The sequence below is a fragment of the Notamacropus eugenii genome, chromosome 3 (genome assembly GCF_028372415.1).
Source record: "Notamacropus eugenii isolate mMacEug1 chromosome 3, mMacEug1.pri_v2, whole genome shotgun sequence".
Classification (NCBI taxonomy): Eukaryota; Metazoa; Chordata; class Mammalia; order Diprotodontia; family Macropodidae; genus Notamacropus; species Notamacropus eugenii.
This window is the reverse complement of record NC_092874.1, coordinates 2,724,834-2,869,012: the sequence shown is the minus strand read 5'-3', so window position 1 is coordinate 2,869,012 and position 144,179 is coordinate 2,724,834.

Below are 144,179 nucleotides of genomic sequence, written 5' to 3'. Positions count from 1 at the left end.
GCAATATTTTCTCCTTGACCTGGGAACTCTGGAATTTGGCCACAATGTTCCTAGGAGTTTCTCTTTTTGGATCTCTTTCAGGCGGTGTTCTGTGGATTCCTTGAATATTTATTTTGCCCTCTGGTTCTAGAATCTCAGGGCAGTTTTCCTTGATAATTTCATGGAAGATGATGTCTAGGCTCTTCTTTTGATCATGGCTTTCAGGTAGTCCCAAAATTTTTAAATTGTCTCTCCTGGATCTATTTTCCAGGTCAGTTGTTTTTCCAATGAGATATTTCACATTATCTTCCATTTTTCCATTCTTCTGGCTTTGTTCTGTGATTTCTTGCTTTCTCATAAAGTCCTTAGCCTCCATCTGTGCCATTCTAATTTTGAAAGAACTATTTTCTTCAGTGAGCTTTTGAATCTCCTTTTCCATTTGGCTAATTCTGCTTTTGAAAGCATTCTTCTCCTCATTGGCTTTTTGAACCTCTTTTGCCAATTGAGTTAGGCTAGTTTTCAAAGTGTTATTTTCTTCAACATTTTTTTGGGTCTCCTTTAGCAAGGAGCTGATCTGCTGTTCATGCTTTGACTTCATGTCTCTCATTTCTCTTCCTAGCTTTTCCTCCACCTCTCTAACTTGATTTTCAAAATTCTTTTTGAGCTCTTCCATGGCCTGAGCCCATTGGGTGGGCTGGGACACAGAATCCTTGATTTCTGTGTCTTTGTCTGATGGTAAGCATTGTTCTTCCTCCTCAGAAAGGAAGGGAGGAAATGCCTGTTCACCAAGAAAGTAGCCTTCTATAGTCTTATTTCTTTTCCCTCTTCTGGGCATTTTCCCAGCCAGTAACTTGACCTCTGAATATTCTCCTCACACCCACCTCGCCTCCTGATCCTCCCAGCCAGTGTTTGGGGTCTGAGATTCAAATGCTGCTTCTAGCCTTAGGGCTTTTGGCGGGGGCAGGGCTGCTATTCAGTGTGAGATTAAGTTCAGGTGGTCAGGGCAGGGCTGCCTCTCAGGCTCAGTTCCCTCAGGGGGTTTATGCACAGATCTTCCACAAAGGATTCAGGCTCCCGCCCGCTTCGGGAGCCCTGGTCTGCAGCTGCCTCTCAGCTTCTACCTCCCGGGGGAGCCTGAATTATGGGGGCACCCCACTCCCCTCTCGACCCGCCAAAGAGACTCTCTCACCGACCCCCGTCACCTGTCGGTGGAGGGACTTGTGCCGCCGCTGGAGATCCCGTCCCTGAAGCCCACTCGGATCTTTTCCTCTTGGTGCTGCGGCCGGGCTGCACTCAGGTCCCAGTCCCGGTGCCCAGTCTGCAGCGCGAAGGACCCCCTGCGAGAGGTTTGCAGGTCTCTCCGGAACAGAAATCTCCCTCGCTCCAATGTTCCGTGGCCTCTGGGTGCAGAATTCGCCGTGAGTTACTTCCCTGTAGCCATTCTATGGGTTGTCGGATGGGATCATATCTTAAAAAAATAAAATTAAGCGGTGAGAGAGAAATATATTGGGAGGAGACAGGGAGAAATGGAATGGGGCAAATTATCTCTCATAAAAGAGGCAAGCAAAAGACTTTTTAATAGAGAAAAAAAGAGGGGAGGTTAGAGAAAACCATGAAATTTACTCTCATCACATTCCACTAAAGGAAGGAATCAAATCCACACTCATTTTGGTATGAAAACCTATCTTACAATACAAGAAAGTGGGGGATAAGGATATAAGCAGGGTGGGGGGGGGATGATGGAAGGGAGGGCATGGGGAGGAGGGAGCAATTTTAAGTTAACACTCTTGGGGAGGGACAGGATCAAAAGAGAGAATAAAAGCAATGGGGGGCAGGTTAGGATGGAAGGAAATATAGTTAGTCTTACACAAAACGACTATTATGGAAGTCATTTGCAAAACTACACAGATATGGCCTATATTCAATTGCGTGCCTTCCCAAAGGGAATGGGTGGGGAGGGAGGGAGGGAGAGAAGCTGGAACTCAAAGTTTTAGGAACAACTGTCGAGTACCGTTCTTGCTACTAGGAAATAAGAAATACAGGTAATGGGGTATAGAAAGTTATCTGGCCCTGCAGGACAAAAGAGAGGATGGGGACAAGGGAAGGGAGGGATGAGAGAAGAGAGGGCAGATTGGTGATGGGGTCAATTAGAATGCTCGGTGTTTTGGGGTCGGAGGAGGAGACAAATGGGGAGACAATTTGGAACCCAAAATTTTGTGAAAATGAATATTAAAGGTTAAATAAATAAATTTTTTAAAAAAGAATCCGATTACGTTGTCTAGTTTTATAAAATAATTGTGCAGATAGGTGGGGCCGCAGACAGAGTGCTGGATCGGAAGTCAAGAAAACATCTTCTTGAGTACAAATCTGACTTCAGACACTTCCTAACTGTGTGACACTGCACAAACCATCTAATCCTGTTTGACTCAGTTTCCCATCTGTAAAATGAAGTGAAGAAAGAAACAGCAACCGCTCCAGTGTCTTTGTCAAAAATAAAACAAAAACAACAACATATCGGGTCACAAAGGGTCAGACAGAACCGAAATGACTGAATCACAACAAATAAATCTTTTCATATTTTGATTAGTATAGCACTGAATAAGTAAATTAATTACTATATGTGTTCAGTTTACCTATGGGCAATTAATATTTCTCCAGTTATTTAGACCTGTGTTTTTCAGGAGGTTTTGTAATTGTATTCATATAGGTCTGGTGTGTTTCCTGGCAAGTATATTTCCAAGTATTTTATATTATTTCTAATTAATTTAAATAAAATTTCTCTATTTCTTCCTAGTGTTTTTTTCAATAACATAAATATACTGTGGTTTTGTGTGGGTTTATTTTATATCCTACAACTTTGCTGAAATTATTATTTCCAAATACTTTTTTTTTAGTTGATCCTCTAGGGTTCTTTAAATTAACCACCGTATCACCTGCAAAAAGTAATAGTTGTGTTTCCTCATTGTCTTGTCTTATTCCTTCGATTTCTTTTTCTTGTCTTTATTTTCTAGCTAGCACATATAGTACAATGCTGAATAATAATGATGATGATAGACATCCTTACTTCACATCTAATCTTACTGGAAAGGCTTCTCGGTTTTAGATAGATTCTACTTACTACTTTAAACAGAGTTCCATTTATTCCTATGCTTTCTTGTGTTTTTAATAGGAATGGCTGTTAGATTTGTCAGTTATTTTTCTGCATCTGTTGAAATATCCACATGATTTTTGTTGTTTTTGTTGCCGATATTGTCAATTATTCTTATAGTTCTCCTGTTTGGGAGTATTTTTGCCAGATTTACATAGCAAGACTAGTGGTACTCCTGTTGTAATTTCTTCTGGTCAGAACATATTTATCCAATGCATTGTCCTCATTTCTGATCAACATATTTTTGGAGAGATGTTCCTAGGCTACAAGGGGTACAGTTGAGAGCACCAATTTGGATGGTGGAGGGCCTTGGGTGCATGACTCAGAAGAATCTGAACTGAGCAAGGTGACTTTGCTTACTTAAATCCAATTCATTTGTAAGTCATGGGATCACCTGTCATGGTCTTCTTTGAGAATGAAGTACAAGCAACAATCCCACAGGAGAATCTGCTGGGGAAAGGGGAACTTTTAACTTAGAGAGGAGTCAGAGAGAACATGATAGCTCCTTGCTTATTTAAACAACAGTAACATGAAAGATATTTAACATGTTCTACTTGTCCCTAGAGAGCAGAACTTGGAACAGTTTGGAAAGCAGTAAAGATACAAGTTGAAGCTTGATATTAGGCAAAATACCTCCTAATAATTAGAACACTAAGTAGAATGCCATGCCTTGTCCTCTTTCAGAATTCTTCTTCATGGCTCTTCCCACACTCAACTTAGATTTCATTCCCAGGAGGTTCTTACTCAGTCAGAATGAACCAATAGTATCAATCAGTCATCAAGCATGAATCAAGCCCTTCTTGAACCGTCTAGTGGCATTAGAATTCAGTTGGAAGTCTAAGTTCTCTCAGAGGTCAAGAGAAGGAAAGATATCTCTTGGAAAAAGGAAACTTAATTAAACCAGTTTCATCTTGTGGCTTATGAATTATTTAAAAGACTTTGAAATTTTAAAAATGTTTCAGGTTTAGTAAGCAATTTTCTTGAACCTACAAAGAGAAATACGAATACTGTCACCTTAGTGGTAGAATTAAAGCTAGCCAAGCCACAAAGACTATTTCTGTCTCAAGCTGGCTGATGCAAGAGTTAGCCCTTCAAATCTTATCAGCAAGTCTCTGCATTGAATAAGGCAACATAATGAGGCTGCCTCGCAATGGCACTCAGACATTCCATGCCAGCAGCAAGTAAAACAAATCCCAAGCCCTTGGCTTCCATGGATGACTCAATAGCTGCACAAAGAAAATGTGTGGGAAAACATGTAGGAACACACAATCAGGGGAAATTTGGGTGTTCGGACATTCTAATTAGAGGGCTTGGCTTACCTTTCTCTCCAAGGGCAAGATTCTGGTGTGCTCATTCTGCTGACACCCTCAGCACGATAAAATCAGTCATTTCCATTGAATTCACAGATGCTCTGCCTTCAGATTGCACAATAAAATAAAATAATATAGAGGCATCTAGAAAACCTCCAAATGCAAACCAAGAGCATGTATAACTTAAGATTCATTACAGTGACAATAAACAATATGGCTGCTTTCCATGACATCAACTCCTGTATCTCAACGAGTCTGCCCTCTCTATCACCATTCCATATAAAATCAGTTTTCATTCTTGTCACTCTCGCTTCAACATTTCTCCTATCTGTCACCTCAAGACCATCAACCTGACTTAGGCCAGCATTATCTATCTTCCTAAACTAATTCAATAAACTCCAAATTGGTCTTCCTCTATGCAGTCTCTCCCTTCTCCAGTTCAACCTCCAAATAGCTACAACATTATTGATAGTCACAAAATACAGATTTTATCCTGTCACTCCCCTGCACAAGAACCCCCAGTGACTCTCTATTTGTCAATAGAACAAAATGCAGATTTCTAACTTTGGTACTTTTAATTCTGTACAACTTGATTAAAGTCTATCCTTCTGAGTTCTTCTCTCTCTCTCTCTCTCTCTCTCTCTCTCTCTCTCTCTCTCTCTCTCTCTCTCTCTCTCTCTCTCTCCGTCTTTGTCTCTCTCACACACACACGCACACATACACACACAGACACAGACACACAGACACACACACACACACACACACACACACACATGCTGATCCTGCTAAAATGACTATCTGTGGTTCCCAAGGAATATTAGATGATAAAAGGCAGTGTCGATTCAAATCAAATTTTACTTTATTTGGTGCTTTCAGTAAATAGAAGAACCACCTTTGGACTTAAAGTATAGATTAGAAATGGATAATATGGAATAACCAACAAAGAGAAAGAAAATCATATACATGGCCAGAAGGAACCTTCAAAGTCATCAGTTCCCACTCCCTTATCTAACAAATGTAGAAAATGATGTAAAGAACAGTTAAGTTCCTTGCCCAGGGTAATATAGTTAGAAAGTATCTAACGACACTATTTGAACCCAAGTGTTCCTGATTCAAGTTCAGCATCTCATTTTATTCAAAAATATTGCATGTAACTGCCCTTAATGAGTTTTAAATAACTGGGCCCATATGAATTGGATACTCATGTATTTAAAGAATTGACAGATGTGGTTATTAAACCACTGTCAATGATCTTTCAAAGATATGCAAAGGTGTCAGGGGATTAGAGATGGAGAATTGCCCTAGTGTTCAAAAAATGGAAAAGAATGGAAGCTAGAGGTTAGTATCCTTGCATTCCATTTCCGAAAAAGGAAAAACTGTGATTAAAAGTATGACCAATGAGATTCAGAACATGAAAGTGTGATAACTAAACCAAAAAGTCCATAAGCCTTCATCAAGAACAGGTCAAACCAGACTATTTTTCCTTTTTATAATCAGGGTACTTAAATGACAACTCTGGAAGCTCTAGTGCCACCATTTAATTACATTTTAGCAAATAGTTCGATTTTTAAGGTTGCTCACGCATTTCTGGTAGAAACTAGAATTTCCACAAACTAGTTATGCAGTAGATAGGTGGTACAGTGGACAGAGCATTGTGCTTAAAGTCAGGAAGATTTACCTTCTGAGTTCAAATCCGGCCCTGGATAGTTACTAGCTATGTGATCCTGAAAAATATCACTTAACCCTCTTTGCCTCACTTTCCTCATTTGTAAAATGACCTAGAGAAGTAAATGTCAAACCACTCCAGTATCTTTCACAAGAAAACCTTAAAAGGGGTAACAAAGAGTTGGATAACACTAATAGGATTAAACAAGTAATATAACAATACTGATGGGGAAAATCAGAATTTCTGAAGTGGTCCCATCTGACTAGTGATCTTTACTGCTTTGATGACAGCCTGGAAGTCTCAAGGGCCAAGATAGAGTATTAAGAAGAGCCACAGAGCTAACCTTTCCCAATATTCCCCTTTAAATAACTTTTAAAAGAACCTTAAATACAACTTTGGAATTGTAAAGCCAACAAAAGTCCAAGTAAGAAATTTTTCTTGCCTAAGAAAACATAAGATCCCAGCAGAAGTCTGTGACTCTGGAGTGGAGGCTTGTTCAGGGCCCATATACAGCAGGGAACAGCAGGAGCTCTCAACCCTGAGACTGGAAGGGGCCCAGACAACTGGTCAGAAAGAGATTACAGGGGACCCTTTGTTGGCACTGGGTACACTTGGAACTGAGTGGCAACTCTGTTGCCCATATGCAATTTTGGGTCTAGTTCCAGAAAGCTAGTCATTGAAGGAATAGGAGCATGGGGTCCTGCTGTCAGTTGCAAGACAAAGAAGTGCTAGTGCTTATTGATGCAGACCCCAGAACTAGGTCTGAAACAGTAACATGAAAATACCTGAAGCTAGGGACAGTGCCTCCCCACCCACAGGAGAACAGAGCCCAACTTAAATATAAAGTTCAAAGTGAAGAAATTGGCTGGAAAAATAAGCAAACCCAAAACAATGATCATATAAAGCTATTAAAATGTCAAAGAAAACCAATACATAAACCCAGAAGAAGATAACATTGTGGTAACAGCTACAATAAAAGCCTCAAATAAAAATGATAATTGGACCCAAGCCCAACAAATTCCTGGAAGTGCTAAAGAAACAGATAAAAGTAGCAAAGTAGAGTAGAGAAAAGCAATAATAGTGATGCAAGAAAATTCTGAAAAGAGAATTAACTGCCTGGTAAAAAGAGGCACAAAAATGCTGAAGAAAATAGCACCTTAAAATAGTATTGGTAAAGTGAACAGAATCAGGAGTGAAGTTAGTAGAACCAGGATAACATCGTGCATCGCAACAGTAATATTGTTTGACAAATAACTGCAAATGCTTTAGCTATTCTCAGCAATACAATGATCTAAGAAAATCCCAAAGGATTAACAATGAAGCATTCTATCTGCCTCCAGAGAAATAACTGATATTGTTTGAATATAGACTGAAGCAAATTATTTTTCATTTTCATTCTTTCATTCTGTTTTCTTTTATTCAAGTCTTCTTCATGTGAAAAGGAGGCAGAGCCAAGATGGTAGAGTGAGAGTAACTGCTCACCTAAGCTCATAGGCAAATTCCTTTAGATACTCTAAATTTTGGAGGGGCAGAATCTAATAGGAGACAGACTGTGGCAGATTCACAGCCAAGGACAGACTGGAAGGTCCACAGGAAGCTTCTGTTCCAGGGGGGTGGAGGAGCACACAGCGCACAGCCCACAGGCTATACCAGTGTGTACCCTCTGGGAAGGGCATAGCAGGAAGTCCCAGGTGATCTGAGGCAGCGACTGCACTGCAAAATCTCGGGCATAGGAGTCCAGGATGGGAGTCCAGCAGAATCGAGTGAGTAAGAGCCCAGGTATCCACAGCGGCTGCTCCTGAGACTATCAGCCTGCAGATTAAATGTCTATAAGTCACTTACTTGAACTTCCTGGAGCTAAAATGGTGGAGCATTCGGTAAATACTCTCTTCCCCTCCTCTTGTTGACCTTGAAAGAACCATAAAATATTTCCCTAGAAAAATCCTGGAACAGTGGGATCAGCAGAAGGGGCAAACAGGGGAAGAGGGGGATGGAGGGGAAAAATCCAAGATACATAGAAGTGATAGTAGAACACTGAAAACAAAGAAAATAACAATAGTAAAGTCTTCTTGCACAAGATGAATAATATGTAAATGTTTTATATGATTGCACATGCATAACTTAGATCTGAATGCTAACCATCTCAGGGAGAGAAGTCTCAAGACTTGAAGTCTTATGCACTTCCTCCTGGTTTTTAACTCATTTATAAATGGAACAAATCATTGATTTCTGTAAGAGAGAGAGAGAGAGAGAGAGAGAGAGAGAGAGAGAGAGAGAGAGAGAGAGAGAGAGAGAGAGAGAATTGGCCTAATCCCAAAAGGATACAAAAATTCAATAAAAAAGAACTCCTTACAAATACAAAAATAAGCATAAAAAGCCATTGCAGAAAAAAATTCCTTAAGATTTAGAACTGGGTAAGTGGAAGATAATAACTACATTAAATGTAAAGAAACAATAAAACAAAGTTTAAAAGAATTTTACAATAGAAGAAAATGGAAATATCTCATTAAAAAAAAACTGACAAGGAAAATGGACTAAGATGAGAGAATTTAAGAGTTATTGGACTACCCGAAAGCCATGATCAAAGAAAGAGGTTATATATCATATTTCAAAAACTTATCAAGAAAAACTGACCTGATATCTTTGATCCAGAGTGTAAAATAGAAGGTACTAATCACCTCTAGAAAGAAGTCCTAAAGTATAACCAGAAGAACATTGTACACAGTAACAGCAATATTATATGATGATCAACTGTGAATGATTGAGCTATTTTCATCAAAGTAATGATCTAAGATAATATTGATAGGTTTATAATGAAAAAGACAATCCATCTCCAGAAAAAGAACTGATGAAGTCTGAATGAAGATGGAAGTATATTTTTTAAACTTTATCTCCTTTTTTGGGGGGTGGTAAGCTCTGTGTTTTCTCTCACAACATGACAAATATGCAATTATGTTCTGTATGACTGAACTTATAGAACCTATATCAAATTTCTTGCCATATCAATGAAGGTGAAAGGGAAGAAAAATTTTGGAATTCCAAGTGGTTTTTTTGTGATTTTATTTGTTTACAGTGTTCTACAATCATTTCAATATATCTTATATTTTTCCCCTCCTTCTGCCCCACTTCCCCTACCTCCTAACTCCCTCCCTGAGATGACATACAGTTTTATATAGGTTCTACATTCCTATTAAATACATTTTCACTTTATTCATGTTGCATAGAAGAATTAGAATGAATGGGAGAAATCATAAAACAAACCAAAACATAATACAAAAGAAAGTGATCTGCTTCATTCTGTGATCAAATTCCATAGTTCTTTCCATGAATGTAGAAGGCATTTTTCCTTAAGAGACCATAGAAAATTTTTTTTAAGTCCCTGCATTGCAATGAAGGACTAAGTCTACCAGAAAAATTCCTTGCATACTGTGGTTGTCACTGTGTACAAAGTTCTGCTGGTTCTGCTCCTTTCACTCAGCATCAGTTCAAATAAGTCTTTCCAGGCTTCTCTGAATTCTTCCTGTTCATTATTTCTTATAACACAATAGCATTCTATTACATTCCTATACTACAATTTATTCAGTCATTCCCCAATTGATAGGCACCTCTTTGATTTCAGTTTTTGGCCACCAAAAAGAGAGCTGATATAAATATTTTTGAACATGTGGGACTCTTTCCTGTTTTTATGATCTCTTGGGGATATCGTCCTAGAAGCAGTATTGCTGGGTCACAGGGCATGCACATTTTTGTATCCCTTTGGGCATAGTTCCAAATTGCTCTCCAGAATGGTTGACTCAGTTTACAGCTCCAGGAACAATGAATTACTGTTCCAACTCTCCCCCATCTTCTCCAACATTCATCATCTTCCTATTCTCAGAGTTATTTTGATTTGCATCTCTCCAATCAATAGTAATTTAGAGCATTTTTTAATATGACTATAGGTACCTCTAATTTCTTCATCTGAAAACTGCCTGTTCATATCTTTTGACATTTACCAGTTGTGGAATGACTTGCATTCTTGTACATTTGTCTCAGTTCTCTACACATTTTAAAAATGAGGCCTTTATCACAGGCACTAGTTGCAAAAATTCTTTCCCAGTTTTCTGCTTCCTTCTTAATCTTGTTTGCATTGGGTTTGGTTGTGCAAAAACTTTTCAGCTTAGTGTAATCAAGTCTCCATTTTGCACTTCATAATGCATTCTGTCTCTTGTTTAGCCAAAAATTTTTCCTTCTCCATAAATCTGATAAATACACTATTGACTGCTCCACTAATTTGTTTAAACTATCAATCTTCATAACTATGTCATGTACCTATTTGGTATTTATTTTTGTGTATGGTCTCAGGCATTAGTTGATGCCTAATTTCTGCCACAGCGCTATCAAATTTGCCCAGCAATTTTTTTCGATCCCAGAAGCTGTGGTCCTTGGGTTTATCAAACAGTAGATTGCGATATTCATTGACTACTATGTCTTGAGTACCTAACATATTGAACTGGTTTACTCTTCTGTTTCTCAGCCAGTACCAAGTAGTTTTGATAATTGCTGCTTTATAATACAATTTGAGATCTTGTAGAGCTAGGCCACTTTCCCTGACATTTCTCACCCTTTAATTTTATTTTTTAGATATCATAATTTCTTATTCAACTCACCCTGTTCTCTCTGTGTCTGTAAATCCATCCATCCATATATACGTGTGTGTGTGTGTGTGTGTGTGTGTGTGTGTGTGTGTGTGTGTGTGTGTGTGTAATCTCTCCAACTACTCAAATATTGAAAAAACTCTCAAGAGTTCCAAATATTATCTTTCCATGTAGGAACGTAAACAATTCAACTTTAGTAAGTCCCTTATGATTTCTGTTTCCTGTTAGCGTTTTCATGCTTCTCTTCATTCTTGACTTGGAAATTCAAATTTTCTATTCAGCTGTGGTCTTTTCATCAAGAATTCTTGAAAGTCCTCTATTTCATTGAATGACCATTTTTCTCCTGAAGTGTGATACTCAGTTTTGTTGAGTAGGTGATTCTTGGTTTTAATCTTAATACCTTTGACTTCTGGAATATCATATTCCAAGCCCTTCAATACCTTAATATAGAACTGCTAGATCTTATGTTATCCTAATTGTATTTCCACAATACTCGAACTTTTTCTTTCTAGTTGCTTGCAATTTTTTCTCCTTGACCTTGGAACTCTGGAATTTGGCTACAATATTCCTAGGAATTTCTCTTTTCAGATCTCTCTCAGGAGGTAATTGATGGATTCTTTCAATATTTATTTTACCCTCTGGTTCAAGAATATCAGAGCAGTTTTCTTTGATAATTTCATGAAAGATGATGTATAGGCTCGTTTTTTATCATGGCTTTCAGGTAGTCCCATAAGTTTTAAATTGTCTCTCCTTGATCTATTTTCCTGGTTATTTGTTTTTCAAATGAGATATTTAACATTATCTTCTATTTTTTCACTCTTTTGGTTTTGTTTTGTAATTTCTTGCTTTTTTTTAAGTCAGTAGCTTCCATCTGCTCCATTCTGATTTCTTCAGTGAGCTTTTGAACCTCCTTTTCCATTTTAAAGCATTCTCCTCCTCGTTGGTTTTTGGACCTCTTTTGCCAATTGAGTTAGGCTGTTTTTAAAGGTGTTATTTCCTTTGGCATATTTTTGATTCTCCTTTATCAAGTTTTTAACTCGCTTTTCATGATTTTGTTGCATCGCTCTCAATTCTCTTCCCAATTTTTCCTCCACCTGTCTTACTTGATTTTCAAAATCCTTTTTGAGTGATTCCATAACCTGACACCGTTGCATATTTATTTTGGAGGTTTTGGAATCCTTGACTTCCTCTTATTGTATGCATTGTTCTTTCTCATCCAAAAAGATGGAAGAAAATACCCATTCACCAGGAAAGTAACCATTTACAGTCTTACTTTTTCCCCTTTTTTCGACATTTTCCTAGCCAGTTACTTGACTTTTGAGTTCTTTGTCAAGAGGAGGGTATACTCTGGGGACCTGTAAGTTCGTGGTTTCTCCAAGGTGGTACAATCAAGGAACAGGAGTTTACTTCTCTCCAGGCCTGCACACTGGTCTGGGAGCAACCAAAAGCTTTTTCTGCCCAGAATCTGGGAGTATAATTCCCTCTCCACAGCAGTCTCCAGGTCCACCCTGCCAGGGCCCCTCCTACTCACCCCTGGGCCTGGCTCAGGGCTGAGTTTAAGATCAGCTGCTCAATTCCTCCAGGGGCTTTAGGCAGAGGGCTCCAAAAATGGATGCTGCCCCTGTAGTAACTGTTGCTGGTGGGGCCAGACAATGTTCCTTTCTCAACAGATGAAAGAGCTTTCTCACTGACATTTGAAGTTGTCTGTGGCATTTGTCAGTTGCGCCATCTGGGAACTCTTGCTGCTGGTGGCTTCCTGAAGCTTGTTCTGGGTTCTCTACATGCAGCGCCATGTGGCCTATGCTGGTCTGCACTCCTCTCTGCACATGGTGTGATAGACTTTTCCTGTAGGCCTTCCAGGCTGTCTTGGGGTGGAAATCTCTTTCACTCTGGCCTTTTGTGGCTTCTGCTGCTAGAGAATTTGTTAAGAGTCATATTTTATAGATATTTTATGTGATATGTGGGGGAGTATCTACAGATCTGTCTTGTTACTCCACCATCTTGGCTCTGCCCCCCTCCTTCAGTCTTTTAATGTAGAAACTGCAAGATCCTTTGTGATTCTGACTGTATCGCTCCCAATACTTGAATGCTTTCTTTCTGGTTGCCTGTAGTACATTCTCCTTTAACTTAGAGTTCTGGAATTTGGCAACAATATCCCTTGATGTTTTTAGTTTGGGATTCTTTTTGGGAGATGAATGGTTGATTCTTTTGATGACTATTTTGCTCTCTGGATCTAGCACATCTGGGCAGTTTTTCTTGATGATTTTTTGAAAGATATTATCTAGGCTTTTTTTTTCCATCACGGCTTTCTGGTAATTCTTAGATTTTCTCTCCTGGATCTATTTTCCAGGTCAGTTGCTTTTCCAATTAGATAGTTGACCTTTTCTTCTACCTTTTCATTCTTTAGATTTTGTTTGACTGATTCTTGATGTCTCATAGAGTAGTTGGCTTCCACCTGCCCAATTTTAATTTTCATCAAATTGTTTTCTTCAATTAACTTTTGCATCTCCATTTCTATCTATCCAATTGTGTGTGTGCTCATCCTTCGTTGCCAAAGAAGACCATTCCATCAGAGAAATGATGACATGACTTGCACTTGACTTTGTTTTGAGTGAGGGAGGGCTGTGCAGGCCACCATCCTCACTTCCTTGTGTATGAAAATGTAATTTACCCAATAGGGAAATAGGAAGGCAAAGAGAATAAGAGAAAGAGGGAATGATAAAAGGGAGGGTGAATTGAGAGGCAGTGATTAGAGTCTAAGTAGACTTTGGAGGAGGAGGAGGAGGGGAGAGACAGAGAGAGAAGATAATTCAGATGAAGGGAAGTACAGTAATAGTAATTATAATTTTGATGGGCAGTTAGGTGGCACAGTGGATAGAACACCAGGTGTGAAGCCAGAAAAACTTGAGTTGGAATCCATCCTTAAATACTTACTAGCTATGTGACCCTGGGCAAGTCACTTATCCTTGTTTGCCTCAATTTCTTAATCTGTAAAATGAGCTGAAGAATGAAATGACACACTCTTCTGGTATCTTTGCTGAGAAAACCTGAAATGGGGTAATGATGAGTCAGACACAACAGAAGTGACAAAACAACAAGAAAATTATAACTATCAATGTGAATGGGATGAGTTCACTCATAAAACAGAAGCAGATAGAGGAATAGAATGGAAATTAGAATCCAACAATATGTTGTTTACAAGAGGTACGCTTGAAACAGGAAGACAGAGAGTTAAAATAAAGGGAAAGAACAAAATCGAATATGTTTCAACTGCTATAAAAAAGGCAGGGGTAACAATCATGATTTCAGACAAAGCAAAAGTGATAAGAAAAGATATAATGAAAAGAGATATTCAGATACACTACATTTAGCTTAAAAGTATATGAATCAATGAATATAAATTAATGAATTAATCGTTATACAAATTTTACAGTTTCTCTTATGAAGGTCTCATTTCCCAAACATATACTGCGCATATAACTGAGTCCAATTTAAAAAATAAATGCCATTCTCCAATTGATAAGTAATAAAAGGATATAAATAGGCAATTTTCAGAAGAAGAAAATAAAACTCACTCTAGTTTTGTGAAAAACTCACTATTGATTAGATAAATGCATATTTAAACAACTCTGTGTTATCACTTCACAGTTATCAGAAATGGCAGGTGCTGGAAGGGGTGAGAGAAAGATAGGTACAGAGCAAAGAAGTGGTCTACCCATTCTGAGAAAAATTTGGAAATATTCCAAAAGGATTATAAAATGGTGCATGACCTTTGACCAAGAAATATCAGTACTAGATCTGTCTCCCAAAGGAATCAAATTTTAAAAAAAGGATGTATATGTACAGAAAATATTTATGGCAGTTCTTTTATAGCAACAACAAATTGGAAATCAAAGGGATGTTCATCAGTTGGGGAATGACTAAATGAGTTATAGCATATGATTGTGATGGAGTTATTATGCCATAAGAAATGATAAGGGGCTTCAGAAAACCTTGGCAAGACCTATATGAACAGGTACAAAGTGAAGTGAGAATTGGGAAATCTCAGTGTACAGTGACAGCAATGTTTTAATGATGATCAGCTGTGAAAGACTTGGCTACTTTGATCAGTAGGATGAACCAAAGTAGTTCCAAAGTATTTCCAAAGGATTCATGATGAAAAAATGCTTCGTATCTCCAGAGAAAGACCTGAGGAACTCTTGAGTGTAAAGTGAAATAATTTTATCTTCGTTGTTTTTCTTGCTTTAAAAAATATTGTTAATAAGGAAAATTGTTTTATATGATTCCACATGTATAATTGATATCATATTGCTTGCCTTTTCAGTGGGTGTGGGAGGAAGTAGGAGGGAGAGAATTTGGAAGTCAAAATTCAAAAAGGGGAGAATATATAAAATAAAAAATATAATAAAAATGTTTGGTTATCATTATTAAAAGAGGAAGAGTCTCACAAGGATATGTAATTGTTCAATAATGTAAGAGTTCTTATTGTTTTTAATCATTAATAAAGGTAAAAAACATTGGTGACACAGATATCATCTATGAAAGGTAACTTACATGTTAGATAAAAGGATAAAGATACCAGTAAGATCTTTTCTGATAGGTCAGAATGAGAGATCTGATCTAAGAAGACTGGATGAAATAGTAATCAATGTAGTTTTATGCCCACCATTGCAAAGAGGTGTGGTCTAGGGAGCCCAGAGGGAGTACTACCCTCAGAATTTTCAAACTCTTAATAAGTATATATTGGGAAAGATATCATTTGATAGCAGCAAGCTATAGAACCAGCAGAGTGCATTTGTCATAACATTGATGATAGAAACAGAAAGTCATGGGTTCAAATCCTGCCTCAAACAATCACCCAAAGTCTCAGTTTCATCATCTATAAAATGGGGTAGTAGCATCTCCCTCAAATCTATTAAGTATTCAAAACATTTTCTAAACCTAAAAATAAAATGCACAATAACTACCTCATTATTCATATATTTTATAAAAGAAATGTTACTGTTGGCATTGCTATAATTTTTCATCCTTTTCAAAGGGATTCAGTACACTCCTGGGACAAGTCAATACCTGCCTTCATGAAGGTATGAAACTGTCATGTCAAGATGAAGCATCAGTGTGGGAGGTTTTTTATACACATAAAATATATTCCGAATGAGGGATTGAGGCAGTAGACTTGAAAATAATCCTAGCTCTTTTTTCTCCTATGTGCCCTCATTCACCCTGCAGTCATTCTCTATTTTTCATCTCCTGTCTCAACATTTATGGTTCCTCCAAAATATATTATATGTAAAAGTGTTCTTTACAATAATTTGTTTGGGAAATGATATATGAGATCATTGTTAAGTCTTATTTTCTTTAACAAGATGCCCTTCCCCCACTCTGCAGGTATTACAATTCCCTCTGTCCCCCACTTGGCAGAAACAGTGGGGTTAGGGCATGACCTTTGCCAACTCATTATTCATATAGTATTGAGGAGGCAGGGGAATGGTTACTCCTCCCTTCAATGGACTGTGGCACTCATTAGGAAAAGGTGGATTGGCAAATGAGGAGGCTGAATTATATTCCTGCAGCCCAAGCAGCCTCAAGTGATCTTCCTTAAGTGATGAGATTTTCATCTTGCACACTTCCTGTATTACAGCTATTCAGGATTAAAACATTACTGAGAATTCCATCTCAGTATTCACCATCTTCCATGCTGTGATTGTGAAGGACGGCGCTCTGAGAACACATGGCAAATTTATCTCCTGTAAGTGCCCTTTATATGGAATTATTTCAACGTATGAGTCCCCAAACATTTAAAGCATTTTAATAAAAATATTTATTTTACTGTTTCAGTGGCTGGCTTGATCCATGTTGCTGCTGCTCTTCCATAACCAAATCATGGCATCCTAGATTTGAAAGAGTAACTGACTCCAGTCGCAAAACTAAATGTCATTTACCCAGCACAGTGGTGTGACATGAGCCATTGGATCTTAAGAAATAATCAGTCACAGTGGAGAAGAAGGTAAATAAAGGGTGGGGAGACAAAGAGACAGACAGAAAGGAGAGAATAAGAAAAAAGAATGAGGAAGAGAAAAAAGAGGCATGGCGGGAAGAGAAAGAGTAAGGGATAAGAAAATTATAAGAAAAAAAGAGAGGAGAGCCAGACATAGGGGGGAAAAGTGAAAGATATTGTTTGAAATTTTATTATCATCCTCTTCAATGCCCTGGAGTGCATTCATCTAAATAACCAAGGATTAACTGGAGAGGAGGAATCTGACTATTTTTCTGCCTTACTGAGCATGATATTCAGGAGAAATTCACTTCGAGGGACATAAGGTAGAACAAGCCTGCAGATGTGAATTTGAATTTTCAGGGTGGATATCAGCAGAAAAGAAAGAAGTGTAATGTGGCAGCCAGAAATGTTAACATTATATTGGCTTATATTAAGAGAGATATAATATCCTTGCAAAAAGATGGAAGTATCCCATTTAAAGTATCCTTTGCCAATCCCATCTGGAGTTTATATTCAGTCCTGAGAGTCTATTTTCAAAAAGGACATGGACAAGCTGGAGAACGTCCAGAGGACAGCATCCAGGAGGGTGAAAAGTCATGAATCTCTATCACATAAAAAGTGGTTAAAAGAATTGGAACCATTTAGCCTGGAGAAAAGAAGATGGGGGATGGAAAAGGCCAGTAGTGGAAAGAAAATTCTTCCATTTCCAATCAGGATAGGGTGGGAGAGGAAGGAAAATGTATTGAGTAAATTGAGCACCAGGCATGGAATCAGGAAGACCTGCATGTAAATCCAGACTCTGATACTTTCTAGCTGTGTGATCCTGGGTAAATCACTTAACCTGTTTGCTTCATTTTCCTCATCTGTAAAATGACTTGGAGAATAAAATGGCAAACTGCTCCAGTATCTTTGCCAAGGAAACCTCAAATAGGCCACAAAAAGTCAGACATGGGGGCAGAGCCAAGACGGCAGAGTTGAAAGATGCACCTACTCTAGCTCTTCCCCCACAGTCCATAAAATACCTGTAAAAAATGACTCTCAACAAATTCTAAAGGAGCAGAAGCAACAAAATAACAGAGTGAAAGAGATTTCCAGCCCACGGCAGGCTAGAGGGCCTACAGAAAAGGTCTATTGCATGGGGTGCAGAGCAAAGTGCAGCTCATGGAGCCCAGCCCAGCCTTGGCCATGTAGCACTGGCAGAAACAGGACTAGAGCAGTCCTCGGGGTCAGAATCCCTGGCAGCAGCTTCAGTGCCCAGATTCCTCAAACCAAAAACATCAAAGACCGTTTCAAAACTCAGTGAGAAAGTTTTTCACCTGGGTGAAAAGTGAGAAGAGTCCTCCCCTAACCTGAGTCCCAGATGGTAACAGCAGCAGCAGCATCCATTGTTGGAGCCTTCAGTTTAAAAACCCTGTGGGAATTGAGCCACTGATCTGGGTCTCAGCCCTGAGTGGTGGTCCTGGGGTGAGGAAGCATGCTGATGTAGTAGAGCTACTGAAGGCTCTAGAAAGGGAATTCTACCTGCAGGTCCTGGTTAGAAAAGTTTTGGTAGCTCCCAGACCAGAGCACAGGTCAGGAGAGGAGGAAACTACTCTTCTTTGATTGTGCCACCTTAGAGGAACAGAAAACTTACAGGTCCCCAAAGTATACCCTCCTCTTGACAAAGGACTCTAAATTCAAGTGACTGGGTGGGAAAATTCCCCCAAAAAGGAGAAAAAATAAGACTATAGAGAGCTACTTTCTTGGTGAAGAGGTATTTTCTTCCATCCTTTCAGGTGAGGAAGAGAAAGGCATACCATCAGAGGAAGATGTAAAAGTCAAGACTTCTGCATCTAAAACTTCAAAATAAATAGTCAATGATCTCAGGCCATGGAAAAGCTCAAAAAGGATTTTGAAAATCAAGTCAGAGAGGTAGAGGAAAAACTGGAAAGAAAAATGAGAGCAATGCAAGAAAATCATGAAAAGAAAGTCAACAGTCTGTCAAAGGAAACCCAAAAAAATTCTGAAGAAAATAACACCTTGAAAAATAGACTAACTCAAATGACGAAAGAGGCCCAAAAAGCCAACGAGGAGAAGAATGTTTTAAAAAGCAGAATTAGTCAAATGGAAAAGGAGGTTCAAAAGCTCACTGAAGAAAATAGTTCTTTAAAAAGTAGGATAGAGCAGATGGAAGCTAATGACTTTATGAGAAACCAAGAAATTACAAACTAAAAACTAAACAATGAAAAAATTGCACACAATTTGAAATATCTCATAGAAAACACAACTGACCTGGAAAATAGATCCAGGAGAGACAATTTAAAAATTATGGGGATACCTGACAGCCATGATCAAAAAAAGAGCCTAGATATCATCTTTCATGAAATTATCAAGGAAAACTGCCCTGATATTCTAGAACAAGAAGGCAAAATAAATATTGAAAGAATCCACCAATCACCTCCTGAAAGAGATCTGAAAAGAAAAATTCCTAGGAATGCTGTAGCCAAATTCCAGAGTTACCAGGTCAAGGAGAAAGTATTGCAAACAGCCAAAAAGAAACAATTTGAATATTGTGGAAATGCAATCAGGACAACACAAGGTCTAGCAACTTCTACATCAAGAGTATCAAAGACCTTGGAATGTGATATTCTAGAAGTCAAAGGAACTGGGATTAAAACCAAGACTTACCTTCCCAGCAAAACTGAGTATAATACTTCAGGGGGAAGAAATGGTCATTCAATGTAATAGAGGACTTTGAAGCATTCTTGATGAAAAGACCAGAGATGAACAGAAACTTTCACTTTCAAACACAAGAATCAAGAGAAGCATGAAAAGGTAAACAAGAAAGTGAAATCATAAGGGACTTACTAAAGTTGAACTGTTTACATGCCTACATGGAGAGATAACATTTGTAATTAGAAACTTTTCTCAGTATTTGGGTAGTTAGAGGGATCATACATAAATATATAGAGAGAGAGGGCACAGGGTGAGTTGAATAGGAAGGGATCATATTTAAAAAAATGAAGATGTGAGAGAGGAATATATTGGGAGGAGAAAGGGAGAAATAGAATGGGGCAAATTATCTCTCATAAAAGAGGAAAGAAAAAGCTTTTTCAATGGAGAAGAAAAGAGGGGAGGTCGGGGGGGAAAAGTGAAGCTTACTCTCATCACATTTGCCTCAAGGAGCAAATAACATGCACACTCAATTTAGCATGAAAATCTGTCTTATACTCCAGGAAAGTAGGGGAGAAGGGAGTATGTGGGGTGGGCGGATGATAGAAGGGAGGGCAAATGGAAGGAGGGAGTAGTAAGAAGTGTTCACTTTAGGGGAGGGGTAAGGAGTAAAGACAGAATAGAATAAATAGGTGGCAGGATAGGATGGAGGGAAATGTAATTAGTCTTTCACAACATGACTATTATGGAAATGTTTAGCAAAACTACATGTATTATATATATATATATGTGTGTGTGTGTGTGTGTGTGTGTGTGTGTGTGTGTGTGTGTGTGTGTGTGTGTGTGTGTGTATATATATATATATATATATATATATATATATATATATATATATATAATATAAAACCTATATTGAATTGCTCACCTTCTCAGTGGGGATGGGTGGAGAGGGAGGAAGGGAGAGAAGTTGGAATGAATGTTGAGAATTGTTTCGGCATGCAACTGGGGAAAAAGAAATACAGGTAATGGGGTATAGAAATCTATCTTGTCCTAAAAGAAAAGAGAGAAGATGGGGATGAGGGAAGGGAGTGGTGTGATAGAAGGGAGAGCAGACTGGGGAAAGGGATAATCAGAATACATGGTGTTTCAGGGTTGGGAGAGGAGTGATGGGGAGAAAATTTGGAACTCAAAGTCTTGTGGAAATGAGTGGTGAAAATTAAAAATAAATAATTTAATTTTTAAAAAGTTAGACATGGGTCAGAGCCAAGATGGTGGAGTAAAAAGATGCACATACTCTAACTCTTCACCCACAGCCCATAAAATACCGGTAAAGAATGACTCTCAACAAATTCTAGAGCAGTAGAAGTCACAGAAGGAAGGAGTGGTTGGATCAATTCACAACTCTATCAACAATGCATTAGTGTTACAATTTTACCACATGTTCTCCAACATTTGTCATTTTCCTGTTTTTTTCATGCTAGCCAATCTGTAAAATCTCCAAGTTTCTTAAACCAGACATGTTCTTATAGTGCTGGATCAATCATGAGGCTCCTTACCAAGATGTCTGAGCTTCTCTGCATGCTCTCTGGATTCCCAGTATCCTTCCTAAATTACAGCACTAAGAAGTAAGCACATCATGGTGAATATAGTCTGAAGAGTTCAGAGAGCAATTAGATATCTCCTCCCATGCTTTCACCACCATAAAGAGTTTAATGCTGCCTAAGTGAGCACTAGGTCTAGAGCCTGCCAGTGCCTCAGTACCACAACTGCAGGCAGGGTGGTATAGTGTGACAATGCAAGATTTGGATCCAGTGGACCTCAGTTCAGATGCAAATTCTGATCCAAAATTTATGTGGCCAAATCCCCTTTCCCTCTCTGGGACTCACAGTTCCTCATTTATAACATTATGGCTTTGGACTAGATAACTTAAAGTCATCTAGCTGGTCTCTTCCAACTCTAAGGCAAGGATCATGTGATTTGTTAATTAATAATTCCATCTGAGCCCACTAAAAGCCCCAGAAAAATTTTTTTTTCAGATATGTTAATTCCTGAACAGGGTTCAACTTCTCTTCTCTATCCCATGTGTGAAGGGTTGAACCAAAATGCAATACTTTACATGTATCTTTTGCTGAGCCAAACATGTCTTTTTGTGGATTTCATTTTACTAGACTCTAATATGATAGCCTAATAAGCCCTTGGGGACCAAGAGTCTGCAAACAGGGTGTTAGCAGTTCCTTGCTGATTGGCACCATCTGCATAGGCAATAAATTCCTGATGGATTGGCCTGTATGACAGCTCTGAGTGTCCCTGAGGTCCCTCTTATAGTATCAGAGAATCAAAATATCTCAGAGATGGGAGGGACATCAGACACCAACCTCATCCTGAAAAAGGTTTCTACCAGCCTCTGCCTGAAGACCTTTCCAGGAACAAAACTGTCAGTAAAAATTTAAGGATGATTCTATTAGTGTCTAGATGAATCTACTCTGAGATAAACACAAGAAAATACTACTGGATAATGTGGTTTGAGGTAGACTTGGCTACCTTTATAGCTGACACTTTTTCTTCTTAATGATTTCTTCCAGTATAAAAAGCTCCTTGCCTTCCCAGAGCAGGACCCTGAGGAAAAAAGACTGAAGTGTGTGGGCATGGGATATGATTCCTCTACTGTACCTGGAATCTTCCTACCTGATCAATATTATTTTATTATAGCAGAATTCTGTCTCCAGGCCCAATGCTATTCCTCAGCTGAGCCTAGAAAGATAAGAGACCACACATGGGAAATCATGTCCATGTGGACTTCAAAACCTAAGACTAGCAGGGGAATCCCTTCCCGATAGGGCAGGAGGCTTTGTGAACACTGCAGGGTAGCCTGTGCCCTTGGGAAATGAAGTTGCCTTCTCTCATTCACCTTCATGTGAGCTTCATTTCAACAATATGTGGGAAAGCACTTTAAGAAAGGTATTCCATAAATGATAGAGGATGGAAATAATATCCTTAAATTCATGCTAGAAAATGACAAGTTGCTTCAGGCTTGTAATGCCTAAGGACAGCCAGGCTTTGGGCATCAAACTTCATAAATCATGATGGCAAACACCAGCTGCAGAATTTGTCAGGTAGAAGTCCACAAAAAAAAATATAAGAATAAAAGACAGAAAAGAAAAAGAAAGCTATTCCATCCATCCTCATCCCATTGGTACCCACAAGCCATATCTTTCCAGAGCTTTAATTTTGCCCTAGTCGATCTTTAAATTTTGGTATTTGAGTTAAAATTATGAATGAATGGATGAATGAATTATGCATTTATTAAGTACTTCCTACATGTACTGTGCTGAGTAAAGCACTGGGAATGCCAGTAGAGAAATATCAGTCCCTACTCTCAAGGAGCTCACACTCTAATTGACAAACATTCCATAGGGAAGATCAAAAGGAAAGGTCATGTGTGCCTGGGGGCATAGTGGCAATGTCTCTTCCTTAATGCCATTTTCACTGATAAAATAAAACCCATCTTTTATGTTCAACCATTTGACAATGCCAAGAATTTGGCCTTGCCAACTTTATTTTGAGAGTCTTCAGAAAGTATGTCTATAGCCAGAGAAGTTGCCAGGTTGTATCTCCAAAGGGATTGCTTCCCAGGAAAATGGTGGAAAGCACTAGGGTGGAAGGAATGTTTTATTTTAGACTCATGGGCTCAGGATTCCTATGAAGATTTGAGGACTGAGAAGATGTGTGGTCAGGATGATAGTATTAGATTGACTTGCCTGATCATGATGCCTTCTTTTTCTTCCTCAAGTCACCTTGCTGCTTGCCAACCCTCTGTAGGACAGTTGGCTATTAGTTGGTGGGGGTGACTGACCCATTCACCACAAGAATTCCTTCTCTGTAGGATGGCTACAAGGGTTAGGGAGGAGGTAAGATGAATGGTCTGAGAGGAAGGGAGAGCTACCTCTCCCAGTGATCTTGTGTCTATTGGAAATTATCAGCCAAAATAATTTTTAATGTAATTACCATTAAATCTGAGTTGTTCCCTAAATCCTCCTTCTGAATGTTCTAAACTCACTCTATGGACATTGATTATTACTGCACAATGACTCCATAATAACTTAGCAAATGGCCTTCAAGGGTTCCTGGGGCAGAACTTGCAGCAGTCCCTAGCCAGCAATGTGGGAATGAGTTGCTACATGCTTGACTAGGATGGTTCTCAGAAGACAGAGTCCATCACAATTAACTGCTGGGTTTGGGCCTTGGAAGAACCTGCCTGTACTTGGACACCCTGGGGTCTTTGAATTTCTCAAATTCATTCTAGGCGACCTGTCCCTGGTGCCCTGGTCTTTAGGGGGTCTCACCCCCTTCCAATCCTTATCAGTATTGTGGAAACAATGTGGGCTTCTATTCTGGAAGTCTTGAGTTTCAATCCCACCTCAGACAGTTACTCTCTGACCCTGGGAAAATCACTTAACCTTCTCAGTTGCAGTTTCCTCATCTGTAAAATGGAGATCATAATGGCACCTACCTCATGGGATTGTTGTAAGGGGTAAGTGAGATAAAATATGTAAATTGCTTTGCACACTCTAAAACATTATATATATCCTAAGCTATTCTTAACTATTACCAATATTATTCTCTTCTCCCTCTACTAAATGCTAGAAATGATAAACGATCTGTCCTGATAACCTCATTGATATTCCCATAAATTGAATCATCCCCTCTGTTAGAAGAATTTGAGATCTTTATTTCCAAAGACATAGTCTGGTCTCTCATCTATGCTCTCACTTCCACTTCGGCACCACCAAATGTTTATTAGACATTTTAGACAAAATCACTGGTATCTTTTTTTCAAAATATCTAAAACACATCTCTTGGTCACTGCCAACATTTGAATCTCTGCATATGAAAGCTACACTGTTACCCTTGACTTCTTACCCTCTCTTACCAATAATATAGTTGCCAATAATATAATTTGCATATGATGTAAGTATAATATATAATATAATGGAACCTATCCAGACATAAAGGATGCCATTTCCATATGCATAACATCAATTGTATGTAATCACTTCTCTCCATTCACACAACCTTCATCCTAATTCAGACTCCAATCCATTCTCACTTGGAATAGCATGATAGCTTCCAACTTGTTACCCTGGAACCCAGTCTCTCACTCTCGGATGCGTTTTCCACACAGCTTCCAAAGGACCTTTACTTAAGCACAATTCTGCCCATGTCATTCACCTACTCATAGAGTCACAGATTATAGGGAAGTGGAAGTGACCTCAGCAGTCACCTATTCCTGAGCTGTCAATCTTGAAGTCTACCTGCTCCTGAAACTCCAAACTAGGAAATGTAATTGGGAAATCTTTAACAAAATAAATAAATACACAGATAAAGGAATGATTGATTTAAAATCATTTTTGCACTTGAATACAAAGTAAACAAAAATACAGAACAGTAATAAAAAGCATAATGTTAATTCTTGGGTTTCTAAGTCAATTTATGACCCACAGGGATTGGTTTCTATGTTAATTAGAACCACTGCTACAGTCTAACCCATACATGAAAAGAATAGCAGTATAACATAGTCAATAAGTGATCATCCAACCTTTGTTTAAACAACTCCAAGGAGGGGAAACTCATGTTTTGTGAGGGCAGCCCATTTCATTCATTGTTCCTAGCATCAAGCCTAGATTTTCCTATTTGTGACACTGACCCACTGTTACTACTTATGTCCTCTTGGGAAAAATGGAAACAAGTGTGACTGCTCCTCAACTTGTCAGGCCATCAGATACTTGGAGACAGCTACTAAATATCCTTCCTTTGCCTTTTTCTCCAAGCTAGACATTTCATTTAGTATTGCAGATATTTCAGGAATCAGTTCCTTAATTAACCATCACATGACATAGCTTCAAGGCCCTTCACTTAAGCAATCTGATTGACCTCCCCCAGATAATCTTCAACTCACCAATATCCTTAGATCAAAGCACTTGAAACTGAACACACTAATCCAGATAAAGTCTGATGAGGTAATAGGACAATGGGAATTGGAACCTTCCTATTCTTAAAATATCTGCTACTCAAACTCTGTTGACTCCCTATTCTCTCTATTTGAAATTTGAACTCAAGAGACATAAAAGAGCTATCATGATGCAGGGCAATAATAGGACTTCATTGCTAAAACCTTACTGTCATCAGAATTGGCTCTAAGAGGGAACAGTATACACATTCAGTTGAGTATAGACATATTTTACTTTATAAGGAAGTAGAAAAGGAGGGGGACAAGAAAGAGGGTAATGGAAAAGAGGGCAGATTGAGGAAGACAGAGGTCAAAAGTAAAACACTGATGAGTAGGGACAAGGAAAAAGGAGAAAGGGAGAGGGAGGGAGAAAAGGAGGGAGGAAGAGAGAAGAAGGAAAAGAGAAATATAAATATGGAAAATAGGATGAAAGGGAATAGACAGTAATCATAACTGTGAATGTGAATGGGATGAACTCACTCAAAAAGCAGAAGTGGATAGCTGAGTGGATTTAAAAGCAGAATTATACAATTTTCTGTTTCCAAGAAAGACACTTGAAGCAGAAAGAAACAGAGTAAAGGTAAAAGGCTGACACAGAATCTATTATGCTTCACTGAAAGTTTATGAAAAACAGGAGTAACAATCATGATCTCAGTCAAAGAAAAAGCAAAAACAGAACTAATTAAAAGAGATAAGGGAGGGATACTACATCTTGCTAAAACATACTACAGAAAACAAGGTAATACCAATACTAAACATATATGCACCAAATGATATAGCATCCATTTTTAAAAGTTAAATGAGCTACTGAAGGAAAAAAGATACTAAAGCTATTCTAGTGGGGAACCTCAATTTTCCCCTCTCAGAACTAGACAAATCTAACCAAAAAAATAAATTAGAAAGTTACAGATATGAAGAGAATTTTTTTAAAAAATTAGATATGATAGCCCTTTGGAGAAAATTTAATTGTAATAGAAAGGAATATACCTTTTACTCAACTCAGTGGCACATGACTCAAGTGGTCCAGTGACTTTGCTGATGATTTTAGCTATGCCTTTAAAAACATCAAACAAGTGAACAAAAAAATCTTCCTTCAAGGTCAGACTGAGAACTTTAGTTGAGACAGGAAGATTGAGAATCATATGATTTGGGGGGGGGGGGGGGAGGCGGGCAGAACATCTGCAATATCATCTGAGCTTCACATAAATATTTTGGATGTCTGTTCCAATCTCTTGAAAGTTTCATATTATCTAGGTGTCCCTTGGTCCTTTGAGCAAACTCTCCTTCATTTTGTGATGACTCGATGTTTGTGCCTTCTTTTTCCAAACCCCTCCTCCCTCAGCACAACCCTGCCCTAATCTATATAGTCAGACTTGAACTGCTATTTGTAGGCATGCTCCAGTAAGCACAAGGTCAGACTGAAAAAGTGCATGAATAAAGGCTGAGTAAGAGCCTGGAGGAGCTCAGGAAATCTGTACATGCATCTCTCTCCTCAGTTGGAATGTGAGAGGCCCTAAATAGGTCAGAGGCCTCCTGTTACCATTGTGACGTGCCCATGAGCAAGGAGGAAGAATTGAAAAGGTAATGAGGGACAGGATCAAGAACAAAGGTCACAGACCAAGCCTGATGCTCAGGAACCTTGTCCTAATTTATTCCAGAACTGAGGTTGTTAGACACTTGTGCTAGCTAACTTATTCCATCTGAGTTCATATACATATGGTGCTTTCAAGTTTTACAAAACGTTGTTCCAATGAGTTGGTAGGCAGTTATGGTAACATTATCCCCAATTTACAGGTGAGAAAGCTGAGACTCAAAGATTAAAATAATTAATAAGCAACATAGAATAGAGGAAGAAGTTCTAGATTGGGAGTAAAAGAATCTGGGTTCACATTATATCTCTGCTTACCACTTTGTGACACTGGGCAATTCATTTGCCCTGTCTTTGCCACTGGACCAATGGGGCCTTGAGATCCCTTCCAACTCCATATTGATGAGCCATACAATGACAAATTTCAGAGCCTGGCTTGCCCCTAGACCTTTTGTGTCCAAGTTTAAATCTCCTTGTACTTCTCCATCCCTCACAGCACAGTCTCCACATACCAAAATGTCATTGTCCAAAGAACCATTTTTCAGGTAATCTTCACATAAATCTTCTCCGTCATGGCCCCAGAAGAGATTTTGTGCTCCTTAGTCCCTAATTCTAATTTGAAAATCTGGCCTTACCTCCCCTGAATCAGTTAATTAAGGGATTTATTATTCCTATCAAACCATTCTGTAATGTAGATGCTGAATATTTTAATTATCTCTTGATATAAGGCAATAATATTCCAGTGATAGAGATTTTTGCTGAAAATATCATTCTCAAATTGATTTAACCAGCACTGGGACTCTCAGCCCTTGGAGCCTTTGCTTCTTTAAGCCTTTTACAAACACCTCATTAATCCCCACTGCTGCCTGGCCAGACAAGTATTAATTGTCCTGGCCTTTGCCCAGCAGTGACTTCTCTCAGGTATTCCACAAATCAGCAAGAAAGTCAGACATCCTTTGACCACAGGATGGGCTGGAGCCCCAAACCTACTGCACCATTCTCAGCAAAAGCATATTTTCTTGGAGGTATCAGCATGGCAATAATCCTTTCCCTGCCACACGAGTCTACAGACGAAATATGGTTTCTTCGGTCTTGAGCTTTTTTCACTATGCGCACACATAAGCCTGGTGGGAAACCCTGTTTCCATAGTAAGACATCACTAGCATGTCATCCAAAATTCACTTCAAGATAACTAGACTGTGCTAACAGCTTGCTGGGATAGTCCGGGAGCTTTCCAGAAAGTAGGGAAAGGATATACCCTATTCTCATAAAAGTGCACTCACTCATTATTCAAAACTCTCTCGGACCACATACTCTGAAACATAAAATGAAGAAGATTGTTACTTCAAAGCATCATAAGGATCACAGAGTGTGAGGTAAATGGGACCCTAGAATCCATTTAGTCTCTCTTTCTTATTTTACAGATAGGTAAACTGTGGCAAAGGCAAATTAAGAGATTTGTCGAAGGTCAGCCACACTGTTAGTAACTTTCTGCAGCAAGATTCAAATGCAGGTGTTCCTGATTCCAAGACTGCACTCTATCTAATATAATATCTTCCTGCCAAAGAACAGAGTGATGAGATTGTGATCTAAAATACCTGGAACATACCTAAGACAGCCCTGCATTGCCCTGCTGGACAACAAGGGAAAGAAAGAACTGGAACTCACATTGAACTTTCCATAGAGAAGCAACTTTATTTGACAAAACCCCTGGGGCAGGGGAGCCATGACAGACAGAACAATTCCCATGACAAATCTCAGGAAGCTGAGACACACACTCTCCTATAGCAAAGAGTACCAAAGGCAAAATTTGGGCCCAAACCTTCCCCCAAACAAGTATTTTCCAAGGAATTTTATTTTGTAATTTTTGTGGCATAGTCAACAGAGATCTGCTTCTTGAGTCAAGAAAAACTGAGTTCATATCTACCCGCAGATACTTACTAGCAGTATAAGCATGACCACTCAACCTCTGTCTGCCTCAGTTTTCTTAACTGAAAAATATAGATAATACTAGTATCTACATCTCAGGGTGACTGCGAGGATCAAATGAGATAATACGTATAAGAGATGAACACAGTACCTGGCACATAGTAGGTGTTTCATGCTTTCTTCCTATCTTTCTTCCTTCTTTCTTTCCTTCCATAGTCCAAATTAAAAGAAGCACTTGTATTTGAAATGACTCATAGAAACCATGTTTCTGCAAGCCCAGCTGAGCAAATGGGATAGGAACTCTCAGCTTGTGTCACATTCAGCCATCCCTCTCTGTTAGACATTAGCTTTGTGGCCAGTCCTTAGAAACACAGGTCTATCCCTACTGAATTTCCCCTCATTTGATTCAGTCCAAATGTTCTAGCCTATCAAGATCCTTTGGATTCAGATGGCATCATTCACTGTCATTATGTCTCTATCTTAGCTTTGTGTCTTTTCAGTATTTAATAAGCCTACTATCTCTGCCTTTATCCAAATCATTGATTTTTTGGAGGGAAAAGCAAAACATCAAAGGGCTAAAAATGGATCCTTGAGACACTCCCCTGAAGACCTGCTACCACATTGACATTAAGGTAGAGAAAGCTACTTGTTCAGTCTGTCTGTCCAATCAGTCTTGAACCCATCCCTTTCTAATATAGTTTGATTGCTATCTGTCACTGATCTCTCTAAGCATAAGAAGAGATAGTTTATCATAAGCTTTGTTAAAATATCCATAAATAGTCTGCGTAGCATCCTTTTACCTTGTTTAGAAATCCTAGTAGAAAGGAGAAGATATGACCTATTCTTTTTGAAACCAGTGAACTTTTTGTAATCACTGATTCCCTTTATAGATAGTTACCACTGATTTCTTTAATTATTCAGGCTAGTGTATTCTCATGAATCAAAGTCAAACATATTAGTCTAAAGTTTGAAGTCTTGACTCTTTTTATATTTTTTTAAGTTAGGATAATATTTGCCCTTCTACAATCATGTGTCATCTCTTCCCCTTCCCGTGATTTTTCAAATATTGGGCCCAAAGATATAGTTCATCTGGGCCAGGTGACGTGAATTCATTAAGCATGCCTAGCTATTTCCTCATTGTCTGTTGATCTATCCTGAGCATCAAAACTCCTGGAAAGGCATTTTTGTTTTGTTAAAAATACAGATAAGAGGTGGGTTTGCTTTGGTAAAGGTACACCCATGAACCTTTATTAAATTAAAAAGAATTACTGACTTCTGTCTGTCCCTCCTAAGATACTAAGCACCAAGGAAATGAAGAGATGTGGGAAGTGTAACCCCGGCCATAAAAAGGGTGCAATTTCCTTAGGGCACTAAGGGACATGAAGCCTATCATGTGTGTAAAGTGCTTAGAATGGTGTCTAGCACATAGTATGTACTTAATAAATGTATATTCTGTTCCATTTCTAGGAAGTAGTCAATAATAAATGCCCAGGAAGTGGCAGTAACAGAAGTCCCAACTGTCATTTGTTTCCATAAAGCTATAAAGTCTAGAATCATCTTGGCTCCCATTTATTTGAAGTATGCAATGAACATACTGATTCTTCCACTTCACAGAGGAAGAGCTAGGTTACAGAATGCTACAGGGCTTGTTCACTTAAGGACTATGAAAATAAGAAGGACTGAAGTTGGGATGTGACCCCCAAGGCTTTTGACTCCAAAATCAGTTCACTTTCCATGAAACTGGAAAACGATAAAAATGAAATGGTAGTTCAGAGAAGGAAGACATCACTCTCAACTTGGTGCTCAATAAAGTCTTCATGGTGTTTGAGATAAGGCATGAGGTTCATCAAGATAAAGTCTCAAGACAGGCAGAGAGAGCATTCCTGAAGGGAATATCATCCATTAGCATGGGCCAAAAGGCAACAAACTACATAATGTGTTTAAAGAACTGGGGAGTGAGGGGAGGGAGAAGATAGTTTGATCAAAACAAAGTGTAATTGGGCATATGATTAAAGAAAGTGGGTGGGAACATATTGAAGAAAGCCATGAAGGATATGGTGCAGTGTTTGGACTTTAATTAGAATCCAAAGGACCCACTGAGTTCAGGGAACAAGGGAATGACTTGTCTAAATGATGTCTTGCGAAAATTCATGTGGCAAGGCTGCAGAGAGTACAGACATAGTGGAAGGTGCTGGAGATGGAAGTCATGCCTACTATTACAGAGCTAACTTGAGCTATTGTGTCCTCATCTTTAGCAGAGGCCTGAGCTGCCTTTCTCAGGAAGCACAGGGCCAGATCAAGAATCCATTTTGGGGACAATAGCATTGATTTCTAAAGTCTCTTCATCTTACTTGGCAGACTCTATGAGGAAGGTTTTATAGCAATAATATATTGCAGGCAGTGACAATGGCAATCTCTTTCTTTTAAATTTTCCTATCTTTGTTCCAAGTCCTGTCATTTCTCAAATGACTTTTCCCCTTTAAAAGTGATCATTTATGACCATTATATGGTTTGTAATTCAGCCCCATGAGGTCACTTCATCTTGATAAAAACTGCCCATTTAAACATTGCACTTTCCTTTTTAATGTAAAAATCAATAGTAAGTCAGAAATTAACTTCTGAAATTAAGCCTCAGATTTTACCTTTTATGAGTACATTACCTTAATAAAGTCAGTTCTCGCTGAGCAAGAATTAGATTTTGGGGGCTAGATTTCAAAAATATGAATTTTAAAAATAGGAAAGAAGCATTCACTGGGAAGCTATGCACAGAAAAATGGCATCCCAAGAAATAAAAATGTCAAAATGCTCTCAAAGTCTCATTGACATCTTGCATCTCAGCTCAACTACTACCTCCTAAATTAAAGCTTTCTTGTTATCTCAGTTTTAGGGCTCCCCCAAATTGATTTTTATTGACTTTGCATGTATACATTTGGTCTCTGCACACCCCACCATTCTGAAAAAAACCTAAGTTCCTGTCAGAAAAGTATATTCTAATTTGTGTCTTCACTTAGTACAGCACTTGGCTATGGTACATTCTTAACAAAAGTTTGTATTTTTTTAATTTGAATTGAAGTCAAAAAGATGAGATGCAAGTTTCACAATATTTGGACCCCACCTCTGACTCTACTCTCTCCACATGTTAATGATGTGCTTAGCATCAAAGCAACATGCATGAGGAAGAGGTTGGATGGAAACAGCCATCATTTACTGTAATTTTAAAAGATAAAGCAAACATTTCCTATATTAAAAGCACTGCACAGTCATTAAGAAGGTTACAAAAATAAATACCAAGTCTCCATCCTCAGAGAATGTGCAATCTAATAGAGGAAGCAGGTCAAAGATACAGACCTCTCTAACACAAAGCAGACCATGACAACAAGGGGCCCTGTCCCTGATAGTGGATCTGCCAGCAAAGACTATTAGGAAATACATAGGACACAGTGGAAAGATATCACAATATTGATACTCAAGACCTGGATGTAAATTTGGGCTCTATCATTTGCTATTTGTGAGATAGCTTGTTTAAATCACTTAAGCTCTCTGGATCTCAGGTATCTTGAATGTCTGATGGTTGAATTAACTAAAGTCTGTGGTCCTTTTCAACTTAAATCTACTGAGAGAGTCACCACCCAAAGTCTTACATGATGATTCATTATTTTTCACACACAGTAACTCATGCATACCATCTACTAAGGTGGGAGCATGGGGGATGGGAGTAGTTAGGAATTAGTCACATAGATAAAATTATAGATTGTTGGAGAAAATATGAGACAAAATGCTATAGGGGTTCAAAGATGGAAAAAATTGAATATTATCAAAACCAAGGAGGGCCACAAGAGGAAGGCATTTGAGATAGATCTTAAAGGATACACAAAATCAGACTGGGTAGAGATGGTAGCTGAGAAGGTAATCCAAATAAATGGAATGCCTTTGACAGTTCATTAGATTTCATGTAATTCAAAGATGGAATGCACTTAGAGGTCATCCAGTTCAGCAGGTTTGTTTTTGAGTTTAGGACATTGATACACAGAAAAGGAAGAAACTTATGACTGGTGGAGGTGTTTGCTTTTCATGTTGGGCTCTTCATGATCCCATATGGGGTTTTCTTTCAAAGTAAAGATTATGTCATATTCATAATCAAAGATTTAGCCATGACCCCAATCTAGGTGTCATGACTCTAAATTCAATGGACTCTGTAACGTAGCACAAAACTAGTGGAGATAAGTCAACATAGAGAAAATACATGAGATAGAATGGGAAAAATAAAATGTACATGAGATAAAATGAGGGGGGAGGAAGCTGATCAGTTATCTTTTACCTATAATGTGTCAGGCTCTGTGCTAAGTACTGGGGGAACAAAAAAAGATAAAAGATGGCCCCTTCACTCAAGGAGCTCCCAATCTAACACTTTGGCCCAGCCTCAGTGTAGTGTTAGAACACAAGGCACTAAAGTTGAATGGGAGCTGGGATAACTTTGAATGTCCTTTAAAGGATTTAGAGTTTGCTTATTTGCTAATGAGAAGCCTTTAAAAATTTCTGAGTATGTGAGTGCCATGGTGAAAATAGGTTATCAGGAAGATTATTCATCCTTGAACCTGGAAATTGAGCACCATTACCATCAACATTCTGTCCCCAACCTATGGCAGAGGGCACACAGTAATAACAGCCACTGAGGTGGTACATTTAAGTTTATAAAATGCTTTCTTCACAAGCCTATGGTGTGCATAGAGTAGGTATGATTGTCACAATTACATAGATGAGAAAACTGAGGAAAGAATAAAGGAGCAGTCCAATATCCCACAGCTAGCAAGCGTCAAAAGTCAAACAAAAACCTGGGGTTTTTAAGTCCCTTGAACTAGTTTTCTTCTTTGAGGAAGAGCTATATTTTAGCTGTACTCTGTCCCTGCTGACCTAGCCACTAGTATGTGAGCAGGTGGTGGTGAACATGGAACCATCATGGTAGCCTGCTTCCTCCAAGGGCATAACTACATGCACAGCCACATTCTTCTCCCCAAAACAAGCCTTCACTAACAAGTGTAAACACTATAAAAAAATGCAAAGATTCATTTGCTGGGAAGAAAAGTTGTGGGAGAAACAGATTTCTTCAAAGGATGCCTTTGTTCCAAAGTGACAAAGAAAAAAGTGAAATCCATCAGAGTGTTCAAAGGAATGCTAATATTAGTAAATGGGGAAAGCAAATACATCCCTGGGCGTCTGTTTTCTCCTTTCAGAAATCTTTACAAGTGAAATCAATGATGATTTCCTTAAAGAAGAAAAAAGAGTCATGATAAAAAGAAGAAAAAGAAAAAGGGAAAATAAACTTGGGAAGTTTACAGGAAAGAATGCTCTAGCAAAGCAGGTGCATGTCCTCTTTCAAGCAGAATTGCTTTATTCTATTTCAAATGTACAGAAAAGATAATTGGACAGTTGCATAGGATCATGGCCTTAGAGTAGTAGATTCCAGTATTCAGAGATAATTTATTCTAACTTTGTCATTTTAGAAATGAAAAAACCTTCTTTCTGCTTCTACCAATTTTCATTGTTTTACTATCTAGTGCAAAATGTAAAAAAAAAAAAACACACATCTGTTCCTATTGCACATGAAGTCCTTCAAAAATTTAAAGATGGCTAACATTCCATGGACCTCCTAGGGATTGTCTTCTCAAGGTTAAACTCCTTCCCCACCCATTTCTTTCAACTATGAATGCAAAGACCTCCACCATAACAATTACGTTCCATACAAGCTTCTGAATGCCCAGAATTACTCTGAGACCTTGTCACTCAGTAGAGATAATGATACCTTATCAATATTTGTATCAGGAAAACCCAAGTTCAATAATACAGTGTCCTCACTCAGTGGAAAGACCTCCATTCCAGGCACAGCAATGGAGTGAGGGTTTGCTATTCAAGAACTAAGATACCCCAAAACAAAACAAACTACACTGGCATACACAATGACTTCAATGTGAAAGTGGCCAAGGGGTCAGAGAGGCAAATGATGTTGGAAAATAGAGGCTAAGATTAAGAAATGGAAAACGTCACAGGCTTAGAAATTAATCAGTAGACTCATTCCTGTTTGCCATAATTACCATCTTTAAAAACGTATTTAGTGAGCACTGAAAAGCTGTACAAAAAAATGAAATCAGCTGTATTTTCAGAGGTGATGCCTTTCATTAAAAAGAGCATGAAGGATAGCTGGGTGGCACAGTGGATAGAATCTAGAGTAAGGAGGGCTTATCTTTGTGAGTTCAAATCTGGCCTCAGACACTGTCTTGGTGATCCTGAACAAGTCACTCAGTTTGCCTCAGTTTCTTCCTCTGTAAAATGAGCTAGAGAAGGAAAAGGCAAACCACTCCAGTGACTTGGCCAAGAAAACTCCAAAGGGTTTATGAGGTTTTGAACACAACTGAAAAATGTTGAGAAAGAATATAAAGCCTGTAGTCAGATGTCTTAGATTCAAATCTTCTCCTTACACTTTCTCTATGACTTAGGTAGAAATTACTACCCTCTCTGAGACTCAATTTCCACATTTCTAAAATGAGGGACCAGAGAAAGATTGTAATCTGTTTTGTAGCTCAAGACCTATGGTTCTTGCTTTGAGGATCATTTTAGGATCCACTATGTAGAAAGACTTATCATTGACTACTCAAAGGAAAAGTCAAATTGAAGAACATATAATGACCAGAAAATTGGAAGGGACTTTAAAGACCATCAAGTGCATCCTGCACTTGAGTGTGAAGCACACACACACACATACACACACACACACACACACACACACACACACACACACACACACACACACATTCTACAGCTTCACTTCCAAATGCTTATGCAGCCTTTGACCTGAAGTCCTCCAATGGAGGAGAGCCCACTGTCTCTAGAGTTAGTCCATTACAAGTTGAAATTGTGATTGGATGAAATAATTTCACTTGACTTTAAGCTAAAATTGACTTCTTAGAAACTTTCTTCTGTCCTTTATAGGTATTTTATCTGGAGATTGATGCAACCAGAATGATTACACAAACAGGAATGTCTAGAATACCTTATCATCCCTACCCAAGAAACACTTTGTTGATTTGGATTCTACTCCAAGCATCTACCAAAACAGGGGACAAGTATCTTTCATGAATGTGTATTTCCCTGGTTGGGTTTTGTTTGATATTAATGATCACAGGCTTTTCAAAGTCACAAACAGGTCTGTGGTTCAGTAGTTTACTCATGCCTTACTCTTTGTGAACCATTAACCACAGGATGCCAGGTCCTTCTATCCTCTGCTGTCTTGAAAAGTCTCTTCAAGTTCATGGTCATTGTTTCCATAATACTATCTATCCATCTAATCCTCTGCCATTCCCTTTTCCTTTTGCCTTCAATCTTATAAATATCGTATATAAATGCTACATTTCCTTCGATACATGTATATATGTCTATATATATATATATGTCTATAAATGTGCATTATGCCATATATATGTATATGTATTTGGTATTTGTATGTATAGGCAATTAGGTGGTGCAGTGGATAGAGTACTGGGCCTGAAGTCAGGAAAACTCATCTTCCTGAGTTCAAATCTGGCCTCAGACACTTACTAGCTGTGGGACCCTGAGCAAATCATTTAACCCTAAAATAAGCTGGAAAAGGAAATGGTAAATCATTCTAGTGTCTTTGCTAAGAAAACCCCAAATGGGGGTCACAAAAAGTCTGACACAGCCTGAAATTCTGAGAGAAAGAAAGATACAGGAAGAAACATGCATCAAGGTAATCAGACCACTTTGACCACCATCTCCCCTCAAACCTGATAGAGACAGCTCAGAACTCAAAACCCCAAAGCCTTAGGAACAGAAATGCCTCCAGCTCAGTGTTTGTAGTCACATTGTAAGAAGTAACTCTGCTAGTGATTCAGCCTGATAACTGCTCCAACAGGTGCTACAGACACAGCTACTGAAGACCCCCAAAAGAAAGATCTTATCACCAGGGTTCTGGGTACTGTTGAATGGTTCAGTGCCACAGACTGTTGTCATTGTAACAATGGCAAGTATATTCAAGAATTGGCATCCCCATTTGCTGCTAGACCCCCACTCCGTTCCATTTGACTTTCTCTAAAACTGAAACTTCCCCTGTGTACTGTCTTGCACATTAGAACTCTTAAGGGTTGGGCCTGTCTAGATCGCCAAAGGTCAGAATGGTCTTTTGTACACAGTAAGTATTTAATGAATTCTTCATTCACACATGAATACATACAAATAGATAGGACTGTACAATCCTCTAAGTTATCTGCATACAGATGTGGACTCTGCTTAGTTTCTCTTTTCTACTTACTCTGTAGCTGTATTGTGCTTTATGAATATACATGGGTACACACTGAAACATATTTATAGTATGCATTAAGGTTGTACCTAAGTAAGATGAAAGGGAAAAGTACAACCCAGACATTAGGTCAAGGTGGAAATTTGTGAACTATCCTTGGACCCTTTTGGGTTAGGGCCAGGGCATACTATGTATGGGGAAGTGGTTCTATGATGAAAATGCTTGTATTTTATAGATTTCCATTTGTGACAAATATGACAAGTTTAATAAATTAGCTTTGGGGTTTGTTTATTTTCATAATAAATTCAATACCTTCTAATGCTGATTCCCTGCACTTCCCTAAAACCAAATTGCCCCCTCCTAGCCCCCACTTTCAACCTTAATATCTATTGAATGGCTTGGACATAAATGAGCACTGGAAAAATCAAATATGAAATTTCCAATCATTTGAAAAAGATGGTATTAATTGGGAGGTCTGCAAGGGAAGGTAATGGGGCTGAACCCAGTCAGGATTCTTTCAATCCAGCCTGGAGATGGGCTCAGCTGATTGTTCAGAATTGTCTGCCCATATGGACGAACAGTACGTAATGAGGATGGATGGCACACCTAAGTGTGTTGGAAATGGCTGCAGCAAGGGAGGGATGGAGATGCATGCTGAACTTCCTTTGAACACTGCTCAGGTAACAAGGCTACCTTTGAAGCTGAGAAAAAGCTCTCTCCTTTTGTATTTGGAGATAACTAAAATGACTTGATGGAAACAAACATTATTCAGGCACAAAGGGTTAGCAGGCATGCCTTTTTCTGGCTTCTAAACAAAAGCATTTCTTTAGCTGGCTGCCCAGGTTTCAGGCAGGCCAGTCCAGGTACTTTGGAAATGAGGGATGTGACTCCAGTTGGTAATCAAGATAAATTGAAGCAGGATAAGAGCATAGCTGTCTAAAAAAATATAAGGTGGCAATAGGCTCAGTCCTATTAATAACTAATGATCCAGGTTTAGGTATCCAGGTTTAGGCAATAGAAGTAAATAAATCAATAGCGTTGAGCAAATAATTCTTTCTATCTGCCTACTTAAGAGAGTGTGAATCGTTGTGTGTGCAGGTTGATTTCATATTCCCATCATTCCAGAGAAATTGCCAATGCAGGAAGCTCTCAAAATGAATATTTTACTAGATAGTATACGGAGGCAAAAAAATTCTGAAAATTCATATCTTTGATCCCTTACAGTATTATGAAAGGATAAAGCATTCTAGTTCATTTCCAAATAACAATAATAATGTTTTATAGTTACACAGCACATTTGGTCCAAGGATTTCAAAAGGTCAGCTCCATCCATGGCAGAACAGTATTTTTTTTCATTAAAATTAATAACACTTCTGCTGCTGAAAATTCAAAACTGAAAAATAGTATCTGACTTTTGCAATGTTAGCAAAGTGTGGGCAATGAGAAAGATCTCGAACTCTGGAGCATCACCCTCTCTTCATCCTTTTTAATCAACTTACAAGCAAGCTAAAAATAAAGAGAGACTAGGGATGCTCAGTCTAGGGACCCCATAAATGACAAATGAACTGACAAAGACCAAATGCTGGTCTCCGAAGGACTTATCTGATTTCTCTCTTCCTTTCCATAAAGAATGTTCTTTGAACTGGGAAGAATGGAAGAAAATCATGATTGTAAATAGGAACCCAAGATAAGAGCACAGACAACCAGGTAGCATCTCTCTACCCTGAAAGACATCAACTCATCATGTCTTCATAAAGCACTTCCTAGAATAGTGAATGTGAAACAGCTGTGACTGCTGAGTACAGAATGTGAAAATGGAACAACCATGGATGGTTAGGGGGAGGGCCAGGGGCATGTTCTAGAAGAATAGTGAAGGAAATGACCAAATTATCCAAATCAAAAAGGATGGAGTCTGTAAACCACAGACCACTGAACTGACTTCTATGACTATAAAAATAGAAAGCAAAGCAATGATTATTTAAAAGTGTACAAGTCTTCATGTAGGAAGTCCAATGCCAGGTTAACTACATCCCATTGTTTGCTTTGGCATGGCAAATAAGCTGGAAGTTCAAAGAGATGCTTGAGAGCCACAGTAGAAATAGGAACGGGAATCCACACTGTGACTTTATTGATCTAATGCAGAACTAATGGGAGAAGAAATACCTTCTACTGTTGCAGGTCAGGACCTTTTCTGCCACTTTTCATCTTAAGAATATTCACTGAGGAGTCAGATCTCCAGTACCCTTAAAATTCCCATCTAACCTTTAACAAAATAACTCAAGTTATGCTTGTGGTAAAGGTGTGTGTGTGTGTGTGTGTGTGTGTGTGTGTGTGTGTGTGTGTGTGTGTGTAAGCAGGCAAGGGTAATGCAATGACATGATTGGGAGGATTTGAACTTGATAGAATGATCAGATACCACAGATTTGTTATTAATAGGCTAAAATCAACTTGTAGTGAGGTTTCTCTCTAAAGGGGTGCACACAGAATTTATCCTGGGCCCAGAGTGCTTTAAAATTTATATCAGTGACTCCTGAAGACAAACTAGGAATTGTAGATTATGAAACTGACTTAAAGCTAGGAGAGATAGCTTACCTCTTAGATGGAAAAGTCATGATCACAAAACATCTCAACTCTCTAGAAAAATGGGACAATATGAATTCAAATAAAGATGAATGTAAAGTCCAATGTTTGCTTTCAAAAAATAAATTTCATAAAGATAGGTTGAGAAACACCTCCCTATACAATATTTCCTAAGAAAACCATTTACAAATGTGAATGGATTTCCATGAAAATGCGAGTTAAAGTCAGAGCCTAAAAAACTAAAACTATCTTATTTTCCCTTAAAAGAGACACACTACATGGTATAAAAGGTACCTTTTACCCTGATGGGGACACATTGGTAACAGTCCTGAGAACCACAATTGGGAATAATAGCTAATTACGGTATGTGTCTGGAAGGCAAGGACTACTGTGAAAGGCCAGACAAAAAGAGAAAAGTCAGATGGAGATCCACTGAGGAATGAAAGACATTTACCCTAAGGAAAAGATTTAGCTGGAATACTTGGTGATGTTAGGTGTTTAAGAAGATTCCAGAACACTGCCATTGAAAATTTCAGCTAGGGGATAAAAATAGAGGTGAGGGAGCCTGCTGAGCACCTTTCCTTTCCTGCTTCTACCTTTGTATCCAATCAAAAAGTGGTGGATTCTAATCCAGAGAATCCACTAGAGGTGGGTTCTTTTTACTTCCAAGTCAACTAGATTTTCACATAAATAGGGGAAAGTCAAGGGTTTCATCTTTTCATAGAAAAGTAACAGGATACTGCTACATAAATTAGGTAAATTGTTCATTTAGAATGCTTAGAGGGAGATCCCCCCTCATCTGTCTGTCTCTGTCTCTGTCTCTCTGTCTCTTTCTCTGTCTCTGTCTGTCTCTGTCTCTCTGTCTCTGTCTCTCTGTCTCTGTCTCTCTGTCTCTCTCTCTGTCTCTCTCTCTCTCTCTCTCTCTCTCTCTCTCTCTCTCTCTCTCTCTCACTCTCTTCTCCCCCAGGTTAATTTGTCATGGTCCAGCTTCACTGTCTCTGCAAACATAATACGTCCAACTCCATGACTATACAGGGACCTTTCCTCATATCTGGAATGTTCTCCCTCTCCTCCTCTACCTCTTAGTTTCCTTAAAGCTGTCCAAATTACACATTCTGCAGGAGGCTTTGCCTGCCCACATCCCCTGATTTCCTACTGACTTTCTTTTTCTTATCCTGTTCACTTGCTCTCTAAATATCTTATATGTACCTAGTTTTATGTTGTTTCCCTCATCAGAATATATGCTCATTGAGGGCAGAGATCATTTTTTGCCTGAAGTTGTATCCCTGGTACTTATCCCAATGCTTGACAGAATATAAATGTGTGCTTAATAAAAGCTTGTTGACTGGTTGGTAGGACTGGAGGGACCTCAGAGACTATGCGATACAACCCCTGAGCCATAATCACTTCTACAATACACAAAAAGGAAACATTCAGCCTCTGCCTGGAGACCTCCATCAGGGGGACGAGTTACCTCTTTTTTAATTAGCATTTTTATTTAAAGTTGTGAGTTCCTACAGACAAATTAGGAGAGCAAGGAATAGTTTCCATGTCATATCTATGGAGAAGGGAAGAATTTATGAGCAAACAAGAGAGAGAGAACATTGTGAAATGAAAAATGGATAAATTTGATAACAGTAAATTAAAAAGGTTTTACACAAACAAACTCAATGGAACCAGGATTAGAAGGGAAACAGAAAGCTGGGGGAAATTTTACAGACAGCGTCTCTAATAAAGGTTTCCTTTCTAAAATATATAGAGAAGTGAGTCAAATCTATAAGAATGCAATTCATTACCCAATTGATAAATGGTCAAAGGATATGAACAGGCAGTTTTCAGATGAAGAAATTCAAGCACTCTCTAGGAACATAAAAAAAAATACTCCAAATTTCTATTAATTAAAGAGATGCAAATTAAAACAACTCTGAGATACCACCTCACAGCTATCAGATTGGCTAAGGTAACAAAAGAGGAAAGCACTAAATGCTGGAGAAGATGTGAGAAAATTGGAACACGAATGCATTGTTGATGGAGTTCTAAACTGATCCAACCATTCTGGAGAACAATTAGGAACTATGCCCAAAGGGCTATAAAACTGTTCACTACCTCTGATCCAGCAATACCACTACTGGATCTATATTCCAAAGAGACCATAAAAAAGAGAAAATGACCCATATGTACAAAAATATTTATAGCAACACTTTTTGTGGTGGCAAAGAAATGGAAATTGAGAGAATGGGAGGGCGGAGCCAAGATGGCGAAGTAGAAAGACGCACATACACATAGCTCCAAACACACAAACCACAGAACGGCTAGAGGGGACCAAGCCAGGGCGAATTCTGCACCCAGAGACCACGGAGTATTGGAGCGAGGGAGATTCCTGCTCCGGAGAGACCTGCGGACCTCTCGCGGGGGGTCCTACGCGCCGCGGACTGGGCGCCGGGACAGGGAGCAGAGTATGGCCCTGCCGCGGCCGTAACACTGAGGAGAGGAGATCCGAGAGGGCTACGGGGACGGGATCTCCAGCGGCCACGCAGGTCCCCCCACCCACAGAGGGACCTGCAAACCTCTCGCAAAAGGTCCGTCACGCTGCAGACGCGGAGCCCAGCCTGGACCTGCGGCGGCGGCGGCGGCATCCGTGGCTCCGAGAGGCACAGAGCTGAGAGGGCTCCGGAGGCAGGTTCTTCAGCAGTGGCACGGGCCCCCCCACCAACAGGTGACTGATGGGGGTAGGTGAGAGAGTCTCTTTGGCGGGTTGAGAGGGGAGTGGGGTGCCCCCAAGGCTTGGGCCCCCCTGAGAGGTGGGGGCTGAGAGGTGGCTGCAGACAGGGGCTCCCCAAGCGGGCGGGAGCCTGGATCCATTGTGGAAGGTCTGTGCATAAACCCCCAGAGGGAACTATGCCTGAGAGGCGGCCTTGCCCCTGACCACCTGAACTTAATTCTCACACTGAATAGCAGCCCTGCCCCCGCCAAAAATCCTAAGGTGGGAAGCAGCATTTGAATCTCAGTCCCCAAACGCTGGCTGGGAGGACCAGGAGGCGAGGTGGCTGTGAGGAGAACATTCAGAGGTCAGGCCACTGGTTGGAGAAAATGCCAAGAAAAGGGAAAAGAAATAAAACTATTGAAGGGTACTTTACCAGAGAAAAGACACTTCCTCCCTTCCTTTCTGATGGGGAGGAACAATGCTTGCCATCAGGCAAAGACACAGAAATCGAGGATTCTGTGTCCCAGCCCACCCAATGGGCTCGGGCCATGGAAGAGCTCAAGAGGAATTTTGAAAATCAAGTTAGAGAGGTGGAGGAAAGACTGGGAAGGGAAATGAGAGGGATGAGGGAGAAGCATGAAAAGCACATCAGCTCCCTGCTAAAGGAGAACCAAAAAAAATCTTGAAGAAATTGGCACCTTGAGAACTAGCCTAACTCAGCTGGCAAGGGAGGTGCAAGGGGCCAATGAGGAGAAGAATGCTTTCAAAAGCAGAATTAACCAAATGGAAAAGAAGATTCAAAAGCTCACTGAAGAAAATAGATCTTTCAAAACTGGAGTGGTACGGATGGACGCTAAGGACTTTATGAGAAAGACAGATATCTCAGAACATACCGCGCAGATTCGAAAAATGGAAGATAATGTGAAATATCTTATTGGAAAAACAACTGAACTGGAAAATAGAATCAGGAGAGACAATGTAAAAATTCTGGGACTACCTGAAAACCATGATCAAAAGAAGAGCCTAGACATCATCTTCCATGAAATTATCAAGGAAAACTGCCCTGAGATTCTAGAACCAGAAGGCAAAATAAATATTCAAGGAATCCGCAGAACACCGCATGAAAGAGGTCCAAAAAGAGAAACTCCTAGGAGCATTGTGGCCAAATTCCAGAATTCCCAGGTGAAAGAGAAAATATTGCAAGCAGCTAGAAAGAAACAATTCAAGTATTATGGAAATACAATCAGGATAGCACAAGATCTGGCACCCTCTACATTGAGGGATAGAAGGGAATGGAATAGGATATTCCAGAAGTCAAAGGAACTAGGACTGAAGCCAAGAATCACCTACCCAGCAAAACTGAGTATAATACTTCAGGAGAAAAAATGGTCTTTCAATGAAATAGAAGACTTTCAAATTTTCCTGATGAAAAGACCAGAGCTGGAAAGAAAATTTGACTTTCTAACACAAGAATGAAGAGAACCATGAAAAGGCGAACAGCAAAGAGAAATCATAAGGGACTTACTAAAGTTGAACTGTTTACATTCCTACATGGAAAGACAATATTTATAACTCTTGAAACATTTCAGTATCTGGGCACTGGGTGGGAGTACACACACACACACATGCACACACGCACACATACATAGAGACAGAGTGCACAAAGTGAATTGAAGAGGATGGGATCATATATTAAAAAAAAAATGAAATCAAGCAGTGAGAGAGAAATATTGGGAGGAGAAAGGGAGAAGTTATATGGGGCAAATTATCTCTCATAAAAGAGGCAAGCAAAAGACTTATTAGTGGTGGGATAAAGAGGGGAGGCTAGAGAAAAACATGAGGTCTACTCTCATTACATTCCACTAAAGGAAAGAATATAATGCACACTCATTTTGACAGGAAAACCTATCTCATAATACAGGAGAGTGGGGGACAGGGGCACAAGCAGGGTGGGGGGGAGGATGGAGGGAAGCGCATTGGGGAGGAGAATGCAATACGAGGTCGACACTCATGGGGAGGGAAAGGATCATAAGAAAATAGAAGTAAAGGGGGACAGGATAGGATGGAGGGAAATATAATTAGTCCTATACAGCACAACTAGTATGGAAATCATTTGCAAAACTAAACAGATATGGCCTATATTGAATTGCCTGTCTTTCAAGAGGAAGGGGTGGAGAGGGAGGGAGCTAAGGAGGTTAGAACTCAAAGTGTTAGGACCAAATGTAATGTTCTTACCACTGGGTAACAAGAAATACAAGTTAAGGGGTCAAGAAAGCTATCTGGTCCTACAGGACAAAAGAGAAGATGGAGACAAGGGCAGGGAGGGAGGATAGAGGAGAGAGTAGATAGGTCACAGGGGCAATTAGAAAGCTCAGATTTGGGGGGGGGGGATAAAAGGGGAGAAAATTTGTAACCCAAAATTGTGTGGAAATAAATGTTAAAAATTAATTTAAAAAAATATGAATAAAAAAAAAGGAAATTGAGAGAATGCCCATTAATTGGGGAATTCCTGGACAAGCTGTGGTATATGAATTTAATACTATTGTTCTATAAGAAATGCTGAGCAGGAAGACTTCAGAAAAACCTGGAAAGACTTGCATGAACTGATACTGAGTGAAGTGAGGAATACTGTACACAGTAACAGAAACATTGTGCAATGAGTGACCTTGTTAGATTCAAGTCTTCTGAACAATGCACTGATCTAAGACAATTTCAAAAGACTCATGGTAGAAAATGCACATCCAGAGAAAAGAACTATGGAGTCTTAAAGCAGATCAAAGCACACTATTTTCTTTCTCATGACTTTTCCCTTTTGTTTTGATTCTTCTTTTACGACGTGACTCATGTGGAAATATGTTTACTACGATCATACATTTATAGCCTATATCATATTGCATGCAAATTAGGGGGAAAGGAGAAGGGGGATAGGGTAAAATTAAGAACTCTACATCTCATAAAAGTGAATAATAAAAACTAACAATAAATAAATATTTTTTAAAAATAAAGCTTTGAATTCCAAACTATATTCCCCTCCCTGCCTACCCTTCCCCTTCCTTGAGATGGTAGCTATCAGATATAGGTTACACATGTGTAATTATGTAAAACACTTCCATATTAGTTATGTTGTACAAGAAGAATTGAATACAAGAAAAATGAAAGTGAAAAATAGCATGCTTCAGTCTGTATTAAAAAAAATTAGTTCTTCCTCTGACAGGGGATAGTATGCTGTGGGATTGGCTTGGATCATTTTATTGCCGAAAATATCTAAGTCATTCACAGTTATTCATCAAACAATATTGTCATTACTGTGTACAACATCCTCCTGGTTCTGTTAACTTCACTATGCATCATTTCATGTAAGTTCATTTTTTTATGAAATTATCCTGCTTGTCATTTCTTATAGCACAATAATATTCTACCACAATCATATACTACAACTTGTTCAGTCATTCCCCAACTGATAAACATCCCTTCAATTTCCAATTCTTAACCATTATGAAAAGAAGTACTATAAATATTTTTTAGACAAACAGACCCTTTTACATATTTTTGGATATGTTTGGGATATAGCCCTAGGAGTGGTTTTGCTGGGTCAAAGGATATGCATAGTTTTATAGCCCTTTGGGCATAGTTTCAAATTACTCTCCAGAATATTTGGATCAGTTCGTATCCCCAAAGCAGTGCATTAGTGTCATAGTTTTCCCACATCCCCTCCAATATCCACCATTTCCTTTTTTTGTCATATTAGCAAATCTGATATGTGTGAGGTGGTACCTCAGAGTTGTTTTAATTCGCACTTCTCTGATCAATAGTGAGTTAGTGTTTTTTTTAAAAATGACTATAGATAGCTTTGATTTCTTTATCTGCAAACTGCCTGTCCATATTCTATGACCATTTATCAATTGGAGAATTGCTTATGTGTATATGTGTGTGCATGTATATATGCAAATATATATATATATAATGCACACATATGTACATATATATTTGAGAAATGAAGCTTTTATCAGAGATACTTGTTGCAAATTTTTTCCCAGTTTTCTGCTTTCCTTATAATTTTGGTTGCATTATTTTTTTTTGCAAAAACTTTTTTTTTATTTTATATAGTCAACATTATCTTTTTTACACTTTGAAATATTCTAAATATCTTCTTTGGTCCTAAATTCTTCCCTTATGCAGACATCTGACAGATAAACTGTGCTGTGCTCTCCTAATTTGCTTATAGTATCACCCTTTATGTGTAAATCACCCACTGTGACCTTATCTTGGCATATTGTGTAAGACGTTAGTCTATACATACTTTCTGCCATACTGGTTTGAAGTTTTCCCAGTAGTTTTTGTCAAATAGTGAGTTTTTGTTCCAAAAGCTTGGATTGTTTTGTTTAACATATACTAGATTTTTATGGTTACTTACTATAATGTAATTTGTACCTAATCTACTAATTCCACTGATCCACCACTCTATTTCTTAGCCAATACCAAGTTGTTTTGATGATTATCGCTTTATGAAACATTTTGTGTTCTGGTACAACTAGACCACTTACTATCACATTTTTTTTTTCCATTGACTCCACTGATATCTTTGAGCTTTGGTTTTTCCAGATGAATTTTATTATTTTTTTAGCTTTATAAAATGGTTTGATAGTTTGATTGTTTTTGCACTGAAAAGATTAACTTAGGTAGAACTGTCATTTGTTTTGTATTGCCTTGATCTGTCTATGAGCATTTTTTCCAATTGTTTAAATGTAACTTTATGTGACAAGTGTTTTCTAGTTGTGTTCATATAGTTTCTGGGTTTGTCTTGGCAGGTAGATTCACAACTATTTTATATTGTCTACAGTTACTTTAAATGGAATTTCTCTATCTGTTTCTGCTAAACTTTGTTGTAGCCTTAAGAGTTACCTCTTAAGGAAATCAGTTTAGTTTTCAGATATCTCTTATTAAAAAAATTTGTCTTTTTCTTACGTTAAGTGCAAATATTACTCTTTTTTGACTTCCACCTATTATGCCTTGTTCTGACCTTTGAGGCCTAAATAAATTAACTTATTCCTTTTTCCCCATGACAACCATTAAAGTACTTGAAGACAGTGGGGCAGGGGAATGATGGTGGAATAGAAGCATGGGCCTGCTGAAACTCTCCCCACAAAGCCCTTAAAATACCTCCAAAAATGACTCTAAACAAATTTTAAAGCAGCAGAAGCCACAAACTGAAGAGTGAAATAGATTTCCAGTCCAAGACAACATGGAAGGCTGATATGAAGTGTCTGTTGCACTATACTCAGAGCGGTGTGCAGACCAGCATGGACCATGCAGGCACAGACAAGACTGGAACAGGCCTCAGGTCCCTGAATCCTGGACAGTTGCTGCAGTTTCCAGAATTCTCAACCCACAACCATCAAAGACAGCTTCAAAGATCAGTGAGAAAGTTCTCTCACCTGGGTGAGAGAAGAGAGTGGTCCAGCTACAGCCCTAGCCCCAGTCGCAGCCCTAAGGTGGTGGCAACCACCACCAAACCAGTGGCTGCTTCTGGAACTCTCAGCCTACAGATGGTGGGGAAATTGAGTGACTGATCTGGGTCTGAGTCCTGAGTGGCAGTCCTGGGGTGAGTGCACTGGTGAGATGGAGCTGGTGGCAACTGTGACGAAGAAATCCTCCTCACAGTTCCAGGGCAGAAAAAAGTACTTGTGGTCGCTCACAGATCAGCATGCAGGCCATAAGAGGAAAAACCATCTCTCCCTTGATAATACCATTTTGGAGGAACTGAGAATTTATAGGTCCCTAGAGATATCTCAGAAAACAGCTTCACAAAACCTCTGAAGCCTAGGAAAGTATACCCTCCACTTAATGAAGGACTCAAAAGTCAGGTAATTTGCAGGCAAAATGCCCAAAAGGGGAAAAATAAGACTATAGAAGGTTACTTTCCTGGTGAAAAGGTATTTTCATGCATCCTTTCAAATGAGGAAGATCAAAATGTACAACAGAGGAAAACCAAAGCATACAACTGGAGGAAGACAGGATACGGCTCCAACGTAAAAAATATGCAAAGGTTTCAGGCCATGGAAGAGCTCAAAAAAGATTTTAAAAAATCAAGTAAGAAAAGTGGAGCAAAAATTGGGAAGAGAAATGAGAGTGATGCAAATAAATCATGAAACACGAGTGAACAGCTTACTAAAGGGGACACAAAAAATGTTGTAGAAAATAAAATCTTTTAAAATAGACTAACCCAAATGGCAAAAGAGGTCCAAAAAACCAATGAGGGGTAGAATGCCTTAAAAAACAGAATCAGTCAAATGGAAAAAGTAGGTCCAAATGTTCTCTGAAGAAAATAGTTTTTTAAACATTAAAATGGAGCAGATGAAGCTAATGACTTTATGATAAATCAAGATATTACAAAACCAAATCAAAAGAATAAAAATAGAAGATAATGTGAAATAATTCATTGGAAAGACAATTGATCTGGAAAATAGATCCAGGAGAGATCATTTTAAAACTATTGGTCTACCTGAAAACAACGATCAAAGAAAGAGTCTAGACATCATCTTCCAAGAAATTATGAAGGAAAACTGCCCTGAATTCTAGAACCAGAGAGTAAAATAGAAATGGAAAGAATCCATCCATCACCTCCTAAAAAAGACCCCAAAAGGAAAATTTCTAGGAATATTGTAGCCAAATTCCAGAGTTCCTAGATCAAAGAGAACATATTCTAAGCAGCCAGAAAGAAACATTTCAAGTACTGTGGAAATACAATCAGGATAACACAGGATTTAGCAGCTTCTACAAAAGGGATCAATGGGCTTGTAATATGATGTTCCAGAGGTCAAAGGAGGTAGGATTAAAACCAATAATCATCTACCCAGCAAAACTGAGTATAATACTTCAGGGAGAAAATGGAATTTCAATTAAATGGAGGACTTCCAAACACTCTTTTGAAAAGACCAGAGCTGAATTGAAGATTTGACTTCCAAATACAAGAATTAAGGGAAACATGAAAAGGTAAACAGGAAAGAGAAGTCAAAAAACTCATTAAAGTTAAAATGTTTACATTCCTACATGAAAATATCATATTTGTAAGTCATGAGAGCTTAGTCAGTATTAGGGTACTTAGAAGGAATATATATGTGTGTGCATGTATATATTTATCTCTATATGCATATATATACATCTATACACACATATTCATACCTACACATATACATACACATACATAATATATGCACATATACTTACATATACATATCTGCACACATAAATACACATATGTGATTACACACACCCACATATACATATGTACACACATATATGTATGCATGTGTATACACACCTACATCCAGGTGTGTATGTGTATATTATATATGTGCATCTATATGTATAGACATGTATAAGTAAGTATATGTGTATACTATATATGTGAACACAGGTGTGTATATACATGTGTGTATAGATTATATATATATGCATATAGAGATAGATAGATAGATAGATAGATAGATAGATAGATAGATAGATAGATAGATGATAGATAGACAGACAGTGAGACAGACAGAGCATAGGGTGAGCTGAATATTAAGGGAAAATACCAACAAAATAAAATTTACTGTTGAGAGGAATGTACTAGAAGAAAGAGAAAGGGAGAGGTGGAATGCACAAATCATCTCACATAAAAGAGGCAAGAAAGAGTTTTTACAGTTGAGGGGAAGGGAAGATAGATGAAAGGGAATAAGTGAGCCTTACTCTCATGAGATTTGGCTTGAGGAAGGAACAATACACATTCAATTGGATATGGACATCAATTTTACCCTGCAGGAAGTCAGGGGGGATAGGGATAGGAGAGGAAAGATAATAGAAAGAACAGCAAATTGGGAAAAGGGATAATCAGAAGCAAACACTGTTGTAGGGGACAGGTCAAGGGAGAGAATGGAATAAATGCAAGGCAGGACAGAGGGAAATGCCGTTAGTCTTTTGCAATATGACTGTTATGGAAGTGTTTTGCATGACTACACATGTATGACCTATATCAAATTGCTTCCTTTCTCAATGAGGGTGGGTGGAGAGGGAGGAAGGGAGAGAATATAAAGCTTGAAGCTTTAACAGTGAATGTTAAAAATTGTTTTTGCATGCAACTAGGAAATAACATGTACAGGCAATAGGGTATAGAAATCTATTTTGCCCTACAGGAAAATAGAAGGGAGGGGAATAGAAGAAGGGCTGTGATAGAAGGGGAAACAGACTACATGAAGAGATGGATGGAGTTCACAGTGTCCTGGGGTGGGGTGGGAGAGACTGGGAGAAAGTTTGGAATTCAAATTCTTGTGGAAATGAATGTTGAAAACTGAAAAATAAATTATTTGTTAAAAATAGAAAACTAAAAAGATAAAATTTCTAGAAAAAAAATACTTGAAGACAGTGTTCAGTACTGACCGGGATATCCTTTTCTTCAACCTAACATCCTAAGATCCTTCAGTAGACCCTCATATAGCGGTCTTGAGACACTATATCCTCAGTACTCTCCTGCTCATATTCCCTGGGTTATATACTGAGAAATGAACAGACTATTCTAGGACACAAGGATTATTACCTTCTGTGTTCTATAATCTGTTATCCACTTAATTCAACATCACTTTCCCCAATGCCTGGATTGCTCTACCTCCCTCATCATTTCTGTCCCTTAATACTCCCTTCCTCTTCTGAGGAAGCTCAGTGGCATTCGTTCCTGATTTTTCTGGCTATTTTAGCTCTTCTTGTCTTCCATTTCCTTTACAGTCATTTATCTACTTGAGAACTTTATCTACACCAGTGTAATGTAAGAACCTATTTTCAAAAATAAGGAGAAAGGAAAAGAACCTTTATGTTCTAAAAATACTTATAGTAGCTCTCTTTGTGGTTGAAAATAACAGGAAATTGCAGGGATGCCCATCAATTAAGGAATGGCTGAATAAGTTGTGGTACATGATTGTGAGGGGATGCTACTATGCTGTAACAAATGATGAGCTAGTTGATTTTAGAAAAACATGAAAAGACGTGCATGAAATGACAAAGAGTGAAATGAGTAAAACCAAAACAATATTGTATATGGTAATATCAATATTGTTTTAAATATGACTTTGAATGAGTTAAGTTATTTTGTCTATTATAAATACCCAAATTAATCATAAAGGACGTATGAAAAAGACACGATCTGCATCCAGAAAAGAAACTGATAAATAGAAGTATGTATACAATAATTAGCCACCTCTAGAGGGGAGGGAAGAAAGAAAAGAAATTTACATGATAATTTCATTGTATATTTGAAAGAAATAGCAAATTATGCATAGATTTGCATCTTCATGTGCAATCATATTTTTATTGTACTATGTTATGAAAATTATTGCTTTATTCTATGACAAAAATAAAATTTAATAATAAAAAACCTAGAAGGAAAAGCTTTTTTAAATTTTATCTTGGTACCCCTGCCCCAGGATGGTGTCTTTTACATTATAGGTATTTAAATCTGTATGTTGGATTGAATTAAATTGATTTGTTGCTGTGAGGTAGCTAGGTGGAATGGTGGCTAAAATGTTGGTGGGCAGGGGGAATGAGGGGGTGAAGAATGCTACATTTGGAGTCAAGAAACCCTGAATCTCAATCCTGCCTGTGTAACTTACTATCTCTTTGAGGCTAGCTCCATCACCTAATCTCTCTCAGTCTGCATTTCTCTCCCCATAAAATGAGGATAATAATAGCACCTACCTCCCAGGATTGTTGAGAGGATAAGATGACATGGCACACGTGCAATGTTCTACAAATTGTAAAGTGCTACATAAATGTTCCTTATTGATTGAATCTCTATGTCATTGCAAATGAAGTTACTGTTGGGCAATCCTTAAGGATTCATGGGTCTTCTAACCATCCAAGGCAGACCTAAGTCACTGTATGATTTGTTATCTGGAAATACTGAATTACTAGTGCTGAAAATTCAACTAGCTACAGGCAAGTTAGGAATAAAGTTAAGTCTTTCAGAGACGTAGCCCTTGGCTTACTGGGTAAATAGGAAGGAAAACAAAGCTAAGCAGCAATATTTTACCAGCAACCCTCAGATCATTCACCAAGCCCACATCCATTTAGGATGATGGGAAAGGAGGTCAGATGCAGCCTCAGAATTTTCCCATTTATTCTACACCTCTCGTGTCTCTGTAGCCTTTATTAAGTAAAGGGATAAAAAAAGCAAGGAACTCTTTAGACTTTATTACTCAAAAGATGAACAGTTCTACATACCAGTGAACCCACACATTGTGAAGGGCTGTCTGTCTCCTTTATTTTTTTCACAGAAGAGAAGAACAAGGCCGCCTAGAAATGTATTAAAATAGTCCTAGTGATAATTAGTGAATATAATTATGTGCTGAAGGATGTTAATGAATATCTATTCTTGGATAGTGGCACATAAAGCTTGAAGATAACTGAGTTTATTTATGAATGGCAATTTTCTATAAATTGGAAATCCAATCATCAAGGAACAAAATAGGCCATTGGCAATAGTACCACTGTGAGGTCACCATTCCAAAATGTCTAAGAACAACATGAAGCTGCAGCCATCCAAGTGACTCACTGAATTGTGTGGAGGGGAAACAATCAAGATTTCCAAGCAAGTCCTAGCTAATTACTGAATTTCCTCTTCTTTTCCCTCTGATACTCCTCTTGTCATCTGAACTCAAGACTGGGCAGGTTCTCCTGGGCTCTTTTACATCTTCAGGTCTGATACAACTCTAACTCAGAGCTGATAGGAAGATCTCAAAGGATGCCAGATATTTGAGGATGATAACCAGCAATGTACATAACCTACTTCAGGATAACCTCTGGTCACATATATAGCTAAGGCAACACCACTAGGTAATCTACTGCACAAATTCTAAGTCTATTATGGGACAAGGTCACTAGGTGCTGTGTTCAAATGACACGTGCATTTTATCCCTTGTCTTTTGAGTGTAATGTATCTCATCAGGGAGGAAGAACTGTATTCTCCTATTCACAAAGGAATTATCTTGTCTTCATTATTGCCATTATGAAGTCTTCTGTGTGGTCCTGTTTTTGGTCTGAGCTGATTACTTTGGGGGATAAGTTTGCGTGATCACAGGCCTATCCTGTCCAAGATTGGAGTGGCAGGGTATTAAAGAGTCTTAGAACAAAAGCTTCTGCCTAGAAATGAGTGACATGAGATTTTGCTTCTACATGGCAAAGGGCAGAAGCTGAGTAGGGACTAAAAGAATCACATGACTACTTTACAAAATAGTACCTATTATTGGGGGAAGAGGGGGGTAACTTTAATGAATAGGACCTACCATGACACACACAGCCCAAAGTGGCCAGAGCTTGATATTCCTCTACAATGTCTCCAATTTCACTTTCTCCCCTTGTCCCATAATATTCCCTGTGTTCCAAGTTAAGGGAATTTGTTTCAGTTCTTTATTATCATTCAGTTGTCTGCAGTTTCTATGCCTTAACTCTTGGAATCCCTCTTTTCAAGAATGATCTCCTCATTCACCCATCCCATCTCTTTCTCTTCAAGGTCACTCCATGAGTCAATCCACCATAAGAAAAATCAATAATAAAATGGGAGACTTTCTTGACCTGACCATCAAGTGGCACATGCGTCATGGCTGTGAAAGTGACTTCCTCATCTTCTAATCTGTATAGCAGGTTCTAAAATTTTCCTATTCATTTGTCTCCTTAGCCCATGTAACCTAGTTATTTATTCAGGCACTGTGCCAAATGCTTTACAAATGTCTCCTTTGATCTCCACAACCCTGGAAAGTAAGTGATCTACCTGTCTCCTCTTCATAGACCGCCCTAAATATTTACTAAGTAATAGAAGGCTACAAGAAGGAAATCCCACCCTGAAAAAATCTTTTATCTTGAATGATTGAAGTGTTTATATACATTCCCAATTGCCGTAACTCACCAGAACCCCACAAGATTATTGCAAGATAAAATGAGCTAATATGTATAAAGTGCTAATATGTGTAGATATTAAAGTGATACATAAATGCTGCTACTACTGCTATCACCACCACTACCACTACCATGATCATCAGACCAGTCAACTCTCAAATACATTTAAATCAGACATTATAGAATGGAGGAGTGAAAGAATGATAGACATAGAAAGGACGTTAGATTTCATCACAGTCAACACTTTCCTTTGACAGCTGTAAACATTGCAGCCCAGGGAAGCCATGCAATGGTCACAATGGGCATCCTCAAGGAAGACCTCTTTCTGCTCCAGGTCTCCTTCCACAAAACCACACTACAAGTTTTTCCACAACTTGGTTCATTTTATAAATGCAGCCTTGGGTTTTCCTTTTATATCTTTTCAGAGCCACAACACATGATCTGCATATAAGAAAGACATTCTCAGTCCCTCTGCCACGATAGCATCTCCCACTCTAAAAGGAGCTAATTACAAAAATGGACCAGAGTCCTCTCTAATCTGGAATATTGTTTTTTAATCTAATTCTCCTTCCAGGATAATTACTCAGAATCAATCATTGTCAGGATTAAAACGGTAATCAGTTCAGTGTGAGAAAATGTTGCTCATATCTCTGAGTCCAATTTCTTCCCCAGATAAAGAGATCGAATCAATTCAGCACCTGGGGACAGCATCCCTGCTATTTATGAACATTCTTCAGCTGTACCATGTTCCATATTAAGGTAGTTGGTCTCTTGTGTCCAGTTGGGGAGGGTGCGTGTGTGTGTGTGTGTGTGTGTGTGTGTGTGTGTGTGTACACAGTAGAAGACGTATTTAGGAATAGTTACACTAGAAATAATTACATATCTTTGCCAATTTCCTAAAGCAGGGCTCTCATTACAGCGATTCTGAGGGGTTACCAATTCAAGGGGGATGATGAGCAATTGGTTCTTGACTAGGTCCTTTCCAATCTTACGAGTGGACATATGAAGAGGAAACCTCCCTGGGAAGGCGATTTCCAAGAGGATTTTGGTTTGTTGTCACCAATTCTTATACAGCACACTCAGATGACATTTCCTCTGCACATTTTGCCACTCACATGAAAGATTAAGAGATGCTCTCTGATCTCCCAGAACATGGCCATATTCTGACACTTAAACCAGGTTATGCGTTCTTGCCATTCCCTGTGGAAAAAGCAAATATCCCTCAGTCAAACTGTAGCTATTCTGTACTTGGTTAAAAAAAAATGATCATTTATCTATAGTTAGAAGGCACCTCAGACAACATTGAACAAACATGCTCATTTTACAAGTGAGGAAATTGAGGCCCAGAGAACTTGCATGGTATGTCCAAAGTAACATAAGTAATAAACATTAGAGGTAAGATTTGAACCCAGGCCTTCTGAACCCTGAAGTGGGTACTCTTTTCACTGCAATACCATGTCTTCCAAACCCAGCCTACAACCTGTGGAATTTCAGAAAAAAAATTCAGGAAAATCAGTCTTCTTGTCCTGAATTGAGCCCATCAGTGATGGTGTTTTGGTTTTTTCTGATTTTTTTGCTCAGTGTCAATGGTTAGAATTTTAGTGTTTCAAACTTTCATGAAAAGGAATAACTCCCTTTACTGATAATGCTTTACTGTTAATTAAGTTTCATAAGACATAGCCCAACAAATTTATAACAGGAAGAGGAGGCTCTAAGCACTAGCTGTCCCCTGACAATCTTATTGAACTTGAGCTCAAAACCTATCCCCCAAATAAGGCCAAAAAAATTGTGCCCTGCTGGCAGAGTTAGTGAAATATATAGTTTAATGTAAGCAGATACATAGATTAACAGAAAAACACTGAACATAGAGGCAGAAAGACCTGTGTTTGAATCCTGTCTCAGCCACTTACTAGGCATATGACCCTGGGCAATCATTTAGCCTAATTTTCCCTATTTGCAAAATAAGGGCATTAATGGCACTTCCCTCACTGGGTTGTTGTGAGGAACACAAGGTAGCATGTGGAAAGTGCTTAGAGTGCCACTGGTGCTAGCTGTTGTGATTATCATAATTATATAGGCATCACTGACACTTGGCAGTTTTGTGAATGGTACAAAATTCCATAAAACTCAATGACAATTGGTCTAGGATGGATACATACATCTTGGGAATCATATTTACATCTTTTCCCAAAATGGAAAATAGGGCAAATGGAAACAGGGAATTCCTTTCCCATTTGTTCTCCATCATTTGTCCAATTCTGTCTTCTTTCTGTACCCAGGGATTTGGATAATCTGCCTTTGATTTAAGAAGATGAAACTTTCACTTAGTTCAATTATCCCCAATCTGAAAACCACTAGATTGAACTGCTTATATCTGCATAAATTATGTGACTCCAAGAAATTACTTAAAAAGAAAAAAAAATTTCTATTGCTGAACTGATTTATCTAGTTGGCATCATGCTTATATTTTTTAAAAGGATGAATTAAATTCAAGAATATTTTAGGATTTTCATTTGTAGTATGGGAATCTGTCCCTTGTTCATTTCTTTAAAATATCAAATTTCTTCTGTATCATTCCAGATATGTAATATGATCTGCCTAAGTATTCAAGTAGATATTAAATGTTTGTCATGTGCAATGATATATTATCTATTCCCCTCCCAATTTATTGCAGAATTCACATCAATTAATATATTTGCCTCCCTAAGTAAGAACTTTCGGTAAAGTCTGGTAGCAATGGTCAAATTCTGACTTCATAGCATATAGTCTTCTGCTGAGGGAGGGAGCAAAGATTTATTATTTGTTTACAATATGCACAGGACTGTGTTAAGTGCTAGGGATACAGAGAGGAGAGGGAAAGGTAGAGGAGGGGAGGGGAGATTCACAAAAACCCAGAAAGCAGGGAATATAAACAAGGGAGTACTGGGTGACAGTACCAGATGTGACAGATCAAGAAGAATGAGAACTGAGAAAAGAGTGATCAAATTTGGCAATTAGATCATTTGGTAACTTCAGAGAGACTAGTTTCAGTTGAGTGATGCAATCAGAAGCTATATTACAAAGTGTTCAGAAATTAGAAGAGAGGCGTTTGGGGCAGTGGATAGTGAGAAAATTTTCCAGGAGTTCTGAAAGGGAGAAGATATATAGAATGATAACTTGAAGGGCTGGATTTATACCTATCAAATAAGTCACTATAGTTTGTTTTAAAGATGTAGCGAAATGTACATGTTTTGAAACTGTAGGGAAAGAACTATTAGGAAGTGGAAGGAAAGAAGTGTTATTCTCCCTTACTCTTCATTTCAGCCTTTTTTTCCAACTAAGTTTCTGATTATCAGCCAAGGCTGGACAGCTTCTTTCCCCTCTCAAGTACATATTGTCCTCCATAATTTGAAGTAGTTAGGCTTTGTGACATTTAAAGTTCCACTCTAAATGGATAAGATCCTAAGATTTCAAGGTTTCTATTGATTATACTTTGAAAAACCTTTCACTCCAGGGGGTGATATCCACAGGAAAAATTGGTTTGGGTTAAATAATTGCTCATGGCTCCAGAAGGTTGGTTAGACAGTATCTCGATGATGAAGACTTAGTCAAAGTTGCTCCTACTCATTCTGATCAGAAATTTATCGGTGGCATCCCCAGTGTCGATTGTTGTTTTCAGAGGTTGACTAGAGAAAGGAAACTGTATCCATTCCTTAAGCATACAGTTATGGCCAGCTCAGGGTCTTACAAGAATCTCTTCATGTTTATGTCTTCAATTTAGATTCTCAGCACAGCCACACCTATAATCTTCAACACAAACCTGAATTTTATCAGTTCTCAATGACAGTGGATATTGTGCTAGGTATGGTCAAAGGAATCATGGTACAAGCTACCTGACAGAATTAATAAGCATTGATCTCAAGTAAAATACAATATCATCTTTAAATAGTTACATTAATCTAAATGGAATCAAAATCAAATTCCTTTAAACTAAGTATGTTGGATATCATTTTATAATGAGAACTAGGAGAGATGTTTTCTGAATCATTATAACATGGCTTGCAAATAGTCACTGTCATAACTCATTGGCTCTTTTAAAAAATCATATGTCTTATTAGAACCATTAAACTTCAACACAAACAACTAAACTTGTTCAGTAACTATTTCCATTCCAAGAAATAGATTACATGCATGAAACCTGCTGAGCCTGTTCCTGTCCCTCTCCGTCTCCATGGGCTGCTTTGGCCATGCCTCCTCCTTCTCTTGTCCTCATATGATTGTGAGCCAGTCTCTTCTTGGGCTGTTTTCCTTTATATTATTTCCTAGACTTCTTTGTACTCCTCCTACTTGTGTGTCTCTATTACATTACAAAAATTCATTACATTAATGTACGCTGATTTAGTCAACCACTCTTATTGCTGGGTGTTAAGCTTACATTCAGGAACTTCACAATTATTGCTATGCAAAACTTTTTACCTAGTAGATCTTTTTTAAGACACCACCACCACCAATGAAAACAACAAAATTATTTGGAATAATGGAAATATTGGGTTACAATCTATCAGCGCTTAAACCTGGTCTCAATTTCAATGAAATACATGAGGATTGAAGAAAAAATCTTGTACAAGTGAGTGTGAAATCAACAGATTTTGTTAGCCCTCTAAAAAAGAAACACAAATAAATTAAAATAAGTAAACGTTGACTCCCTTTCCTAAATGGGTTAAGGAATGATGAAATGGATTAAGGCAAAAGGGTTCTTTCCCCCAAAGTTTGTAGTTTTTATTTAAAGTGTGCCAATTACCCAAATGAAGAATAATATTTTTACCATCATCATGCCCCCTTTTGCTACATAATTAATTCAACCTGTGGACAAGGGCGTTTCTCAGAATATAAAATGTTATAGAAATTTCAAGAATGTTAGTATATTACATAAGCAAGCCCTATACAGAACTTTCAATCTTAAGCTGATTTTTTTAATATTGCTTGTGTCATAAGATGTTAAAAAGTGAAATATTAAGGGACTTAGAGGGAAAAAAAGTGTGTTAGAAAGTCCTGGCTTGTGAATCTGCTTGATCTAGAATGGTCGTAAGCCATGTGATCTCTCTTTGACAATGCGTTTCAAGCCCTAACTCACTTCTTCATCCTGGGTCCTGGGTCCTCCAATGCTACCCAGACTCACCTCTATCCTAGACCATGATCTCCTCACAGAACTCACTCTCGTCCCTTTCCAGTCTTGGCCAGAAGATGAAAACTCTCAGTTCACCATCGTCCTTTGCTCTGAGCTCCCTTGGGCTTTCCCCTATTACAAATATTCCAACTTGATATTTCTCCAATCACTGCCTCCTCTTTCCCATGCACTAGCTCCTGAATAGAGCTGGAAAAATCTCATGAACCTCTGCTGATTCCACTCCAAAGATGTCACATCATGAGCTGGGCCTTCTCTGTAGCAACACAGTTCTTCTGCTTCCCCCAGTGGTGAGTCTCCCTCCCCACAATCACTGTCACAAATCTTTCAATCTCTTTTCAAGGGTCTGATAACACCCCCCCACTTTGCTGAGAACCTCATGTCATAACCCCACACACACATACATACACTCTACGTATTTCAGCAACTCACCAAATCCTCCATCTTCTTTTTTCATCACCCATTCCTCTGATGTCATTTCTCCCACCCTCCTTCTCAGCTGTTCTTTCAATATATAATGGAGAAATAACTCTTCTCCTCACCAGAGTTACAATGTACCCCTAAAATGTACCTCTCATCCCATCTCCTTTAATCTTCTATCACAGATTGCCCCCTCTCTCTGGCCCAGTCTCATTATAATGTTCCATCTTTCTCTATCCACTGGCTCCTTCACAGCTGCCAGCATATATATCAATTCTATTTTAAAACTTTCAGTGTATCCTCCAGCTGTTATTCAATAACTCTTCACGTCTTCATCAAAACTCCTTGAAAAAAATGTGATTTGTAGTCAGTGTCTCAACAGTGTCACCCCTTCTCACTATTCTCTTAGTTCTCATTGCAACCATTCTCCAGCATCATCAGTCATCTCTTAATTGTTAAATCTAATGGTCTTTTTCAAGTCCTCAGCCTTTGTGCCAGTGCAGCTGTCATGCTGTGCCAGGCCTAGAGGCCTGTATTGGGCTACCCGAGTCTTTCTTACCTGTCCCAGTTCTTCGGTTGGCCAAACCGGATAAACGTATGAGAGAAAGGACGTTCCAGAGTCAAACAGGGGTTGAGCTTTATTTCAGGGTCCGGGTTACAAATGCAGGGGGGCCTTCCTTAGGAGGAAGAGGGGGAGATTTCCTAAGGAGGCTAAGCTTAAGGGATTGGAAGTAGAAGTACAAGCGGGGAGAGAGGGGGAGGGGAGAGAGGAAAGAAAAGAAGCGGAGCCCTACTTTTCTCTTTGGCTCCACACGTGCTAAGAGAGAGCTTTCTGGCTTCCTCAATCCTACTTAATCTTCAGCCACACAGTTTGCATCTCAATACCATGCTGTTAGGTAACTAGGTGTGCTCCAATCCGGGACGACCTCGAGGGCAGGGAGACTCCACCCATCAGGTATCTCCGGGGGAGAGGCGGAAATACCTGAGCTAGCCGAGCTAGCTCAGTCTGACCTTCTCGAACCCCCGCTGTTCATGGAGGGCCTCGTAAGACTCTAAGATTTAGAAGTCCCACTTTTACCCGCCTGAGACCGTCCACACGGAATTGAGCTTCCAGTCCCAACAATGCTGGAGATCACCTTCTCCTCCGGGATGTTCTCCTACCTCTGGGGTTCTGGGACTCTGCTTCCTTTTGGTTCTCTTCTAATCTGCCTAGCTTATCTTTCTCATTCTTTTACTGGCTCTTCCTCCCAGACAGGCCCATTCACTGCAGGTCATGCCCAAAGTTCTGCCCTGGCCCCTCTGTTGTCTTGAGATTCTCTCAGTCCATTATGTCATCATTTCACAAGGGTTCAGTTACTATCACTAGGAAAAACGAATCTCTGCCCATGCACACAGTGCTGACACTCTCTTGCCACCTACATACTCTCTGGTGCTGCCATTCTCCTAAATGCCCTACTGATTCCCCTCTCTTCGCCTTTTCATTCAATAAATTCTCTGCCTGGAATGCCTTTCCTCTTCACTTCTTCTCTTGGCACCCTTGATTTCCCTTTAGGCTCAGCTCAAAAGGTACCTTCTTCAGGAGGCTTTTCCTCCTCCATGGAGCTCTTGGGGCCTTCCCCTTTCATCTACCCTGAATGCATCCTGTATCTTCCTATTTATTCATGATGACTCCATTCAAAAGCAAGCTCTGGGAGGTTAGAAACAGAGGGTGGGAACAATTCTTGTCTTTCTCTATATTTCCAGCATTTAGCAAAGTGCCTGGCATATCGTGAACATTTACTTCACGCTTGTTGACTGACTTTCCTCACAGAAAATTGGCAAATTACTATCAGAGAAGGCAACATTATTTCATAGAAGGCAATGTAAATGTTTCACTAAGCAAACCATACTGGAAAGAATTCCTTTAAAAAAAAATGCTAGTAGGAAATAATCTCAGATGAAAATTTAGCTGTTAAAATTTTAAAGAATCATTTATCCTTGATATATGTCTGTATATGACTTCTATGCATTTAATTTAAAAAATACAAACATATTTATTTTTTGGAATAGAAAAGCTGAGAAGAAAAGATTCATTTTTAATCCCTCCCAAATGCATTGCAGCTGTTAGATGATGATTTGTGCCCAGTCCTCCCTCAAACAGAGCTGGAAACATCCAGAGAAGTGGGAGGGGGAAGACTTCCTATTTCCCTCGATTACTTTCAGAATTGATGGTTTTCGGAATCCCTGTGTGTTAGTATTCTTTTAGTGAAGCACTATATAGCCTTAATTAAAATAACTCACATTAATTTATAGAGCTCTGGAGGGAATTGGTGAAATACTGATGAAGGTATAATAGGAAGTTGAAATGATTGCTGGACAGAATTTGGCAGTGTCTCCCTGTGAAGATCACTTGACCTTTGACCTCACTGATTCCTGAGCCTGGTCCACTAATCTCCAGAAGGAAATGATGTATAACACACAAGGATGTAGGTCAAACTCTCATTCAGGTCAGTGGGCAAGAGTAAAAGCTTGTGGAAATGCTGAGTGATTTATGCCAGAAAACGATTTCAAATAAAATCTATCAGAGGGTAGAAATGAGCTGCTACCTGAATACAGAGCTCACACACTACCCCTTCTTCATCAAAATCCGTAAGTCTGAAATCAGTGAGCAATGAAATACATCAGCTTTGTAAATCCTGATTAATATTGGAGTGGCTTCTAATAGAATGGCTTAGTATAGCATGCTGTGCCCATTTTTCATCTAAATGACTGAGGCTCAAGAAAAAGGGAGGTAAGATTTTCCAAGACATACTTTATTACAAGGCCTTCTTAGTTTTGTCCTTTCCTACCTAGCTTTTCTATACATGCTAAATCAAAAGTACGTTCATATTCATGAACTCATGGCATTCATTTGTGACAGGGCCCAGTGGGTGCCCTGACAATACAAATCCCAACCCATCAAAAACACATATCTTAGTGTGAAGCTTTTAAGGGCAGAGCTGGAAAGGATCTCAGAGATCCAGTCTTCCCTCCCAATTTTATAGGCTAGCAAACTGAGTCCCAGAGAAATTAAGTATTTTTCCTAGGTCACACACATAAGCTCAAGAGTCAAGTCAATGTTATCACAGAACTGCTGAGTTAGAAGAACCCATCAGTCACACCAGAAAAAGAATCTGACAAATGGCAATCCACACTCACTTTGAAGATTTTTCATGAAAAGATAAAGAAGCCTTCTTGTTCTCAAAACATTCCACTTTCCATTGTGATATATTCATTAAGGAATTCTGTTGTTATTTTCTGGACATCAAGTCAAAATTTTCCTTTGTAATTTCTGCCCATTGTTAACTACCCTGGTGCCACCCAGATCCTCAGACACCAAATGAAGTGCTTTCTACATTGTCCCACTCACCAAAGAAGTGAGTGAGAGGGAGGAAAGGAGAGAGGGAGGGACTTGTGAAGTCATGGGCACCAAACCCTCTAGAACCTATGCCACTTCCACTGGAACACGTGCAATTTAAAAAGAGACTAGAATACATTTCTACTCTGAGAAAATAAAAGTCACTTTCCAAGTTGCTGCTTCATTTCTTGTTTAAAACATCAGTTTGCTGACATGTATATAGACTCAGTCAAAGTTGACTACATTTAAGTAAAATGTTCCAAATCAGATGAAAATGGAAATGGACTTGGTGAAACAAAGCATCACTAAAGAAGAGTCAGTCCTAAATGCAAAGAAAAAATTCTTATGGCCTGAAATGATTCCACTAAACTCCCAACTAGGTGTAGCCTGTGCTTTTACCTTCAAAAGTCAGTATGAAGTGGAACAGTTTGTGGTTTCTACTATTAGGAGTCATCAAGAACTAAGGAATAAGAGTCAAATTTTGTTAATTAATCTCTAGATTGCTTTCATTCCACTTGTCCTTGATTGTGCTTGGTGGCGGGGGGCGGGGGGTGGTGCAGGGAAGAGGAATCATCTCCTGCAGCACTGACATGACTTAACTGAACTAAGATAGGCAACGTTCTGGAAGACTTCAGACTTTTTTCCCCCTAAACATGTTGACTGAATACAGTCTCCATGATTTTCCCACACAGCTGTAGTAATACGTGAAAAGAAATTTTAAAGCAGTTACCAAAGACAATGAATCGCGAAGGTCTCCTTGGCTTTGCCTTCTTGTAACCCATCCTCCTGTACGAGTTTTCTGGACAGGACAGCTGTTCAACTGATATGACTCCCAGTCCTAAACACACACATACACACACACACACACACACACACACACACACACACACACCATGCACACATATGTACACACATACAGAGAGTGGAACCAGGGGTTAGCAGTTTGTGAGCCCTGGTTTATGTTTGTTTCTTTTCCCTAGTTGTGCAGAAGCTTCCAACCACAGGACCTCCTGGAAGTCTTTGGTCCAAAGACCTCTCATACAAGAGATGTGCAGCTTCACAATTAACAGCCTGGTAGGAGGGGAAAATGGGACCAAAGACTATCTCAAAGTGATCATAATTCCTTGCCAGGCCATTTGTGACCAGGCAGCATAGTCACAATACATTCAGTCAACACATCGTATGATGAACACCATTGACAGTGTTTCTACATAACCCGATATAGAAAGACCAGAAGATCTGCCTTCAAATCCTGGCCCCATTATGAATCTGGGATTGTGGATGAACCTTTGCCCTTTTGCACACCTTTCTTTTTTCCTCATTAGGAAAATTGAGGTGTTTGACTACTAGCGGGTGTACTCCATCTTTAGTACTCCAGGAAGCCAGGGTCTAGAAATTTCTTATTTTCACCTGTCAATAACAATTTCTTTCTAGAGTGTTGAAATTCCAAAATCCTAAGAAATGTTTGTCAAATTGAAGTAAATTGGGTGTACATGTTGCCATTCAGTGCAATTCAACCATCTTAGGGAATTTTAAAGAAATATAATTCATCTAATATGCCCCACGCCCCCCACACACACACTAAAATAAAATCAAGTTACGAGGCAAGTGGATATAGTTTGGAGAAGTAAGATCCTATGCATATATAGATCCAAAAGGGAATGACAGGAAGGAGGATTATGTTACAAAACTCAAATGATCCAATGACCTTGTAACTTTATTTTGAGGAACACAGCCAATGTCTTGCATTGCTATAGATCCCAGTACATCCCAACTTGGGGATCCTATGAAGCCCACCAGTCTGTGTTCTCTGCTAAGCTCCCTATGCAGCACCCACTTGACATGCCAGGTGACTTGCTAGCGCACTATTAGCCCTGAAAGGATGCCAGTGATGCTCACAGAATACCCAGTAATCATTCCTCACTCTCACAATGGAAAGCACCTATCTCATTTCTGATCATTCATTTCTTCAATAATACCATTGGTCATGATGATCCTTTATGAATTCTTGTAGGTAATATTTTGTAGGAGCACCCAGGGCCCTCTCAATTGCTTCACAGATGACCCTCAGCTGTGATTCTTCAGAGATTGTGGTGTCCTATGAGGTACAGTCATTCATCTCTGATAGAATATCACTGTTGCAAATATTTTATTTCGAACATGAAAATGAAGTTGCTCTTTAAAATCTTTGTCAAAGTAAAACCTAGATGTGATCATCCAAGTGTGAAAAGAAGTAGTAGACCTTCAGTCTGCCCTCCCCAGCACTGGACCAAAGGACTCAGTGTGAACAACTCCAAATTAACAGAAGGAATCCATCATCCAGAGAAAGCAGCACGATGAATGGCCAGCCCAAACAGGGGCTCTCTAGTACTATTTTCAGTGAGATGGAGCAAACCATGCAAGAATGTCCTCAAATTAGCTAAAATACCTGTGCTCCCAGTTCAGTGATGGCAACTGCCCAGCTCCAGAGGAGTTTCTGGGTTCATTTCTTCTCCCTGATTTTGAATCATCACAAAAAAATGTGCCAATCTCTGGATTTTTTCCCCAAGTATGTGGAAGTTATAGCACTGCTCCTCCCATGGGTTCAGAATAATACAGTTTTTTCATTCACATTTGTCTAAATCCCATTCATATTCAAATACACCCATGAATCACTGGCTAATTTTTTTTGCCATCTCTCTCAATCATCTTTTTTACAGATCTGGGTGTGTTGGGTTGGAATCCATTGTTGTGACTTTGTAGCAATGGGAATAGAGCACAGACTGTTTTTAGCAATCTTCCCAGTGATGCTAGGAGAATCAACCTTGGCCTTGGCTGCTAACTACGAATATATCTTTTCTTCTCGTAGCATAACCTGGGTAGAAATTCAACATACACTACATGGATCTAACTTACTTATCACTGTCAAAAAATTAACCAGTTCCCATCCCCCTCCTTTTCCTATACCCCAAAGTTAAAAGGGATCTCATTGTTCACCTAGGTCAGGTCATACCCAAAAGGTTACCCTGTCTTTAACACACACAAATATGGTCATTCAGCCTTTTGGTTGAAAGCTCTCTTTTGAAGAGAACCTCATCCCTCTTGGGATGATCCCATCCTATCATGAAGATCTCTAATGGTTAGGAAGATTTTTCCCCCTGACATCAGATCTAAAGAAATTTGCCTTCAGCCTCCAGCCATTGCTCCTGCTTCTTCCATCTGGGGCTAAGCAGAACAAGTTTAAACAAAGCCAGTGCCTCTCCCAGGTGATAGCCTTTCAAACATTTAATCCAGCTATCAAATGCACAGGCAACTGCTGATGCCAACAACTGCTTTTTCTAAAGCATCTTGGAGTTTATGATTCACTTTAAGCATGCCATTTCCGGTGACCCTCACAACACAACCTAGAAAGGAAGTGTTTTTATTGTCATTTCCCAAATTTCCAAGTGTGGAAACAAGTGGGATGAGGAGGAGTGGTTTTCAGATTCATAGAGCTAATGTGGTCTGAATTAGAATTCAAAATCAGTCCTAGAATCCAAGTCCATCATGCTATCCACAGAACATATTGCTTCTCAGACTAACTTGCTTCAAACTATCCTCACAGACCAACTACTCTAGTCTCTTCACCATCAGTATTATAATTTTTGGATATTCTTCAGTCTTTTATTATCCCTTCTAAGCTGCAGAAATCAAAATTGACCACAAAACTCTAGATGACATCTCACCAGGACTGGTCATAAACCAGAGGTTTTGACTACTGTGCCCATTCTAGAGCACAAAGTTGAGCATGGCTAAGTTGGAAAGGATAAACTTAGATCTGATAATGGGCTGTGTGTCCATGGTGCAAGAGCCAGCCTGGGGAATTTTTCACAAGTCTATCTCCAGGACAATCACAGAAGGATGAGTTTTAAAGTCAAGGCAACTTTTGATAATCATGTAGTCAATCAAGATGGGCCATAATTTGTGTGAGTAGGAGGAAATCTTACCTTGATAAATCCACAGAACCCTGAAGCATCAGACAGGCATCCTTCTCACTCAGAGTGATAGACCTTCATAGATGATATATATATATATCCATCCAAGCATCCCTATGGATGTAGAGGAACAACACTAAAAAAGCCACACCAAGTGTATAGTACCAATAGAGAGAAATTGCATTTAAAATAACTAAAGAATGTGTATCATTCTTGGCAATCTACCTCCACAGAAGTAATATAAATGCAACTATAAAATGGTCTAATTGCAAATAAAAACATACTTTAAAAATTGAAGAAATACTAATTGTTCATGGGTAAATATAGTAAAATCCAATATAGTAAAAATGACAGTTATCTGAATCAACTTACTTGATTATCAATAAATACCAATGAAACTAGCAAAGGATCATCTTAGTGGAATAAAACAAAGTGATAATATTTATCTGGAAGAAAAATAAAACTGGCAACATGACGGAGTAGAAGGATGGATCTGTAGAAACTCTCCCCGAAAAGCCCATAAAATACCTGTAAAAAATGACTCCAAACAAATTCTAGAGCAGCAGAAGCCACAAAATGACAGAGTGAAAGAGATTTTGAGCCCAATACACCCTGAAAGCTGGACAGGAAAGGTCTATCATACCAGGCTTGGAGTCAAGCACAGTCCAACCTTGCCTGCACAGCGTGGCAAGGACAGGACCAGAGCAGGCTTTAGGGCACAGAATCCTGGGTAGCAGCTTCAGTCCCAGATCTCTCACTCCAAAAATGCCAAAGAAAGCTTCAAAGGTCAGTGAGAAAGCTTTTTCACCTTGGTGAAAAAGGAGCAGGGTCCTCCCTAACCTCTGCTCCAGGTGGCCTCAGGCAGTGGCAGCTTCCATTTTTGGGGCCCACAGTCTAAAGACCCTGGGAGAATTCAACAACCAATCTGAGTCTCAGTCCTGAGTGATGGTCCTAGGGTGAAGAAGACCACTGACCTGATGGAGTTGGTGGAGGTTCTGGAGAGGGAATTCTACTCGCAGATCCTGGGCAGAAAAGCTTGTGGTTGCTCTTAGACCAGAGTGCAGGCCAGACTCCTCTCCTTTGATTGTGCCACTCTGGAGGAATTGATAACTTACAGGTCCCTAGAGTTTACCCTCCTCTTGACAAAGGACTCCAAAGTCAAGTAACTGGCTGGGAAAATGCGCAAAAAAGGGAAAAAAATAAGACTATAGAAGTTAACTTTCTTGGTGAACAGGTATTTTCTTCCATCCTTTCAGATGAGGAAGAACTAATGCATACCATCAGAGACAGACATAAAAGTCAAGGCTTCTGCATCGAAAACCTCCAAAAAACATGCAAAGGTCTCAGACCATGGAAGAACTCAGAAAGGATTTTGAAAATCAAGTAAGAGAGGTGGAGGAAAAATTGGGATGAAAAATGAGAGCTATGCAAGAAAATCAGGAAAAGTGAGTCAACAGTGTGCTAATGGAGACCCAAAAAGAAGCTGAAGAAAAAAACACCTTTAGGAGGAGCCAAGATGGCAGAATAGAAAGACACACATATGCTAGCTTCGAACCCACAGCCCATAAAATATCTGTAAAGAAGAACCCCCAACAAATTCTGGAGCAGCAGAAGCCATAGAACAACAGAGTGGAAGAGATTTTTGTGCCAGAGAGACCTGAAAACAGACACCAAAGGTCCCTCGCACACCACACCCAGAGCAGAGCCCAGCCCTGCCTTGGCTGCTCAGCACCAAGAGGAGCAGATCCAGACAGGCTTCAGGGGTGGAATCTCCAGCAGCTGCGCAGATCCCTCCACCCACAGGCGCCAGGGGGGAGTGAGTCTTTTTGGCTTGCTGGGAGGGGAGCAGGGTGTCTCCATGGCTCGGGCCCCCTCGGGAGGCAGCAGCGCAGGCAGCAGCAGACAGGGGCCCCCAAAGCAGGCAGGAGCTTGGATCCATTGTTGAAGGTCTCTTTGTAAACCCCCTGAGGGAACTGAGCCCCCTAACCCTAATGCCCCCACCCAAGCAGCTGAACTTAATCTCACACTGAATAGCAGCCCCGCCCCTGCCCAAAGCCCTGAGGCTAGGAAGCAGCATTTGAATCTCAGACCACAAGCACTGGCTGGGTGGATCTGGAGGTGAGGTGGGTGTGGAGAGGAGACTCAGAAGTTAAGTCACTGGCTGGGAAAATGCCCAGAAAAGGGAAAAAAAAATAAGACCATAGAAGGTTACTTTCTTGGTGAACAGATATCTCCTCCCTTCCTTTCAGATGAGAAAGAACAAGGCTTACCATAGGGAAAGACACAGAGGTCAAGGCTTCTGTATCCCAAACTTCCAGAATAAATATTCAATGGGCTCAGGCCATGGAAGACCTCAAAAAGAATTTTGGAAATCAAGTTAGAGAGGTGGAGGAAAAACTGGGAAGAGAAATGAGAGAGATGCAAAAAAAGCATGAAAAGCAGGTCAACATCTTGCTAAAAGAGACCCAAAAAAAATGCTGAAGAAAATAACACCTTGAAAAATAGGCTAATTCAATTGGCAAAAGAGGGTCAAAAAGCCAATGAGAAGAATGCTTTAAAAAGGAGAATTAGTCAAATGGAAAAGGAGGTTCAAAAGTTCACTGAAGAAAATAGTTCTTTCAAAATTAGAATGGAACAGATGGAGGCTAATGACTTTATGAGAAACCAAGAAATCACAAAACAAAACGAAAAGAATGAACAAATGGAAGATAATGTGAAATCTCATTGGAAAAACAACTGACCTGGAAAATAGATCCAGGAGAGACAATTTAAAAATTATGGGACTACCTGAAAACCATGATCAAAAGAAGAGCCTGGACATCATCTTCCATGAAATTATCAAGGAAAACTGCCCTGAGATTCTAGAACCAGAGGGCAAAATAAGTATTCAAGGAATCCACCAATCACTGCCTGAAAGAGATCCAAAAAGAGAAACTCCTAGGAACATTGTGGCCAAATTCCAGAGTTCCCTGGTCAAAGAGAAAATATTGCAAGCAGCTAGAAAGAAACAATTCAATTATTGTGGAAATACAATCAGGATAACACAAGATCTAGCAGCTTCTACGTTAAGGGATCAAAGGGCATGGAATATGATATTCCAGAAGTTAAAGGAACTAGGACTAAAACCAAGAATCATCTACCCAGCAAAACTAAGTATAATAATTCAGGGGAAAAAAAGGTCCTTCAATGAAATAGAGGGCTTTGAAGCATTCTTGATGAAAAGACCAGAGCTGAAAAGAAAATTTGACTTTCAAACACAAAAATGAAGAAAAGCATGAAAAAGTAAACAGCAAAGGGAAGTCATAAGGGACTTACTAAAGTTGAACTGTTTACATTCCTACATAGAAAGACAATATTTGTAACTCTTGAAACTTTTCAGTATCTGGGTAGTTGGTGGGATTACACACACGCACACACACACACACACACATGCACGCACACACGCACGCACATGCACACGCACACACAGAGACAAAGAGCTCAGAGTGAATTGAATAGGATGGGATCATATCTTAAAAAATGAAATTAAGGGGTGAGAGAGAAATATATTGGGAGAAGAAAGGGAGAAATGGAATGGGGCAAATTATCTCATAAAAGAGGCAAGTAAAAGACTTTTCAGTGGAGGGAAAAAGGGGGGACGTGAGGGAAAAAACATGAAGCTTATCCTCATCACATTCGACCAAAGGAAGGAATAAAATGCACACTCATTTTGGTATGAAAACCTACCTTACAATACAGGAAAGTGGGGGAGAAGGGGCTAAGCAGGGTGGGGGGAATGATGGAAGGGAGGGCAATGGGAGGAGGAAGCAATTTGAAGTCAACACTTGGGGAGGGACAGGATCAAAAGAGAGAATAGAAGCAATGGGGGGCAGGATAGGATGGAGGGAAATATAGTTAGTCTTACACAACACAACTATCATGGACGTCATTTACAAAACTACACAGATATGGCCTATGTTGAATTGCTTGCCTTCCCAAAGGGAATGGGTGGGGAGGGAGGGATGAAGAGAAGTTGGAACTCAAAGTTTTAGGAACAACTGTCCAGTACTGTTCTTGCTATTAGGAAATAAGAAATACAGGCAATGGGGTATAGAAAGTCATCTGGCCCTACAGGACAAAAGAGAAGATAGGGACAAGAGAAGGGAGGGATGATAGAAGAGAGGGCAGATTGGTGATAGGGGCAATTAGAATGCTCGGTGTCTTGGGGTGGGGGGAGGGGACAAATGGGGAGAAAATTTGGAACCCAAAATTTTGTGAAAATGAATGTTAAAAGTTAAATAAATAAATTTTAAAAAAAAGAAAAGAAAAGAACACCTTTAAAAATAGACTAACCCAAATGGCAGAAGAGGTCCAAAAAGCCAATGAGGAGAAGAATGCTTTACAAAGCAGAATTAGTCCAACTTGCCCATGTGTATGTGTTGTTCCTTCTGCTTGGCTAAAATAAAGAACAAGGAACTTCCTTTTTTGAAGTGGGATAAAGGATGAGTCTCTGATTCTTTTGTCCTTACCTGCAAGCTCCAGAAAAAAACAAACTGAAAATTGAAAAAAAAAAAAAAAACCATGCAAGCTGGAATGATACCAAGTCATAAATAATCCTCCAGTCTGTATGAATTCAAAGTATCATGAAAATACAACTTACCTAAGTCTGTCTTTTGTTTCTTCCAAAGCAAACCTTTCCTTATAATGTGGTTGTCGCTTTCCCCCCACAAATAGATTTCCTGGTATAATGATTGAGTTTTTCTTCCCGAAGGATGTTATAGAGGGAAAATGAAGAAAACAAATGGGCAAAACATGCAAAAATAATGAAGTTAGCATTGGACAGAGACAATCAGGAAAATTCATCGAATGCCACAGTAATATTGTTCTTACATGTTTTGTAATGATAAGGGTTTGTGGAAATGTGTTTATTTGGTTTGGTTTTGTAATTGTTTGGTAGCTACCTTGTAGAAGCACTGCAGCTTAGCAGAGAGAATGGAAGATGTGAAAACAAATCCTACTCATACCATGTTATCTGATCGTCCTTGAATAAGCCAATTAAAATGTCTGAGCCTCAGTTTCCCCATCAGTAATATGGGGATAAAAGTGGAGGTGTCTCCTTGTGTACATTTTGTGAAGGCAGATTATTTGTGTATGTTACTATTCCATTAATTCTCCATCCTGGGTCTGAGGTGATCCTAAAGTCCTGAAGCCCTTCCCAAGGACATTGTTTGGAAGGTCTTAGCAACATGAAAAAATCTTGAGTGTAGGCATGATAATGTACTATGGTCACAAGAAGTGCCCAAGGTAAGTCCAAGGAAACTCGTGATTAGAACAGATCCAGGCAGTGTCTTTTCTCATGTTCAATGTCTCATAAAATAGCATCTCAAAGATGAAGGAAGGGGCTGCAATATGTAACTGAGAAGGGGAGAGCCACACCCAGGAAGTCAGTACTGATTAAATCCACGGTGAGCTGAAGAAATGATAGTAGCCCCAGGTTCCCAGGGCATCTCCAAATTATGACCCCATAGAGCAGGTATGGGTGACAGAAGGACAAGGAGAAATAACTATCCAGGAGATGTCCTCATCTCTCTGACCTCTTATTCTGTTTGTTGTTGTTGTTGTTGTGTTTGTCCTTCATTCTCCAAGAGGACCATAACATCAAGATGATGACCTGACTTGCAGTTGACTTGGATTTGAGTGAGGGAGGGCTGTGCAAGGTCATCAGCCTCACTTTCTTCTCCAGAGTCATCTGGATCCAGTGACCAGATATTCTTCAGAACAGCTGGAGATGGCCCAGGATGCCATGTGAGACCCTGGCCCTTTCAGGCTAAGGTCTTATAGCATTCTCACTTTGAGTGAGATACACCTATTCAATGAATAGGCAACTTTAAGTATTTGCTCAAGGGATGGCCCCTTATTCTAAAGGCAAGATAAGAGAGGAGGAGGCCCTGCTGTCATAGAACAGGGATGAATCCTTCACAGTCCTCTGAGCCTTCCTGTCTTTGCAGCACAAGATCCGAGACAAAGGAATCAAGCAAAAAGAAAACTCATGGCCAGTGGAGGCCTGGAGCTACTTAGCCAGGGCACCCAACAATTTCAAAATTGGACTTTAAGTGTGAAGGGAAAGTGTTGGGTTTAAGCAGGCCATGTCTATCTATTATCAATCCCACTTGTCCTCATTGTGCTTCTGTGCCCAAGTGAGGGAGATACCAGGTGAGCTCTTTGATCTTGCAATATGAAGGGAAGGAAAGGAAAGCACAACAAACCCTTTGATATTTTCCACCAGTTAAAGCCATGGAGATGCATTGAGGATCCTCCATGCCTGGGGAGCTATTCCCAAAGCAAGAGGGGCTGATCAGGGGAGGATTTGGAACTGCCCAGCAAGTGCCCTGGAGTAAAGCCCTGGCATGAGTGCTTCCCTGGGGTTAGAATTGGCAGTCTAGAACTGCTCCTTTAGGGGAAAAGGACAAAGTCTAAATATGCCCAAGGAAAGTCACAGGGTATACCAGGACAGAGAAGCAACTCGAAGCACCAGACAGGTGACCCCCAAAGAAAGATAAAAATAAATACCTTCTGTGCCACTGTTTTGCCTGTGCCAGATAAGGCTGTTAGAAAAGTTGAGCAAGATAATCAATGACATTAGAATGGTTTTCCTGAGGGTCTAGAGAAAATTTAACATCACTGGAGTCTTCAAGAAAAGCTGAGTGATAATTCCCCAAAAATATTAAGGTTTAGCTGCAGGTAGGACCACACACGCCTGACATCTCTCCTAGTTCTAAGGTCCTGGGGAAAAAAACCTCACCAGTAACTCAATAAATGTTTAAATGGTTACTAAGCTCCAGGCTCTGTGCTAAAAGCTGCAAATACAAAGAAAGGCAGAAGACAGCCCCTGCTTAGAAGAATGCCAGGGTCTAGTGGGAAAAACAACATGCAAACAATCATATGATATGTGTGTATCAGATAAATTGAAGATAATTAGCCAAGATAAGGCACTGAGCAAAATGAGGCCAGAAAGTGTTTTTTTCCTGTAAAAAAAGAGATTTTAGCTGGGATTTAAAGTTAGCTATGAGAAAGAAATGAGGAGAGAATGGCAAGCATAGAGGTAGCCAATGAAAATGCCCAGGATCAGGAGATGGAGTGTTTTATTTGTGAAATAGCAAGGTCAGTGTCACTGGATGGAGAGTGTGCGGTAGGTAATAGAGTCTAAGAATGGAAGACAGAACAGAAGTAGGTTATGAAGAACTTTGAATGCCGAACAAAGGGGTTTGTATCTGATCCTAGCAGGCATAGTCACTAAAGTTCTTTTTTGAATGGGGCAGGGGAGGGGAGTGTGGCTGACATAGTCAGATCTACACTTCTGTCACTTTCACAATCGAGTGGAAAATGAGCTGGAGTGGGGAGAGCTGTGTGGCAGGGAGATCCACCAGCAGGCTGTTTCGATACTCAAGACATGGGGTGATAAGGGCTTGCACCAAAATGAGGGCTATATCAAAGGAGAAAATGGGGCACATGTGAGAGATATTATAAAGAGAAAATTAACAGGCCTTGGAACAAATTGTATATGGAGAGAAAGACAGAAAGAGAGAGTCAGAGACAGAGAGAGGCAGAGAGACAGAGGGGCAGAGAGAGTCAGTCAAGGAAAACACTTCAATTTATAGCCCTCTTCCTTAACCCCCAAAATAAATCAGTTGCTAAGGTTTTTTTTTTTTAATTGTTGCTTTAGCTTCACAGTATTTCTCACACCTGTCTCACTTTCTTTTCTCACATGGCCAACAGACTAGTTCAGGCCCTTGTTAGCTCTCTCTTGGACCAATCGTAATAGTCCCCTAATTAGACTAAGCTTCCAGTGGAGCCATCCAGCTCCCCTTCTTCCCTAAACATAGATCTTATTATGTTGGACCATTTCCCAGGCTTAGAATTCAATAAGCATTGATCAGTTCAACATATAGAGGGCTTGTGCTAAGTTCTGAGAAATGGAAGACTAAAAATGAAAAAGCCACCCATACCCTAAAGGAGCTTCTATTCTAACAAGGGAGAAAATGTAAAGTTTCTGGGAAGGAACTTCCATTGAATATTGTCAGAAAGATGGTGGGATCCTGGGGGGAGGCACCAGGGTAGAACCTACTCTGAAGCTTAATCTCCATAACTTCCTTGAGTCTAGACACCCAAGCAGATGATAAATCAAACCTGGGTTTGTAGCATTTGCCAATTTCACAGGTGTAAATTCTCACATAGTAAATTGACCAATTGGCTGGAGAGCTGGTGCCAGCAGACTCCAGCAACTCCCTAAGCCAGTCTCCAATTCCAGATACCCCAGAAGCCTCAAGACTCAAAGAAGTCCCACAAAGCTCATTGCTTTGATCTAAGGTTCAAGGATTAAGAAAATAACAGAAGTTAGAAAATATTGGGATGTGAAAGTTGTGGTGCCAAAGGTGGGACAGCTGTGAGGCAGCAGTGCTTCATCCCCACATCCAACAGAACTAGAATACTCCAAAGTGACAGAAGTTTTCAGTCCTGAAGTCTTCATTCCTAAGAGGTCCTGGAAACCTTCTGTTCATTGGCCTTTGTTCTAATAAGTTTCTGCCATTCCTGAGACAACAAAAAACAGAATATCTCTTTCTCCAGCACCCAGAAAAGAGAACCACAGACAATGAATTTTAGAACAAGAAAGGACCTCAGTGGCATTTACTTCAGTCCGTAAACAGGAAGAATCCCTACTAGCACACCCTCAGCAAATGACTATCATTCCCTGCTTATAGACCTGCAAGGAGGAAAAGAAGAGCCCACCTGCCCCCATATGAGGACAGCTTTCATGGTTAGGAAGCTTGACTCTATCAAACCAAATATGAACTCTTCACTTGGTACCCAATGTTCCCAGTTCTTCTGTCTGCAGAAGAGGAGGAAAAATATAACAGTCATTCAAGTACTGGCATGCAGCTTCCAAGGCTCTTAGCCACCTTCCCACCCCAGTCTCACCTTCTTCAGGTAACCAACCTCAGTCCCCCCAACAATCTTGCAACATGAGCCCAATTCCTGCCTTATCTTGGCTGTCCTCCAGATGCTCCAGCTTCTCTGAATCTTCTCTAAGCCTGCCTCTCACCTACAGGCCGGGGAGGTCATGTCATGGCATTAGTCCATTATCTCCACTTTAAAGGTCTTTCTTCAAGAATTGGGGAATGGAATTATTTTCCATAGACTCTTGCATTATAGTTAGTTGAGAAATAAGAAGTGCTAATCCCACTAATCAACCGCAAAGAAAACTTGGGTTTATTACTGTAGAAAACACCATAGCTGCCTGTAGGACTGTTAGTTGTGCAAATGCTAATGCCTAGGTTGAATCTATGTGAAGATAGTCAGATGGATCACTGTTAATTATCCAGATAAATAAGGTTCCCTCAAAAGTTTTTACTTGGGCTAGAAATTCACTTGCATACAGTACATGTTTACATAATATCCATAGATTAGGATTAGGCAAGGGGAATACTTCACTCTTCCATACTAGTCTCACTAAAAAAGGGGTTCCAGCCATTAAGGTTGGTGTAAACCCAACCCAGTGGGGGACAGACCTGCTCTCAAAGCAGCAGAGCAGCAAAGTGCAAGAGGGTCTCCAGCAGCTAGGTCCCAGAGCCCCAGGTTTCCCACTCACAAAAACAATCTGCTAAATTCCCCCCAGGGTCACAATCTGTGACAATCATATATGCTCCTCCCCACAGAAAATCCTAGATCTAGATTTAGGCTCATTCCAGACTTCTTACCCTTTCACCCCGTGGGTCCTTAATCTGAAAATTCTGAGATGGGTTGTGGAATCCTGTTGTCTTAAACCACAGAAGGTGGTTTAAGCAAGACAAGTGAATCTCCTTTTAAATAAGGCTTGCCTTACTGAGGCAGCCAATGTTGATCCTAGCTGCCTAATCTGAGATTACAGCTGTCCGTAAAGGACAGAGGACAAGCATAAATGATCCCAGATGGCCAGCTTTCTAACCAGATTGACATTGTTCTCATTTCCCAGAGCAGTCATGAACTTTTCTTCGCTGCATTGTCCCCCAGATGCTCGAGAGTCCAGCCCCACAGCCTTCATGAAGGAGGGGCAGTTTTTTTTTTTCATTTTCTCTTCTTCCAAAAGGCTCACTGCTAATTCTCAGCAAAGTGATGATGACCCAAACTGTTTTCTTATTTCCAAACAAAATGTGTCCAGGAGATGGAACTAATAGCAGCGCCTCAAGGGAAAACTTTGCCTGGAAGGTGTGGTTATTGTTCTAGCTTTTTGTTTTTCCTTCACTTTGAGAATGCAATCAGAAAGTGATGGAAGGGTATTCATTTCTGCGGTGGAGGTGGAGAAGTACAAATGGGACAAAGAAGAAAGCATTAGATGGAAAGAAAAGAGAGTAAGAAAGGAGAGAATAGAATGAGTCTACATTCAAGGGCACCAGGAAGTCATCAGATAAACTGGGAGGATGCCCTAGAGAGGATTTTTTTAAAAGATTGAGGATAGAATTTCACAGGATAGTACTTGAATGTGTTGGGCCATACGCTGGCCAAACCTACACCAATGAGATCTTGAAAGTGCCTAAAAAAGTTAAGCTAAAGAACTCATCTTAAACATGTCTGTCAGCTGGGGAAAGGGCTCCTTAGAGGTTGGTTGCAATTCGTTAATCACTCATCCCCAGACCTTGGAAAGTTTCTAGATCAGTTCAACCTGAGTAATTATTGCATTATTGGTTTAACATCAACATTACTTGAACTTCAGGTGCCAGTGTCCTCTTTAAATAGGAGTTTCATTTTAGATATGAAAAAGACATTAAAAACAAAATCCTTGTTCCATCAAGCTGTTCCAAACATTGTTATCTCTTCTCTGCAAAAAGCATCCATAAATGGGCTTGTATATGAATCACACAAGATAATGCCAATTCTCTTAGGAGAAGTCGATGTCATGTCACCTAATTTTTACCCACAATTAAACCTGTCTTAGATCATGCAATTTTATCACAGCATGAAACAGTTTGTCTGGAGCTCTTCTCTCAGTCAGTAGAGCCCTCAACCACAAGGACATGGTCCAGATGGCAGTCTAATTACGGACTCCCCAAGTAAGGATGCCTTACTTCCCATGAAGCTTTGGAGTTCAGAGAGATCAGCAGAGGTTCTTTAGTTACTGATGTAGCTAGCATAATTAAGACTGGAAGACTGTTTAAAAATAGGGATCTAAGTTCCAAACAGTAATTGATAGAGGGATGAGCATGTTAGATAATTTTTCACAGTCTGTTTTACTCTTGCATCATAAAAGAAATAGTAAAAAGCAGGTGTCAGTAGACATTGACCTCATGTTTGTATAATGTCAGTCTCATAAGAAACTAAATACCTGGAGTCGTATGTTTGGTCAGACTCCAGAGCTAAATCGTTGTGACCAGTTCCAGAAGCACATCGGCAAGCTACAGAGCAAGAAGGATGGTGGTTGTTTTCAAAATTATGTCACATACGGATCATTTACAGCATCTCCTTAGTTACTAGAGCCTGGAGAAAACAGGAAGTTGAGAGTTAATCTAAAAGACTTGTCATTTGGAGATGGTTAGACTTGTTCTATCTGACACCAGAGAACAGATCTAGGAATGTTGGGGAAAGTTCCAGGGAGGTGAAAGTTGACTTGACTTCAGGGAAAAAGAACAATGAGAGCTACCCCACAGCTGACTAAGTTTTCCTGAAAGGGGTGGCTTCCACATTTGATCTGAACTACCACCATCACAAAGACATCAAAAAAGGGGAAAGGAACCTATTTTATAAAAAAAAAAAAAATAATATTTATAACAGCTCTTTTTGTGATGGCAAAGAATTAGAAATTGAGGGGATGTCCATCAATTGGCGAATGGCTGAACAAGTTGTAGTGTATGATTGTGTCAAAATACTGGAAAGACTCATATGAATTGATGAAAAGTGAAATGAGCAGAACTAGGAGAACATCTTACACAGTAACAGCAAGATTGTAAAATCAACTGTGATTTAGCTATTCTGCTCAGTAGAATGATCCAAGACAATTCCAAAGGACCCATGATGGAAAACTTTGTATACTTCCAGAGCGAGAACTGATAATTGCCTGAGTGTTGATTAAAGCATATTGTTTTATTTTATTCTTTGTTGCTCATGTATTGTGTGTGTTCATTTCCAGCATGGCCAACATTCATGTTTTTTCCCATTTAGCAGTAATTTATTTTTCCATTTAATGTATACTTTTACACCACATATGTATATATACACATACATATGTGTGTATTATATATATATTCAACATTCATTTTTATAAGATTTTGAGTTCCAAATTCTTCTCCCTCCCTAAGATAGGGAGCAAATTGATATAGGTTATACATGTACAATCATGTTAAACATTTCTGCATTAGACATGTTGTCAGAGTCAAAACAAAAGGGAAAACCGTGAGAAAGTATAAAATGAAAAAAAAGTGAAAATATATGCTTCAATCTGCATTCAGACTCTGTGATTCTTTCTCTGGATAAGGATAGCATTTTCCATCATGAATCTTTAGGAATTATCTTGGATCATTATATTGCTAAGAAGAGCTAAGTTTATCATACTTGATCTTTGCACAATGTTGCTATTACTATGTATAATGTTCTCCTGGTTGTGCTCACTTCACTCAGTATCAGTTTATGTAAGTCTTTACTGACTGAAATTCACCTGCTCATCATTACATTTTTGTTAATTTTTTAACATTTTAATTTAAAATTTTGAATTCCAAATTCTGTCCCTCCTCCTTTTATTCTTCACTTCCCTCCCTCAGATGTTAAGCATTTGGATCTAGGATACACAGGTGCAATTATGTAAAACATTTCCATAAAAGTCATTTTGTACAAGAAAACTCAAATAAAAGAAAAAATGAAAGGAAGAAAGGGAAAATAGCATGCTTCACTCTGTATTCAAACAATATCTGGAGATGGACAATATGCTTCATCATTAGTCCTTTAGGAGTGTCTTAGATCATTATATTGCTGAGAATAGTTAAGTCATTCACGATTCTTCAGCAAACAATATTGCTGTTACTATGTGCAATATTCTCCTGTTCACTTCACTATGCATCAGTTCATGTAAATCCTTCTAGGTTACTCTGAAATCCTCCTGCTTGTCATTTCTTACAGCACATTCCATTAGAATCACATAGGACAGCTTGTTTAGCTATTCCCCAATTGATAGGCATCTCTTTGACTTCCAATTCGTAGCCACTACAAAAATGGCTGCTATAAATATTTTTCTGTTAAAATAGGTTCTTTTTTTCCTTTTTGTGGCTGTCTATGGGATATAGATCTAACAGTGGTATTGCTGGATCAAAGGGTATACACAGTTTGGTTACCCTTGGGAAATAGTTCCAAATTGCTCTCCAGAATGGTTGCATCAGTTCACAATTCTACCAACAGTGCAGTAGTGTCCCAGTTTTTCCACATCTCCAAATTCCACCATTTTCAAATTTTTTGTCATATTAGCCATGGGCAGCTAGGTGGTGCAGTGGAAAAAGCACCAGTGCAGCAGTCAGGAGGACCTGAGTTCACATTTCACCTCAGACACTTGACACTCACTAGTTGTGTGACCTTGGGCAAGTCACTTAACCCCAATTGCCTCATCTTGTGTCATCTCCAGTCACCCTGATGAATATCTGGTTACTGGATTCAGATGGTTCTGGAGGAGAAGTGAGGCTGGTGACCTGCACAGCCCTCCCTCACTCAGAACAAAGTCAAGTGCAAGTCATGTTATCATTTCTCTGATAGCATGGTCTTCTTTGGCAACGAAGGATGAACACACACACACACACATTAGCCACTCTGATAGGTGTGAAGCAGTACCTCAGAGTTGTTTTAATTTGCCTTCCTCTGATCAATTATGATTTAGAGCATTTTTTCTTATGACTATAGGTAGCTTTGACTTCTTTGTCTGAAAACTGCCTGTTCATACCTTTTGATCATTTATCACTTGGGAAATGACTTGTATTTTTATACATTTGACTCAGTTCCCTATATATGTGAGAAATGAGGCTTTTATCAGAGATACTTGCTACAAAATTTTTTCTCAGTTTTCTATTTTCCTTATAATTTTGGTTGCATCAGTTTTGCTTGTGCAAAAACTTTTTTAAATTTTATATATAAAAATTATCACTTTTTTAAATTTTGTAATGTTTTCTATATCTTCTTTCATCCTAAATTCTTCCTTTATTCATAATTCTGACAGGTAAACTATTCCATGCTCTCTTAATTTACTTATGGTATCATCCTTTATGTCCAAATTTTGTGTCCATTTTGACTTTATCTTTGTATATGATGTGATGTTGTTTGCTACCTACTTTCTGGCATACTGGTTTCTAGTTTTCCCACAAGTTTTTCTCAAATAATGAGTTTTTGATTCAAAAGCTTGGATCTTTGTGTATTTATCACATACTAGATCACTATAGTTATTTACTATAATGTAATTTGTTCCTAATCTATTCCACTGATCCACCACTCTGTTTCTTAGCCAGCACCAGATTGTTTTGATAATTACCACTTTATAATGCAGTTTGAGATCTGGTATGTCTAGACCACCTTCTTACGCATTTTTTTTTTGATTGATTCTCTTGATATCCTTGAGCTTTTGTCCTTCTGGATGAATTTAGTTATTATTTTTTCTTTCTCTGTAAAACAGCTTCTTGACAGTTTGATTTGTATAGCACATGAATGAATATATTGATCTGTGTAGAATTATCATTTTATTATACTAGCTTGGCCTACCCATGAGCAATTAACATTTTTGTAATTACTTAGATCTGGCTTTATTTTTCTGAAAAATGTTTTCTAGTTGTGTTCATAGAGTTTCTGAGTTTGTCTTGTCTTTAAGTGGAATATCTCTGTCTCTTGCTTCTGGGATTATTGCTCATAAAAAGAAATGTCAGTGATTTGTGTGGGTTTATATTATATCCTGAAACTTTACTAAATTGCTAATTATTTCACTTAGTTTTTTAGTTGATTCTCAAGGGTTCTCTAAGTATACCATCATATCATCTGCAAAGGGTGATAGTTTTATTTGCTCATTGCTTGTTCAGATTCCTCTAATTTCTTTTTATCTTCTCTTGTTGCAGTGGTTAACATTTCTAGAACAATATAAAATGATAGAGGTGATAAGAGGCATCCTTGTTTCACCTCCTGATTTTGTTGAGAAGGCATCTAGCTTCTCCTCATTACAAATAATACTTGCTGATGGTTTTAGAACAGTATTGCTTATAATTTTAAGGTAAGCTTCATTTATTCTTATGCTCTCTAGTGTTTTAATAGGGGTGAGTGCTGTATTTTGCCAAAGGCTTTTTTCTGCATTTGAGATTATATGATTTCTGTTGATTTTGTTACTGATTTGGTCAATTATGCTGATAGTTTCCCTACTATTGAATCAGCCCTGCATTACTGGTACAAATCCCACCTGGTCGTAGTGTATGATCTTTATAATATATTGCTGTAGCAAAATGTTTTGCATGACTTCACGTATATAATTGGTATCATATTGCTAGGCTTCTCAAGGGGCAGAGGAGAGGGAGGGAAGAAGAGAATTTGAAACTCAAAATTTTTAAAAAACGAATGTTTAAAAATGTTAAATGTAATTGGGTAACATTTTATGAAATAAATAAAAACATATACTTTAAAAGAAAAAAAGAAAGCCAGTGCCACTTGCCCTAAACCCCATACTTACCTTCTCTCCTTCTTTGTAAAGTCCATCCTGGAAGGAGACTGCCTTGAGATAAATTCCCTCCATGAGCTTAGGAGATTTGGCTGTATTTTTTCCTATCACAAAGGTCCCAAAATGAAGATCTCACCTGTCCAGGTAGGGTTATTTATCTATGTGTCTAGCCATGTCCCCAGTCTGGGGCATCTGAGGTCCAGGATGACATACACCTGAATGGGCCACCAGTTCAGGTTGGACTATGGATGTTTCGATCAGAGAATGGGGCCGTTAATCTGCTTTTAACATACTTCGTATCTCTGCGTCACTATAAGGTTCTTTTCTGCATCCAATTATTCAAGCCCCAGCTCTGACCAGCCAGTCTTTCAGTCTCTTTCTTTCCCATTCTTTCAGCACTGATGTGTAAAAGCCTTGTGATATTTGGTGGGTCATTTCCCCTCTCTGATACTTAGTTGTCTGACCTGTAAAATGGGGACAATCATCTTTGCACAGCCTGCTTCAGGAATTTATCATGAGGAGTATGGGAGCTGTGATTGTCGTGGTTAGTGGTTTGTCTTTTAGGGCCTTGTACTCTGACAAGAAACACTTCCTTTGCCCAGATACCCCTCTGTAATGCCAGGCTGTGATATCTAATTAGCCTAATGAGAGCTGTCCAGTTCAGACCTCTGATGTGCTCTTTGGGAAATGTGGAGGTGGCAGAAGAGACTGGGATGTGTGGAAGGAACATCTGGCAGGGACACCGCCATGCTCCATCTGCACCCTCTGTGTGGCCTCATGGGGAGAGTTCATTACCACGGGCCAGCTCTTAAAGCAGAACATTAATTTTCTCAGTTGCAGCAGGGAAGGTGATATTAAAGTCCACCTCTCCCTGTTTTTGCCTACTTCTGGAAAGCAAGAAATAAAAGATGCATTTGTTCCTCCCACATGTGGTTGTGCATGCATGAGCTGTTCCTGCATGGATGACCATGGAGAGTCATTGGCCCCATGGTCCATATTTCCATTTTGGGAATAAGCCCATTCATGAGCACATGTAGGCCTGAAAGGCTGGAGGTTTATGAAAATAGACCCAATACGTCCTCATTTTAATGGCTTCATTTCAAATTTGTTATTTACCTTTTTAATTTTTTGCTCCTAATTTCTTTTCAAAGTAAGGAATTGTTTCTCTGCAGCCTGGTCCTGGCCTTAGGGCATGTCACTTTATTACCTTTCCAGGCCACACTTCAGACGAATTAATTAATTGATGCTCTTAGGAGCTTCATCCTGACAAAAACATATGATGCTCAAATGTTAAACATGGAAGCTAAGATGAAACTGTCAGGAGGAGGCTGGAAGTGGTTATTAATATAGCTTGTGATAAATATCTGCACGGCCTCACACTGCGTCTCGTCTGCTTTCATCTCAGAAAGTAGTTAATCTGATTGATGAAGATCCGCTCTCAGATTGTCTCCCATGCTGAGTTCAATAACGGCACTTTTCCTCCTCCTTTTTTGGCCTCCAACTCCCCCCCTCAAAAAAAAGCATAGCAATGAAAGAAGCTCTCTGGGTGCTGATCGGAGGCCTGGGCCTTCCTCCTCAGTGGTGCTAAGAAGAGACACCCAATGGATGCAGGGCACCCCCTTCCCAGAAGAACTGCTCCCTGTGCCCACATTTCACAGGGAAAAGGAGTAAAGTCAGCCTCCTTTTGCATCTCTGGCTACTTTGCAAGGGAGGCAAGATGCAGAAAGACCCTCAATCGAGCTATCTGTCTGCAAGCATGGAAAATCCAGTCCCTCTACAGCACAAAGGGAAGGGTGATGAGACACCCCAGCTCATTATCCACTCCCTGCTCCTTCCCAGTTGCAGTAGAGATTGGCAAACTATCATTTTGATATCTCTACTCCAGGATTAAACATAGCTATGTGAACAGCTGCCATGGGATACAAAGGCAAGAATGGGTGTCTCCAGATCTGTTCCAAGAACATGAAAATGCCAGCAGGGGAGATGTCATTCACCATAGGCCCTGAAACTCCTTCTCTCTATAAATAGGATTGATAAAAATGATGCACACTCAATCCATCACATCCTCTTTCTGATGGCAACAATGAATGTCTTTCATGTCCTGATCACTGGAGAATGAGAAACAGTGAGGGGTAGAAGGTACAAGTACAAGCTCCAAAGTCTCTCTTGTTGGTGGGTCCCTAGGACTCCATCTCCCCAGCAGGTCTCCTCCCCATGCCCACCCTATGTGAGAATCAGAGCCAGAGGAGCCTCCTCTAGCCCTGTGCCCTTTTCAAGGTGGGACCTGATGGGACATGTGGATGCCAGCTCCTCTTCAGAGCTGGGTGAGATGTCCCTCTACCCTTGGCCAAATGACCCATTGCTTCACTTCTGCCACTGGAACAGCTGCTGCTGCTCTTATTAATCAGTTATTTTCAGTCCTATCTCTCTTCATGACACCATTTGGGGGCTTTCTTGGCAAAGATACTAGAGTGTTTTGCCATTTTCTTCTCCAGCTCATTTTATAGATGTGGAACTGAGGCAAAACAGGTTAAGTAACTTAGCCAGGATCAGATAGCTAGTAAGTGTCTAAGACCAGATTTGAACTCACAAAGATGAGTCTTTTTGGCTTCAAAGGCAGTACTCTATACACTATGACACCTCACCGCCCCTATCTCTGGGACCCCATTTGAGGTTTTCTCAGCAGAGATATTGTAGTGGTTTGCCATTCCTTCTCCAGTTCATTTTCCAGTTGAGGAAACTGAGGCAAGCAGGATGAAGTGATTTGCCCAGGGTCACACAGCAAGTAAGTGTCTGAGGCCAGATTTGAACTCAAATCTCCTTGGTTCTAGACCCAGTGCTCTATTCACAGCACCACCTACCTGTCCCTAAGGGAAAGAAAAAAAAAATAGTTGGGATTTATATGAAGCTTCAAGGTTTGCAGCGCATTTACAAATATCATCTTGTTTTATGCACATAAGAACCCCAAGAGATAGGTGCTATGATTATCCACATTTTTCAGAGAAGGAAACTGAGACAGAAGTTCATTCTTCTCCAAGGTTACACAGTTAATGTCTGAGGCCAGATGTGCACTCAGGTCTTTCTGACTCCATGGCTAGTGCTCTACATGTGGCTACATGTAGCAAGACCCAAATCAGAGTAACATGGAGGCCAGAAATGCCAAGGATGAATGGCAATTTACAAGTCCTCCCTTTCCCACTTGAGGCTCTAGGTGAATTTTTGCTCCAGTATTTACTTCCTATGTGACCTTGAGCAAGTCATTTCCAATTGCCAGAACTCATTTTCCTCATCTGTAGAAAAATGAGGCCTGGAACAAGAATAAGATGATTTTTCAGGTTCCTTCCATTCGAAATCTATGGGAATCTATGACATATCAGTGCAACAGATAGAACACTGGGCCTGAAATCAGGAACACCTGAGTGCAAATCTAGCTTCAGACATTCACTAGTTAGGTGAACTTACATGTCAGTCTCAGCTTCCTCAATTGTAAAATGATGACAACAGTAGCACCTCCCTCCCAGGGCTGTGAGAATTAAATGGGAAATCGTGGTAAAGTGATTCATGTCTGGCACGTAGTGAGTGTTTAGTTTAATAAATGCTTGTTCCTTCCTCTTTCCCTCCCTGCCTTTCTCCCTCTCTCCCTTCCTTCCTCCTTTCCTTGTTGCTTCCTAAAAGCTGGAGCTTGGTTTTAAAATTCCCCACTTTGTGAGATATGGTTGCTTGTTGTCCTTCATTCTCAAAGAAGAGCAAAGTGGCATCACGATGTTGAAGTCAAGGCACAGAGTTTCTGACTGTGGCTGATGAGACCAGTATGAGCTCAGAAGACGGCCACAGGCCAGGCATGAATAGTTTACATGAGCATTTGGAACAGAGATGGCTCTAAATTTGCGCATCTCATGTTTCCTTTGAACCACTACAGTTCCGCTTTTCTCAGAGAGCACAGTGCCTTCTTTGGAGGAAAGGATGCACACTACACTGAGCAGTCCTGTGGCAGTTCCTTGAGGTGAATACATCATGCTGGGATCAATTGATAAGGTCCTGCAACAAGGCTGGATCAACCCATTGCCATCATAAAATACCATCTATGGAAGATGCAGGCAGGGCAATATGGTGGAAAGAAGCCAGATACTCAGGGACATAAAGGAGACTGGATTTACTAAGGTCACTTGGATAGTAGAGCAGCGATTCCAACCTATCCCTATTACTCCAAATCCATAATTCTTTTTACTGTATTGTGGTCACAAATATCTGGGTTCGATTTTTAGTCAGGTTTTTGTGTATTTTCTCATAAATATAAGTGCCACCTCTAGCAAATGTCTAATTAGTGCAAAGGTAGTAAAGTCAACAAGCTTTATACCAAGAGCTTCCTCTCTGTTGGGCACTAGGGTACATCATGAGGGTACAAAGAAAGGCACAAAGGGCTCCCTGCCATGAGAAGACAGCTCCCTGATCAGCTTTACTTCAAAGGGTGCACCAGATCACACACACATAAATACAGACGTGTCTCAGCGGGGCCACTGACTTGGCACCAAAGGCTTAAAGGTACTTGGTTCCCAACAGGTCGACCAGGAGGGCGTTAGTGGGAATGGATGGAGATAAAGCCCAAACAGCCACAGAAAGCCAGAGATTCAGGGGAGCTCAAGGAGAAAGCCCAGGTCTTAAAAAGTGGTCTTTTGTGTGCTATCTCAGGATATTAGCTGCTCAGAGAATGGAATGTGAATGGTGAGGGCCACCCAAAAGAGTGTGGAGAAATTCCAGAAAGCCATGGATAGTGTGTAGCATATTAGAGAAAAGCCCAACATGTATCAAGGGTTCTCTGGAAGAGGAAGGGGCAGAAAGGGTAGTATCCTGGTACCCCTGGGCCCCACTGATAATCCCTGAGTCCCAGGGGAAATAAAATAAGGCCCCCAGGGCATGGAGGCGAGGGTTGATGGGGGGGCAGAGAAATGAGTCACCCAACATGAGAAAGGGTGAACAGGCTGCCATCTGCACAGAGATGGGCAGAGCCAGTGGGGGGAAGAGGAGCAGAGAACTTCTATCTCTCCAAGTAAGAACAAGCAACATTTGTTTCTTTGCCCCTGCCTTAGCCATGCTCACATGGGCTTAAACGAAAATCAGGTAGTGAGCACTTGATCCACATGGGCCCACAGGATCACTGAGCATCCTTGATTCACATGAGAGAGAAGGAAAGGGGAGGCAGCCATAACAACATACATGTTTCAATTGGCCATGGGGGATCTTTTGTAGGCACTGTTAAGTCAGTTCTATCAATATATCCCCTTCAATTAATTATTCACAGACTTGCCTCAAGACGTCACTGAATAGACACATGTATGCTTATATATATGGATGTGAATTTACAAGCAAACATGTGTGCACATGTGTTATAAATATGTCTATATTTGATCTGTGTGCTTCAAAGCTTTTGTGTTAGGGAAGGCTCTGCCCACCCCAGTGCTGCATGGCACACGCCCCCTCAGAGAGGAAGTCAGACTTGAAAGATTCTTCAGAAACCCCTCTCTGTGTAGTGATTGTGATCCCAGAGTCCAAAAGGGACTCCGAAGCCACTTGATGGAAGCCATGGCAGAACCCAAAAGTCCTTTCTACAATGCACCTAGCAAGTGGTCTCAGGAGAGAGGAGGAAACCCACTTCTTCCTACGGAAAACCATTCCACTTTGGGATAGTTTGACTACTTTTCCTTTACATTGCCTGGAATTGTGCATCTTTCCACCTTTCCCTAGCAGCTCTTAGTTCTGACCTCTGGGACCAAGGAGAATGAACCTGAGTCCTCTTTCTGGGACAACAATTCAAACTGGGAAAGCACAAATAAAATGGAGAGAGAAGATCTAAATTTACTTACTATCCTGTGAGCTTGACCAAGCCACTAAGCTGTGTCCCTGGGCTCCAGAGTGTACATTCTCTTTATCACACAACAAACATCACCTGAGGTGGTGAGTGGAGCTCACATGCAGTGGAGCTTCCTGTCAGAAGGGCCCTGGATGGAACAGAAGGGGATTGTGCCAAAAGGAGTGATGGCCCAGGACCAAGGATGCTTCCTTCTATATGCCAGGGCCTCTGGGAGCTCCATGAAGGGGTCCCCCACTCCTGCAGGGCAACCACAGCTCCCTCCTGCCTTCTCACTCAGGGACCTCACATGAGGTATCCTCAGAGGAGTCACCCAAAATGGTGGCAAACTACCTCTAGCTGTCTTACTGTTACATGGCCACTGAATGTATACCCCAAAACAGTCAAAGAGCAAAAGAAAGGCCTCACCTACCCCATAATATTTCAGCCATATTTTTGGTGTTTTTTTGTAGTAGAAAAATAATGGAATTAACTGGCTACCCACTGATGGGGAGATGGCATGTTGTGATATACAATGGATACAATGGAAAGCAACCATCAGGAAAGAAATGACTAATCTGGAGAATTCAAAGTAACCTGGCAAGACTCATAAGGTGTGACCTCCAATAAAGTATTCAGAGCTGAGAGAATGCTGTACACAATAACCAGGGTAAGAGAAATAAAAATGAGACTGCAGTGAAGCTAAATGATAAGGCATTGGCATGGTCATCCTAGCCCCAGGGAAGAGATGAGGAGTCTCTTCATCAAGCCCCATTCCTGGTAGGACTGGGGGTGGGGAATAAGCATTTACTAAGCTCCTACTCTTTGCAAAGGGCTTTGCAACCATTATCTCATTGATCCTCACAACAATCCTTTATTACTCCCATTTTACAATTGAGGAAACGGAGGCAGACAGACATTAAGTGACTTGTTCAGGGTTACCCAGATAGTAAGTGTGGCAGGCATGGTTTGGACTCAGGTCTTCCTGAGTCCAGACCCAGCCCTCTAGGGAGAAAGGGAACTAGGGGTGAACAATATTGCCTAACCGCATGGTTTTGTTTTATTATATGAAATCAGGAAGACTTGGCTCTGAATTCCACCTGATGTTTTGAAATGTAGGGTCCTTGGCTAGTCCCACCTCCTTTCTGTGCTTCAGTTTCCTCTTTCAAACAAGGAACTTGGTTTTCATGGCCTCTCGTGGTTCATTCTGCTTCAAATGTCTTACCTTGGAATCCTAGGAGAGGGTTCATTGGTTCTGGTGGAGGGATACAGGGAGGCATCCAGGAATGATTGTGGTGTAAAAAAAATGAGAGCATTAATAAAACATTTTAAAGAATGAAAATGAATATTCAGTGGGCAGCACTATAGTCTGTGAGCGAGCCAGCTCTGCTCCCCCTTGCTCTACCTGACTCTCTGTCCTGCTTTCTCAAGCTGGATTGTCTTGGATGACATTATTCACATGGCTTTCTGTACACCATGCCCCCCGACTATGGATTCCACTGCCCTTTGGGGGACTCACTGATATTCTGGTGCTGTGGTATTGACAGAAAAAATATGCTTTTAATGAGTAATACTAACAAATAAAGCAGAGAACTAGGAGACCTCTATAAATATGAAGAAGGCTTCCATTTCTTGGGCTGGCATAGTGGACTCTGGGGAATGAGTTATTGGCTTCATGTCACTCTAGAATGTGGATTCGGAGAGAGATCTACATCATTAGCACTAGACAATCTCTAAGAAGACCTTTTGAGGTAGGATTTGATGGTATCTAGAGAGCCTGGGTCTTAATAAAGTCTAGAAGGTGGCTGTGTGCTCCTTTAGGGACAAGCCAAGGCTGAGTCCCATTTCTAAGCTGGATGAGACCTCAAAAACATCTATTCAAACTCATTCCCAAAAGAATCCTGTCTTCACCATCCTTGACATTTGCTTGATGATCTCTGGGGGTGTGGGAGGAGGGTGAAGAAAGAGAGGGAAGGGAAAGAATACCTTCTTTCTACATCGTTAAGGGTAGGAAGTTTTCGTTAACACTCTTATCATGACGACAAAAATCTTACAAGAACAAGTACATAGAGGATCTCACTTTGCACGCCTCCCTTCCTTTCGTCATGCCTTTTATTTCGATGTGGTGGCAGGCAACACACTTTAAAAATAATAATGAACATGTGCACACAAAGCACATGCCTTGAAAAGTACAGCTTCAATTAGGAATTTATCTGCTGCTCCAATCTGAATGTTTAAAATGTTATTTCATCCTTTGATTTCCTACTTTGGTGGCAGGGCAACCATTAGTGGATATCTGAAAAATTAAAAACTGGAAGAAAGTACCCTAGGAATGGCTTTTTAATATTAAGACAGTAAGTTTTGTTGTATTAGGGAAGTCTTAAGTCCTTCCCAAACACAGCCATTTGATCCATGGAAGCTTTTCTTCCAAATGAATGATTCAAGACATGAAACGTGGAGCATGAGGTTATCCTCACTCTTGGGAATCCAAGAGGCCCTGATTGTTGCCTGTGGCTATCGGTTTTGAAGTTTCTACACACACATACACACACACACATACACACAAACACACACATATACACACTCCTCTCCCTGGGGCCCAATCTGTAAAACCAAATGCTAATAATTCAAGGATGTGAACTTGGCAAATGGTAAAGGCACCCAGGATACCCTGCTTTCTCCCAGAAGACAGAGGAGATCATTATTCATCATGATTTTCATTCACATTTCAAAACAAAAAGAGAACTGAGGATATATAGGGGAATATGAACTGGTACAATTTGTTGTGTTGAATGAGCATGTAAAAGTGCTGGGCGCTGGAGAATCACTTGCCCTGCTTGGAACCCCTGGGATCAGTGGAGATACACGACTGAAGAAGGCTCTGAGGAGGTCATTCAGGGAGTTCCCAGAGAACCAGAGCAGGAATGAAGCCCTGAGGACACTGAGACAAAGCCAGTTCATCCACAGCTGAGGAATCTGGAGGCCAGAGAGTGAATATGAGTTATCTATCATCCCACATGAAGTCAGTGACAGAGCTGGGATTCAAACTCAGAATCTCTCACTCCCCATAACTGACACTTTCCCTGTATTCCATGGCCCACAGAGCACTTTTACCTCAGTCTCCCATAAGGGGGAAAGGGGATGGCTCCCTAAGGTGCTGGCATGATAACCTGGCAAACTTTCTTCTTAAGCAGCATGTAAACTCAGCCCCTGTAAAGAGAGGCACCCCAGCTGACAATGGGCTTTGAAAGCATTGTCCTTCCATAAGATAGATCAGTGTGCCAGGAGGCTCAGGAATGGTGGACTAATGCCACTGAGTGCTGCCAGGTTAGAGCAGCCCCAGGCCACAAGACCATCTAGCTGTAGCTCCTAAGAGGTGTCCCTGGTATCTTCCTGGCTCTATAAAGCAGGAAGGAGCCCTGGCCTGGGGATAAGAACTGGGTTCCAGGCTCATCTCAGGCAGGAATGCCCTCAGGGATCTCAAATGCTTCTCTGCCCACTCTGGACTTAGATAATCTATCAAGAAAATGGTATTGGGGTCTTTGCCACTTGAGTCTCCTGCCCCAGCCTGATACATGTGTCCATAGGCAAAGACTCCCTGTGCTGTCTCACAGGGCAGCTTCAGATAGCACTTTGGTGTTTGATTGACAAAAGCCAGGAAGACCCTTGTGGACATTTTCCCTCCTTCCTCCACAGATGAGCACACCTGAGTCTTAAGAGAGTTGTCCAGTGTGGTCAGAGAAATGAAATGACCTGTCTAGGGTCACCCAGCAAAGCTGGGGCAGGACTGGAACCCAGGTCTCCCCAATGCAGGCCAGCCTGCAACCCACTATGCCACACTATCTCTATGAAGTGGTTTGCAAATTTTCAGTCATTACATAAATACTAAGAGAAGGACATGACAAAGATGAAGCCAGAAGGAAGTCACCCTCAGCTCACCCACTCATAATCCTAATACTCAGCCTGTTCAAGTCAAAGACATCTGTGGAGAAAAAAGTTGGAAAGACTTGAGGCATGACCTGGACCAAGACCACCAGAGAGAGGGCAGGACTTCTTGTCCAGGGTCAGCAAGCTCGGACATATGACTTACTCGTTCTGGGAATTCTTCCTGTCTAAGATGAGAGGGTTGGAGAAGCTGCTGCCTAAGGCTTTCCACAACTCAACCATTCAATATTGTTTAATACTAATAATAAACTATCCAGAGCCAAGGAGGCAGAGTAGAAGGACAGATCTGCTCTAGCTCTACCCCCATAGCCCACAAAATACTTGTAACAAGTGACTCAAAACAAATTCTAGAGCAGCAGAAGCCACAAAATGACAGAGTAGAAGAGACTTCCAGCCCAAGGAAGCCTAAAAAGGCCAACAGGAAAGGTCTATTGCACCAGGCACGGGGCAGAGTGCAGCTCAGGTTTGGCTGTGCCATGGCAGGACTGGAGCAGGCTTCAGTGCAAGGAATCACGGGTAGCAGCTGACCTGTATTGCTTGTTTTCTCAATGATGGTGGGTGGGGAGAAAGGGATAGAATATGGAATTCAAAGCTTTAGAATGAATGTTAAGAATTGTTTTAGCATGGAACTGGAAAGGAATTTATTCAGGCAACAGAGTACAGAAATTCATTCCATCCTACAGGAAAATAGAGGGGAAGGGGGATGGAAGAAGGGTGGGTAATTGAAGGGGGGACAGACTGGAGGAAGGGGTGGATGGGGTACATGCTGTCCTAGGGTGGAGGGGGTGGAGAGCTGGGGAGAAAATTTGGAATTCAAATTCTTGTGGAAGTGAATGTTAAGAACTGAAAATAAATAAATAATGTATTAAAAAACAGTAACAATAATAATAAATGTGTACCAAGTGCCCTAAGTTTCACCACATCGACAGAGGCCCAGTGGAGTTGGTCATGTGCTAATCCTGGAGTTAGAAAGAACACAGTCTGAGTCGTGGGGCTAGGCCCTTATCTAAGCTTCAATTTCTTCACCTCTGAAATGGACACGTTAGTATCTGCAGTGCCTACCTCACCAGCTGTTGGAAGACTATATGCAAAGAGTTTTGTCATTGTTACGAACAGAGGCAAAAGAATAGCCAAGCATTCTAGAAGCTGCAGTGCTGTCATTCTATGCACAAAATCCTAGTGTGTTTGGAAATGTGTCCCTAAGATTCTCAGCTCCACATGTGACACGTGCCCAAGTGCCAGCAGAATAACTTATCCCCATTCCATTTCCAAATACATGGATATTTCACATAATGTTTTATTATTGTCATCCTCATCCTCGTCATCATCATCATCACCATCACCATTTCAGTGTGCCCAGAGAGGGCCAGAGGGAAGGAAGAAATTTTGCTGTAAGTCCACCCCTCAGAATTCACCATGTGTTGAGTCATTTCAGTGCCCAGTCTGTTCGAGCACCAATACTTAGATTATTTGTGCCCTGGTCTTGCCCAACAGAAAACCTAAATGCAAAGTATAACACAGTTCTTGCTCTAGAACCTCCAAATACAGTCTATGATAGAATTCTTTGCTCAGGAATGAGCATCCTAATGTACCCTATGTTGAACTCTCCAATTCCTAACCCATGAGGGCACCCATCAAGGTGGAGATGTACAAATCTACGTACTATAGGGGGAGGGCTGTTCCACATTGCCACCGCAATTTTTGTAGGCAGTTTTAAATGTGTGAGCACAATGTTCTACACCTGATAATCTCTTTATGAGGTATGAGCTTCACAGAGTTACCCTCATCCCCCATCCCTCCTTTGATTACTAAAGGAGTGCCCAGGCCATTCAAGGCCATTTCTCTCCTAGATGCTCCAGACTTTTCTACCTTGTCTTCATCCCCAGCTCACTCTACATCTCCCTTTGATATATTGTCTTTCTCCCATTAGAATGGGAGTTCCTGGAGGACTACGACTGAGCTTTCAAAACTTGTCATAACAGTACTTAGAGCAATATCTGGCACACAGCCCTTAACAAATGCCCACCCAAACCTAAGCAAGACTCCTCCCTTCCCATAAACAAACATCCTTTGTCTACTTGGGGGCCAGGCATGAGGATGAGTCCTCCCAATCCCCAGGTAGCTCCTATCATTTTGGAGTCACCTGAATTATTAGGAAGTTTTTTCTGATATCAAGCCTAAATTTGCTTTCCTGCAACTCTCCCCACCCCAGAACAGTCTTTTGTGCTCACACAGAACAAGACCAAGCCCATTGGTCTCTCCTCCATGTAACTCTTTCAAATGCTTCACAATGTCCCACCCCTATGTCAGGTAGTCGATTTCATGGGCATCCATGATGCACTAGTCACTTGCAGGTGGTGCATCAAGCCCTGGGGCTATTGAGACCCATATGGACAGAACCTGTCTCCTTTGCTTTGCCCCAGTCCAAGCTGCCTCAAGGCCTTCAAAGGATCCTTTTCTTACCCTCTCCTTGTCCTCTTCCCATTCTTGGAAAGCTGCTTTGAAGACAAACTACATTAAATTGGGGGATTTGACAAGGCAGAGAAGTGTGGGCTTTGAAATCCAAGAAAGTAGCTGCTTCATTCTTTCTTACTCCAGCCCAGGTCCATAGGAAAGGCCTATCCCAGAGGCCAGGCTTTGGTTTTGAGCAATCATTGAGACTGTTAAAGAGAAGTCTGTCTGACAAGTTTCAGTGGGGAGAGAGCCCCGACAGACTAACAATGAGTTGATCTCATTACCTGATCCTAGATCAGTCTGAGTAAAGAGGAAATCTGCGACCCAATTTGTCAATCTCTTCTTCTTAATAGCGCTGTGAAAAATAACATGTTTAACTGCAAATGGCCTGCCTTTCACTTCCCTTTCCCCCCAGAAAGGCCTCCCCTCCTTCTCTCCACCCAGAATAATAGTCTTCCTCCTGGAAGCCAGACAGTAATTGTCATGAAAATGAGCCTGGCAGGTGAACCAGCTTGGGAAGGATGCTCACTCCAACTTTTGTTTCCTCTGAAACATCCCTGATGTACAGTTGATATGCAAATGAGCATGCATCCACACTCCAGCCCCTTTTGGGTTGGGTCTGTATTAGCATGTCAATGCCACAATATTTTCATTGTGGAAGGAAACTGCTTTCATCTGTTCCATCCTGCAAGTGGGGCCAGCAGCCAAACCTTAGAGGAGCAAGAAAGATGACGGCAGTTCTGTACAAGATGAAAATATTTTAGGCCAAATTCAGGGAGAAGAGAGATGCTCCGGAGCTTTTCAAAGCACACAAAAGTCTGATTGTCCTTTGATCACACTTCTGCATACGCCACTCGTTTGCATTTCTTTGCAAGAGCTTCTATGTGACTGGCTTAAAAATCACTGGCAAATATGTTTTCTTGCTCAATGGGTGTGCCTCTCCCCCAAAACCAGCCATCCTGGTCTGCAGTAGATGAAGCAGCATCTCCAGGTAATCTGCCCTGACACCTGTTGCCCCACAGTTTTCTACATTGCTCTGAACCCTATGCCTCCACTTACAGAATGAACTGTTCTGTTGGTACAACAGATCGTGGTTGAAGGCCCTGGTGCTTGGAGGTTGTTCTAGGCTAACCAGGATATCCCAGACACTTCCATGTCAATCATATATCCCTGATCATTGCAAACTCAAGTGATGCTGAAAGCCCCAAAGTAGTTGATGTTGGCAGGGAAAAGATTTGGCTTTTTGCCATATCCCAAACTTCTCCTCTATTGGCATCAGTGGTACCAGTTCATCAGTGGTACCACTCCGTAATTGGTAGCAGTCCTGGGGCCACAGCCCTCCATGTTCCCCAGCCTCTAATCTCAGATCAATAATAGTGGTCCTTGATCCTTTCTCAAGTGTGCCCTCCAACTAAGACTATGTCTCCACATTTTAAAAAATGTATGTGTATACACACTCACTTTTATACATGTATATGTACATATGTTTGTATACATGCATGTGTGCAATGGATTTCATCCATATATTATTTTTAAATAGATAAATAGACCCTTTATCATACCTACATTCAAGGACCCACATACATGTAAATATACATGCACATATGAATTGTGCATGTACATATATACACACATACATATCTAAAGCATGGTCAATTAAACTCAATAAGCTTTTATAAAGTATGTACATGTATCAGACTCCATGCCAGGTAAGGGAGACACAAAAGAACTCCAATCCTAAAGAAGCTTACACTCTGTGGATACGATACAGAATTTAGCCTTTTAAAGAATCAAAAATTCAAAATATCTATCAAATAAGTCTGACCATTTATTTTATAATATTTTATTTTCCCCAATTATATGTAAAAACAATTTTAACATTTTAAGTTTTGAGTTCCAAATTCTATCACTTCCTCCTTCCCCCTCCCTCTTTCCTGAGACAGTAAGAATTTGATATAGGTTATACATGTGCAGTTACATAAAACATTTCCCTATTAGTCATTTTGTAGAAGAAAACTTGAACCAAAAAAGAAAGGAAGTGAAAAACAGTATTCATTCTGCTTTTTCTGGAGACATTTAGCATTTTTCTTCATAGGTCCTTTGGGATTATTGTCTTGCATCATCGTATGGCTGAGACTAGCTAAGTCATTCACAATTTTTCATTGGACAATACCATGTTAGTATTTATGCTGTTCTGGTCATGCTTACTTCATTCTGTATCAATCAGTTCATGGAAGTCTTTCCATCTGAAACTATCCTGCATAATGGTATCCCACTACTATCTTATACCATGAGTTGTTGAGCTATCCTCTGACTAATGGGCATCTAGCTACCACAAAAAGAGCGATTGCTATAAATATTTTTTGTATAACTAGGTTCTTTGCCTTTTTTTAATATCCTTGGGATACAGACCTAGCAATAGAATTGCTGGATCAAATAGTATGCACAGCTTTATAGCTCTTTGGACATAGTTCCAAATTGCTCTCCAGAATGGCTGGCTCAGTTCACAACTCCACCAACAGTGCATTAATGTCCCAATTTTCATACACCCTGTCCAGCTTCTATCATTTTCCTTTTCTCTCAGATCAGCTGATCTGATGTCTGTGAGGTGGTGCCTCAAAATTGTTTTAATTTGCATTTCTTGAATCAACAGTGATTTAAAGAATTTTTTCATGGTTATAAATAGTTTTGATTTCTTTATCTAAAAACTGCCTATTCATATCTTTTGACTATCCATTGAAGAATGGTTTGAATTTTTTAATAAATTTGACTCCGTTCCCTATGTATTTGAGAAATGAGGCCTTTATCAGAAATACTTAATGTGAAATTGTTTTCAAGTTTTCTGCTTTTTTTCTAATCGTGGTTGCATCAGTTTTGTTTGTGAAAAAACTTTTAATTTTGTATAATCATAATTACCCATTTTAATTTTGTCATGCTCTCCATATCTTATTTTATCCTCAATTTTTCCCTTATCCATAGATGTAAAAGTTAAACTACTTCATGTGCTCTTAATTTATTCATGGTATCATCCTTTATGTCTAAATCTTTTGCACATTTTGACCTTAACTTGGTATACAATGTGAGATGTTGGTCTATACCTGATTTCTGCCCTGTTATTCTCTAGTTTTCCCCACAGATTTTGTTAAATAATGAGTTTTTGTCCCAAAAGCTTAGATCTTTGGGTTTATCAAACATTAAATTATTCTGGTCATTTACTACTGACCACTTATTTCTAAAGTTGCTTAAGTACCTAGAGGAATGAGGAAAGATCTGCAAAGAAAAGGAGATGAGCTGAAGCTAGAAAGGAGCAAAAGTTGCCAAGAAGTGGAAGGGAGATCATTGCAAGCATAGGGAATAGTCCATGCAAAGGCCGCAAATCAGGAAATGGAATACTGTGTAGAGAAGATAGCAAGCAAACCAGTTTCAATGAAATATAAAGGATTTGAGTGGAAATAATGGGGAAGTAGTCTGGAAAGATAAGCTGGAATCTGATTGTTCTTTTCACTATATTTTTTCATTGGGATGTCAGAACAATCCTTTGAATTTGGGATTTAAATCCCCACTTTGCAAAGATACTGAGTTTTAGAGATGTAAAGTGAGTTGCCTAAGGTCACATGGATAGTGAGTGGCAGAGGTGGTATACACACACACACACACACACACACACACACACACACACACACACACACACACAGGTTTTCCTATGCTCTATTAAACCAAGCTCTGTAATATAATCTACACAAAAATTTCCCTATTATAGTATTGAATAATGTAGATTGTGGTTACAAGATTTACCATCCAAATGGTGAATTATAGAGGAATTCTCTTTGAATGTTTCCATTATCTGAAGAAATTTTAAAGTTCTAGATTCAAAGAAAGATCTTAGGGACCCATGATTAGAGAATACTAAAACTATAATGGTCCTTCAAAATCATGTCAAGCCTTCTATTTTACAGGCCAAAACAGCCCGTTCACTTCCCTATCCATCATCTTCCAAATAACTAGAAATCCTTCTTCATGCTATCCCTCATTTCCCTATTGCCCACTAAGTCCCAATCACTTGCACAAATGACAGAGATGGCCTATGGGCAGAATTCACTGACAGATCAAAAAGTGCCAAAAGAATGGAAAGCCAGTGGAGAATGAATTGGCTATTCCTCCATATATTTCTGTGAAAAGAAAGAAATCTGTTTCTGTGTGCAACTTAACCAAACACTGCTCAGTTACACAAACAAGAAAAGTCAATAAACCTTCATGTTTGTCCTCTAATCTGCTCTACACTCACACAACAGCTAGTTAAGATTTATAAGGAAATTTACATTTAATAAAGGAGCACTGATCTGGGGGAGGGTGTCATGCAACATTATGCCTTATGGTGAAGAAGCTTGGGCAGATGTGGTCCTGAGCTCACTCTCAGAGCTCACTCATTCTCTCCAATCCTCTTTTGCACTAACAGGTCTGGTTATTTTCCTTCGTGCACAAAGAGGACCAAAATGATATCACTAGAAATGTGACTGATCAGACCAATATGAGCTCGGAAGGCTTTTCTACAGATTAGGCACAAATAGTCTATGTGAATATTTCTTGTAGTGAATTTTCTAAATTTGCACATCTCATACTTCTTTTAAGTTATTACGATTCTGCTTTGTTCATAGAGCATAGAGCTTTCTTTGATGTGGGCATGCCATGCTGGGCTGTCCTATGCCAGTGTCTCCCATGTCACACAAGAGATTCCAAAGTTCTTTAGAAATATCTTGACAGTGCCCTTGAATTGCTTCTTCTGACCACTGTATGAGCACCTGCCTTGTGTGAGTTCTCCATAAAATAATCTTCTAAGAAGATGTATGTTTGAAATTTGAACAATGTGGCCAACTTAGCGTCTGATACCTTATCTTGCCAGGTCATCTTCAGAAACCTCCTAAACAAATCAAAGGGAAGTGATTCAGCTTCCTAGCATGGCACTGGTAGACTTTCCAGGTTTCACAGGCATACAACAACGTCAGCATGATGACTTTGTAGACCTTCAGTTGGCAGATAGTCTAATATTTCTTTCACCCATTTTCCTTCAGAGCCTCACAAACACAAGAGTTACCTCTGAAAATGTGTGCATCAACCTCATCATCTACGTGGACATCCCTGAAAGTATATTGCCAAGGTAAGTGAACTTATCCACAGCCTTCAAAATTTCTTCATTTGCTGTAATTGATGGTTCCACATATAGATAGTATGGTCCTGGCTGGTGGAGAGCCTCTCTTTGTGTTCATTGTTAGGATAAAATTAGTACAAGTGGAAGGGAATTGATCCATACTCTGTTGGGGCTCAGAGACTGCAAAGAGTACACAGTCACCCGCAAACAAAAAGTCAGGCACTGACTCTTCCTGCACTTTAGTCTTGGCTTGCAGTCCTTTCAAGTTAAATGACTTATCGTCAACATGATAGTTGACCTTGATCCTATTTTCATCCTCATCGAAGTTGTCTGACCACATTACCAAAAACATCAAGCTAAAAGGCATGGGCATGGGAGAAAGCACACAGTCCTGCTTCACTCCACTGGTGACTGGGAAAGAGCAAGAGTATCATTGATTTTCCAGAACATGTGCAAGCATACCATTGTGGAACTGAAAGATCTAGGTTCCCAAAAGAAGGAATATATCTTCCTTATTCAAAACTTAATTCCTCAGGCCCCCACCACATGCTTCCATATATACAAGGCAGAAACTAAAAATGATGAAGTTTACAAATGTTAAATATATTTATTTATACAGCAATAAGTCAAAATAATTAAAAATACTACACGTGCTCATATATTAAACCAATACATTATGATCCTAACATCAATCTGGGTCACACAGTCCCAACAACACATTCAGTAGTTTTCAAGGGAAGTGGGAATAATAATAAATAATGAATCTGTCCAGATCATGTGAATGTAGTGGATGCAGGGATGGGATAGGAGTGGGAGGGGCATACTACAAACTCCAAGACTATATAGTGGTTAAATTTAACAATTTCAATGAGAAAAAAAAGAAAACTAATTCTACAAGTGATCAATAGATTGTCAAATTAACCAGAAGGGAAATTCAAAATGCTCTTCTCAGCCATGAAAGGATCTAAGAAAATTCCCAAAGACTCATGATGGAAAATGCCGTCCACATCCAGAGAAAGAGCTTTGGAATCTGAATGCAGATGGAAGCAGACTATTTGCTCTCCTTCTCTTTTGTTGCTTTCCTTTGTTTCTTCTTTCTTGTGGTTCCTCCCATTTGTTCTGATTCTTCTTTGCATCATGACTGTGAAAATATGTTTAATATGAATGTATATGTAAAGCCCACATCAGATTGTATGCCACCTTGAGGAGGTGTGAGGAGAGAAAGAAGGAGAAAATTTGAAACTAAGAATCTTATAGAAGTGAATGTTGAAAAATAAATACTTTTTAAAATATTTTATTAATTTATTTTTAGTTTTCAACATTTATTTCCACAAATTTTGAGTTCCAAATTTTCTCACCATCTCTCCCCTTCCCCCAACAACAAGATGGCATGCATTCAGATTACTCTTTTGACCAGTCAGTCCTCTCTTCTATCACCCCACCCACCTCCTCTTATCCTTTTTCCCCCTACTTTCGAATAGGGCAAGCTGGATCTCTATACCCTGTTATCTGTATATATTATTTCCCAGTTGCATGTAAAAACAATTGTTAACATTTGTTTTTAAAACTTTGAGTTCCAACTTCTCTACCTTCTTCTAGTCTCTCTCTCTCTCTCTCTCTCTCTCTCTCTCTCTCTCTCTCTCTCTCTCTCTCTCTCTATCTCTCTCTCTCTCTCTCTCTCTCTCTCTCTCCTCTCTCTCTCTTCTCTCTCTCCAACTACCCTAATACTGGGGTGTTACAAGTTACAATATTATGTTTCCATGTAGGAATGTAAACTTCAACTTTAATAAGTCACTTATGATTTCCCATTCCTGTTAAATTTTTTGTGATTCTCTTGAGTCTTGAATTTGAAAGTCAAATTTCTATTCAGCTCTGGTCTTTTCATCAAGAATTCTTGAAAGTCCTCTATTTCATTGAATGTCCATTTTTCCCCTGAAGGATTATATTTAGCTTTACTGGGTAGGTGATTCTTTGTTTTAATCCTAGCTCCTTTGACCTCCCGTTCAATGCCCTTTGATCCCTTAGTGTAGAAGCTGTTAAATCTTGTGTTATCCTGATTGTGTTTCCACAATATTTGAATTGTTTCTTTCTGGATGTTTATAACATTTTCTCCTTGACCTGGGACCTCTGGAATTGAGCTACACTATTCCTAGGAGTTTTTGCTTTGGGATCTCTTTCAGGAAGTAATCAGTGGATTCTTTCCATGTCTATTTTACCCTCTGGTTCTAGAATGTTAAGGCAGTTTTCCTTGATAATTTCTTGAAAGATGATGCTTAGGTTCTTCTTTTATCATGGCTTTCAGGTAGTCCAATAGTTTTTAAATTCTCTTTCCTGGATCTTTCTTCCAGATCAGTTGTTTTTTCAATGAGATATTACATATGGTCTTCTAATATTTTTTCATTCTTTTGGTTTTGTTTTATAATTTCTTGATTTTTCATGAAGTCATTAACTTCCATCTGCTTCATTCCAATTTGTAAGGAATTGTTTTCTTCAGTGAGCTTTTGGACCTCCTTTTCCATTGGTCCAATTCTGTCTTTTTAAGACATTCTTCTCCTTATTGGCTTCTTGGATCTCTTTTTTCCATCTGGATTAATCTATTTAAAGGTATTATTTTCTTCAGCATTTTTTGGTCCCCTTTAGTAAGGAGTTGACGCATTTTTTTCATTATTTTCTTGCATCACTCTCATTTCTCTTCCTAATTTTTCCTCTACTTCTCTTACTTGATTTTCAAAATTCTTTTTGAGTTCTTCCATGGCCTGAGATCAATTCATATTTTTCTTGGAGGCTTTGGATGTAGGAGCTTTGACTTTTTGTCTTTTTCAGGTTATATATTTTGATCTTCCTTGTCACCAAAGTAAGATTCTATAATAAGATATTTTTCCACTGTTTGCTCATTTTTCCAGCAGATTATTTGAAGGTTTTAAGCTCTTTATCAAAGTAGCACTCTGATTCCAGGGTGGAGGGCAAACTGTCCCAAGCTACAGAGATTTTGTGTAGATGTTTTCAGAGACACTTCTAGGGTCCTATAAATTTTCAGTTATTCCAAGGTGGTATGATCAAAGGAGAGGTGTGTACTCCTCTACTGGCCTGTGTTCTGGTCTGTGAGTGACCACAAGCACTCTTTTCTGCCCTGAAACTGTGAGGAAGATTTCCTCTCCACTACAGCCACAAGCTCTGCCACACAAGTACTCTTTCTCATCCCAGGACTCCTAACCAGGACTGTGATCCAGATGCAAGCAGCACAAAGCAAGAAAATCCTGCCCCAGTGCTAGCAAAGAAATCCCTGTAATAATCCTGTGATTAGCTACTCAATCCCCAAACTGTCTATAGAGAAAGAACTCTGGAAGCAAGCCCTGCAGCTTCAGGTAGCAAGCCTCCCTCCTTCCACCTCTGGCCTCCCACATCTGCTTCTGTCTCCAGCCTCTGCATCCCACTGCCCTGGGGCTGAGACCAGATTGCTCTGCTCACTCAGGTCTTCCAGAGCCCTCCCACTGACCTCTGAAGTTGAGAAGTCTGAAAATCTGAGCAGCTGCCTGTGATTCAGCCCCCAGAAGCCTGCCCAGTCCTCTCTGTGCTAACCTGGCCCACACTGAACTCCACTTGAAGCCTGGTGTGATAGACATTTTCTGTCGGCCTTTCAGTCTGTCTTGGGCTGGAAATCTGTTTCACTCTGTAATTTTGTGGCTTCTGTTGCTCTAGAATTGTTTAGAGTCATTCTTTACAGGTATTTGGAGGGGCTTGGGGGAGGACTCTAGTGAGTCTCTGCTTTTATTCCACCATTTTAACTTTGCCCCTAAATTATTTTTTTAAAACAATGAAGTAAAATGTCCCAGGAAAAATTTGTAAAAGAAGAAAAAAAATGGAAAGAAACAAAATTCATGCTCTCAGTTTAAAACAACAACACAACGGAGGAGTCAGTAAGAGCTTTCTTTCCAAAAATCCACAAGGAAATGAAGGGAAATCCTGAAAGAAGTCACAGCATTCTCACACTCTCTTGGGATCCATAGAGCCTCCTGCCTCTTCAGGTCTTGATTCATATTTTTTTTGTTTTCTAATATATATTCAGAGGTGTTGGGACTTGTTTAAATGATCTGGAGGCCAGTGTCACTTCAGTTACAATGGACAAGCTGACCTGAAGCCCCTTGGTCTAAGTTTTGCACATTCCACCAACAGGTGAATCAATATTGTGTATTTGTATTCTGTGGAACTACAATGACATGGGGGCACACAAAAAGGGAGGGAAATAAGAAGTTAGAGGGGAGACAGCTGGGTGACAGAGTGGATAGAGCCCTGACCCTGGAGTCAGGAGAGTTCAAATTGGAACTGAGGATTACTACCTGTTTGACCCTGGACAAGTCACAACCCCAATTGCCCCAATAGTTATGTATTCAAGTCAATGAAAAATAATTAAGGGAAAAGAATTCTTGTCATCTCTGAGGAATGAGAGTCCTCATATAGGAATATGGGAATATGGAGATGAGCTAGGTGACAATGGGGGAGATTAAAATTGGGGGAGTGTGAATGGGAGAAATCTCAGTTGATTTTTGGAAGGGGCTTCCACTAAAGAATGCTGCCTCAGTGGAGGAGAGAAATATCCTATGATGGGAAATGGGAGTTGAATAATCCATATTATCTTCAGGGATTTCAGAGACTGCTATGACTGAGAATATCTCTCAGAAATGATTAAATGAAAAAAATAATTTAGGCACTAGTGACACAGTGGATAAAAATCTGGCCTTCAAGTCAGGAAGATCTGAGTTCAAAACCTGCCTCAGACATTTACCAGCTATGTAAACATGGCAAGTAACTTAGCCTCTATGTCTCAGTTTTCTCATCTATAAAAATTATCCAGAAATAGGGGGTGAGAGAGTTAATGAACTCTAAGTTGTCTTGTAGCTCAAAATCTGTGATCCACTGCTTTTTCTAAAGAGATGAAATGATTTGAAACTGGCCTTGTGGCTACTGCATCTTGGGGATCATTGGCTGTTGTCCTTCTTTCTCAAAGAAGACCAAATTGACATCACTATGCTAGGGTCAAGGAGCAGCATGTTCTACCATGGCTGATCTGAATGCTCTACCACAGGTTGGGCACAAATAGTCCATGTCAACATTAAGGGTGGATTCTCTAAATTTTCATATCTGACATTTCACCTGAATTACCTCAGTTCTGTCCTTGGAGATGAGCAATCCATTTATTGCAATAGGAATTTTTATTCAATGAAGTCATAAATTAACACACATCTAATAAATGCTTATTATATGTCAGCCCTACTTCTTAAACAGGCCCATTTAATGAATGGGCGTTGCCTCACCCTAAGTGAGTACCTGCAAAGACCTTGGTCTAAAGGGTCCAAGGTCTCCCAGTGCATCCTGGGTCATCTTCAGTCATCCTGATGAATATTTGGTCACTGAATTCAGATGGCTCTGGAGGAGAAATGAGGCTGGTGATCTGCACAACCCTCTCTCACTCAAAAAAAGTCAAGTGCAAGTCATGTCATCATGTCTCTGATGGCATGGTCTTCTTCAGCAATGAAGGACAAACACAATATGCCAGGCACTAGACACTGGGATATACCAAAAAAAAAAAAAGCAAAACACATAAAGTCCCTGCCTTCAAGAATCTTACCTTTTGCTGAAGGACACATATACATACATAGGGGCAAATTAGATACAGATGGAAGATATCCTTAAAGGAGAAGCTCCATTGATCAGGGGTCCAAGAAGGTCAAAGTCAGAGCTTAAGTTGAATTTTTAACAAAGCCAGAAATGCTAAAAGGCAAAGGTAAAGAGACAGAGCATTCTAGACATGGGAGACAATCAGTACAAAACTCTGGAGATGGAAGATGTTCTGTTGAGAACAGGAAATGGCACAAAGACTAGACTTAATGGGTCACAGAGTGGAGAGTCAAGTATGAGAGGACTGGAAAGTTAGGAAATTGCCATCTTGTCAGGAGCCAAAAAGTCATAGAGGAATGTATGCTTGACTCTCAAAGTAATAGCGAGCTCCTAGAGTTTATTGAAGAAGGGAATGACATAGTCAGACTCATGTTTTAGAAAAATCATTTTGTCAGTTCAATGGAGGATAACTTAGAGTAGGGAGAGACTTGACTCAGAGAGGCCAAAAGGCTATTATACTCTAGCAAGGGAAAGATCATGAGAACTAAGCAAGGGTACTGGCTGTGTGAGGGAACAGAAGGGGATATGTATAAGAGTTGAACAAAATTTGGCAACTGATTGGATATATGTGATGGATAGGAGTGCTAAGTCAAGGATGATGCTAAATTTGCATGAGTGGAAACATGGTAGGATTAAAGACATGTTTTGAAATATAAAAAGAAAAATGCATAATAGATGATACATCCAAGTACAGTGGTCACTACAAATTTTCTCTTCTTTGTAAGGTTGGCAATAGCTTTTAAAATAAACCTCCTCCAGTCCTGTTACCAAAACTTAGAAGTTGTAAGAAATAATTTAAATAACCCCACCCAGTTTGCTTTAGCAGTGCCTGTGAACTCAGAAGATTGACAAGTGAGAGGGAATTGGGAGCTGTGCTATATCTCTAGATCCAAGGAAGGTGCAGCATGGGAATAAGGTCCATTAACTTGGGAACATAGAAAGAGCTGAATCTGATATGAAATTCACCTTGAGCCAATAGGATATTTCAGAATCTATTGATAAGATTTGAGGGGAGGCTAATTGATTATCCCTGAGAGAACTTGTGTGTGCTTAGAGGTCATGGCAACCAAAACAAAAAGGAAAAACTTCCTTATCAATTAGTACTGATTAAGGACCTACTATGTGTAAGGCACTGTGTTGAGTGCTAGGGATACAAACAAAAGCAAAAGATAGTCATAGGGAGTCACCCTGTTACAGATCTCTACTTGAAGCAGTATGAGTCCTTGTTGACAGGAATTCTATGAAGCACTTTTCCATTTTACTTACTTAGGATAGCTATTCTCCTGAACCAAGAACAGCCAAATGCCATGTTTGTGGGTACTAAGAAGAGTAGGCCTAGTGATATGGAGGCTAAGCCTCCTAATTAAGAGAAAAGTCTTTCTGCCAGAGAATCCCAGGTAGAACAAGAAACAGAAACAGAAGGTTAGATCTGGCATCAAGAGACAATGTCACCAAAACCTTCTCATGACTATGGAGAACTAGGTGTGGACTGACTCACATGATTGTTCTACAGATGGCCTCAAGAATTAGACAGCAGATGGATGATGAGTAGCCACCAAGGAATCTTCAAGATCCCCTTCTAAAGGCAGTATCTGCAGGAAGCTTAACCAGGATATGAATTTTAGGAAATGCTACTGCATATATTTCTTAAAAGGGCTGAAGGTGGGCATTCCCAATGCCCTGGGTCTCTCTCTCTGTGTCTTATTTATTTTTCTTTACCTATAAACATTCTTCTTTCAGCCTTGTGAACTGTGAAAGGGATTACCCTGATGGCTGGGTATCACGCAGCAAAGTTTTCATTTTTGGAAAGGCGCTATTGGGGTGTAAGGTGTGTTCAGGAAGGATCAGTACCTTTAGTGTGATGGCTGCTGAGCCCTTTTCAAGCCTCTTTCTATCTTTGGTGTCCATGTGTTCCACTCAACTCTCACCTGTGACTCCAAGAAGCTGCAGTATGTGCAGCAGTCACATCCTAGTAAACCGTTTCGGAAGAAGGGCCAAACCAGGTTGAGGGTAACCAAGAATTTTCAAACCCATTGGCAAGTTAGGGGAGCGTCTACCCCAAGCATGTGAAGACATCCTCTGGTGGAATGGGCAGATATTCCAATGGCCATGAAGGCAGATGAAGCAGGCAATGTGGAGCACTTAGAGTTTGGTTAGATATCGAAGATGAATTGTCCACTGAATCCTTAGCCATCACCAGTCATCTTGACTCTGTCCTGCCACTCAGCTATGATGACTCTGGAGGAGAGAGTAAGGCTGATGACTTCATGCAACTCTGCCTCACTTAAATCCAATTTACATATAAATCAAAAGACATCACCTATATCATTTCACTATTATGTCTCAAAGTCCTGTGGCGACAGGCAAGTGATGAAGCAGCAGGTGCAGATACACTGGGAGCTGTAGTTGCAACCCTGAACACAGGCAGCCCAGGCCATCGGGTTGTTTCTCCCTGGAAGCAGCAGTGCGACTCGTAAAACCCCTGATAGGGTTAGGGCTAACCCTAACCCTAAACCCCTGGGTATATCAGCAGCCTTTTAAGGATCCTACTGCTCACCTCCTGGTGTGAGTAAGGAGGCTAGAAAAGGTGCCCTAAACATTGCCTGCTTACCCAACCCTGGCCTGATTACTGCAGCAGGCAGGGGATCACACTATGCAGTTAAAACACACAAAAAAATGTACAAAATGTGCGAAACCATCTGCAAAGATGATTCCACTCACCAACAGCATATGGAACATGCACACACTAATAGCCAACACAAAATCCAGTAGACCTGAAAGAAGAACTGCTCTTGTTGTAAGAGAACTCAACAAGTATCACATCCAAATAGCAGCCCTGAGTGAAACAAGGCTGACAAATGAAGACCAGCTTACTGAAGGTGGTGCTGGATACACCTTTTTCCGGAGTATGCACAGTGAAGAGGAGCACCATGAAGTTGGCGTGGGTTTAGCAATCAAAACTAATTTTATCAGCAAGCTGGTGTGCCTGCCAAAAGGCAAGAATGACAGGCTCATGACAATGCGATTGCCACTCACAGGAAAACACCATGCCAACATCATCAGTCCCTATGCTCCCACCATTACAAACCCTCATGAAGTCCAAGAAAAATTTTATGAAGAACTAGAGACTCTTATTGTTAATGTGCCAAAAGAGGACAAGCTTATAATTCTGGTAGACTTTAATGATAGAATAGACTTAGACTACCAGACTTGGTGGGGTCTCTCTAGAGTCCTAGGGAGGAATGAAGTTGGAAACAGCAACAGCAATGGTTATTTACTGCTGAAGACTTGTACATCACATGACCTTCTCATCACCAAAACTGTCTTCCATTTACCTAAACGCAATAAAACTTAATGGATGCACACTCACAACAAACATTGGCATCTAATAGACTATGTGATTGTAAGAAGAGAAAACAAGATGTGAGTGATAAAGGCAATGTGTGGTGCAGAGTGCTGGACTGATCATAGACTTATCGTTTCCAAGCTAAATATTCACATTCATCAAAAGTGCCACTCCCGCTCTTAGCACGTGTGGAGCCAAAGAGAAAAGTAGGGCTCCGCTTCTTTTCTTTCCTCTCTCCCCTCCCCCTCTCTCCCCGCTTGTACTTCTACTTCCAATCCCTTAAGCTTAGCCTTCTTAGGAAATCTCCCCCTCTTCGTCCTAAGAAAGAAGACCCCCTGCACTTGTAACCGAAACCCTGTAATAAAGCTCAACCCCTGTTTGACTCTGGAACGTCCTTTCTCTCATACGTGCATCCGGCATGGCCAGCCAAAGACCTGGACAGGTAAGAAAGACTCGGGTAGCCCAATACAGGCCTCTAGGCTTGGCAGTTGGCGCCCCAACAGGGATTGGGAGTGTAGATAATCCTGGGTGCTTTTGGGGTACACCCGGAAGGGGCTGTGAAAGAAGCGAGTCCCGAATCCTAGATTCGGAAGGAGAGAAAGGGGAGAGAAGCTTCCCAAACCCCTGGGAAAAGGGCGGAGATGGGAAATCTATTGCCAGTAATAAAGCCAGAGGAACAGGAGGTCTGGGCTGAGACACTTCACAGGGAATGCAGGAAGGCGGGGGTCACAATAGAGTTAGATGACCTCCAAGAATTTTGTGAAAGGATTTGGAAAGTTTCTCCTTGGCTCAAGCAGGCAGGAATATCAAGAGAAAAATGGGGAGCGGTCGGAGAGCAAATGACTGCTTACGAGCAACAATACCCTGGGGAGCTGGAGGATTTAGATTTCCTGATATTCGGTGTAATTAAAAGCCTGCTGGAAGGGCCAGAGAGGCCAGGGTGGGATTGGAATGAGAGTGGAAGCGGAGAGAGGGGAGGGGAGAACACGGGAGGGAGGGAGAGTCCAGGCAAGCAGAAAGTTAAGCGGAAAGTTAAGGAGCGTAAAGAAAAAATAGACCCGGAGCTCCATCTAGCGGATGGAAAAAGCGAGGCAGGGGAGAATACGCCGTGCCTTCCCTCCGCGCCTCCTTATAACCTGCTCCATTGGTCAGACAGTTCAGGGCCACAGTCCAGTTTGGAAAAAGGAATAAGAAAGGCTATAGAGAATGGAGAAGATGTAGGGACATTTCCTGTGTTAGAAATAGCGGACCCCAGTGTCCCCGGTGGGGTTCGGAGGAGCCACATACCCATAGAGTGGAAGAGAGTGGCGACTCTTAAAGAGGCTTGTACCAAGCATGGCCCTAATTCACCCTTTGTTATAGCCATGCTTGAAACTCTCAGCGGTCAGTTCGTTCTGACTCCTAATGACTGGAAGAGCTTAGCTAGAGCCTGCCTTACCCCTGGGCGGAAAGAAATAAGTACAGAGAGGGGCCAGGATCAGCTTCCCATAGCTATTGCCCTTCCCTTAAGGCACTGGAAGCTCAAAGAAAGCCAGAGACCAGTGTGGGGAATAGGAGGGTGCCAAAATACCTTAGAGACAATGCACCCAGTAAAGTGGGAGGCAGAGGATCGCCAAGGGACCGTATGGCCGTTGGTGATTCCAGGACTTAGTTTTAACATCTGGGGCAGGGACATTATGATCCGCCTCGGGATGAAGCTATCAAATTTTTAGTAAGGGCCATTGCAGTTGCACTGGAGTCCCCACCCTTGAATTGGAAGTCAGACACCCCGATTTGGGCCTTGACTCCAGAAAAACTCCAGGCACTACAACTATTGGTTAAGGAGCAATTAGCACCCTGGAATGCTCCTGTGTTTGTTAAAAAGAAAAAATCTGGGAAAGTCAGGTTCCTTACAGATGTTAATGAAGCATTTGTAAGCACCTGGCAGCAGCTATACCTAAGTAAAGAGCCACTATGCATTCTTATCATCTTTACCTTAAAGGCGATCCTCGCTAAACAAAGAAGGGGAAAAGGTCGCCTAATACAATCAGAGCTAAGATTAAGAGGCCTAATACAATCAGAGCTAAGATCAAGAGGCCTAATACAATCAGAGCCTGATACAGCTGTCTCAAGGAGCGCACATACTACTCCAGCTATGAGACATTTTAAGATACTAATAGGGGGTCGAGGGTATGTTTGTGTCTCCACAGGAAAAGGTGATGCGTGGATTCCCATTAGAAGGATCCGTAGGTGGGAACCGAGGTCGGAGACGACGGAGACGCAGGAGGCGGAGACCCCGGAGAGCCCAGAGACCCCGGAGAAGGATCATACACCACCTGAGCCTGCTGCTGACAGCTTTAACCTTGCTGCCCAGAGAGGAAGCAGCCCTCATCACAACCGCAGACACTGCTGCTGACAGCTTCCCATCTAGGCATCCTTTTTTCGCCAGCTGAATGAGGACTTTGATATCACAAACCCAGGACACTTGGGTGGGGAGGAGGTGACCAATTTTCCACCTGTATAGATCCATTTGCAAGATTAAGGGAGTGGTGACGTGTAAGGCGCCTACACCAGCTGCTCCTCTTAAAATATGCTTTGGGATTTTAGTTGATTGCACTTCCCCTGTTGTAACTCAGCCATTTAGTTTCATCTTTGTTTTATTTGATGCCTCCCTTTGTCAGTTGTGCTAGCTGCAGATTTCTGTGTGAATGAAGTCTTGTTGTAAGGTACTCATATGCTAAAGGCCTTCCTTAATCCACTCAGCCTCCAGCCACTGTTTGCTCTAGAGCCAGGTGCGCTCCGCGCATAACAAAGAAGGGGATATGTTGGGACTGGAAGCTCAAATCCGTGTGGACAGTCTCGGGCGGGTAAAAGTGGGACTTCTAAATCTTAGAGTCTTACGAGGCCCTCCATGAACAGCGGGGGGTCGAGAAGGTCAGACCGAGCTAGCTCGGCTAGCTCGGGTATTTCCGCCTCTCCCCCGGAGATACCTGATGGGTGGAGTCTCCCTGCCCTCGAGGTCGTCCCGGATTGGAGCACACCTAGTTACCTAACAGCACGGTATTGAGATGCAAACTGTGTGGCTGAAGATTGAGTAGGATTGAGGAAGCCTAAAAGCAATCTTAGCACGTGTGGAGCCAAAGAGAAAAGTAGGGCTCCGCTTCTTTTCTTTCCTCTCTCCCCTCCCCCTCTCTCCCCGCTTGTACTTCTACTTCCAATCCCTTAAGCTTAGCCTTCTTAGGAAATCTCCCCCTCTTCGTCCTAAGAAAGAAGACTCCCTGCACTTGTAACCGAAACCCTGTAATAAAGCTCAACCCCTGTTTGAAAAAAAAAAAAAAAAGTGCCACTCCCAAGGCAAAATGACTACCAGAAGCATTATGTCAACAAATTAGAGTTCTTCTCTGACCATGAATAGTTTGTTGCTGACTTGGAGGGAAAGTTGAGCCAACACACAATTGACAAGAGAGAAGCAGAAAAGGAGTGGGGAGCTTTCAGAAATTTGGTGTACAGTACTGCATTTACTCATCTGGGTCAGAACACTCACAAACACCAAGACTGGTTTAATGAAAATGATGGGGAAATTCAGAAACTGCTAAATGAAAAATGAGAACTCCACAGGATTCATCAGCAGGATAGTTCATCTACCTCTAAGAAGGCAGCATTTAACTCTATCAAAGCCAAGGTACAAGTGCAGGATTCCTTGCTCAGTAAATAGGCAGATGAAATGCAGTTTTATGCTGATACTAACAATCCAAAGCACTTTTATAATTCCCTGAAAGTTATTTATGGACCAAAAACATACGTTGCATCTCAACTATTCAGTGCTGATGGAGCCACATTGACTAGTGATAAGGACATAATCCTAGACAGATGGGCTGAACACTACCATAGTGTTCTCAATAGACCATCATCAATCAATGCTGAGGCTATTGACTGTTTACCTTAGGTTGAAGTCAATCCCTCCTTAGCTGAACTTCCAACTGAAGAAGAAGGTTTGAGGCCCATTAGGCTCCGTTCATGTGACAAAGCACCTGGTGCTGATTCTATTCCAGCTGAGATTTACAAGGTAGGAGGACCACTGCTCATACAGAAGCTGACTGAAATTTTCCAGGTTATATGCCAAAAGGAGGTTATCCCCCAGGAGTTCAAGGATGCCTCCATTGCTCATTTTTTAAGAGTAAAGGGAATAGATTGTCCTGTAGCAATCACAGGGGGCTCTCTCTTAGTTGTTGCTGGCAAAACTCTTACTACAGTCCTCCTTAATAGGTTGATCCTTCTCCTGGAAGATGGTCATATACCTGAGAGCCAATGTGGCTTTAGAAAGGGCAGAGGAACAGTTGATATGGTGTTTGCTGCCCAGCAACTCCAGGAGAAATACCAGGAGCAGAACAGAGGTCTGTACACAACATTTGTAGATCTGACCAAGGCCTTAGACAATGGTAATCATAAGGGATTATGAAAAATTATGTCAAAATTTGTTTGCCCAGAGAAGTTTATCAATATTGTAAGTCAATTTCATGATGGCATGTTTGCCCAAGTTCTGGAAAATGGACAATGCTCTCATGCCTTCCCAGTCACCAATGGAGTGAAGCAAGACTTTGTGCTTGCTCCCATACTTTTTAGTATGATGTTTTCAGCCATGATGACAAATGCTTTCAATGAGAATGAACACAGTGTCGAGGTCCACTGCCTTACTGATGGCAGTTCTTCAATTTGAAAAAGCTGCAAGTCAAGACCAAACTGGAGGGAGTGTTGGTGCATGATTTTCTGTTTGCAGATGATTGTGTACTCCATGCAGCCTCTGAAGTTGAGATGCAACAAAGTATGGATCAATTTTCTCCTGCCTGTGCTAATTTTGACCTAATAAATAACACCAAGAAAACACAGGTGCTCCATCAGTGACCACCACACCATCCACATGTGGAACCATCAATTACAACAAATGGAGAAGCTTTGAATGCTGTGGATAAGTTCACTTACCTTGCTAGTGTACTTTCCAGGGACATACATATTGACAATGAGGTTGATGCATGGATTGCCAGAGCTAGTTCAGTGTTTAGGAGACTATGCAGAAAAATTTGGGAGAGAAGAGGTATTAGACTGACTATCAAACTGAAGGTCTACATAGCTGTTGTGCTGACCTCATTGTTATATGCTTGTGAAACATGGACAGTCTACCAGCGCTGTGCCAGGAAACTGAATCGCTTCCATTCAAACTGTCCTAGGAAGATTCTGAGGATCATCTGGCATGATAAGGTACCAGACACTGGAGTCCTTGATCAATCTGAACTGCCAAGTATTCAAACTATTCTTCAGAGAGCACAACTCTGATGGGCTGGCCACGTTGATCAAATGCTAAATGTACCCTCCCAAAAAAGACTATTTTATGGAGGACTTGCATGGGGCAGGCGATCACATGGTGGCCGGAAGAAAGGATACAAGGAGTCTCTCAAGAACTTTGGATTTGATTTTGCAACATGGGAGACACTGGCACAGGACCACTCAGCATAGTGTGCCCACATCAAAAAGGGTGTTGTGTTCTTTGAGAAAAGCAGAATTGAGACAGCCCAAAGTAAATGCAGGATGCACAAATTTGGGTTATCCACCCCAAATATTCATATGGACTGTCTGGGTCCAACCTGTGGTAGAGCATATGAGCTCGTACTGGTCTGATCAGTCAGTTGGACTCACTGAAATTTCACTTTATGCTGGTGATGTCATTTTGGTCCTCTTTGAAGACGAAGGACAACAACCAATCAAACAACCAACCATGATGCAGAGAATGAAGATGGCATCCCAAATATCCATAGGTCATTAACATCATATGATTACCTGTAGTACTAAGGCCACACATTGAGTGACAATACATATAGCCACATGAGTGGCCTGGCAAGTGTGATCAGTACTGCTTATCACAATGGCAAACAGACATCACGTAGGTGAGCCACCATCCAGATAAACTGCTGTGAAGAGACATTGCCTTCTGTCAACGGGCTCTCCTGTTCCCAAGGATTGGCCTGCCCCTGGACTCATCCTTCTGCCTGGCTTACTCAGACCATCCGTAGACCCTTTTAAGCCAGATGCATAATTAATACATGCATGGATAATTGTCTAGGCCACTAAGATACAGAGAAGAGCTATGTCACTCACATCCTTTCAAGTAAGACAGGCAAAGACAAAGAGGCAATAATTTTTGTAATTTCATGGAAATTTTCAGGGGAAAGTGCCAATTTCATGGTGACATCTTGGGAAATGTGATGATTTCATATGGATTCAATCTCCTGGCCCACTCCCTTCCAAAAACCAACCATATAAATAGAAAGATAAGCAGCTTTCCATGAAAATATTAGTTTCTTATGCATTTGCAAAATGTCAGAGAAAATATGGGCTATGGACACTCCCTAAAAGTGCTCATTCAAATTCATGCATTTGCATTAAAATGGTCATTTATTATTTATGCTAACTTGTATCAAAATGGAGAGTTAGGAGTTTGTCAAGAGAACTACCACATATATTAAAAAAGTAGAATACATGAGACCACGAGAGTCTGTGTAGTAACAGTTCAAAGAGTGTGCATGGTATCTGGGAGGAAACACTGTGACTTAATTTTGAGCAGTTTCACGTCCTGTAAGGGGATCTCTCTGGTCTTTTGAGTCATGACAACGGTATAATCAGTGGAAGGTCAGCAAAGTCAGGAGAGCAGAGATGAACCCTTGGACTTGGATTCTAAGGTTTCAGGGTCAAAATCTAGTTCTATCCCTTGGATGACCTTGAATAATTCACTTCATTTCCCAAGTCTGTTTCATCATCTTTATAATGAGATGATTGGCCAAAATGATCTCTAAGATTCTTTTCAGTCTTTACTAACATTACTCCCTCTGTACTTTTAAGAGACTAGATGAAATTTATACAACTCAGACAGCCCTCACTTGCCCACAATTCCACTTTCAGTGATTCTCTTTTATGAGGCTAACCCAAATTCACCTATTTCTTGAACTAAATGGTATCTTTCCTTCAGAGGTCTAAGGGACATTAGTTCTAGATGATCAGCCTCAATCCACATACACTCCCCCATGGTATCTTGTTCTAAACCTGAGTGTGAGCACAGTCTAAACAACCTCTCTCCTAGGGTTCTCAGGCAATTCTCCTTCAGGCAGGGGAAGAGGATAAAGAGAGTGTGACTCAAGAAGGATATCCAGTAGTGACATGTAATGAATCTGCTTTTCTTCTCTAGAGGCTTAGTTGATTCTGAAGGAAATTCTAAAAGAAATGCTCCAAGCACTGATTGAGCAAAGTGATGCCTTTGAACGGAACCAGCCTGATGATTTTGTGAAACAGTCCAATTCATTGCACTCCATTTCCAACCCTGATAAAGAAGCAATAAAAAGGAAAGAATAGGGCTCAGGGAAGACTTGCCTTCCATTCTAAGGAGGCAACATCTAGGACAAGTAGTGACGTGGCAAGGACTTCGGAGACTTTGTTCCTGTGTTTACTGTGCCAGGGCTCTTTGATGGGCACCACTTAAGCTCCAGTTTTGAGGCATTCTGGCACCACGGGTCACCAATGGGTGGAGGGAATCAAAGGTATGAAAGTAAGCTAATGAATATATTTCCAGCGTAGATCTACCTTACATAAGTAGCATCAGGTCACAAAATTAGGCACAAAAGTTAATGAGATGACTGCTCATGAAAGCAGAAAGACTCAAAATTGACTTCAACGTAATCATATTCTGCCATGTCCCTCAGTCAATTACTACCTGAGAGATCTGGAGACCACCCATATTGATGGGTAGTATTCCCTACAAACAGCAGAGTGGACATTCAAAGAGAACACTGCCAGCTATTCCACTCCTAGGGAGCTCTTGAGTGTTAGGGACTAAGCAGAGATAGCCTGCAACTGCACAAATCTTCCCCCAAATTGGACACAAGCAACTAGGTTGTTTTGCCATTTCCTGCACTGAGGCTGGAGACCACTCCAAAGGATTTCACTCATCATTTCATATCCCTGTCAAACTGGTCCTTGCTAAAATCATCTTATCTCAATGCTGAGCCACACAGCCTCTGGGTCCTTGCCAGAAACTCTGATTATGCATGAGCAGGAAAAGTATATCATTCTGGGTATCTTTGACTCACAAAAATAACCAGGCTGCTTCAAGCACTTGAAAGTCAGACAGAAATACAGTTCCAAGGAAAAGACATGAAAGCTAACCCATAACAAGTATCTCCTTCAAGGAGAAAAAGGCTTTCATCAAAGTCCAGGATTCAAGGTCTGGGGATGCTCAGATTGAGGTGAAGGTGTATGTGCCTGTTATCAAATGGAGAATGGTTAAAATGAGAATAAAGTCTAACACACTCTATCTATGACTGTAGGAGCACAAGTAGTGATAGCTAGGGGCAAGGAACAAGATCCACCATGCGAAAAAATCCAGAGCTTTGGGAAGTGACATTGCAATAGACACTTAACCCCTTCTAAGTTCTCAGTTTGAGTTTTTGAATGTCTTCCTCCCTCAGGTATGAATCATTAGCTGCCAACTGTCCCTCTCATACTAGTTCAGATTGATCTCATGAGGCAACCTGGTCAGAACCTGCATTGGCTTTATAGTTGTTGTTTTCCTTCCATCTCAGATCTTAGCTCCTTTTGCTTAAGAGTTAAATTGCTCTTTCCTGTGAACTGAAGACTTACCTAATCTCTGTTATATTTTAACCCTCACCGGGGCAGGACATGCTCATACCAGAGTTTATATTCTACAAGAAATGCTTTTCAAGATGTAGGATTATCCTATATATCATAATGAAGCAGAGGGGTAAAAAATGTAATGGAGAGATTTTCGGTTCCTGGAGCCAAGATGATGGAGTGAACGGTAACTGCTATCGCCCTCCCTTTGTTGGCCTTGACCAACCCAGAGATTATCTCTCCACAAAAAACCCTGGAACAGTGGGAGCAGCAGAAGGGGTAAACAGACTCTCAGCACGGAAGGCTAGAAAGATCGCTAAGGAGGGTTCCTCTTTCTGTGGACAAAGGTGACCAGTGCAGGTTCAGAGCTGTCCCGCACACACCCACCTCAACAAACTGGGTGAAGATCTTGAACCCCAGGGGGGTGAAGTCAGCAATTGCCAATACCAGAACTGCAGGCATGCCTCAGCACCCCAGTGGAATCGGGAAGACACTAGCACAGAAAGCTGAGCTTGTCCATGCTCTTGCTCAGCAGAGGAGCCTCCAGTGTCCAGACTGCCCCTCCCCCACACTTAATGAGCTACCTCTAAGGTCACTACAGGGAAACGCAAAAAGATCTAACTGGCCTCTGCTTTCAAACATCAGCCAGCTGACCACCAGGTAAGTTGCAGCATGTAATTTTTAGCTGAAAGAACCAGAGGGCACAACACACAAAGCCTCAAGTTTTAGGCACAAGAGTTGTGGGACGGAGCTCCCTGTGCCACAGATGCAAAGATCTTCCTTAAAAGCCAGAAAAAGGGTTATTATCATGAGTAAAAAGTAAAGCAGAAAAGAAAAGACCATAGAATCTTTCTATGGGAACAAGGACCAAAACATAAATGCCAAAGAGGCCAACATTGAGACTGTACTCCCATCTGAAACTTCAGAAGGGAGTATGTGTGTGTGTGTGTATGTGTATGTGTGTGTTTGTCCTTTGTTGCCAAAGAAGACCATGCCATCAGAGAAATAATTACATGACTTGTACATGACTTTGTTTTGAGTGAGGGAGGGCTGTGCAGGTCACTAACCTCACTTCTCCTCCACAGCCATCTGAATCCAGTGACCAGATATTCATCAGGATGACTGGAGATGACCCAGGATGAGGCAATTGGGGTTAAGTGACTTGCCCAAGGTCACACAGCTAGTGAGTGTCAAGTGTCTGATGTGAGATTTGAACTCAGGTCCTCCTGACTCCTGCACTGATGCTCTATCCACTGCACCACCTAGTTGACCCTCAGAAGGGAATATGAACTGGTCAGAAGAACAAAGGGCTTCCTTGGAAAGCTCTGGAAGGATTTTAAAACCTTAATTGAAGAAAAACAGACCAATGATTTTAAAAATATGAAAAAAGAATTCACTGAAGAGAACAGCTCCTTAAAAAGGAAATCTGGACAAATGGAAAAGGAAGCACAAATAATTTACTGGAGTCCTACCTCATTCCTATACTAGAGGCATGCTGCTGTTATTTCTGTGGTCTGATCCCTCTCATATTGGGGTGGGGGGGAAGGTTACAATAGAGATTGTTTGAAGATTAGTCATTATTTTGCTATCATTCTTTTACTCTTCATGTTAAGCAAATTATTGTGTAAATGGAAGCAGGAATGATTGCCTTTATATTTAAATAAGAGTAAGGGAACCTAAGCTCATTTTAGGAAGATTCATTAAATGTATTGTTGAGAAAACTCTAGCGTCATACAAAATGATAGGCATGACATGCATCTTGTTTTGTTCCCTCAAAACCTGAAGTTCTTCCAAGAGGTCTCTTCATTTTGAAAATGTTTCATTGCATATAATTTGGATCCCATGATGGAATGGGATGCTGAAAACAATGAAAGTGTTGGAGCCCAATATTGAGTTCTATCCAAATGTTGCTACAGGTCCAGCAGAGTTGACTTGTTCAGCTTTTCTTTGGCATACAGGGATTTCTAATCTCTTCATTTATAACAGATATTTAGTCTATCACGTGGAATTCTAGCCTCCAAATAATGTGTTTCTAGGAATCCAGTAGCTACCAAATTCTTGCAGCCTACACTGATGTGTTAGTTTCTACCACTTCATTGCAACATTTATTTCAATCAGTAAGTCCCAGCTCCATATGAAGAAACTTTATGTAATTTCTAGTGGTAATGGAAGCATTACCATAAATTCCTCCATTTCTTTAACCAAACATGCATGACCAACCATTTTTCATTTGTTTTGTTTCTTTGTCAGCAATTTGTTGTTTGATTTCATGTGCATGTCGCTAATGGAACACCTTTTGACTTTACTCTTGAATGTTAGTCATTTCGTAGGTTCTGCCCAAAGGGAAGCAAAACACTTTGGGTGACACTGAAGAGATAAAGAAGTGTACACCTCCTGCTAGCCTTAATCATTCCATTGTGAAATGAGATATGTTTACTCCAAAAGAAATTCAATAATCTTTACCAGTTTATCATGTGCTCTTTAATGTTTTTTTTTATGTTCTCTGTCAAATAATGCAAAATAATATGTTTGTTCATGCTGGTTCTATCATACATTAACTTTTTGGAGTTACTGTTTTGGTATAATGGGTTTATCAATTGGATTCATACATAAACATCAAAAATGACATTTTGAGGTTCCATTCTTCATATGCTCCCCTCTGTTTCAAACCCTTTGGAACTAGAAGCATTCCTTTGACTATCTGTTTCATTATAGATAAAGTTTCAAAAGATTTTTAAGTGGAGATTTTCAAAGCCTTGACAATCTTCAGTGTTATACTGCCAGAATTAAGCTACTCCTCAATTTCCACATTTAATATATAAAATCAATTGAAGACATGACCTAGAATCAGTATCATAAATTCTACCCAGTTCTATAAACAAAATCTAGCCAGCTTCTTATGTTGGCCAATTGATCTTTTTTGTCCATAAGTACAATTTTTCGTGACCAGACAAAATTTGCTATGGTCAGGAAATCTGAGTTCCTTCAGCATATCCTTTCTGTAATTTTTGATAGCATCTTATATTATTCTCCTAAGGTTTTCTGTAAGTTCTTTGTTATCTGCTTCTTTGCTGATATATTTGTGGTTGGACTGATGTGGATGTCACTCAAGAAGAGCCTCCAGGTATGATCTTGATTCTTAACTGCTTCACTGAATCACACACACCAATGTCAGTTATGCTCCATGTGTCTAGTAGATTGTGCCCATGACTAGCCTTGATTCTATGAAGTTGTAACTATTTTGTCCAGAAGTATAACATAAGTTTTTTTTTAAAAAAACACAAGAATATCTGTTCTCTTCCTTCTTTTGTCAAGGACATATTAAATGGTCTACAATGAGTCTTCAATTCTATTATTCCTTCGTGGGTTTTGATTGAAGTACTTTCTAATGTCCATTGGCATCTACTATTATTAAAGAATTTTGCTGTGACTAGAATTGGAAAATTGTTAAGTGCTCTAAACATGGAAGCATTTTTTTTTAATTCAGGATGTGAGGAAATCTCCTACTATACCCATCATCCTCACTGATATTAAATATAGTTCTTAGTATTTCATGTCATTCCTCTTTCTATCAGACAGAAAGAATTCTGGGACCATTCACTAAGCTACTACTGTTCTTTAAAAAAATTCATATTAGCACACTATTGAAGAGATGAGTAACATTATTGACTTTGGAAAACCAATGAAAGTGTGAGAATTCAAGTTCATCTTGTTTAACCTCACTGAACACATTTGGACAATGCTAATAGTAGGAAGGATGATGGTCATTTGTGTGGACTTCTCCCTGCTCAGTGAATTCTTCCACTACATCTCTATATTTTTAGAATTTTTAAATCTATGCGATTTGGATGTTGTAACTATTTCATTTGGAGACTCAATGATATTTTTTTGAAATAAAGTCTTATTTTTTGTGGGTCAATTTAAGTTTGGGAGATTATTAGTGATAGCATTATCTGAAATAATTCGGTTGTACTCTTCAAGATAATTTAGGATTTATATTAATTTATATTAATAATACAGAGATTTGGCTGGTTAGTTTGTAAAGGCTATTGTGAGCTTCTGGTCTCATTCTGGCTATTTGATCATGCTGTCAATATTTAGGAGGCATTAATATAACTTATATTGTTGACATCTTTTTCAGTTTATGTTTGATGGCCCTTGGATAGAAATTGGCCTGAGACCTGTCACTGAACTCCTATAATGCCTCTATTTTTAACAGTCTGGGGACTTTGCAAAGGTAAACACAATGGTTGATTATAACGGAATCCAAGGATTGGGCTAGAAACTCGTTTTCTTCAGTCTCACTGAAAGTACTCACAAGACAGCTCCCAGAACAGCAACAAAGATAGAGCTCTTCAGTCCGTGGAGTCTGGAGATTGCTCACATTAGATGTGGTGATATACTAAATTCTTATCATTTGACTGTGTCTGCTTAGCCTTTTTAACGGTGACACATTTTTGCATCCTGCAGTGATATACAGGAGAATTTAACTGTTTTCTTTCTATGATCTGTATATGTCAACAAGTCTAAGCTCCTTCAAGTGTTTTATATTTTGTAATTTCTGGTGACAATTACCCACTCGTGAATTATTGTCTTTAGATGCCTTAGTTTCTAAAAAAAAAAGTCTACATACTTTTTTGTCAATATACTATAGTTCAGTTCGTATAGATGTCGACCAAGCAGTCAGTTAGGTGATGCAGAGGATAGAGTTTGGACCTGGAGTCAGAAAGTCATGAGTTCAAAGCCATCTTCAGATACTTACTAGCTATGTGACTCTGGGAAAATCACATAACAAGAAGGTATCAAATAAATTCAGATATGTAAAGCACTTTACAAATGATAAAGCATGACATGAATGCTAGTTATTAGTACCAAAGGCCTTTGGGTTTTGCTCTGAATTGTATCTATCCCAGGGGTTCAATCGGGCAGCAACCTACTTTTGGTTATATTGGGCAAATCCCAAATGGCCTCTGTCTGTTGTCAGACCTTGCTATTGTTCAGTGGAACAGTGCACATTTGTTTTATGAGAATATTTTCCTGATCTTAATGCATTATTTTTCTTATATCAATGTATTTGAACTTAAATTCTAATTTCCATGGGTCTTCTAAAACATATCATAAATTGAATTGATATGATTAAATTTATATATGCTCATGAAAAAAATTTATAATAGGGAATTATTTTTCTGATTAGGTGTCTGATTACTAACTTTTAATTTAAAAATAAGAATAAATGCCATATTTAATCAAATATGAATAAATTGGCATAATAGACACAACAGTGGACTCTGATTCTGGAGATTATACTCCTGTTTTTGCCACTAATGACCTTTTTTCCCCTTTAGTGAAATTGCAACTTCTCTGAGAGTCAGTTTTCAATGGAATTACATACTTCATAGGTTGCCTATGAAGATGAAATGGAATATTGCTTAAGAAAAGATTAACTGTGAGGTGTGATGATCACCCTCTCCGTGCCAATTAATTAAATGTGAAGTAATGAAAAACTTTCTCAAAATTAGAGTAATCAAAAACTGAAGTGTACTGCCTTAGAAAACCACTGCTTTCCACTTTACTGGAGAGGTGAGACAACCATTTGTCAGGGAGAGAATAAAAAAGGATTCTTTTGTTATAGGTTGGATTAAATGCATCTAAGATGCCTTGAATCTCCAGATCTATAAGCCTATAAGCCTTCCAACTCAGAGATTATGTGTTCCATGATGAAAGAATTTAACTATCCATTTCTGTGACCATTTAATGAATTTTTTCTGCAAGTATATATTCTCGCATCATGTTTTAAAATTGTAGACTAAGAAAGTAATTACCAAGTATGTCTGTTTATTTTTTTATATGATATCTATTCTTAAAAGCAATATTATAACATTATCCAAAGTGGAATCAGCCACTTCTACGTTGGTTAACAAACAACAACAACAACAACAACAACAACTTTGGCTGTGCCAATGCAGAATATCTATTATGCAGCACTTGATCGTGAGCTCCTATGGAATAATGACCAAGACCAGCCAGTTTGTAGTTTGGGTGGCTAAAGAGGGTCATATCCCTTCCTGCAAAATATTTGTGTTTCTTCCTGACTTCAGAGTCCCACTCCTTTCCTTATAGAAATAAGTCATTCACATTCCAGCAGTAAATAACTAATCTAAAGAGGTCAGAGATTGATGTAACGCACCTTCCTGGTACTACCCTGGGAAAGTGGAACATATTGAATGGGTAGAAAATGAAAATGTCCACAGACTGATGGCTCTTCTAAATTGAAGTTTAGATCTTCCCTTTGCCTTAGAAGACTTTTGGACATGAACGAACAATGTTGGGATTCTAAACCTTTGATACTGAGATGTGCCAGGCAGCTTTCAGTCTAAGTCAGGGTGTGATGATGTAGAAACAGGTGGGGTCATTTTTAATGCATTTAATACATTTGCAGTGGTTGGCAAGACATAAATATGTGGGAAAGAGGATCAATAAAGGAACTCAAGATAACCCAAGACAGTCAAAACCTGGATTACTTGTTTATCTTTTGTGGGAGGGGGTGGCTTTAGATCAATTCCTAGACACATCTCCACTTCTGCAAATGGATGTCATTAATGATGGTCTAAACTTCCTAAAAGTAGGGGTTGAGGAGGTTATGGGGCATTTTATTTCTTTAGAGCAAATTTCCTATAGTCAGAACAAAGATAGCATCTCAGTTCACCAACTCCGATCTCTGGTGCCCTAACCAGCCTGACTGCTATCTGCTGTGGATGAAAACGACAGACTTGATTGGACTGTCTAGTTAACGGATTGCGTCTGCTAATGCGGTCAGTATGAGGAGTTGAAATAGTCAATTATGAAACTGAGGAAGACAGAATGAATGTTAATAACCCAGAGTTCTGTTGCAAAGTAAAATAAATGAATAGCCATTCTGGGCTTTGGATTCTATTTGAAATGTTATACGTGGCATTTTCCAACAAAAGACGCAATTACTGTCATGGCTGTAGCTGTCATATTGCATCGGAAACACTTCACTGCTTGTCTGTCAAAATCCACACCACTGTCACAATTCCCCAGAAAAAAATCCCACTTTATAGAATTCCTGTGAGCTTGTGAAGCCAAACCAATAATTATACAGATAACAGCCAGGAATGCAGATGAGAAAATTCAGATATTTTCACACACATGCCCCCCAAAAGTTCTTCTTTTTCTCATTCTTAAGATTTTTGAAAATATGACTGAAAATGAGCCAACTCTGAGAGCTGATGAGACCATTAGGACACTGACATGATTTGGGGACGAGAAAGTGGCACATTTCCCACTAAGCATCACCCAAATGCCAAGAAGCATGTAGCTTGCTTTTACCCTCCCCTAACCTTTCTGTCCTTTAGATGGTATTTTACATCTGTCATTCTGAAGACTTTTAGAGAGTCGTATTGGTATTTATTTCCATGATTGGTAGGGAAAGAATGGCTAGCTAACAAGGAGAATAGGTGACCTTGCAAATGAATATAAATCTAAGGGGCCAGATGATGGGTGTTTCTGGTGTGATATAGATAGATTTTCTCTTTCTCATTCTCTCCCCAATTATACCTTTTGTGGAACCTAAACTCTGAACTAATTTGTCAAGTTTTATTTTTACCTCCCTATCTTAAAGATGGGAGATAAAAAGTCCAATGGGACAGAAGAGTGGTGGGGGTTCGATTTGAGGATTTCTATTCAACTTCCCTACTATATAGAAGACGAAACTGATTCTTTAAAATGCCAGTCTCTTGCTCAAAGTGACAGAAGCATTTTGTAGCAGAGCAGAATTTGAACTTGAGTTCTCTGCCTCCAGATTCAGAATCCAGTATGTAAGAGGCAGGATTTGTGCTCTTATGATGAATCAAATGTAGCATTGGTGACAAGACTTGGGGTTTGGTGCTGAAAGTTCTAGTTCCATTTCTCACCACCTACCACAAAAGGAAGCATTCAGAAAGAAGTAAGCAGTTATGGTGATGTCTGAGACATATGGTTAATATTTCCAAATAAGAAAGGAAATGAAATTAGGAAAATCAGATAAGGAAAACTGACTCCTGGTGGCACAACTGGATTCCTCAGAACTCTCTAAGTTGGGAAAAAGTAAAGCAGCAAAGTCCAACAGCAATGGCCAGCTGGTGCTCTCAGAACTGGGTGGGGGAAAGAGATGGAGATTGTAAGATTTCATGGCAAGCAGGAGAAAGAAGTTCTGAATGAGAGAAGCCTGAGCAAATATGGAAGAGAGTGGGGAGAAATTGTTCAAGTAAGAATCGTTTTAAAGCAAAGATGCTCCTTTACTATCCAAAGATATCAAACTGGGACAATCACACATTCAAACCAAACACAGAGCTGGACTCTTCAGTGGGATTCCTGCATTGCATGGATATCTGCATTCCCTTTCATGGAGAATGTCATCAAGGAAATTTCTTTATGGCTTAGAATATTATGCCCTGAAGGATCAATGAAGAGGGTTGTGGAGGTGGGGTGTAAGGGGCATTTGTGCCCAGATATGATAATTCCTCCAACATAGCAGTGGTTAAGGAGATGGACATGAGCAACCCTGATTCCCTCTTGCAGATTGGAAAGTGAGTGCCAATACACCCTTCCTGAATAACAAGGGTTAAAAACTGAACTGGGTTTCCCAGCACAGGTGTTTCCACTTGTCAGGAGACAGCCAGGGAGGACACCAGCTGAAAGCTCTGTTCTGTTTACAGCTTTATCCTTTAAGTGAGTAAATTTCCATTAAATCTGGGTATTGTGGCTGATTTCACAGTAGGAGTGCGCAGAAACAGATTAGAATAAAGACAATCCTTTTCTTTCTAAAGGGTAAAAGAATTTATGCATTTATTGATTGTCTTGTCTTCTCCTTCTGATCCTTTGGAATATGATAAAATAGCATCTCCTTTTCCTAGACCATGATTTCCCTGTAATAGCATTTTCTCCCAACGGAGGAAGGTCTTTGCTTTCCTAAAAAGACTGCCATTGATCTGAAGAAACTAAGGGAGGCTGAGGCAGTCTCTGAAGCCCAATCTAGTATTTTCTAGTCGTTGGACAAGTGAGAAACTCACTCTTTCCTAAACGGACCACATCCTAGAAAGAAAGAAAGCTTGAAAAAAGGGAGAAAAGTAAATAGAAGCATCGTTCTAAAGTCAGAGAACCCCCATTCAAATCCCCTGTCTGGAGTCTTCTCCATGTGTGAGCTTGAGTAAGTCACTTAACCCCCTCCCCTCACCCTCCGCAAGGGTCTCAGTTTCCTCATCTTTATAATTAGGTATTGGACTAGATGGTGCAAGCAGTTCCTTCCAGAACAAGATTTATGAAACTGGTGCTGCTACTTCAATGGGTATCCAGGTTGGAGCCTTGTGCTGTGCTCAACCTGATAACCATAGATGACAAGGTGGAGACAATGGATCCCACCACTGTGTCTGTCACCTGGTGTCTATATGAGGATCTTTGTCAATAAAGCCATAAAGGTGCTACACACAGGGACACATCCATGGGTTAGGCCATCTCTTGATGTTTTCACACTGCTATATCCACCCCTTAACCTTGGATGACTCCTTTCTCAGACACGTTTACCACTGCCAACCAATCTGACCCTACTGCTTCTACTCAGTTCTCATTGTCCAGGGACAGGCAGTTCCTGGGGAAACATTCTCCTGAGAGGCGAGTGCCTAAATTAATTTCAGAGTGAACCAGCTGACTTCCCCTACATGTGGTCAACTGAGAACACAGGACTTTCTACCTCACTGTTTTCTGGTAAAGAGAACTCTTCATTAAAACAGCTGAGCTTACACAATATCTGGAGTTACAACTACAGCAGAACTTGTGCTGTTTGTCTGCTTTCAGAGTAAAGCAGATGTGAGTACATTTGAACTGACCTGCTTTCTTCTACGTTTTCCAAAAGGGAAGATCCAAAGGAGTTCAGTTGTCAGACTGCTTTGGTAATGTTTGGAAGGAGATTCGCATCTTCTTTTTGATGATGAGGATGAGGATGATGATCACTTAAAATATAAATTTTATAACAGCAGAAAAGAAATCAATGAAATCAATTAAATAAGATGAAAACTTTACCTAAAACCTTTAGCAGGTAAAAGAGGAACCAAAACATATTATTAAAACTAAAACAAAATAAAGCCTTCATTTGTGTCCTTTCCCAAGTCTTGGCAGGATTTTACAATGTGATTGCACCCTGATTTCCTTCTTTCTGTCTGTCCTTCCCCCTCTTTTGTGGAGTTCTACTCAGTGTTTCCAGTTCTCATTCTGCCATTTTCATTTGGTATCATCTCTCAAAGGCTTTTCTGTAGTTGGCATTTTTCATAGCACTCCAGTATTTGATTACAGGTAGAGCTGGCCAGGGGCAGCTAGGTGATGGAACTCTGTGCTTGAGATCAGAAAGATTCATCTTTATGAGTTAAAATCCAGTCATAGACACTTTCTAGCTGTGTGACTCTGGGCAAGTCACTTAATCTTGATGATTTTCTCAAGTGTAAAAAGTGAGTTGGAGAAAGAAACGGCAAACCACGCTCACATCTTTACCAAGAAAACACCAAGTAGTGAGTCAGGAAGAACTGGACACAGCTGAAACAACTGAGCAAAAACAACAATGACAGAACCTGCCAGAGCTTGTGCTCCACAGGCAGAGGTTGCCTGAGCCCAGGGTCACCATGAAGTAAAGCTGACTTTGCCATCCTAGAAGCAGTGAGGTATAATGGACAGAGAAGTAGCCTGGAAGCCAGAAACATCTTGGTCTGAGTCTCTGACGTGGCTTGTGTGACCCTGAGCATTGTCACAGCCTCTCAACACAGCCTGGAAACACTAAGAATAAAGACACAGGGAACAGAATCCCTGCACTGACCAATAAAATCACTTATCTAGTCCTTGTCTGTATTCCTATCTTTGTCATCCTAATGGGCACAATATATTGAAATTAAGGTTGTTTTGATTTACGTTTCTCAGATTATTAGGGAATGAGTGTCTTGTCATGTTGTAATTTCATATTATATACAGATTCTTTGGCTGTTTTTCCTTTGAGTTATTTAACCACGTGATCCTGGGGACTGGCTGTTATTGGCCATAGATTATGTATCAGTTCCTATCAGATATTTTTATGGAAACCTTTTTTTCCTAATCCATTTTTATTAATTTTGCTTTTAATAGTCCAAAATTATTTTACCTCTATGCAATTCAGTCTATTGACTTTGTCTCTAATTGTTTCTATTTGTTGGATAAAATTCATTCTCTTCACAGTTGAAACAAGTATATTATTCCTTCATTTCCATTTTTTATGATTTCATATGTTTAGCACTTGGTTGCTATCAGCTTTTTTGTGATATATAACGTGAGAAACAGACCCAAACCTATTTTTATCAAATAGTAATCCCCTTCCCGAGGACTCCGAGGGCAGGGGATATGATGTGTGGTTTTGCCAAACACTGGCTACTTAGAAATATTGGATGATATTTCTGAGTTCTCTATCCTATTCCACCAATTTCTTCCTCTATTTTTTCAAATATAAAAATTTATATGTGAATGTACATATATGTATATATACATGTGTGTATTTATGTATATATGTATGTATACATACATACATATATGTATGTCTATATATCCACGCACATGCATGCATACACATACCTCTCCATTACGCCTTGATTTTCAGTAGTACTAGTTTCACCTCACAGATTACCTTTCTCATTGTCCTCAATATTCCTGTCTGCCTATTTTTTTTCATTTGAATTTGATTAAGACTTTATCAAATCCTATGAAATAACTTGTTGGTATTTTGTTTAGTATCGCATTGTAAGTCAACCTGAGAAGTCTTGACATTTTTACTATATTAGTGTGGCATAGCCATAAACAGAGGATAGCTGTTCAATTGCTCTGTTCTTCCTTTATTTCTGTCAAAAATCATTTTGAATTTGTTTTTGTATACATCTCCCATATGTCTTGATAAGTTAATGCCTACATATTTGATACATTTTTGCACTTATTATAAAGGTGATTTCCCTAACAGCTTCCCTTGGATTTTGGTGGTGGTTTATAGCCAATATAGATGACTTGTGTCACTTTATCTTGTATTCACCTGTTTTACTGAAGCCTTTCTTTATCTCCATTATTTCCATTGTGATCATTTTTGTTGTAAACTACTGTAATTTTCTAGGAGTTTTTATACCTTCATGGTCAATATTCATTCTCTAAATTTTTTTCATGTCTCATTTCAATTGCTAAGATTTCTCAAACTCTCTTACGTAGGTGTAGGTTTCCTTCTTTGTCAATTGTTTAAAAATTAAAGATAACTTGTTTTTACATGGCTTTCATTTCTGAATATGGCATTCCTTCCCTTTCCTATTCAGGGAATCATCTCTTAAAATAAAATGAATGATTGGGAAATTGGAAGGGAAAAGAAAAAGATGATCAGCAAAATAAACCAAAGCATCCACTGAGTATCAGTGGACACAATGTTCCACATGTTTGTTCTACAACATTTGCTTAAAAAAAGAGTACCCATGCCTTCTTTTTGGTCTTTAGGGCCAATTTGGTCATTAAAATTTCAGGGCTCTCAAGTTTTTTGTGGCCATGGTGTTTTTTCTTGTTCTTTCCCTTTCCCTTGTTGTAGACATTGTGTTTACAGCTCTCTAATTCTATTTCTTTCCTTCTGTGTCGGTCCAGAGAATGCTTTCCATGCTTCCCTGAAATCTTAGTGCTTGTCATTTCTATGTTTGATCACAGCTCCTACACTCCTGGATCACCATGTCTTTATCAGTTTCATAGTCAATTGGCATGATTTTATTTCTGGCTCCTTGTTGCCACACAAGTCACCTGCATGAGATTGGAATGCCACTGGGGGAATACTCATATAGTTTATAGGTCATGACTACAGCCCTTTGCTCTCAACTTTGTGCCAGGGCTGGTGTACTATTCTAGTGCTCTGCCCCTAATCTAATTCATATTTCCTGAAATACATTGGGTAGATTGGGTAGTTGTGGGTAAAATGAAAGCTGGGGCATGTTTTGAGGGTCCTTGAAATCCCCATCAGTGAAGATGGATACTTTGATCCTGGAGAGACCTGATTAAGGAAAAGTTTAAGAAAGATTAACCCCAAAGTTGTATGGAAGAGAGGCCTGAAGAGTTAGAGGCACAGAGATTATCAAAAATGTAAATTCAGCAACTCAGGCCTGAGTTAATCAGGGCCTAGATTAGGAAAGAAGCAAAGAAGGTAAAAGAAAGAGAGAGCTGGCTCCAAAAAAAACACATATTATCTTCTCCATCAGAGCCTTAAAAATTAGCAACTGATAATTCTTTATTAACTAAAATGTCACTTGTATGGCCTGAATGGTGGTACTGAGAGTAAATAAAAGGGGAAGAGTGAAACACATCCTGTGTGAAAATATTGCAAGTAGGCAGAATGGAACAAAATCTAAATTGCCCTACAAAGCAGTAGGAAGGGGAAGGGGGAAAAAGGGAGGGGTGGTTAGAAGGAAGAAAGAAAAAGGGAAATGGGAAAGAAAATAGAGGGGACTGATACAAGAGAGGGAAGACTGAGGGACATGGTGGTCAAAAGTAAAATTCTTTTGAGGAGAGGAAGGGAGAAGGGAGAATTAAAAGCATAAACTGGAGGGAAAAGAGAAAGGCTGGAGAAAAAGACACAGATAGTAATCATAACTGTGAATGTGAATGGGATGAACTTTCCCATAAAACGGAGAGGGAAAGCATAATAGATTAAAAACCATAATCCAACAATATGTTGTTTACAAAAAATGCATTTGAAACAGGGGGGTACACGCAAGCTAAAGGTAAAAGGGTGCAACAGAATATATTATGTTTCAGATGAAGTAAAAAAGTAAAAAAAAAAAGGCAGGGGTAGCAATCATAATATAAGATAACACAAAAGCAAAAATAGAAGTAATCAAAAGAGATAAGGTGCTAAAATGCACCATAGACAATGAAATAATATCATTGTCAAATATACATACGTACACACACACACACATACACACACACACATACACACACACACACATACACACACACACACACACACACACACACACACACACACACACATACACCAAGTAGTATAACATCCAAATTCTTAGAGAAGCTAAGGAAGTTACAGGAGGAAATAGACAGCAAAACTATACTAATGGAAGGCCTCAACCTCTCCCTCTCTAAACTTGACATATGTAATCTTAAAATAAACAAGAAAGAAGTTAGGGAGGTGAATAGAATTCTGGTAAAGCTGCACATAATAAACCTCTGGAGAACACTGAATGGGAATAGAATGAAATACACATTTTTCTCAGTGGTACAAGGCACATACATAAAAATTGCCTATGTACTAGGGCACAAAAGTCTCACAGTTTAGTGTAGGAAAACAGAAATAGTCAATGCATTGTGTTCAGACTGTAATGCAATAAAAATTATATATAATGAAGAGCTATGGAAAGATAGACCAAAAGAGCCAACACTGAGGAAAAAATCATAGACAATTTCCCTAATGAATATAGATGTAAAAACTTTAAAAAAAATATTAGCCAAAATATTAAAGCAACTTATGAGAATAATACACTTTAATCAGGTAGAATTTTTACCAAGAATGCACTGCTGGTTCAGTATTAGGAAAACTATCAGCACAATTTATCATATCAAAAACAAAACTAATAGAAACCATATGATTATCTCAATAGATGAAGAAAAACCTTTTGACAAAATATAACACCCATTCCTATTAAAAACACTGGAGAGTATAGGAATAAATAAAGGCTTCTTTAAAATAATAGTAAGTATCTACCTAAAACCATCAGTAAGCAATACATGTAATGGGGATAAACTAGAAGTATATCCAATAAGAATAGATGTGAAATAAGGACGTCCATCATCACTACTGTTATTCAGTATGGTGCTAGAAATGTTACCCTTAGCAATAAGAGAAGAAAAAAGAAATTGAAAGAATTAGAACAGGCAAAGAAGAGACTAATTTATCCCTCTTTTTAGATGATATACTTAGATAATCCCAGAGAATCAAGTAACAAACTACTTGAAAAGCTAAACAACTTTAGCCAAGTGGCAGAATGTGCAATAAACCCATATAAATCACTTGCATTTCTATATATTATTAACATAGCCTAACAGCAAGAGATAGGATTGGAAAGCACATTTAAAGTTATTGTAGAAACTATGAAATATTTGGGAATCTACCTGCCAAAACAAACTCAGGGACTATATGAACACAATTACAAAACACTTTTCACACAAGCAAAGTCAGATCTAAGTAACTGGAAAAACATCAGTTGCTTGTGGGTAGGCAGAGCTAACATAAAGAAATGACAATTCTACCACAATTAATTTACTTATTCAGTGCCATACCAATCAAACTACTAAAAATATTTTCTAGAGCTAGAAAAAATAATATCAAAATTCATCTTGAAGAACAAAAAATGCAGAACATTAAGGGAATTAATGAAAAAAAGTGGTAAGGAAGGTGACCTAGCCCTATCAGATCGCAAACTGTATTATAAAGCAGCAATGATCAAAACCGCTTGGTACTGGCTAAGAACTAAAGGGGTAGATCAGTGGAACAAGTTAGGTATATAAGACACAGTAGTCAATGACTATAGCAGTCTACTGTGATGAACGTAAGGACCCCAGCTTCTGGGATAAGAATTCACCATTTGACAAAAACTGCTGAGAGAACTGGAAAATAGTGTGGCAAAAACTGGACATATACCTGAATAAAGTTCAAATTGACACACATTCTAGGTATAAAGACTGATACTATAAACAAGGTAGGGGAGCAAGGAATGGTTTATTTGTCATATTTATGGAGAGTGGAAGAATTTATGACCAAACAAGAGACAAAGAAATGCAAAATGGATAACTTTGATTGCATCAAATTGAAGTTGTTGTTTTTTGGGGGTTTTTGTGTGTGTGTGTGTGTGTGTGTGTGTGTGTGTGCAAACAAAGCCAATGCAATCAAGATTAGGAAGGAAGCATAAAACTGGGAAAGAATTTTTACAGCTAGTATCTGTGATAAAGGCCTCATTTCTAAATATATAGAGATCTGAGTCAAATTTACAAGAATACAAGCCACTTCCCAATTGATAAATAGTCAAAAGATATGGTCAAAGGCAGTTTTCAGAAGAAATTAAAGCTATCTATCGTCATACAAAAAAAAATGCTCTAAATCACTACTTATTAGAGATGCACATCTAAACAACTCTGATCCCACATCATACCTATCAGGTTGGCTAACATGACAAAATGACACATGTTGGAGAAGATGTGGGAGAGTCAGAACACAAATTCATTGTTGATGGAGCTGTGAGGTGATCTAACCCTTCTGGAGAGCAATTTGGAACTATGCCCAAAGGGCTACAAAAGTGTTCATAACCTTTGACCCAGCAATATTTCTTCTAGGACTTTATCCCAAAGGGAACATAAAAATGACAAAAGGTCCCACATGTACAAAAATATTTATAGCAACTTTCTTTGTGGTAGCCAAGAACTGGAAATTGAGGAGATGCTCATCAATTGGGGAATGACTGAACAAGTTGTGGCATATGAATGTAATGGAATATGATCGTACTATAAGAAATGATGACTTCAGAAAAGCCTGGAAAGACTTACATGAACTGATGCTGAGTGAAGTGAGCTGAGCCAGGAAAACATTATATTCAGTAATCTGTGCGATGACTGTCTTTGACAGACTTAACCCTTCACCACAAAGCAAGGACTGAAAACATCTCCAGAGGACTCATAAAATGCCATCCACATCCAGAGAAAGAACTGTGGGGTGAGAACACAGAATGAAACCGACTATTTTCTCCTTTGTTATGTTTTGTTTTGTTTGTTTTCTCATGTTTTCTCCAATTCCTTTTAATTCTTCTATGCAATATGACTAATGTGAAAGTGTGTTTAATAATAATGTATGTGTAGACCCATACAAGAGTGCATGCCATCTTGGGGAGGTAGGGGAAAAAATTAGAACTTATGGAAGTAATTATTGAAAACTGAAAATAAATAAACTAATAAATTTTGTGGAAAAAACTTAAGAATGAGAATCCAACAACATGTTCTTTACAAGAAACATATTTAAGAATGAGAGATAGATACATGCAGAGATAAAATGGAGGATTGGTAGAGAATGTATAATGCTTCAGTTGATGCAAAAAAAGCACACGTAGCAATTATGATATCAGACAAAGTAATGACTAAAATAGATTTAATCAAAGGAGATAAACAGGGTTTTGATAAAAGGTACCATAGATACACCATAGCAACAGGAATAGTGAAACCATATGCACCAAATACTATAGCATCTATTTTTTTAAAAAGAAAAGTTAAAATGAATTACAGGTATACTATAGTAGAAATATATACAACTATATGGTGGTACTATAATATTGGGGCACTTTAATGTTCCCCTCTCAGAACTAGATAAATCTAACCAAAGCAAATAAATAAATAAGAAGGAAGTCAAGGAAGTAAACAGAATTTAAATAAGCTAAATTTTACAAATATTCTGAGAGAATGAATGGAAGTAGAAAGGAATGCACCTTTTTTTCTTAGTGGTTCCTGGCACCTTTACAAAGATTGACATAAAAATTAGGATATAAAAATTTTATAGTTAAAATCAGAAAAGCAAAAGTATTCTTTACAGATCATAATTCAGTAAAACTTATATTTAATAAAGAACCATGGAAACAAGCAAATTAGAAACTAATTGGAGATTAAAAATGAGTGGATCAAATAACAAATCATAGAAACAATCAATAGTTTCATTAAATAGAATGACAATAATGAGACAACATATCAAAACCTTTTGGACACAGCAAAGGCAGTACTCAGAGGAAAAATTATATCTCTAAATGCTTACATCATTAAATACAGAAAGAGCAGACCAATGAATGGAACATGCAATTTAAAAAAATAGAAAAAGAACAAACTAAAAATCCCCAATTAAACACTAAACTGGAAATTCTAAATTAAAGGTGAGATAAAATTGAGTATTAAAAATTAAATTAATAAAGAAAACTAAGAATTGGCTTTATGAAAAAACAGTAAAATACATAAATCACTGGTTAAATTAATTTTTTTAAAAAGAGAAGAACAAATCACTAGTGTTAAAAATAAAAAAAAATATATCATAAGCAAATATGAAATTAAAGCAATTGTAAGGAGTTACTTTGCCCAATTGTATGTCAATAAATTTAACACTTGAAGTGAAATGGAAGTATATTTACAAATATATGAGGAAATGGAACATATAAACAGAAATATTTTAGAAAAAGAAATTGAAAGAGCCATAAATCAGCTTCCTCAGATAAAAGCATCAGGACGGGATAGATTTACAAATGAATTCTATCAAACATGTAAATATCAACTAATTCCACTATTAAAAAATAATTGGGAATAATACAGGGGAAAGGGTTCCTACAAAGCTCCTTTTGTGAAACAAATACGATACTTATAATTAAATCAGGAAGAGTAAAAACAGAGAAAGAAACTTATGGGCCAATGTAACAATGTCGTTAATGAACATGGATGCAAAAATCCTGAATAACATGCTAGTTAAAAGATCACAACAATATATTAAAAAGAATATGCATTATCACCAGGCGGGGTTTATACCAGAGATGCGGGGATGGTTTAACATAAAGAAAACTATTAGCATAATTAATTATATTAATATCTGATATTTTCAAAAAATCATGTGATTATATCGATTGATGCATAAAGAGCTTTTGATAAAATGCATCACTAATTTACATTAAAAACACTTGAGAGTAATGGAATTTTCCTTAAATTAATTTTTTAAAAATTATCTAAAATCATCAGCAATCATTAGTTGTAATGGGGATAAGTTACAAGTCTTACTAGTAAGATCAAGTGGGAAATAAAGGTACCCAAGTTCAGCAGTATCATTCAATATTGTGTTGGAAGTACTAGCAATTACAATGAAAAGAAAAAGAAAAAGAAGGAATCGAATAGGAAATGAGGTAATAAAACTATCTCTTTTGCAGATAATATGACATGCTTGAAAAATTCCAACGACTCAACTAAAAAGTTATTTGAAACAATTAATAATTTTAGAAAAGTAGCAGACTATAAAATAAATCTACATATATTTTCAGCATTTCTATATAACCAGTACACAATCCAGCAAAAAGAGATGGTTAGATAGCCCATTTAAAATAACTCTACACAGTATAAAATGCCTGAGTACACCTGTCAAAATAAAACCAGGAACTATATCAACAAAATTATCTTTTAAAAAATTATATCAATAAATTCAGATTAAAATAATTAGAGAAATATTAATTATTCATGTATAGGGAGGACCAATATAATAAAAATGACAATTTTACTAAACTAATTTATATATTCAATATCTTCCCAATTAAATTATCAAAAATATTTTAGTGAATTAGAATAAATAATAAAAAACTCATTTGGAAGAAGAAAAGTCAAGAATATCAAAGGAAATAAAAAAAATATAAAGGAAGGGGGTTAAGCAGTACCAGAGCCTAAACTATATTATGACGGTAATTATCAAGGCTATTTGCTACTAGCTAAGAAATAGAAAGGTAGATCAGTGGAACAAAAGTAGACATACAATTTACTGCAGCAAATAAGTATAGTAACGTTATATTTCATGAGGGTAAAGACTTGAGTTTTGGGAATAAGAATTTATAATTTAGTTTAAAAAGTCTTGAGAAAACTGGAAAGTAGTATGAAATTATGCATAGACGAATTTCTTAAACCGTTTACCAAGATAAGGTCAAAATTGACAAATGACCTAGATATAAAAAGAGACTATAAGAAAATTGGAAGAACATGGAACATATTTTCAGACATAAGGATAGGTGAACAATTTATAAATAAGCAAAAGCAAAAAAGCAGAGTGAGCTATGAAATGGATAATTTTGATTAAATTAAATTAAGAAGGTTTTGTACAAATAAAACAAATGTAGCGAAGATTACAAGGAAAGGAGAAAATAGGAGTGGGGGAGTATTTATAGAAAGTTTCTCACATAAAGTTCTCATATCTCAAATATATAAAGAACTTTGTCAAATCTATAAGAATATTTGTCATTCCTCAATTGATAAGTGGTCAAAGGATATGAATGGGCAGTTTTCCAATGAAGAAATCAAAACAATTTATAGTCATGTGAAAAAATTCTCTAAATCATCATTGATTAGAGAAATGCACATTAAAACAAACTTGACATAGCATTTTACACCTATCAGATTGACTAAAATGATTAAAGGTGAAAGTGACAAATGTTAGAGGTAATGTGGAAAAAATGAGACACTAATTCATTCTTCATGGAACTCTGAACTGATCCAACTGTTTTGGAGAAAAATATGGAATTATTCCCAAGGAGTTACCACTCCTACACCCTTTCACCCAATAGTGCTATGACTAGGTCTATTTTCAAAGATGCTTAGGGAAGAGGAATACAACCTATATGTTCTAAAATATCTATAGCAGCTTTTTTGTTGTGGCAAGAAATTAGAAAATGAGGGGATGCCTATCAACTGGAGAATAAATGAACAAGTTGTGGTATAGAATCCTGATGTGCTATAAGAAATGCTGAGCTCAGTGATTTTAGGAAAAAAACATGGATAGATTTGCATGTAATAAAGTAAAATGAGCAGAACCAAGAGAATGTTGTATACAGTAATAGCATTTAATGTTTTAAGAACAACATTGAGCCACTGTCATTTTGACTATTGTATATATCCGAACTAACCACAAAAGACATAAGGAAGATGCACTTAGCAGTCAAAGAAGGAGTTGAAAAATAGAGGTATATACGAAACGATTTGTGTGTGTGTGTGTGTGTGTGTGTGTGTGATTTGTTTCTAATGTTGGCCATCACAAGGATGGGGAGGAAATACGGAAAAGGGGGACAGTTTACGTGATAACTCTATTATAGTTTACAAGGAATGCCAAGTTGTACACAATCGATTTGCAGTTTCATGAATAATTATCTTTCTAAATTATGTGTTATAGAAGTACTTGTTTTATTTCATAAATGAAAAATAAAATAAAGAAATTTTTAAAAATAATGAGTAGGGTGATAAAGTGGAAATCTAGGGGAAAAAACAAGATGGAATTAGATCATTTATGCATGTATAGGGTTTTTTCCTTTAAAAGGAGAAGGGTCAACCTCTTCACCTCTTCATGTGAAACAGAGATAAAGGAGATAGTGGTAGAAGGCATCTGAGTGATATGAAATAAGAAAAAGGAGAATGAAAGAGGGAGAACTCTGAGAATAATCTCAATTTTTTCACTGAAATGGGAAATGAAGTTCTTAGGGGAGAGTGTGGCAAAATGATGTCTATGAAAGGATTGAGAAGGGATGAAAGTTTGCAAAAATATTTCTGGTGAGTGAGATGATGATTCAGCTAAGGGGATATAAAAGTATTGCCTTGCTATAATGAGGGTCCAGCTGAGATTGTGTAACATCAACTTGTAGTAAACTCAGTCAGCATAGTTTCTTGATTTTCTCCATTTTTAGTCAGGAGCAAATAATGATGAAATCAGTGGACGGTGGTACTATTTCACCAAGGGTCAAAATGGGCAAGGGGAAAGAGTATATTTTGTGCCTGGAAAAAATAAAAACGCCTGTGGTTTGGAGGGATTGAAAGTTGTGGTGAAGGGGTGGAGGCAAGATGGCAGAGAGAAGCCAGGAAGTTTCCTGAGTTCTCCCCAGTTTTCCTCAGAAACAATGTTAAGTCAAACATTAAATGGACTCTGCAGCAACAGAACCGACAAAAAGGCAGAGTGAAACAATTTTCCAGCTTAAGATAACTGAGGAGGAATTCAGGAAAGGTCTTTCTCCCTTGGGAAAAGGGGAACACAGTTCAGTGCAAACAGTGTCTGGGCAAGGCAATGGGAGTCTCTTAGCCACAGCCCAGATCAGGCTAGTGATACAGCAGCAGGTCTCCAGCCCCAGCAAAAAAGGCAAATTTCCAGCCTTGATACCCTGGTATAACAGGTGCAACTAGGCTGTGCAGGTGGCAAGCCACAAGTACTTGAGGCCCCAGTGATGAAAACCAATGCCTACGCTTCCAGCTCCCAAAACAAGAAGCTTGAGACAGTGTCCTTGTGCCCCAGGAGTAGAGCTCAACTTTTTAAAAAAGTAAATAAAAAAGAAAAACAAGGAAGCTTGACCATAGAAAGCTAATAAGATAATAGATAATATCAAAATACAAACTCAGAAGAGAAAAACAATGTAAAAATGCCTATGTGTGAAGCCTCAAAGGAAAATATGAATTTGTCTCAAGCCCCAGAAGTCCTCCCTGAAGACATCCAAAAGGATCTTAAAAATCAAGTAAGAGAGGAAGAAAATGGGAAAAGAAATGAGTGTTATGAAGGACAATTATGGGGGGGGAAAGAGTCAACAGCTTGAAAAACGAGGCACAAAATTGACTTAAGAAAACAACTCCTTTCAAAGTAGAAATGACCAAATGGAAAAGGAGGCACAAAGCTAACTGGAGAAAATAATCCTTTAAATACTGGAATTGGGCAAGCATAAGCTAATGAATCTATGAAACATCAAGATTCAGTTAAATAAAATCAAAGAATGAAAAATCAGAAGAAAATGTAAAATAGCTCAATGAAAAACAACTAACCTGAAAAATAGATCCAGGAAAAATATTTTGAAAATGATTAGACTACCTGAAAGTCATGACCGAGAGAGAGAGAGAGCGAGAGAGAGCGAGAGAGAGAGAGAGAGAGAGAGAGAGAGAGAGAGAGAGAGAGAGAGAGAGACTGAACAGTATCTTTCAAGAAATTGTCAAGAAAAAATCCCTGATATCTTACAACCAGAGAGAAAATAGGCATTGAAAGAATCCATCAATCACCTCAGCAAAGAGATCTTAAAGTGAAAACTTTAAAGAATTTTGTATACAAATTCCAAAATAATCAGGTCAAGGAAAAAATATTGCAAGCAGTCAGAAAAAGATACAATTCAAATATTAAGTAGCTACAGTCAGGATTATATAGAACTTAGCAACTCCCATACTGAAAGATCAGGAGGCTTGGAATATGATATTCTCTAAAGCAACGGAGCTTGAATTACAACCAAGAATCAACTACCCAGCTAAATTGAGCATAATCTTTCAGGAGAAAAGAAGGATATTCAATGGCATAGGGACCTTTCAAACTTTCCTGATGAAAAAGACCAGAGCTGAATAGAAAATTTGATCTCCAATTAGAAGACTCAAAAGAAGCATATAAAGGTAAAGAAGAAAGACAAAAAGAACATGTTATTCAATAAAATTAAACTGTAAACATCCCTACAGATGATACTTGACACTCTTGAGAACTGTATTTTTATTAGGGCAGCAAAAAGGAGTATATATAGACAGATGGTCTCGGTATAAGTTTACTTTGATTCAATGGCACAAAAATTAAGGGATGAAAAAAGAATTTTACTAGGAGAAGAGAAAGGGGAAGGCAGAAGAGGTAAGTTACATCACATGAAGCACCACAAAAGACCAGTTACAGTAGAGGGAAAGAAGAGATGATGAGCATTGTTTGAATCTTATTCTCTTCACATTTGGTTCAAAGAGGGAATAACATATATACTCTGTTGGGTATATAAATTTATCTTACTAAATAGGGAAGTAGGAAGGGAAAGAGGAAAGAAAGGAGAAAGGGAGGTTGATAGAAGGGAGGACAGAAGTAGAAAGGGAAAAGGTAAAGAAAGGGAAGACTGATAGAAAGGAGAGCAGATTAGGAGTGCAGATTGAGGGAAGTGGTGGTCAGGAGCAAAATACTGGTAAGGAGGGATGGTGAAAAGAGGGAAAACTATAAATGGGGAAAACAGGATGGAGGAAAATACACAGTCAGTAATTATAACTGAATTTGAATAGGAAAAACTCTCCCATAAAACAGAAGTGAAGAGCAGAGTGTATTAAAAACCATATTCCTACAATACATTGTTTATAAGAACCACATGTGAGAAAAACACACAGAATAAAGGTACAAGGTTGGAGCAGAATATATTATGCTTCAGGTGATGTTAGAAAAGCAGGGGTAGCAACTTGATCTCAGACATAGCAAAAGCAAAAATAGATCTATTAAAATTTAAAAAGTACCATCGACAATGAAGTGTGTGTGTGTGTGTGTGTGTGTGTGTGTGTATATATATATATATATATATATATCAAGTGGTATAGCATCCAGATTCTTAGAGGAGAAGTTAAGTAAGTTGCAGGAAAAAAATGATACAAAACTATAGTAGCCTCCCCCTCTCAGAACTAGATAAATTGAACCATAAAATAAACAAGAATGAAGTTAAGGAAGTGAACAGAATTTTAGAAAAGTTAGATAGGGTAGGCCTCTGGAGAAAATACAAGGGGGAATAAAAAGGAATATACCTTTTCTCAGTGGTTCATGGCAGTTACACAAAAATTGACAACGTGTTAGGACACAAAAACCTCACAATCAAATGCAGAAAGGCAGAAATATTGAATACATCTTGTTCAGATCATGATACTATAAAATTTATGTTTAATAAAGAAACCATGGCAAGATGGACTAAAAATTAATTGGAAACTAAATCATCTAATCCTAACGAATTAGTGGATCAAACAACAAATGATAGAAATAATCAATATTTCATCAGAAAGAATAACAATAATGAGAAAACATACCAAAAATTATAGGATGCAACTAAAGCAGTTCATTGAGGAAATTTTATATATCTCAATGCTTGCATGAATAAAATAGAGAAAGAAGAGATCAATGAATTGGGCATGCAACTAAAACAAGCTAGAAAAAGAACAAATTAAAAATATCCAATTAGATACCAAATTAGAAATTCTGAAATTAAATGAGAGATTAATAAAACTGAAAGTAGGAAACCTATTGAACTAATAAACACAACAAAAAACTGGTTTTATGAAAAAAGTAGATAAACTTTGATTGATTTGATTAAAAGCAAAGAAGAAAGTCAAAATTTCAGTATCAAAAATGAAAAGAGTAAGTTCACTACCAATGAAGAGAAAATTAAAACAATAATGAAGAGCTATTTGTCCCAACCTTATGCCAATAAATCTCACAGTCTTCTGAAATGGATGAATATTTACAAAAATATAAATTGCCCAGATTAATAGAAGAGAAAATAAAATGCTTACATAACCACATTTTAGAAAAAGAGATTCAACAAGCTATCAATGAACTCCCTAAGAAAAAAATCTCCAGGATCAGATAGATTTATAAATGAATTCTACCAAACATTTAAGAAACAATTAATTCCAATACTATATGAACTACTTGGAAAAATAGGCAAGGGAGTGCTACCAAATTCCTTTTATGACACAGATATGGCACTGATATTTAAACCAGGAAGAATCAAACAGAAAGAAAATTATATACCAATTCCCCCAATGAATACTGATGCAAAAATTTTAAATAAAATATTAACAAAGAGATCACAGCAATTTATCGCCAGGATGATACACTATAACCAGGAGGGATTGATACAAGGAATGCAGGGTTGGTCCAATATTAGGAAAACTATAAGCATAATTAACCATATCAATAACAAAGCTAACAGAAATCATATAATTATCTCGAGATGGAGAGAGGATTCTGAGAACATGGTGGAGTAGGTCAGAAAATTCCAAGCTCTCAAGATTCTCCCCAAAAAGAGTTAAAATAGCACCTTCCAGCAAACAAAGTGTGAGTGGAGATAATTAAGACTAGGAGCACAACTGTGGTCTTCCTGGGACAATTTGAGAAGATCAGGAGAAAAATCTCAGGACAAGGTTTGGTCCCTGTGAAGAGTAAACAGCCCCACACTAGGGTCCATTTTTAACAATGAGTGGCAACCCCTGGGGTTAGTTGGTTTGAGAGGCTGCCTCACCCACAGATACATGACCTTTCACTCCTGGGATAGCTAGGGGAGTTGGGCATTTGAGCCCAGGAAGATTGAGAGAACCTCTTCTGATAAAGAATACTGGACCCAGCTGTGCTATGGAACAGTGTCAGGGGGCAAGAAAAATCCAGCATATGCTGGTGAATGTAGAAGCAGTGGGATGGAAAACCCCTGGCTGTGGGCACTTACAGGAA